Raw genomic sequence first — 144,179 nt, 5'->3', positions numbered from 1 at the left:
ATTAGTTTTTTTCTGTTTTTGATCACTTCACTTATGAAAGTAAATGGAAATGGAAGTCAATTAAGTTAAAGTTATCTTCTTATGGTTCTGGTTATCAAAAAATTCTAGAATAATTTAAAATATACAGCAAGATTGGGACCATCTGCTATTTTAAAGCTTTTCTAGAATGTGTCCTCTAAAACATAATATTTAGAGACACTTAATGTCCTTGCCAATTAATTGTATAGAAGATTTGTATCTGTATAAAAATGCCTTGTATTTTTAACTCTTTCTTTAATTAATCATGTATTTGTAGCTTGTTCCCTAACTAGATTACAAACTACTTGAGGTCAGGGATTACTCCTAGTATTCTTCTATAACATCATGTTTAGCGCCTAGTTTGTGAGCAAATTCACTAATCATTTCTTCTAGGAAAATAGAAATAAAAATGTGTGAGTTGGACACATGTTTTAAAACTCTATTTTCTAAAGAAAATCTGTGAATATTTACTTCTATTCAGTACATCTCACTGCCCATAAAATTAACTACAAATTGTTTGTCAAGGCTTATGTCCAGAAGGGTACTTCACAGGATTTTTTTTTTTTTTTTTTTTAATGGTTTTAGGTCTTACATTTAAGGCTTTAATCCATCTTGCATTAATTTTAGTATATGATGATGTTATAGTGGGTAGCTCGTTAGGTACGACCTGGACAGGAGAGGGCTCCTGCTACACACACACCAGGAGTGTTGGGCAACCACCAGGTGATGGTCCCGTGGTTGTTAACTGTTTCTCTAAAGTAGTAATTGGTCACAGCTGGCACCAGGGAAAGATGGCCTGTTTCTCTAAAGTAGTAATTGGTCACAGCTGGCGCCAGGGAAAGAGGGCCTCCTACTAGATAGAAAACACCTGAAACTGATCAGCAACTTCCCAATAAGGTTCAGGAGTGGGAAGAGGTAATGCAAGATCCCGGAAGTATGCCAGCATATAAACCCCCAAGACAAAAGGTCAAGCTTGGCGCTCAGTTTATCAAGTCACCCTCTTGGCCCTCTTCCAAGCTGTTCTTTCCTTCTTTTCTTTCCTTTCTTTCTTTACTGTTCTAAAGCTTTTTAATAAACTTTCATTCCTGATCTGAAACTTCCCTCGGCCTCTTTTTCTGCTTTATGCCCCTCAGTCGAATTCTCTCTGGGGAGGAGGCGAAGAGCTGAATTTGCTGTGGACCTGCACAGATACACTGCTGGTAACTCGAGGTAACTTGGATCTCTGCCACCCTAACAACAACAGGTAAGTGTCCAGTTTCATTTTCTGCATATGATTAGCCAGTTATCCCAGCAGCATTTATTGAATAGGAAGTCCTTTCTTGATTGGTTATTTTTGTCAGCCTTGATGAAGATTGGTTGGTTGTAGGTGTGCAGCTTTATGTCTGGCTTCTCTATTCTGTTATATTGATCTATGTCTGTTTTTGTACCAGTACCATGCTGTTTTGGTTACTGTCATGCTCCATTCTTCAGTGTCATTGAATAATTATGCAGAGTGTTCCTTTTCAGGAAATATTCTGTCTTATTGCTACCTGTCAAAATCCTACCTCATTCTTCCAAGCACATCCCAAATTTGGATATTGGCTTTTCTGTTTTTCTCTCTCCTCCAAAAACTCATTGCATTTTGACTTTATTAAAGAGCTTTTAGATGACACAGACCTGTACTGGACCTTAGAGATAGCTATTATAAAACTATCATAGTCAACTAAATATACAGAAAGCAACATTCTCTTTTGCCACTCATGTGACCAATTATGGATAATTCTATCAGAACGAGATTTTTGAAAGGTTGTCCCTGAATCGTTTTTCACCTCTTGCTTTCTCTAAGCTTGTCTTCTCGCTTTATTTCATTGACTTCATCTTCAATCTCTGATATCCTTTCTTCTGCTTGATCGATTGAGCTATTGATACTTGTGTGTGCTTCACAATGTTCTCGTTCTGTGTTTTTCAGCTCCATTAGGTCATTTATGTTCTTTATGTTCTTCTCTGAAATGGTTATTCTAGTTAGCAACTCGTCTAACCTTTTTTCAAAGTTCTTAGCTTCCTTTCATTGGGTTAGAACATGCCCCTTTAGCTTGGAGGAGTTTGTTATTACTTACCTTCCTTAGCCTACTTCTGTCAATTCATCTAACTCATTCTCTGTCCAGTTTTGTTCCCTTGTTGGTGAGTAGTTATGATCCTCTGGAGGAGAAGAGGCATTCTGGTTTTTGGAATTTTCAGACTTTAAATTAGACTTTGCACTACATACAATTTTTGATTGCTTAAAAAGGCTTCACTTTACATTTCTGTGTAATATTTTGTTAATGTGAATCATATTCAGTGACAATCATAGCAAGTTTAATGTTATGTAATAGGTGTGTTTCTATATTAAAAATACTTTTACAAATAAAATCATTTTATTGCAAGTGAGTTTTCTTTAATTATGGGAAGTAAAATATATATTATATTACAATATTAATAATTAAAACTTATCTGTAGAGAAAATTTGGGGTTTCATTGATTATAATTTGTTCTAAAAGATCTTGATTGTTATAAAATTACATTCTATGTTAAGATTTTAATTTGCTCACAATTAATTACAAGAAATTGTCATTTATTATGTATAAATAATATTTCTTTATACAATAAACTCAATTTTAAAGGCTGAATTTTTTAATATTGTATCTTATTACTGATGGCTTAATTCTGTCTTCCAGTAAATTCTGTGCTTACTACTTGTTACTGTTGCAACTTCTTGCTTCCTCCTCCCAGTAACCACACCTTCCCGAAGTGTGGTCTAAAATGAAAAGGTATAAATTGTGAATTTCATCATAGAGATTCCATCAAAAGTTTGTTGAAGAATATAGCTATTGTCATTGTGTCACATAGTTGTCATGGAAACTAGAAGTAAAGAAAAAGACATGGTCCATGCTTTTGGGGTAATATATAAAAATATATGGTATCTCAGGTGGTAAAAAGTAAGTGCTACAGTGAAATAGAAAGCAAGATGGAAGGTGTAAAGAATGCTGGTGTGGTTGAGAATTGATATTTGTGTAGGGAGGTTAAAGAAGCCTCACTGAAAGGTGACATTTGAGTAGAAAAATTAAAGAAATTCAGGCACAAGCCATGTAGGTGTCTGGGGAAAAGAATTCCAGGCTAAGAAATCAGGAAGTGCAAATGCTTGATGCAGGAGCCTGCTTGGAATGTTCCTGTTCGAGGATTCAGAATAAGGCTACATAGCCTGAGTCAAGCATGTGCGAGAGTGGGAGGTGAGGTCAGAGAATGGTATAGATGCACCATGCGTGTAGAGCATGAGGCTCTTGTTAGCTTATATAATGACTAACTGTTCATATCAGTGAGATTTGAAGGCAGTGTGGAACTTTGAAGCAGAGAAGTGCCATGATCTGACTTACATTTTAAGTGGATTACTCTGGCTGCTCCCTTCAGAACAGATTGCTGGGGAGAAAAGTTAGAAATAGGGAAAGCAATTAGGAAGGTCTTTTATTAATACAGGTGAGTGGGAGATAATGACAGATTGGGGTGGTAAAGTAGTAGTGGTGAGAAAAAGCTCTGCATGTATTTTAAAGGTAGAACCAATAAGATTTCCCAAACATAGGATAAGAATAAGAAAAATCAGACTCCTCTTTGGCCCAAGCAATTGGAAGAATGGGCTTCTCATTTACTGAGATGAAGATTGTGAAACAAGGAGTGCTTGTTTGTCTGTTTGGCAAATGATGAGAACTAGGAATTCAATTTTAGACATGTGTTAAGTTTGAGATTCAATTAGATTTCCAGTTGAAAATGCCAAGCAGGCAGTTAAATATGTGAACTTGAAGTTCACAGAGGTGTTCTGAGCTAGAAACATAAATTTGAAAAATACCAGTGTGTGGATGAATTTAAAGTCATGAGACTAGGACATACTATTTAGATAGAGGAGAAATAAGGGAATAAGAATTTAGACACAGCTCTCTGACATTTAGAGGGCAGATGAGGAGTAACTAAGAAGGTGGAGAGCCAGCAGGTGTCATTCTAGAAATCAAGTAAAAAAAAAAAAAAAAGTGTTTCAAAAAGGAAATGCTAATGAAATGTGTCAAATACTACTGAGTAAGACAAGGACTGAGATTTGACTGTTGCTAATAGGAATACAAGTTCCTTTTTTTTTGCTTTGATGAGTGTTATCGCTGTACAGTGGTAAGAATTATTAGAGTAAATTTAAAAGTGGATGGATAAAATGGATTAGGATTTTGCAAAACAAGCAACTCTTCTGAGCAATCCTGTAAAGGGAAGTGGAAAATGAGGCATTAAATGGATCTTTTAGTGGGAGTTATTTTATGTTTGATTGATGATGGGTATGATTCCACAGAGAGGAAAAATTTGATGAGTCTGTAGTGAAAAGAGACAATTATTGGAATCATGTAATTGAGTGGGAAGGAAGCGATGGGTTGTAGCTACATGAAGGGAGAACCAGGTTTGTCTTAGAGTTTTGGGGAGATCATCCAGAATAACAGATTGGAGCCTGAATGTGTGGGCAGGGAGCCTGATCAGTTGGCAGATATGGCAGTGGAATTTATGGTGGTAGGAAACAAAATCATCAGCACAAAATAAGACCTGGGAGGGAAATGGTGGAGTTTGAGGAGGGAGGGAAAGCTCTGTCACCTAGGAGCAAGTGAGATGGAATAGGCTAGGGAAATGAATTTGGATTTCTAGGAACGACCAAGTGCCTACTTGTTTGTATCAGAAACAGCTATCTGTTCACCAAAATCCACGTTCTCCTCTTCTTCCAGGACACACAAACAGCACATCCAAAGCTCCCTTGCAATTAAGGGTGGCCTGATAACTACTAGAATGTAAGTGGAAGTGATGTACTACACTTCCAGGTCTAACCTCAGCAAACCTTCCACAAGCACTCCTCCATTCTATTTTTCTCTCCAGCTAACGCCAGATCCATCTTAGAAGTCCGCAGACTGAGGAGAGCAGAGCCTTTATCAATCTGGTACCCCAAATGAGTGCATGGAGAAAGGCTTGCTCTGTTGACCTTTCCACCTACATGGTACAGTTACTGACCAAGAAATCAACTTCTGTACTTGCATTGCTGTAATTTTTCAGTGGGAGGAAGGTGGAGTTCATATCCCAGAGCTGTCAGAGTTACTCCAACTAATTGGTCTTTGTTATGTTTCATTCTTTCCTTGTGTTTCCGTGTTTTATTAACTTTTTTCTTAGTTTCTTATTTTCTTTAGATTTTTAATTGACACAGTAATTTCTTTTTTTTTTTTGTTATACTTTAAGTTCTAGGATACATGTACAGGACATGCAGGTTCGTTACATAGGTATACACATGCCATGGTGGCTTGCTGCACCCGTCAACCCATCATCTACATTAGGTATTTCTCCTAATGCTAACCCTCCCCTAGCCCCTTACCACTGAAAGGTCCAGGTGTGTGTGTTCCCCTTCCTGTGTCCATGTGTTCTCATTGTTCAACTCCCTTTATGAGTGAGAACATGTGATGTTTGGTTTCTGTCCTTGTGTTAGTTTGATGAGAATGATGATTTCGAGCTTCATCCATGTCCCTGCAAAGGACATGAACTCATCCTTTCTTATGGCTGCATAGTATTCCATGGTGTATATGTGCCACATTTTCTTTATCCAGTCTATCATTGATGACATTAATTTCTAAAATTCACAACTTTATTAGAAGAAAAATAATAGAAAATATGTGCTATATAAGTAAAAATAACTAATGTAAAGAACACATTACCCTATATTTTATATTATATATATTTATATTTTACATATTATATTTATGTTTATATATTAGTTATATTGGGCTTCTATAACAAAGTACCAAAAACTGGGTGGTTTAAACAACAATGTATTGTTTCACAATTCTGGAGCTAGAAGTCTGAGATCAAGGTGTTAGTAGCTTTGGTTTCTTCTGAGGGCTGCTGGGGAGAATCTGTGGAGTTCATCAGCTCATAGATACGTCATTTCAACCTCTGCCTTCATCTTCACATGCCATTCTCCCTGTGGACCTGTCTTGTCCTTATATCGTAAAGACACTAACCATGCTGGATTACAGCCCTAGCTAATGACCTCATCTTAATTTGATGATCTCTTTAAAGGGATGATGTTGAAATAAGCTCACCAAATGAGGTACCAAATGTTATACTCTGACATAACTTCTTTTGGGAGACACAATTCTATACTTAACAATACTCTACTGGGAGGTCCAATAGCAGAAGGGAGGGACCACAGGCTCTTGAATATTTGAGAATTAGGTTGGAATCTCAGCCCTGCCACTTCCTGTTCTGTGACCGAGTCCCAGTTATTTCAACTTTCTGAGTCACAGTTTCTTCTTTTGTAAAATGGAGATGGGGACACCCACCTCATCAGGTTTTTGTGAGAGTTAATTATTAGGCTTTCAATAAATGGTAGTTATTAGTCAGTTATGATGTTAACATATCAAATAAATAATTGCTTTGATTTAAATGTGCATTAACATACTCTATAGTTGCTATAGAAATAGTATAGTGCTAAGGAATAATCCTAAATTTGTCATTAAAAAAAAATCCAAGACGCCTAAACCATCCTAATTTAATACATCGATGTCATCATTTTAAATATAATCTTGACTGTGAGGCTCACAATCTCAATTTGTTCTTCATTAATTGACATCTGTACTTGCATGCTTGTCCTTAGCTGAGTTTTACTTGATACGAAATGATAGATATATCATGGGATTAACTACTTACTTCAAAGTCATGTTCTTTCGTGATTTGTGTTGAAATGAGTCAATTGTTTGCAATTGAAAAGCTACTCACAGGACTGAAAAACCCCCCAAAAGTTTAGAATTCTGAAAGTGGCTCTGCATCTGAGGAGCATACAACCAGTTCCCTTTTAGGTGTCACCTTGTCCTTGAAATTAAGAACCAGCAGATTTTATATAAATGGATGATTCTTTGATACTCAACCATTCTTTATTCAATCTCTTCACAGAATAGTAGCTCTAAAAGCACGTTCGTTCTTCTCTTTTTTTCCCTTTCTTTTTTTTTTTTTTTTAACTTGTAAGGTTTATTAGTTTTCCCACCAGGATGAATGGAGCAAGAGACAGCTGCTGAACTAATAGCAGGAACATCTGGTTGTGTTATTAGTTCAGTTACTGCATATACCTGTGTCTGTTCACCTCTAAACCAACAAGTTTGATCCTTAGATACAGATGCTAAAACAGAAACAGAATCAGTGGAAAAGCAAAAGAAATGACAGAAAAGAAATGAAGTCTCATAACTTGGAAATGAATGTGGGTAAAGTAAGAGAAAATGGTGAATGGAGTTTATAAAGCAATTGTAATATCAAATGAATCAGGATATAATTATCAAGAGAAGTGAACAGAGAAGTGCCCAAGCATTTAAAGGGAAACAGGTATATCTCCAGACATGTTACACTGCCTTTTATCCAAGTGGATTAACACATTGGCATACTATATAGCCCCTGGCAGCATTTTTCCACTTACATTTTTCACCTGTCACTATACAATTTGTTTCAGACTTAGCTTTTGGAATTAACTTAAAATGGATTCTGGGGCTTCCAGTAAGGGACAAAAGAGAAAAACAGCCGACATGAAAGTCACCACAAATCATTCACAGCTCTAATGGCACTGCCCATGTCCCATTTTCTATTTACCAAGCTGAGTGCTAAGTACATCCATGTCTACTCTACACATTTTCCTTAAAGGGGCTATAAAATGCTTGTTGAGCTATTAGCACTCACTATAACCAGGGTTTCATTAAGGAGAATAGATACAGTACCTGAAGATGTCAGTCATAAAACTCCATTCAGAGCACAAACAGTGCTTAAAAGAGGCAGAAGGACAGCAAAAAAGAGAAGATGGTGTATGGCCATTAGGCTGGGGTGGGAGGGGGAGAAGCAGAAAGGAACTGAAGCAGAAAATTAAATGGTCTGATACTGACTTTGAATAATAGCTCTGGGTGACCCTGAATCTTACTACTGGAAGTGTGGGCATATTAAAATCCTCCAGTTGTGATCAGTTTCCCGTACGCTGGATATTTTCCCCTTCTGCATATGCTGTTAGGTGAGTAGGAAGAAGTCAGTTGTTTAGAAAACTCTTGGAGGCTCTGTGTCCGTTTTATATCCTTTGTAAAATCTGGTGATTTCCTCTCCTTTCCTTAACTCCTCCAGAAACACTGGTCCTCATGTGGGTCCTTCACTCATCAGAATCTAATTATTGCCATCTACTTTTGTTCAGCTGTCCGGGTGTAGTGCTCAGAGATCACCACAAGGGAAATCAGAGCTGTGGAGGTATTTGTTAGCAATGCCAGATACACTTCCACCGGGAGGTTATTTCCCCCCATTTTGATTAGCCCTTCTTTTGTTTTAAAACTGCCACCCTTTTTCATCAATTATTTCCCCCTATAAATTACCACAAAATGAGCCTCTTCCTGAATGGTTGAAGCTTGGTGTTTAGGCTTTGATGCCTTATGCTTACTTCATTCTAATGTTGGTATTAAGATAAGAACAGTCTATGGCATCTCTGTCTCTTCCAAGGTTTTACATGTAGTCATGGCTCAGCTATTCTTTTTCTACTTAGAGTATGATTTTTCCTAAAAATGAATTTCTTTAAGATAATATAAAAGGAAATAATTCAAGATATCCCTAAGGAGAGAAGATGTACCCTTCATATAAAAGTGGAGGGAGAAAGACCCTGAGTTGGATTTTTGCTTTTTAGTTTCTCGGGCAATAGAGCCCAGGATTGTACTCTTAATATCTTTCCCAATAGTTACATCTGATAAACTAAAGCATAAAAACTGGAAGTCCAGCATTTCAGAATGTCTGACAGGTAAGTGGAACACTGAAGCTAGAACAATCAGCTTTAAATATTATTTTAGTAATGTTTTAATATTCATCCTTCTTGGATTATACAGAATGAAAACAATATATTGTCCATATTGAGAATAATACGTAAATCAAAAAGGCTACACAAGTTACTACATTATAATAGGCAAAAAAAAAAAAAAAAAAAAAAAAGTGACTTTTTTTTAAAACTCCCCAGGAGACCAACAGATGTTCTTACATTTCTGCTTTCTTCTCTCCACTGTGTCTGGAACCACTTCTTTTCTTCAAAGATGACGTTTAGGCCATGGGAATAGTGAGCAAGTCCCCAGAACCCCTCTATGGAGGATGACTGGTTCTTTTGTCACTGAATGGGCTAAATTAGTACCCACTGTGTTAGCTTCCTATTGCTACTGTAGCAAATTGTTGCAAACCCCTTATTGACAGCACAACTTTATTATTTTTGAGTTCTGGAGATTAACAGACCAGCTTGGCTCTCACTGAGCTAGAATCAGTGTCATCAGGGCTACATTCTTTCCTGGAAGTTCTAAGGGAGAATCTATTTCCTTGCCCTTTCCAGCTTCTAGAAGCTTCCCACATTTCGTGGCTCCTGAATCCCTTTCATCTTCAAAACCAGCAATGGCCAATCAAGTCTTGCCCTGCTTCTGACACTGCTGCCTCCCTCTTTCCCTTTAAATGATCCGATATAATCTCTTGCACTCCCAAATGATCCGATATAATCTCTGATTAGCAAACCTAATTCCAACTGTAACCTTAATTCTCTTGTGCCATGTAACATAACATATTTATGGGTTGCAGAGATTAGGATGTAAACATGTCATGGCATGTTTTGGCTACTACACATCCCCTCATAGAGGCCAGAATTAAAATAGAAAGGTGATCAACTTTTGAGTCGTTCTGGAAATTTTCAGTTACATGAAACTGAGAACTATATTATTTGACATTAACTGTTATTCAAAAATTATGTTAAGTGCAATTTAAATGTATAAGTAACTTCACCTTTGGTTTATATAATGCTGTGCCATGATTTTGGAGTTGAGACTCAGTAGGATGTAAGGAAAGGAATATGACTTTGAGATCCAGAAGGCCAGTATTCGGATTCCAACTTCATGGCTCACTGAGCTTTTGATTCCTAATTGTTACAATGGAAACAAAGATGTCTACCTTGAGGGATGTGGAGAGGATGAAATTTTGCACACAAATAAGATGTCACCTGGTTTGTATTAATAGTGATAGCCTATATACCTCTTATGAGAAGTGTAAGACACATGGTGGGTGTTTGGTAAGTGTTGTCGCACCCTTTGATATTCAGTGTATAAAAAGTAGCACTTAAGCATCGCCACATTCTAGAGACCAAATCTAATCTGAGACTCTAGACCACAAAACACAAATTTTGGGTCTGGGTTCAAACTCAATCCTGGCACTAGTTCCAGCCTTTGGTGTCAGTTGGTCTTGATGAGATTATCATGGAGCTCAGGTGTGGCATGTGTGGCAAACTTGAAATTTGTCCCCAATTGTGTAACACCTGGTTCACTCCCCATCAGTGATTTCAGTCAGGTAGCAAAACCGATTTTCAGCCAACCCTTCCAAACTGATAACTTACTACTTCTAAATTCTCTTTCTCTTATCCTGTTTTATAACCCCACTGTTAAATACAGCATGAAGAGTTATTATCTTGATTGGGCTATGTAGGAGAAATGTACTTATAATGTTGCATAATTCAAATAAATAAAGATAGATATATAATAATGCATGGAATGCATAATATGATATGTTATATGTTATTTAACCCAATATCTTAGATAAGTAAACAGTACATTAGACCTGAGATGATAATAAGCTATCATATTCTGCTATAACTAATTAAAAATATTTTTTTTATTATATTTTAAATTCTAGGGTACATGTGCATGATATACAGGTTTGTTACATATGTATACATGTGCCATGTTGGTGTGCTGCACCCATTAGCTCGTCATTTACATTAGGTATATCTCCTAATGCTATCCCTCCCCCTCCCCCCACCCCACAACAGGCCCCAGTGTGTGATGTTCCCCTTCCTGTGTCCAAGTGTTCTCATTGTTCAATTCCCACCTATGAGTGAGAACATGTGGGAAAAGACTGGTATGACTGGTGTGACAGAAGTCATAATGACATATGTCCACATTCTAATACCTGGAACCTGTAAATGGCAAAAGGGGGTTAGAATTGCAGATACAATTAATTGCAAATACAATTGCTAATCTTCTGACCTTGAGATACCTTGAGATAGGGAAATTATCCTGTATTACTTGGGTGAGTCCAATCTAATCACATGGCTATTTAAAAGTGGTAAAAGAAGAGATAGAAGAGAACCAAAGGGATGGTAATGTGAGAGGGACTGGACCCACGGTTGCTGACTTTGAAAATAAAAATTATATAATCTCAGGAATGCAGGTAGCCTCTAGAAACTGGGGAAGGACAATAAAACAGATTTTCCCCAAGGACCTCCAGAAAGGAACACAGCCTGGCCATCACCTTGATCTTAGTCCAGTGAGATCTTTGTTGGACTTGTAACCACAGAGCTGTAAAATAAGTTTGTGTTGTTTTAAGTCACTAAATTTGTGATCATTTGTTATAGCAGTTCTAAAGGGCTAATGCATATACTTTATCTATATCTTAATTACTATGGTAATTTATCGATTCAGTAGCTTAATCAAATTATTACATGATAGTAACTTTAGAAATATATTTTGTTAGTGTCACATTAAATACTATTCCATTATTATTTTAATTAATACATTTCTTCCAAAATTATATGCTTTATAGATAAGGTTTTCATAAAATCATATATATCTCTAACCTTTTATAACAGGTTGAGGTATGATAGAAAACTTTAAAGGGGACTTTGAATAAAATGTATTAAAGTGTAGGGCATTGATGTTACATAATCGTATGCAAAGAACTTTACTTCAGATCCTTGTGACAAATTAAAAATGACAGTCACATTTGACCAGGACAAATGACATTCATGTTTTTCAGATGGAAGGAAAAAAAATCAATTTACCTTTAAAAGCCATTTACTGCCTCTATCACACCTACCATCTAGGTTATTAAAATTTTAAAGTTCTAAAACTCTAAGATTTCATGAAAACCCAAGATACTGTCTCAAATATGTATCATTTTGAGGTAGGAAGATGGTGATTTCTGGTGATATCATCTAATTAATCATTCTGTAATCTCTGCCAAGTACATGCCAGGTATTTTAGAAAATTGAACATATCCCTTCTCCCCATCCAAAAGGGAAACTAAGGCAGGTTCAAGACCATGTATAGTATTCCAGATCATTGAAGATGGCTGGGTAGAAGGGGGAGTGGGCCCGTGTCTGTGACCTGTAGAGCCTGGATTTTCTGCTTTGCGTAACTACAGTGTCTCTTCTGTGAAATGCCTTCTTTCTTCAAGCTCTCATGTAATAGTCACACTGTCGTCCATTCTCTTTTACTTTCCACTTCAAAAAAGACAAATAAGGACATGGAGGGAAGGTAAGTGAGAAATACTTCAAAGTCAGTTTTCTGCTTGTCATGGCCTAGACTTATCTCTCTGCTCCTGAGAGAGACTTGTTGGAAGACTGAGGTTTGACTTGAACACTTAAGAATGTTCCAAGAGTGTGCTTTGTAACAATGCCACTGAAGAAAATGAACTCTTACTCCATGAGCTGCTGTGAAGCAAGCAATGCACACAGAGAGGCATCATTCATCTTTTTCTGACTCCAGGGGCTTCTCCCACCAGTCTGTTTGACATATAAAATTTCCACCTCACTTGGTGGTAAAGCTGCCTGCTGCTTCCTCTGTAAGGGAAAAGTGGCTAGAGTTCTATAAAGTTAAAGAAGTTATTACTTCCATAAAAGAAAAGTACAGAGAATTGAGTGGGAAGAGAAGTAGGAAGAAGAGAGACAAACTAAACTTGGAATGAATGAAAGATGGAAAAATAACTGAAATCTTACCGTGAACAGAATCATTGAATAATCATACATATTTCAAGGACTTCTTTAAAAGTTTAAAGATTGAGTTACCCCATAACAACCCAGTTTCTACAAAAAGGCTTGGACTATAGTTTCCACTTGTACATAGGCAGAGATTATAGGTTATTATCCTGACTGCTTGGGCTGCTCTTTCTGCAGGCCTAAATGTGTCTGCTGGGTACAGTTATTGTTATCATTATGGTCACTGAGTACAGGTACAAGTGAAAGGCATTTATTGCTTTTAAACAGTGAGTGCCTCATTAAAAATCCCTCTTCCACAGCCTCTTTAAATCTGCAAAGTCCTTTTACTTCTCTGACCACGACCTGTGAAGTGGGACTGTTTACGTAATTGTGGAGGAATGCTAATTTACATCATTATTACTTGTGTCCATTTCCTGGACCTGTCCTCTAAGAGCTGTTCTTTGCCCTTTATGAATATCGGTTTTCTTATCAGTAAAAATGTTGGTTATAATTGGCTGGGTTCCTGGTGAGGATTAAATGAGATGGTATATAGAAAAATGCCTAGCATACTCCCAAAACTTAGATGTTCTTTAAATGTTAGTTTCATTCCCTTTTTACCTTTCTGCCTTGCTGACACTTTTCTTCTCTTTTATAATTATCTTGTCCTTCTCTTTGTCATTTCTTCTTAGTTTTTTTCTCCCCCATTTGTAACTAGTAACTTGATTTCTGAAGGTCGTGACAAAATTAAACTGATAGGATTACTGTGTGACACCCTAAAGAACTGTTCTATTTATGGATGGCTCACTTGAGAATACTGACATGACAGGCTTCATTGTAGTTCTAAATGTAGGTTACCACAGGGTCACAGCCTTTGATTGTCTCTCTTGATTTGTGTGCAATTGCCTGAAATAGAGAAGCAGCAATATAGAACCAGAAAGTTCTATTGCTATGTCTCTGAAAGCTCTTGATGGTAGTGAATGACTGGGCATGTAGTAGTGTCAACATGTTTTAAGTCCTAGTGATGACAAATGCTCTCTCAGAAGTGTCATATGGGGACCCACTCAGTTTTCAAATTCAGTGACAAATATTTATTGCATGTGTAATGTGTGCTAAAAATCGTATAGAACGGTGAGTAAAAGAGACACACTCTTCATCTTAAAATTTAGATAAGTTGAAGAGTTTATATAAAATGTATATATATATGTGTGTATGTGTTTTGTTCTTTTTGATTTTTATGTTATAAAAAACACATGCATTTAACCTTTAACCGCTTTAAAGTGCACGTTAACTGCCATTAAGTACATTCCATTATTGTGCTACCATCATCACCGTCCAGCCACATAACTTTTTTCATCTTGCAAAACTGAAACTCTGCATTCATTGAACAATAACTCTCCATTATTCCTCCCCCTTCACAAATGGCAACCACCATAACACTTTCTATGAATATGACCACCCTAGGTAGATTATATAAGTGAAATAATACAGCATTTGTCCTTTCGTGACTGGCTTACTTCACTTAGTGTAATATTCTCAAGATTCATTAGTATCATAGCATATTTCAGAATTTCCTTCCTTTTTAAGGCTAAATAGTATGCCCTTGTATGCATATACTCCATTTTGTTTATCTGTCCATCTGTTGATAAATAAGTTACTCCCACCTTTCAGTTATTATGAGTAATGCTGTATGAACATGGGTATATGTATGAACATATTTGAGATTTTGCTTTCAAATTTTGAATATATAACCCAAAGAGAAATTGTTGGGTATATCATAATTCTATTTTTAATTTTTTTGAGGAACTGCCATACTCTTTTCCATAATGGCTACACCATTTTACATTTCCACCTGTAGTGCACAAGTGTTCCAGTTTCTTCATATCCTTGCCAATATTTGTTATTTTCTGTATTTTTTTAAATCACCATTCTAATGGGTGTGAAATATTATCTCAGTGTGACATCTCATTTTGATTTGCACTTTCTTAATAATTAGTCATGTTGAGCATGTTTTCTGTGTGCTTATTGGCCATTTGTATATCTTCTTTGGAGAAATGTCTTCTCAAGTCCTTTGCTCATTTTTAAAATAGGGTTGTTTGTGTTCTGTTTTTGTTGAGTTGTGATGTTGATGTATTTTTAAACTTAAAAGAATAGTATATGATTATTAGTTAACTATAAAAAGTGTCTTTTATCTGCTGTTTGAAACTTCTAATAATTTTAAGAATATTGTATTCCAGATACCGCTTAAATATTTTATTGTTATTATTATTTTTGATGATGTAATTTCAATAGCTAAGTCAAAACTATGTCGTGGGTAAGATGTGCCTCATATTATGTTATATGGTCATCAAGGCTAGGCTTTTCCAGAAGGTCTTCTGAGTCAGTGCATTTTTTCACTCTCAGCTTTTTGTGAAGAAAGAAATCCTTTGGGGGTGAAATCTCACATGTTTATTCATTTCATTACTGGGAAAGTAAAGTTCTAAGGTGTTTTTAATGTGGGTTTTATTTTAAATTTCTATTTACTAGAAGATTTTAAAAGGTGCCAAAGAATAAATTGCAGAGGTAAGATCCTTTAGGGCATAGGTCTACTTGTTAATGAACTGTGTTTAGATGTCAGTCAATATTATTTTAATCTTCTATTTTATGTGTCAACAGAAACTAAACCAAGTTTTCAATATATCCCTGAGCATACTTCAGGCATGTAGATGACTTATATATTTTGAGACATAGTTCTACCTTATATAAATATACTTGATACTATTTTCTTGCTCCCAGTAGAATAAAATGTTAATAATTTGGTAAGTCTCTGCAATTTTACTATCCATTTCTTTCTGGTTATATATGACATTTAGTAAGCACTAAACTCTAAAAGACTCAGGCAATTCAGTTTGAATAACCACTTAGAGGTACATACGCTTACTCAAAATAACTGAGCTACTTGATTCTGCAAAACGAATTTGAACAGTCCCCAAAGAATAGATTCTTATGAAATTGGAGGTTGCAAACTGACTTTCATTTATATCCCTGGATATTTTTTCCCAGAAAATTATGTTTACCTGCGTATTTCTTTACATAAATATTTTCTATTTTCTATTTTTAAGAAATGGCTAGAAAATTCTTTAGGTAATTTAAGTGCCAGCTTACCTGGATTCTGAGGGTTTACCTTTGTAGATTGTATTCCATCAAAAGGTTGAAGCTTTGTCTAAAATTCTCCTCTATACTTATACATACATAGTTAATCTAAATATTTTATAGTAAGTATTGAATACATATGCATAATATGTAATAATTTAATAATTCATTATATTATAATTGATGTACAACAAGATACTGGCTATAATTATATATCATGATCAGGTAACATACTTTTCATATACATTTAAAAATATTTGTTGGATGTGTGGTATGCTGAGCACTGTGTTAGATGCAGCATAGGCTCTGTTCAACAAGACGTAAGTGGTCCCTGTCCTTATGGAGACTGCAGTGTAGTGGAGGAAAAAGGCCATAAATGAATGAAAACGTAAGCAAGCAAAGCCCCATACAAATATACATATTTTTTAAAAAATTGGGCTGGGCGTGGTGGTGCATGCCCATAATCCCAGCACTTTGGGAGGCCGAGGTGGGCAGATCACAAGATCAGGAGCTTGAGACCAGCCCGGACTACATGGTGAAACATCGTCTCTACTAACAAAACGAAAATTAGCTGGGCATGGTGGCAGGCACCTGTAATCCCAGCTCCTTTGGAGACTGAGGCAGGAGAATCATTTGAACCTGGGAGGTGGGGTATGCAGTGAGCTGAGATTGCACCTTTGCACTCCAGCCTGGACAACAGGGCAAGGCTCTGTCTCAAAAAAAAAAAAAAAAAATTCTGTAGGTTTTTTGGGGAACAGGTGGTATTTGTTTACATGAGTAGGTGCTTTAGTGATGACTTGTGAGATTTTGGTGCATGCATCACCCAAGCAGTATACACTGAACCCAATTTGTTGTCTCTTATCCCTCACCCACCTCCCAACCTTTCCCCTGCGTCCCCAAAGTCCATTGTATCATTCTTATGCCTTTGCATCCTCATAGCTTAGCTCCCACTTATGGGTGAGAACATAGAATGTTTGGTTTTCCATTCCTGAATTACTTTACTAAGAATAATAGTCTCCAGTCCCATCCAGGTTGCAGCAAATGGCATTAATTTCTTCCTTTTTATGGCTGAGTAGTATTCTATCATATATATGTATGAAATATATATCATATATTCATATATCTCATATTTCATCATATATCTCATATTTCATCTGTATGGAGATATATATATGGTGATATATGGTGATATATATGGTGATATATATATATCACCTTTGGCAGCTCCCTAGGACTTCCAGACCCAAATTACACTCAGCTCAGCCCTAGAGACCATGGGCTATACTCTGAATGCCTCTACTCAGCGGCAAGGATCTGGTTCCTGGAAAACGGAAGTCATACTGCTTCACACCTTCAAGCAATTCCCACTGCCTTGTGGAGCGAATGTTAACATTCTTCCAATTCCAGTCAATGCTGACCTCACTCCAGAAGTCTTTCCTGAGGTATGTCCCTTGTATGCTGGTTTTGCTGAAGGTTTTAATAACAAAGGAATGCTGGATATTGTCAAATGCATTTTCTGCGTCTATTGAGATGATCATGTGATTTTTGTTTTTAATTCTCTTTATGTGTGTATCACATTTATTGACTTGCATATGTTAAATCATCCCTGCATCCCTGATGTGAAACCCACTTGATCATGGTGGATTATCTTTTTGATATGTTGTTGGATTCAGTTAGCTAGTAATTTGTTAAGGATTTTTGCATCTATGTTCATCAGGGATATTTGTGCATAGTTTTCTTTTTTTGTTACGTCTTTTCCTGGTTTTGGTATTAGGGTGATATTGGCTTCATAGAATGATTTAGGGAGGATTCTCTGTTTCTCTGTCTGTGGAAAATGTGTCAATAGGGTTGGTACAATTCTTCTTTGAATGTCTGATAGAATTCAGCTGTGTATCTAACTAGTTCTGGACATTTTTTTTTGGTAAGTTTTTAATTACTATTTCAATTTCACTTCTTATTATTGGTCTATTCAGGATTTCTAATTTTACTTGATTTAAGCTAGGAGAGTTGTATATTTCCAGAAATTAATTTATCTCCTCTAGGTTTTCTAGTTTATGAGTGTAAAGGTGTTCATAGTATCCTTGAATGATGTTTTGTATTTCTGTTGTATCAGCTGTAATATCTCCTATTTCATTTCTAGTTGAGATTATTTGGCTCTTCTGTCTTTTTTCCTTGGTTAATCTTGCTAATGGTCTATCAATTTTATTTATCTTTTTTAAAAAAACAGTTTTTGTTTAATTTATCTTTTGTTATTTTTTGTTTCAGTTTCATTTAGTTCTGCTCTGATCTTGGCTATTTCTCTTGTTCTGCTGGGTTTGGGTTTGGTTTGTCCTTATTTCTCTAATTACTTGAGGTGTGACCTTAAATTGTCTATTTGTGCTCTTTCAGGTTTTTTGATGTAGGCATTTAAGGCTATGAACTTTCCTCTTAGCACCACTTTTGCTGTATCCCAGAGGTTTTGATAGTTGGGTCACTATTATTGTTCAGTTCAATTTTTAAATTTCCATCTTGATTTCATTGTTGACCCACTGATCATTCAGGAGCAGGTGATATAATTTCCATGTATTTGCATGGTTTTGAAGGTTCTTTTTAGAGTTGATTTCCAATTTCGCTTTACTGTGGACTGAGAGAGTACTTGATATAATTTCCATTTTCTTAAATTTATTGATACTTGTTTTATGGCCTATCATATGTTCTATCTTTTAGAAAGGTCAGTGTGCTGATGAGTAGATGTGTATTCTGAAGTTGCTTGATAGAATGTTCTGAAAATATCTGTTAGGTCAGTTTGTCCTAGGGTGTAGTTTAAATTCATTGTTTCTTTGTTTACTTTCTGTCTTGATGACCTGTCTAGTGCTGTCAATGGAGTATTGAAGTCCCTCACTATTATTGTATTGCTGTCTATCTCATTTCTTAGATCTAGTAGTAATTGTTTTATAAATTTGGGAGCTCCAGTGTTAGGTCCATATATGTATTTAGAATTGTGATATTTTCCCGTTGGACAAGGCCTTTTATCATTATATAATATTCCTCTTTGTCTTTTTAAACTACTGTTTCTTTGAAGTTTGTTTTGTCTAATATAGGATAGCAACTCCTGCTAACTTTTGCTGTCCATTTGCATGGAATGTCCTTTTCCATCTCTTTACCTTAAGTTTATGTGAGTCCTTGTATGTTAGGTGAGTTCTCAAAGGCAGCATACATTTGGTTGGTGAATTCTTATCCATTCTGCAATTCTGTATCTTTGAAGTGGAACATTTAGACTATTTACATTCAACATTAGTATTGAGATGTGATATACTATTCCATTCATTATGGTATTTGTTTCCTGAATACTTTGGTTTTTATATATTTATTGTATTCTTGTTTTATAGGTCCTGTGAGATTAATGCTTTAAAGAGGTTCTGTTTTGATGTGTTTCCAGGATTTGTTTCAAGATCTAGAGCTCCTTTTAGCAGTTCTTGTATTTCTGGCTTGGTAGTGGTAAATTCTCTCAGTGTTTGTCTGAAAAGCGCTGTAGTTTTCCTTCATTCATGAAGCTTAGTTTTGCTGGATACAAAATTATTGACTGATAATTGTTTTGTTTAAGGAGGCTGAAGATAGAGCCCCAATCCCTTCTCCTGAGAAATCTGCTGTTAATCTGATAGGTTTCCCTTTATAGGCTAGATTCTTTCCTTCATCTTGACTTTAGATAACCTGATGACTATGTGCCTAGGTGATTATCTTTTTGCAATGAGTTTCTCAGGTGTTTTTTGAGCTTCTTGCATTTGGGTGTCTATATCTCTAGCAAAGGCCAGGAAAGTTTTCCTCAATTATTCCCCTAAGTATGTTTTGCAAATTTTTAGATATCTCTTCTTCCTTGGGAACACCAATTATTCTTAGGTTTGGTTCGTTTAACATAATTCCAAACTTAGAAGTTTCATTCATTTTTTAAAATTCTTTTGTCTTTGTCTTTGTTGGAGTGGGTTATTTCAAAAACCTTGTCTTTGAACTCTGAAGTTTTTTCTTCTGCTTGTTTGATTCTATTGCTGAGACTTCCCAGGACATTTTGCATTTCTCTAAGTGTGTCCTTTATTTCCTGAAGTTGTGATTATTTTTTATTTATGCTATCTATTTCACTGAAAATTTTTCCATTCATATCCTGTATTATTTTTTTTATTTCATGAAGTTGGATTTCACCTTTCTCTAGTACCTCCTTGATTAGCTTAATAATTGACCTTTCTGAATTATTTTTCTGGCAATTCAATAATTTCTTCTTGGTTTGGATCCACTGCTGGTGAGCTAGTGTGATTTTGGGGGGTGTTAAAGAAATTTGTTTTGTCATATTACCAGAATTGCTTTTCTGGTCCCTTCTCATTTGGGTAGATTGTATTAGAGGAAGAATCTGGGGCTCAAGTTTGCTGCTGTTGATTCTTTTGTCCCATGGGGTGTTCCATTGATGTAGTACTTGCTTCCTTTTCCTAGGGATGTGGCTTCTTGAGAGCCAAACTATAGTGATTGTTATTTCTCTTCTGGACACACGACAGGGCTACCAGGCTCTAGGCTAGTACAGGTGGGTGTCTGCACAGAGTCCTGTGATGTAAATTGTCTTCAGGTCTCTCAGCTGTGGATACCAGCACCTGCTCTGCTGAAGGTGGCAGGGGATGAAATGGACTCTGTAAGGGTCCTTGGTTGTAGTTGTTTAATGCACTAATTTTGTGCTGGTTGACCTCCTGCCAGGAGGTGGTGCTTTCAAGAGAGCATCAACTGTGGTACTATAGGGGAAGTTCAGGTGGTAGGTGGGGCCCTAGAATTCCGAAGAGAACATGAACTTTGTTTTCAGTCACGAGGGTGAGTAGGGAAGGACTATCAGGTTGGGGCAGGGTTTGGTGTGTCTGAGCTCAGATTCTCCTTGGGCTTGCGGTAGCTGCTGTGGGAGATGGCAGTATAGTTCCTAGGTCTATAGAGTTATGTTTTCAGGAGAGCTATGGCTGCCTCTGCTGTTTCATGCAGGTTGTCAGGGAAGTGGAGGGAAGCCAGCAGTTACAGGCCTCACCCAGCTCTCATGTAACCCAAAAGGCTGCTCTCACTCCCACACTGCACCCCTAACCACAACAGCACCAAGCTTGTTTTCAGGCAGTAAGCCAGCAGGGTGTAGAACTTGCCCCAGGCTACCAGCCTCCCAGCTGAGGAAGTAAGGAATGCTTTTGCACCTTCTCACTTGTCAAGTCTACACACTAGATTCATCCCCTCCCCCGAGTTCTGGCCAGGAAACTTCATATTTGGTTGGAATTGTTACAGAGTTCAGCTGGAGGTTTCCTTCTCCCTGTGATCTTTTCCTAGTTCCTCTGGTAACCCTCCCCAAGAACCCCTGTGAGACAAGGCAGAAATGGCTTCCCTGGAGACCCAAAGGGCACACAGGGCTTTTTCTGCTGCTTCCTCTATTATCGTATTTTGCTCAGCTCTCTAAATTGTCTCAGTTCCAGGTAAAGTCAAATCCTTCTTCTGTAATCTGGTCCTTCAGATCCCCCAGAGAGGGTATGTGTTCATGGGAGGACAATCCCCCTTTCCCACTTTCACAGTTTGGCCACTCAACTATTTGGGCTGTCTCCTGGGTCTTGCAGGAGCAATCACTTCCTTCAAATGGTCTTTGGATTATCTCAGCTTTCCTGTTAGACTCCTGCAGTAGTACTTGGAGCAAAAGTTTATGATGTGAGTCTCCACACACTGCTCTGTCCATCCGAGTGGCAGCTGCAATATAGTCCTGCTTCCCTATTCACCGTTTTAAAAATATATATGATTGACTTTTGATGACGTTACATCCTGATAAACCCATTATAAGTCGAAAAATTATAAGTGAAACTACTGTACTTCAGAGACTGTCTGTGTATTTTGGTAAATGTAATGAAGAAACAATATACATTTATGGAGAATAATGTTACCAGAGAGAAAAGATGGTCAAAAAGGGCTTCTCTGGCTTTTGACTGAGATGTGAAGAATGAGATGAGGTGAAATGAGAAGGAACAAGTCACAAGAAGTCTCTATTTCTATGGTGTGTATATGTGTGTGTGTGTGTGTGTGTGTGTGTTGGGTGTGTTGGGAATATATGATTAGGTAGTTGGACTTACTGTATTAGAGGAAAGACAAAGCATAAAGAGAGAGTCTAAGGTAGGAAATAGCCCAAGATAAGCCAAACACAGAAGGAAACTATGAAAGGAAAATTACAAAAGGGGAGATTAAAACATGCACATGAAAAGTTGAGGCAAGGTTATGTAGACCATGGTTATAATTTTTTCATATTTTATCTGATGTTCAATAAGAGACAACTGAGGAATTTCAAGCAATGCAAGGGAAAAATATGTAAGTTTTTAAAAAGAAATTATTTCAACTTGTATTTGCCAAGTAGATTGGGGTAAAAGTAGAAATTAGAGACCAATATGGAGGCTAGTTTTGTGACACAACCTGGGAGTTGAAGTGGAACTAGAGGAAAGTCCAAGAATCCCTATTGTTCCATCTTCTTTTCTGGGTGAATTACGATTTTCCAGTGTTCCTTTCAAACCTGTGTACAATGAGTTCACTTCTATTTAGGATAGAAGTAGGAGCCACAGAGAATGTAATTTCCTTCCTAACACTGAGTAAAAAGCTAGATAATGTTTAATATCATCACTCCTTTGAGTAACTATAGAGTTGAAGCTGAAAGGAAACTAGATGACCCAAATTCTGTTAGATTCCTTGGAGAGGAGTAGCACACATAGACTCTTTAGCCTTTGGCAGAACAAGGAGGAAGAGGGGACAGTTATATACATGTGAAAATCAGAGCAAACAGTTGAAATTCTGATGCATAGTTAAAGGCTGAGTCTGAGAAAATTGGGTGACCAGAGACAAACTATATTTGTCAAGTAGAAATGTTAGAAATAAAAACTGTGCTGTCAGAGATGAAGAAGTCCTTTAATGGGCTTATCAGCAGACTGAACACAGAAGAGGGGAAACATCAGTAAACTGAAATACGTTGATAGAAAGTATCCAAAGTGAAACAAAAGGGGAAAAAACAGAAGAAGAAGCATCCAAAAGGTGTTGGAAAAATACACAGTGATCTCACACAGAAGAAAGTGGAATCACTGAAGGAGAAAAGAGAAATTAGGGCAGTAGAAATATTAGAAAATAGCCAGCAATTCACTAAATTTAATGCAAGATAATGAATCACAGAATCAAGAAGCTTAGAGAAGAACGTACCTAGGCATATCGTCATCAGAATTCTTATTATGGGCTGAATTATATCCTCCACAAAATGTATGTGCTGAAGTCCTAACTCCAGTACCTCAGAATGCATCTATATCCTTGGAAGTAGGGTCTTTAGATGTAGTTAAGGTGTGGTCATTAGAGTGTGCACCAATTGAATATGATTGATCTCCTTATAAGGAAACAAACAAACAAACAAACAAACAAACAATAAAAAACACTGATACAGAGGTACAGAAGGAAGATGATGTGAAGTCACAGAGGAAGATGGCCATCTGCAAGGAAGGAGTGAGGCCTAGAACAGATCTTTCCATTGAGGTCTTCAGAGGAACCAACTCTATTGACACCTTGATCTCGTACTTCTAGCTTCCATAACTGTAAGCTAATAAATTTCTGTAGTTAAGCCTCCTAGTCTGTGGTATATTTTGTGGTGGCAACCCTAGAAAACTAATACAGTGCTGAAAACTAAAGATAAAGAGATAATTCTGAAGGTAGCCAGCTGAGAAAAGATATGTCAAATAAAAGAAACCCAAAACCTGAGGGCAGATTTATCATCACAGTCTTTACATGGCAGAAAACAACTGTGCAATATCTTTAAGGTAATATAACAAACAAACGAACAAAAAACTATTTTCTCAGAATTCTATGTTGAGCAAAAATATATTTCAAAAGGGAAGAAAAATAAAAAAAAAACATTTTAAGACAAACAAAAACTGAGAGAATTCATCATTAGCAGACATGTACTACAAGGTATGTTAAAAGAAATTATTCAGGAAGAGGAAATATATAGACAAATTTTAGATCTATACAAATAAACAAAGAGCATCTAGAATGGTAAAAGTACATCTAAATATAAAGATTTTTAAATTTTTAAAAATTGCTTTAAAAGATAATTGGCTGGCTAAACTAAAAATAGCAGGATTTAAACACATATGGAATTAAAATGTATAAACACAAAAGATGAAAGGATCAAAATGAAAAGACACCATTGCGTTCTTATTTAAAGAAATGTGATATTATTTGGAGATCAACTAAGGTAGGGAAGACACAAATTATCAACATCAGGAATAAATGAGAGGACATCACTATAGATCCTACAGATATTAAAATGATAATATTATTATAAAATGTATACCTATACATTTGACAACATGTATGTAAAGGAAAACTTGTTGAAAAGTAAAAAGTATTAATGCCACACAGTAAGAAATAGAAAAAACAAATAGTTCTCTATCTATAAAGAAAACTAAATTTGTAGTCAAAAGCTTTTCTCTAACAAACTTCAGGCCCAAATAACTTCATTGGTGAATTCTACCAATCACTTAAGGAAAAAATAATACTAATTCTACACAACATATAGAAAATGTCAAAGAATCTACAAAAATTCTATCAGAACTAAGAATGGAATTTACAAAATTGCAAGGATACAATAGCAATATATATTTAGAAAATCAGTTGTACCTCATTATATTAATACTACCAACTAACAATAAAGCATTGAAATTTTTAAAATACCATTTGCAATAGCATTGAAAATATGAAGTAGTTGGGAATATATTTAGGACACAATTTGTGCAAAGCCTGTACACTGCAAGTTACAAAACATTGTTGAAAGAAATAAGATCTAAATAAATGGAGAATTCATGGGTTGGTACCCAATATTATTTTTTGTCAATTTCCTTCAAATTGTTCTAAGTATCTATCAAAATCACAATCAGAATTCCAGCAAGTTTTTTTCTTGTAGAAATTGGCAATGATTTTAAAATTTATGTGGAAATTGAGAAGACCTAGAATGGTCAAAGTAATTTTGAAAAAGGAAAATCAAGTTGTAGAACTGATCAAAATAATGTGTTATTGGTATAAGGATAAACATCATATAGATCAATGGAACAGGACAGAACCACATACTGAACGACACAGATAAGCTTGTGTTTTACTCAGTGAAAGTCTTCATTTCTTCTTTCTACATTATTGCTATTGCCTTGAATTATAATCATTTGTTTTTAAATTTTATACCTTTGAATGGATTGTGAGATTCTGAAGGATATAGAATATTGTTTGATATTTCTATTTACACATAGTACCTTGGTTTACCATTAAAAATATGGTTACATAAAGCTCAATCTCTTTTCTGGTATTCTTACTACTTGTTCAGCCTACTTTAACGATCTTATCTACAACAAATCATCTGAAACATAATAGGTGATCAGTAAATATTTTAAAAAATTAATAAAAATATGAATTGAGTCTAACTTCTTGATAAAATTTATTTCCATTTTCTGATATAAAAGGCAAGTGAACTAACTATCTTCATAAAAGCACTTTATATAAATGAAACAGCTTTCATTTACTTACTTAACAAGAGTTTATTGATTAAAGCCATTTAGACAATGTCTTAAATAGTTGAAGCAAAAAGCATTATAACATTATTCATTGTTGTCTTACATTGGTGAAACAGTTGAATCCCTACATTTCACATTTGAAATTTTGTTTCCTCAGTATTTAACCACAGTGCCACTTGGTTTAATGGATATAGCCCATAATTATTATATTACATATCAGATAGGTTCCTCTTGGGTAAAGTACAGCAGACATTCATGAAACAAAGAAACAAAAAACATGTATGTATATGCATGTGTGTGTGTGTATATATATATAATATAATATATATAATATATGTATATATAATCTAAAAGAGGAAAAAATCAAAAAGTTTATTTCTGCCTAAGTTGTTTACAAACTAAAGTTACTATAAATTTGTTATTAAAATGTAAATAAAATTTACTAAAACTACATTGATGATACAGATGTAATACTACTCTTTTCATGTAATTGCATTTTTAACAGTTAATGAAGAATTCAGAAAAGATTTGTGTTGTCATATTTTTCAAATTGTTCTCAAAGCACTCTTATTCCCAAATTTTCAGACATGGTTTACATTTTTGAAAGTGACTTGAAGAATTTAAAGTAAAACAGAAAAAGCATTTGCAAATATTTACCCATGTGCCATTTCCTGTCAGCCTTTTGCCAAAATACATATTAAAATAACCACAATTATGCTAACACTTTTCAGAAGGAAAAAAGAAAGAGATTGAAATTAAATATGTTTGAAAGCAAATTTAAAAATGGGTAATGATGGCTCCGTATTATCCATATGAAAAAGAGAAAATAGATTTTTCCTAAGTTGGGAAAATATAGTATTAATTAATTTTTATGAACTTGGACCTACAATTTAAAATGTATTTATTAAAAACTCTTCTTTCAAATTTTCAATTCCATAATAAGTACTTATTCTGTGCCAGAAATGGTTCCAGGGATTTGAGATACATTAAGGAGCAAAACAAAGATTTTAGTCCACGTGAAGCTTATATCATTGTAAAAAGTGAGAAAAAAAAAATTAAGAATAATTAAAGTCTACACACACACACACATTAGAAGGCAATATGTGCTATGGAAAGAAACATTAGAACAGGGGAGTTGTGAGCACACTGGATGCAACTTTAAAGAGAATGGCTATGGAATGTTGTACTGGGAAGGTGCAGGGAGTGGCCATGCATATGTCTGATTGAAGAGCAGGTCAGGCAGAATGAAGAGCCTGTGCAAATGTCCTAAGACAGTGTGGTGGGAGTGTCTGGAGTGTTTGCAGTTGAGGCCAATGTGACTGAAGCAGAGTGAGCAAAGATGAAAGTAGTAAAAGGGGAGACTAGGAGAGGGAAGAAGGAGAGGAGGGAGAAAGGAAGAGAGGCATCGATTATTCAGGCATTTTAGGTGGCTGTAAAGTCTATAGATTTTTCTTTGAGTGAAATGAGGAGTTAATAATTATTCCTTCTACTATTCAAGGAAAATAACAAGTAAGGAATGCCCAGTAATAGCTTCTCCCTCACTAAATACCCAACAAAGCCATGTATCCTCAGTTTCTCCAGGAAGCCTCTCAGATCATCTGACTGTAACTCTTGTGGAGCTATAGTCTCTTCTGAACTCACAGAACTTCCTCTTGGTATCGTTTGATTTACCAGCGACTCATACAGTTCCCACTACATCTTTGCTTTATACGTTTACTTAGTATTGTCTTAAATCTCTACATACATTGTATGTCTCTTGAAGGTAGTGAGTTTGTTATCTTTCTCAATATAGTTGCCTTGCACAAAGAACTCAATATTTTTAAATGAACAGGGTTTCTTGACTTTATATTGATATCTATTTCCACCCTGCAAGAGCTATCTTGGCTTGACATAGTGGCTCATGCCTGTAATCCCAGAACTTTGAGAGGCCTAGGCGGGAGGATTGCTTGAGCCCAGGAGTTCAAGACCGCCAGCCTGGGGAAGATGCCAAGACCCATCTCTACAAAAAATTAAAAAATTAGTCGGGTGTCATGGTGTGCCTGTAGTCCCAGCTACTTGGGAGGGTGAGGCAGGAGGATGGCTTGAGCCCCAGAATTCAAGGCAGGAGAGTGCTATAATTCTGATCCAGCACTCCAGCCTGGGTGACAAAGCAAAACCCCATCAAAAAAAAAAAAAAAAAAAAAATCTTCCCTATGTCATCATTTTGATATGTGTGGCTAACAAAAAGTGATATCGCATTTTATTTATTTTTTTGAGACAGGGTCTCACTCTGTTGCCCAGGCTAGAGTGCAGTTGCATGATCACAGCTCGCTGCAGCCTCAACCTTCCAGGGTCAAGTGATCCTCCTGTCTCAGCCTCCCGAGTAGCTGGGACTACAGGCAAGTGCCACCACAGCTGGCTAATTTTTAAATTTTCTTTAGAGATAGGGTCTCGTTCTTTTGTGCAGGCTGATCTTGAATTCCTGGACTCAAGCAATTCTCCCACTTTGGCCTCCCAAAGTGCTACACTTACGGGTATAGGCCACCACGCCTGGCTGATAGTACAGTTTTTACTTTTTCTTTGTTATAAGCAAATATTTTCTTGTTTTTTCTGATTATTGAACTTTCCGTGAAACAAAACTACTTTGTAAACCAGGTTCCCTTTAATCATATTGCTTAATGGAACACTAAGTCTCACATTCCATATTGATCCTAGTTCTTCCTTCAAATACAGTACTTGGTTTCCAAATAGCTTTTTTGTTAAAATATAGTGTATTCCTGATGCTATGTCTACTATATCATACACATGAAGTTTTACATATTTGACTGATCTATTTTCCCTAATCATATACATTTTCACGGAGTTTAATATTTTTGTTTTAATGAGAAATTGATGAAAATCAAGTTACCAACATGATTTGTTGTTTGTTGTTCTGCTGTGGGTGCATCGTATTAGGAAATTCAATTATATGTCAGTTCTATGTCTTCATCATAGTTTTTCTTACACAACATCCTGTATTTGGAGAGTCATTCATGGCCCATTGGGAAAGGTTAGAACTATAATTAGACCTTTTCTCTAGACACTTGAGCAATGGAATGCATGAAGGTTAGTAACAGCTTCCCATTAATTGCTCCCTTGTGGTTTTACAGTAAAGCCGTTAACTTATGTACTGGGACTGCTACCCATAGCATCCTTGCACTGACATTTGAAGCAGTGATTAGAATGTCATTGCTTTCCAATACTTCATTGTTATTCAGGGGACACATTCGATGTCTTTCCCCTCATACTGCCGGGATCACAAATTCAGACACACAAAAAAATCATCTGTTTCTTTATCATCAGAATAGGCCTTTTGAAAGTGGGTTTGTTCTGAAAACAGTGTGCACACTGGACTCTGTTCAGCGCAGTGTCACTGTCTTGTCTTTCAAACTAATGGGAACAAAGCAGAATCATTCTTTATGTGCAAAGTAGTACACCCCAAGGGCAAAACATCTATCAGTATGAAAAATAGTCAAGTAACAACCAAGGAATTGTGTTTTGTAGAAGCTCATGGGTTTGATTGTATGTTTGAGCCAGCACACTGCCATGTTAGTTTTCTCAAATCTTTGAACTTAATAGTTCCTTATTCAAATGTCTTTCTTATCATTTATACTGTGTGAATTCAACTATTCAGTTTGTCCTGTCAATACTTGCCTGTAACTCAACTAAGACCGAGATTTACAGGGCTCGAGAGCACAATTATCCTTCTGTCTCAAAAATAAATTACAACTCCAAAGCCCTGCTCTTCCCTCATCATACTCATTCATTTTTAAAAAATTATTCACCATGTATAGCATGAGGATATCATGTTTTAATGAAGAATGTAACCTAGGTCTCCTGCCCCTTTTTTCTCTCCTTATTTCCTCTTAGTGTATGTGTACAAATATCTGTGTAGAGTGAGGGCAAATATATACTATAGTATATACATATATGATTTGATTCATTTAACAGATTCATATTACAGACTCTATAAAGTGTGCTGCCCTGATATAATTTATGTTCTTATATTCAAGGCCATTTCAGACATTTCCTTAAATAAAAAAACACTTTTTATATGCACTGCACCTTAATGTAGATATCTGATATCTTTCCTTCTTGTGAAAAAAATTACTTTTCTGCCATCAGAAGTAGCTGAAGAGTAGTTGTAAAATTGAAATGATCATGATGAAACTCTGCAGCATGGGGTCAAGAAAACTTAGAAGGATTATTATGCAGCTGAAAGATGGGACCAGAGAGGAAAGGTCCTCAGAAGTGAAATTACTGAGGGCATAGACAAAAAGTGGGAATGGAGACTACATTTAAGTACGTGAAAAGTTGGAATTTAGATTTTTAAAATAACTCATAGTCATCAATGGTTATAGGACAAGAGAAAATGAGCATAGAGTTCTTAGGTTGAAGTAAAAATGTCTTCTAGAAGTCAAGATTTAAAGCATTAAAATTTTAAGTTTAGTAACATTTTAAAGACAATTACTTTCTTAAAATTATTTTTTTTAACTTGCCTCATGGCTGCAAACTAAGCAAAATAAATTCCTTTAGTCATGAATATATCGTTTATTAGTTGGTAGTATTAGAGTCCGTGAAAGAAATTGATTTTAGAGTTTCTAGGAACAGAGATGGGGTTATGGATAACCCCTGTTGATGTTGGATTATGAACATACATCTTGCAGACTGCTCCCTATAAAATAAAGGATGAAGGGGCCTCTCTGAGCTGTGCAAACAGTTGGGTGAAGGGGACAAACCCATCATCCAGAGGGTGCAGATCAAAGAGAATTGATTACTGTGGATGGACCACCAAGAGACCAAGGTTGGAGCAGGGGACATCAGAGTTTTAAAAGGTGTGAAACAAAAATGGGCAAGACAGTCTGGGGATCTTGGGGAATTTCATTAATTTTTGATCAGTGCTCAGTGTTTGTGCAAGTGATGCAATAGGATAATGGAGACTAATGCACAAATGCACTTTCTTAAGGAAAAACACAATATGGATTGGGATGGAAAGCACAGACTGTTAGAACTTATGATCTGAAATGGGGGCTCAGGGGTGTGAAATAATAAGTCTAGAAGTTAGGACAGTTACTGCAAGATGGATGCTTGGATCTTCAGAACTTGAGAGAACAGCTCTTTCTTATATGAAAGGAGAGTATCAGTAGATGAAATGATAGGTAAGAAGTATTTGAGGCTGGATGTGAAATGTTGACATTCATTCATCCAATATGTATTTATTGAGCTCCTACTTAAGTGCAAATTGCTGTTCCAGTGCTCCAGATGTATCAGTGAATAAAAACACAAAGAATCCTGCCCATCTGGAACTTGTATTCAGCATGGGTAGCCTAATGAATAGTTCAATTACATAGTATGTAGAAGGTGATGAACAGTGTTGAAAGCAGGCAAGTAGAGCAGGGTGAGGGAATGGCAGTGCCAGGTGGGTGGTTGGGTCACTGTATTAAATGGAGTGGTGAGTAGGCTTCATGGACAAAGCATGGTCTGGGCAAGGACTTGCAAGAGGTGAGGGAGGTTAGGATCCATTCCAGGCTGAAGGAACAGCTATGCGAGGGCTTTAAAGGCAGGAGTCTCTTCACAGAACTGCAACTTTAAGTGTGGCTCTTCTTAAATGAGCTAAAGGAAGAAAAATAGGAGACAACACTAGAGATATAGGTACTTTCTAAGTTTTTACCCAAGTTGATCTCTCTGCTCTTAAACTCAGAGAGAAACATTCTGAGAATGAAAAGTTTTAAAATGAAAAACATTACTATTAAACTAGAAAACCATTGTTTTTATATAGAAATTACCCAAAAACCAAACACTGCATGTTCTCACTCATAAGTGAGAGCTGAACAATGAGTACACATGGACACAGGAAGGGGAACATCACACACTGTGGCTGGTCAAGGGGTGGGAGGCTAAGGGAGGGAAAGCATTAGGAGAAATACCTAATGTAGATGACGAGTTGATGGGTACAGCAAACCACCATGGCACGTGTATACCTATGTAACAAACCTGTACATTCTGCACATGTATCCCAGAACTTAAAGTAAAATAAAAAAAAAAATAGGAATTACCAAGTTAATGTTATAACACAGCTTATTTCACAAAGACATGAGAGTATAACAATTCTTGATTTCTAGCAAGAAATTACGAGCCGCAACTGGAAACTTAACATTGCTATTTACTGGCTTATACACACAGAGATTTCTGTGGGTTTGTTTGTTTGTTTGTTTGTTTGTTTGTTTGTTTTGTTTGAGACAGGGTCTCACTCTATTCCCCAGGCTGGAGTGCAGTGGTACAATCTCGGCTCACTGCAACCTCTGCCTCCCTGGCTCAAGCCACCCTCTCACCTTAGCCTCCAGAGTAAATGGGACCACAGGCACCACCCACCACATCCCACTAATTTTTGTATTTTCTGTAGTGACAGGGTTTCACCATGTTGCTCAGGCTTGTCTCGAACTCCTGGGCTCAATTAATCTGCCTGCCTTTGCCTCCCAAAGTGTTGAGATTACAAGCCTGAACCACCCGTACCTGGCCCACATAGAGACTTTCAGCTCCTTCGTATTTAAATTCTGGATTTGATGTTCCATACTCTTTAGAAAACACTTTTTAATAGTAACTTTCCTCCTCAGCCTTTTCCTTAGCTATCTACCTCAACTTATTTTACTGTATCTTCCATTTATAAAGTCACATGGTTTGTTTCTACTCACAGTGTATAGAAATGCAATTTTCCTTATTTTCTATAACTCAATTCATTGTGCTGTTGAATCACTTAGTATTATTATTCCTGATGGCTGAGACAAATAGATATTTTTAAAAACACCATAATACTGAATATTTTATGTAGGTATTTGAATTCAGGATTCTTTCCTCTCTTCTTTCTCCCAAGGGGCAGGTGAGGCTTATAAATTGTCTCTCTTCTTCCAGATAGGCTGTGCTGTTGTCTCAGCTGCTGGTTTAACTTGTGGCTAGTTATCTCCTCTTAGGAGCCCATTCATCAGCTTGTGTTGACCATACTTCCATTTTGGCTCTTATTGAAGGTGCTTCCCATAAAGGAACAGTTGAGAGGAAGCCACCTCTACCTCTAAAATTTGTGTTTTATTTTCTGTCCTACCACCATCTTGAGGTTTTGAGTCCAAGAAGAAGGAAGAGAAAAAGGCCTCACACTCACATCACAAATCACAATCTTCTTGCTTCCCTCTCTTTCTCGACCACCTTCTTCCCACCAATTTTGCTCCCTACTCATCCTGGAAAGAGCTTTTTAACCTCCTCACAGGATAAATGAAGCAGCAAATATTTGTATCTGGTATCTTTCTCAATCTATATTATTTGAAAAATGCTCTTCTCTTGGGTTGCCAGCCTCTAGTTCTCGATATTTAAAGGGAAGATTCTAGAATTTAACTTACTTAAATTTTGGCTCCTGAAAATAAAAGCTTTGGCTGTCACAACCATTGCAGCTGAAATTAGTTTCAATGCTCATTTTGCAATTCAACCTTGAAATTGTCATCACCCAACCACTGGATGCTTCAACTTTTATAGGTGAGGTACTAAGAAGCACAGGACAATCCTCCACAAAACACACTTAGCTGGATGTTTTGTTTATTCTCAGCAATTAAAAATTAATATTTGTTGCACTGAAATGTATTTCTAATTGATGTACGGCAAATTACCTTACATTCAATCTAAGAAAGTTGAATATTCCTGTACAAATAGAAGGTTAGGTTGTCACTTTGCCTTTTCATATCATTCTGAGATGGATACAACTGCTACATTTTAAATGCTTAATGAGAATAGATAACATGGTATTATCTTCCTTTGGTTAAACAACTCAATGGTCTGTACACCATTGTTGCAATGAGTTGCAAAATAAATTATTTCTTTCAAGCCAAGAAGGAAGGAAGAGAAGTGTGGGCTGGAATAGGTGATGGCGTGGGAGGCAGAAAAACTGGCTTAGAATTATATTAATTCTGTTTAATTCTCATTAAAACCTATAGATTCTAGAAAATTGTTGTGCAAAATCTCCGTTTTATTATTTCTAAAATGAAAATGTAGCATAAATTTTGTAAGTTATTTGTGAGAGTATCTAAGATAATATATTTGAAAGTTCTTTGTGAACATTTTATAATACTCTGTGCAACTGTAAATTACTATTATTAACGATAAAAATAATGACCAGCAAAGGCAGTACTTTAAAAATTACATTAAGATTTATGTCATTTCAGATGTGAACTTTCTATAATAGCCTTAGGAATTGTCTGCTTTGAAAAGACTTCAATCTATATCAATTGAGGATATACTAAGTTTTCAGTACTCTGAAGTACTTGTCACCTCAAAGGTACAACATTTTAAAAAATGCTCTTTCTCTTATAGACAAGTAGTATTTTCCAGCTATAATAACTAATAGAGAAACAGTGAACAATGTGCAATCTTATTCTAGAAAGAAGTTTATATTTGACTTATAGGAATTTTATATAAACAAATAGACAAATGAAGGAGTACTGATTTTTTAGCAACCCCTTTATGAAAATCTTGAGTAAAATATGCTGCTGTCTTACTTATTGAGCCTATCTAGTATTTACATAGCTTTTCTAAAATAAGTTAGAACAAATATTATAAAATAATTATAGTATATATTTCTTGGTACAGGTTAATTAAATAACTGAGTGCCATAATAACTTGGTGAATTAAAGAGAAGCAGGTGATAGTTAAACTCTGATCCTTGCTATCAAAAGAAAAGGTTGATATAGTATTGTGCATGACAGCCAGGCGTAGTGGCTCATACCTGTCATCCCAGCACTGTGGGAGGCTGAGGCAGGCAGATCATGAGGTCAAGAGATTGAGACCATCCTGGCCAACATGCTACTAAAAATACAAAATTTAGCTGGGTGTGGTGGCAGGTGCCTGTAGTCCCAGCTACTCGGGAGGTTGAGGCAGGAGAATCGCTTGAACCTGGGAGGCAGAGATTGCAGCGAGCCAAGATGGCACCCCTGCACTCCAGCCTGGTGACAGAGTGAGACTCAATCTAAAATATATATATATTGCATGACTTTACATCTTTTTCCCTATTTTATATTACAGAATTTTCAAATGACCTCTAATTGTAAAATTAGATAGCAGCTCTAGGAAAGACTGTTTTAATAAAATAATTTTAAATGAAGCATATGTACCTTATTTAAAAACAATTACAGAAGGTGTAAAATGAAATTTACCTCCATCCCACACCTACCCAGGATTATTTTCCAGGGTGGCCATGTTTTTATTACCTATTAAGCTTTTCTGTTGAATACAAACATAATTCTGAAGTGCCTATACCTATATTTCTTGATTAATTAATTCTAGGCACTTATTCTACCTCCCACCTCTTTTACCAACCTATTACTTACAGAGTTTCTTAATTAGCCCATTGTATTAGTCATGGTTCTCCAGAGACAGGATACATAGACAGACAGACAAATAGTCAGACAATCAGGAATTGACTCACATGATTGTAGAGGCTGAGAAGTCATAACTGCAGTTGGCAAGCTGAAGACCCAGCAGAGCCAATGATAGAGTTCCAGTCCAAATGCCAGCAGGCTTGAGACCAAGAAGAGCCAATGTTTCAGACTAAGTTTGAAGGCAGGAGAAGACCAATGTCTTAGCTCAAGGCAGTCAGGCAGATGGAGTTCCCTCTTACTTTGCCTTTTTGTTACATTCAGACTTTCAATGGATTGGACAATGGCCACCCATATTAGGGAGAGCAATCAACTTCACTCAGTCTACTGATTCATGTATTACCCTCTTCCAAATATACCCTCACAGAAACATCCAGGTTGTTTGACGAAGTATGTGAGCACTGGGTGACCTAGTCAAGTAGATACATCAGATTAACCATCTCACTCGTTTTTCAAAACTTCTAGTGATTATACTTACAACTCTAAATAATATACTTCAACTTCCATTTCTGTATCTACTTTAAATTTACATTATTGACTCTTACCATGATGAGTACACTACTGAACTTATGTTCTGTCCATCACTTTCTCTACTGCTAACCCATGCCTTTGTCAGCTGTGCTACTGCTTTTCATTCCTTCTTCGGGGTTTATAACTTTTACATTTTTGTTCTGTAGCTACAAGTAAGTTTCCTGTGATATTTCAGTAGTTCTGAACCTTAGCTGCATGTTAATTAGCCAGATATTTAAAAAAGACCTGGGGATGTTAAAAAAGAAGTTAATGTCAGGCTTCGCTCGAGACAAATTAAATCAGAATCTCTGGTGTTGACACTGTGAGTTAGTTTTTGTAATAAGATATATAAGAAACTCTAACATGCCACTACATTGAACACTGCATGTGTATTGATTAATCCTAAAAATTGGAAGCCACCAATAAGCTGCATTTATATTATGATCATACACATATTATTAACTAGAATATCAAGTGGAGTGTGTGTGTGTGTGTGATTACCTTAGAAAAAGAAACATACTCTCATGTTACTAATCCTACGTGGCACCAGTGAGACTATATGAAGTGTCACATTTATGTTCAAATGTGTTCTTTTCTCTCATACTTCATCAATTAAGTGAAGTCCAGCCATAGCATATTTGGGGTTATATTTATCTCATGTAAAAGAAACTGTTTCTCTTCTTTTTCCATTGATAGAAGAGACATTTATCTTTTTTATAATTTGAAAATCTTCCAAGTTCTTAGTCATACAAATTGTGAAATGTAATCCACTTAATTATTTGATTCATTATTTATGTAATATTTTAGAAAGAATACATGTGAACTAGTTTTTGCTTTTATAAGTCTACATTTCTATCATTTTTTATTCAAGTCATTTTCCTTTAGAACTTATTAGAAGTTTAATCTTATTAAATACTCCCATTTACTCTGTTTCACCTCCAGCTGTTCCAACACCAACTGAATATATGGCAATTCAGTTCTGACATTAACTACTTGGAATTGGCATAGACTCCATAGGTTAAAAGTGAGGTCCATGAGACTTCCCTCACTTTAGACACCAGCCCCAATTCTCAGGGTATGCCTAGGTCACCTACTCTTCTGACCAACTGGCTACAAATTTTGTGATTCCCATGACCCCATCAGGTTTGATAAATCACTGAAATGACTAACAGATCTCAGGAAAGTGATCATATACTTATGATTAGAGTTTTATGTAAAGGGATACACATAGAGTATGGTCTAGGATGCAGAGCTTCTGTGCCTTCTACTCATGGCGTCAGTACATATCACCCTCCTTATATGTTGATATATTAACCAACTAGGAAGCCATGGAACTTCCTTTCTCAGAGTTTTGATTGCAGTTTCATTAAATAGGTATGATTGGTAAATTATTGGCTACTTGGTTGAACTCCATCTCTAGCCTCTCCTCCCTCCTTGGAGGTCAGCCATCTGAGATGTCCCAAACCTTTAATCATGTGTTTGGTCTCTCTGGTCACCAGTCCCCATCCTGAAGCTTTCAAGAGGCCCACCAAAAGGAGCCTCATTAGCATAACAAAGACATGTCTGTCATTCAGAAAATGTAAGGGGTTTTTGAAGTTCTGTGCCAGGAAACCAGGACAAAAACCAAAGTTTACCATATTAAACATGGTGGGTAAATGTGGTAGAGAAGGAGAGCAGTGCCTGTCTGGAAATAGGAATGCCACCTGATTTTGTGCTATAAGGAACTATGGTAGCATGGTCCCCATGGAATTGTGTATTGTACTATAGTAATTTATTAACAGGAAGGAATAGAACATAAGAGATTTATTATCCATTATTTTTATCATCTTATTCTTTACGATTTATCTAGTGGTTCCTGTTATGCGTGTCCATGTGAAGAGACCACCAAACAGGCTTTGTGTGAGCAATAAAACTTTTTAATCACCTAGGTGCAGGTAGGCGGAGCCCAAAAAGAGAGTCAGCAAAGGGAGATAAGAAAAGGAATTTCACAAAGTAATGTCATCACTTAAGGCAAGGACCGGCCATTTTCACTTCTTTTGTGGTGGAATGTAATCAGTTAACATAGGGGCAGGGCATTTTCACTCTTTTGTGATTCTTCAGTTACTTCAGACCATCTGGGTGTATATATACACGTGCAAGTCACAGGGGTTTCGATGGCTTGGCTTAGGCTCAGAGGCCTAGGCCTGGAGGACAATTGTTATAAATTGTTTAAAGTTTTTATTTTCCTGATGCTTCAACATCCCCACAAACAGGCTGTGAACACCCTCCCAGGCAACTAGGTATACCCGTATAATACTACTGCTCCCTGCCACAAGTTTCACTTCCTGCCTTCTCCTGAATATGACCTCATGACATTCAAATGCATCAGTAATATCCCTTATGACTTTTGCTTGAGTTTTCCACCCTGATCCCTAATAACAGCGCTTGCCAAGGGGCCGTCTCTCTCTCCCCTTCCCTTTCTCTGTCCCTCTTTCTCAGTTCTCTTCCTGCTTGGTTGAGCCCAATCCCTGGGACCTCTGCCCATATGTCCTCTTTCGTGGTGTGTAATGCCTCCTGTTTCTAGAACCTGCGAATATAATACATTTTTAAATTTCATATGCCTTTCTGAGTGTAATTTCTGTGGTCATGTTGGAATGATTCTTAAAGACCCCCATAAGGGGGGCTGACTCCCCTATTTACAGAACAACAACCCCACTTCAATCAGAGGCTCCCCTCATTCTACACCAAGACGACTTGTTAAAATTAACTGGAAAATCCTGACTGAAATAGGGTAAAATTTCTGGTATTTTAACACACATAGTTTGTGATGAAACAACTATAGTTCATACGTGTGACCTAGCTAATAATAATACTTGTTACTATAGTAACTAATATTTATCAAGGGCTTGCTATGACTTTTTATATATTGTTCTTTCCTTGCAATATTTCATTTACTCTTCACACAAATACATAAGATAGATACTAATATTATTTACATTTCACAGAAACGGGCCTAGAGATACTAACTAAGTTGCTTATATTCACACAGTAAATGATAGTGCTAGAATTAGGACGTCAGCCTGTATAATTTTAAAAAACACATGCTTTTTACTGTGATGATATATTGGCTGCTTGTCTCTGATATTTGGACTACCTGATAAAGTGAGGTTTACAGATAATAATGGATTCTGAAGACACTTGGAAGGGCACATAATGAAATTTTTTTTCAGAATGTTTCAAAGGATGAAATGGTTCCACCATTGTCTTGAAGAAAACTTAACACACATAGTTGTTAGTTATTTGGTTCCTTATTTTAAAGAAAGAATCGATATATCTGTCATTTGAATGCCTGTGCGGTAGACTCTCCTTGATGACACCTTCAATGATGACTTGAGAACATCACCCATCATTAATATCTAGAATCTACATGTCCTATATTAAAAAATCAGAGTTGTGATGATAGAGTAAGTATACAGGTAGTCAGAATGCTTATTTGGTGCTTTAGGCAATTTGTATATATCTAACAGGAAAGCTGTTATGATAAAATGTTTTACTAAATTTGAATATGTTATAGGCAAGTTTGGGAGGTTATCACACTCAACTTCTTCATCTCGCCGGAGGTCGTGTTATCTGTGCCGATATAGAACAAGGAATAGAATGGAGGAAAAATGGTTCCATGTGCTTGCTGGTTCACAATGGTGGGCATTTGATTTATTCAGTCTTTGTACTTTTATCAGAGCACTGCCAACCGCCTGTTTTAGAGGTGTTATGGTATCAGCCTGGGTCACATTTTCTATCTTTTATAATCTGCCCAGCTTCTGAGAAATTATTGCCATTTCCTTCTTCCTATAATCAAAATGTCAGTGCCTCCCACCAAATAGGTTTTGCTCCTAGACTATGAACATAGAGACCCATAAAAAAGCACATGTGAATCAAGTTTATAGGGACAAAGCAGTACCCTTATTTTATATAAAAATACAAGAGCCATTTTTTAGATGAAAACAACCACTTTCAAAGAAAAGAGCAGTATGTTTTACTCCCTAAACAGATTACTTACCGTAACTTCAGGTAGATAAAGAGTGATCACTTTGTGTAAAGTTGGAAAATTTTTTCTATCATAAAGAGTACAAGATTATAAACAATTATATGCTAATTCTTCATGGTGTTGGTAAATATAACCATCCAGCATAAATGCCATTTTATTAATTCTTTTTGGACCCATCTCTGCTTCCGTTGTTTTTATTTTTATTTTTATTTTATTTTTTTATTTTTTATATTTTTTTGAGACGGAGTCTCGCTCTTTCGCCCAGGCTGGAGTGCAGTGATCAGATCTGGGCTCACTGCAAGCTCCGCCTCCTGGGTTTACGCCATTCTCCTGCCTCAGCCTCCCAAGTAGCTGGGACTACAGGTGCCTGCCACCTCGCCCGGCTAGTTTTTTGTATTTTTTAGTAGAGATGGGGTTTCACCAGGTTAGCCAGGATGGTCTCGATCTCCTGCCCTCGTGATCCGCCCGTCTGGGCCTCCCAAAGTGCTGGGATTACAAGCTTGAGCCACCGAGCACGGCCATTGTTTTTAATATTGTCTCATTTTCCTGTGAATGAAGTCAAAGCCAATTGAGAGAAACTAAACTGAGCTGTCTTCTCTGTTCTCCTGGCTGCAAGGATGCTTAGCTTGGAGAGAGCTCTCACAGAAGGTAATGGCTTGGAAACATCTTGGCCACCTTGAAAAAAGAGAATTTTGAGAAGCTGGCAGTCACTATTCAAATATATTTAGGGCACACGGAACCTAATTAGAATAATTGAAGTTAGATAAGTTAATAAAAAGATTGCATTCAGTCTTCTTGCTTTTCCAGTCATCAAATTTTAGAGGGTCTACTCTCACTCTGCTTCTAAGATGGGTATTTTTGCGTGTTTGTTTTTGTTTTTAGGGGATGAACAGCTGCTTTTTCTGTCACTGCCCATGAGATGTTTCAAAATGCCCAAAATAAAATTATTCCTCACTTAATAAGAGGATGTGAATATGCCTGGACAGGATATTGAAGCTCTTGTCCACTGACATTACTGGGTTCTTATAAAATAGTTAAAATGTTTGTTATGTTTTCAAGCTGGGGACTCATATGCAGAAAAAGTTTAAAAGTAGTAATAATCCAAGCATACCACTTGAAAATAATTAGTATTTTAACATTCTAAGCTGAACGTTATTTTCATTTTTTATCTCATCTAATAATTGCCAGGTACCTTATGGTATTAATGTTGATTTTTATGCATAATGTGAATTTAATGCTCTGATGTGTCCATTTATAATGGACAAAATTTATAAAGTTGTTAAAGAGTAACATATTCAGGAGCTGACAGATGTACACAAATTCACACAGGAGAATCACAGTGCCTCTGAGAGTGAGAATTCTGATCATAAAAAATAAGGAAGAACTTAGAAATAAAAGGACCGGATTCCCAGGAACTTGGCTGTCATGTAGTAAATGTAAATGACTCTCATAGGGTGGTGGTTATCTAGTAATCCTTTTTTTGATCTGGACTAGGTAGCTACCTCACCCCCACTTCTAGAGTTTTGTGCATGTAGAATGGAGCTCATGATCACCTGAACTTCCCAGTAACATGCCCATGCCCAACCCTCCCTCATGACCACATTTATATAAACACAGGCAGTGACAATGTGGGCTTGTTGAAACGGAGAGAACAATTTACAAATTAATGAATTAGTCTATGTTTAAACTTCCATCTAACAAGAGAATCGTTTATTTACCTAACAGGTTGTAGTTTGATTACAGGCCATTATTGCCCCTTAAAATATGAAACTGTGTTTGCATATCCAAACTAGGTTTGTATTTTATGTTCTATTTCACATCAAGGAAGCACTTTCCAAAGCTAACAACTCGCATTAATATATAAAGTAGAACATGTATAAACTAGCATTTAACATTTGGAATTTAAGTATAGAAAAACTCAAGTTTATTTTTGTTCTTTTTAATATGCATTTAATCTGGTATATGGAATGAGATAATGAAAATAATAGAGATTCTGGGTGCAAAGAGCAAGATTCTTAAGGTAATAATGTCACATTATGGTCTGTGTGATTGTGGGCAAATTGATCAGCCTCTCTGAACTACACATGTAATGCTATGAGCTAATACCAGAATTACTTGCTGAACAGAATTTCAGTGAACATCAACAAGACTGTAAATACTTTGAGAACAAGGATAACAATTTACCCAGTCAATAATAACAAAGGATAAACATTCACTAAAAATAACAATCAAGTATTTGTAGCATAAATGAATAAATGAGTAAATGAATGAAATTTAAAAAGATCAAGTTTTTTAAAAATTTAATTCGCCTTTTGTGTTTACCTTGTATTATGTACATATATCCTTGGTGCCATGGTTACTTTAAAAAACTCTAAAGTAGAAAGTTGGTCAACTAGTGTATATTTTGTCTATATACAGAGTCACTGAGGAGATTTACTAAAAGTATAGAATTCCGATCCTATGCCTATAAAATCTTTTAATGAGTCCAGGATGGCTCTTTGGAATCTGTCTTTAGCCAGTACATTAGTTGATTTTTATACAGTAGTATTAGTCTAAAAACCAGCATGGGGCACTACTTTCGGATTTCTCTTGAGTTCCTTAAAAACACATATTACACTTTAACACACACATATATGGTGTTTATTATGGGCCACACACTGTTCTAATGCTTTAAATACATTAACTCATTAAAGTGCTAGAACAGTGCCTTAAATGGTATACTTCACTCATAGTGAAGTAGGTGCCAATATCATCATCCATATTTTATATATGAAGAAACTGCAGCTCAGGAGAAGCACACAATGTTTATATCAATAAATTAGACTTCCATATTATAAGATGAGATATTCCTACTATAATATTTAACACAACTCATATCACAGAGGAAAGGGTTTAGATGTTATGACACACTCTGTTCAGCCTCTGATTTCAGATTTCTGTTGTTATAAAGCACCCTTCAGTCTACTTACATTGAGATTGAGTATGACTGGCCCATGAGAGGTACTGAAATAATTTAAAATATTATTACATACATACATAGAAACAGTATTTGAAGATAGGTAGAAGCTACAATGAGTGCACAAAGAAGGGAGTAGTGATCAATTCCATTCGAAGCATGTGAGAGTATCAGAAAAGTTGCATGGAAGAGCAGGTGTGGAAACTGGCCTTCAAAAATATCTAAGAGTTTGCCAGTTTGAGAAGAAATTAAAGACATTTCTGGCTGAAGGAACAGTAAAAAGCATGTGGGCAGATGGTGCATTCAGGGATAACTTCAATTCATGTATATAATGAGTCAATGTTAGAATAATAATAAGACAAAGAATGACTAAAAAATCTTTGCCTCTGCCTTAGTGGAGTTCATAACCCAAGTGGTGGCAGCACAGACATTTGCTTTGTGTATCAGTTTAAAAGTTTTCCTGCTAGGGGGACAGACACTTACATGAAGATTGGAAATAAAGACATCAGTTGAGTGGTTCTTAGGGTGGTACAGACAAAAAGATTTAAGGGTTTGGAACAGAGGACATTTTTTTGAGACATTATCAGTCAATCCTTACTATTGTCTGTTTTTTTTTTAAATTTTTTTAATTTTTTTTAATTTTTATGAATTTAAGACCATTGGCCTATACCTTCATACTTGTTTTTTTGTGAAATGGGAATGGGAGAAAATATGCATACAAACACACACACACACACACAGCCACAAGATACAATCTGTGCCCTCAAGATTTTCACTTTCCCACATGAAATTAATAACTTTATATCATCTGTCGTTGTGAAAACATTTAAATTTGAATTCAAATGTTTACAAACTAACCCGAGGCTAGTACTGATCAGAAAGTTCATAATGATAATTGATTCAATTCTGAATAAACTCTTTGATAAACAAGAATAAAAACTATTGGACCGTACTTTTTATGCCTCACTTTCCCTGGACTTTTGAGAGTTATGCTCATACATAGCAATCTAAACCAGAATACTTTGCCAGATGAGAACTTAATGTAAATGTGAAGTGTTCTCCAAAATAGCCATTTACTTTAAAATTAGTTATATTTTGATTTATTATTTTTATCATAGACTTTTAAAATTAATATTTCACCACAAGATCAATAGAGAAGGGAGAAGTGAAGAGGAGAGGTGTTTTCTAAATTGTCCACATATGAGTATTAAAACATAACTTTTTAGGACAAAAAATTCAAACCTCTATCTACATTCACAGACAATGGCTAATGCTTTGACTATGTTGGCTTATCTTCAAATCCAAGTACCATACATGATGCAACCAGGGTTTATTTGGTACCTGGACTAGTTAACTCACAGCAACTCTATGAAGTAGCTGTTGTCACTCCTGTTTTGCAGGAAAGAAGACTAACTCTGAAAGATTTAAAGCTTCCTTGAAATTGTATAAAAGATCAGAGTGAGAATGTGAAATATGTGCTCGTGTTTAGTGCTCTTCCACCGTGTCACCCTGACCTTTCAAATCAAGGTCATTAGTCACTGCCACTTTCTCTATAAACTGAACGTGCCAGAAATATGAGTGGGTTGAAAAATAATCAGGTAGACAATCCAAACATTTCAAAATAAACATTTTGAAAAACATTTCAAAATAGTTTTCTGTAAGAACTTAGACCTTACATTAAAAATGAATAATAAATCAATACATAAAAGTATTAGTTTTAACTAATTTGACTATAGCTATAAGTTTAATAGATTTAACCTGTTAACATTATTTAGAAGACATTTCATCTGTTTATCCTCAGACCATCTGCTGGAGAAAAGCTGTTAGTGTTAGTTTGAATCTCGTGATAAGAAAACAGATATTAGTATAGCACAAATTATAAGAAGGAGCAGTGTTGTGATTTTGGTCACATGAGAATTTTGGCCATGAGAATATGCTACCTGATGAAGTGTATCTTGTCTCTCTGGAAATTACTACAGTCTTCACTTCTGTCCATCTGGAATCTTTCATGAATAATATGTTTAATTACATGACATTAAATACAAACAAAATTCTTCTTGTCATACAGGCTATTTTTGTCATTTAAGATTTTTCATTTAAGTAATTTATCAGTGACTATAAAACTATATTTTTCTTATGCTATGGTTGTTATTGATAGCTTTTCTCATTCAAATCCTGGTCTAGTATAGAATTATGGTCATCTATTAAAATAATGTAGTCTTTCTGTGTTTTTATTACTTAGCTGAACATATCTACTGTGTGTATGTGTATGTATATAGTTTTTTTCCTGATTCATGCTCTGTTGCTTAATTAATCACTTTAAATCAAATAATTTTATTCTTTACAAACGGCTTGCTACATCTGCCTGAATATAACATGTTTCTCACAGTAAGTAAAGAAAGTAGAGTTCTTTCCTGCTTCAATATTGCTCTATCAATACAATTGTTGGTATTTTATTTCCAGGATAGGATATAACTTTCCCCTCTTACTCACTTTCTGTCTCTACCTCATTATTGATATAAACATAGTTTCTACATTTTCATTTATTAACATTAAACTACCCAAGAGTTAAGGCCAAATAATGCTTTGTAGATGGCTATTTAGTCTCCAAATACATGGAATATTGTTGACCTAGGTCGTGAGTCAGCAGGGTATACAGTGCGATTTTCAAAGATGTTCAGCTTTTTTTTTCCATTTCAATAAATATCTGGTGAATGTTTACCCTTATGATTAATATACACTGTTTTCCTAAGTTTCAGGAAAGTTGAAGTCAGCCTCTCAGAGCCTGTGGATCATCATATTTATTGTTTTAGAAATCACTTAGATGCTCAACTGTGCAATAGAGCAGAATTAATTCACCTAGAAACACAAAGAAATTGAGCAGTGTTGCAGATAATCTTATGATTTCCATAGGCACAGAGTGTTAAACATGACCCTGAAGAGATTTACACTGAGTCTCATTATGGTTTGGGAAGATGTTTGCATCCATATAGATGAGACCTTTAGGGATGCAGTAACAACGCCCTACAGATAAAGTCACTGTCCATAACTTTTCAGTTTGTGTCTTGGTTAGCTTTCAGTTCATAACCAGAAACTTTTGTGTTTTTGTACAGCAATTTGGACTCACTATTTTTCTCTAAAAATTAGGAGACTACAGTTATCAGTTATTAGTTTGTAAACCAATAAAATTAGGTACCTATTAAAAAGATAGGTCACTAGAAAATTTATTTTATTAATCTGATATCAGAGGTGATACAAAATTTGAAATACTAATTAATATTACTTGTGATTATAAATTATTTAAAATGGAAAATTATTTAAAATGGAAATGTAGTTGAAAGTTTTCTGAAATATCTGAATGATAGTGTCATGAAATGACTTTAAAATAATTGTTTCAAGATAAAAATGAATAGCTGTTCAATTTTTTAAAAACAAATTCTCAGTGCATTGGATCAAGAGTTAAACTCCATTAAAATATTTCACACTATCTATGGGGAAAATACCCTACATGTAGACCTCTTGGGCTTCATATGCAGATAGACTAGCTTAGAGTATAATATAATTTTATACGCATTAATAATACTGAACAAAAATACAAAGGCAAAAATGATCAAGTCTCTCTACCTTGAAAGAGCATTTGGAATGTTGAATGTGAAGAGGCATTTGTCCCTGTAGATAGAAAAGTTTATATTATCACACCAGTATACACTTCTGATTTTTTATTACACATATACACTAAGATATTCTTAAAATCGAGAGTTCCTGAAAATCTTTTTTTCAAAGCAAAGTCAGTAACGAAATCTGCATGCATTTCTAACTGGATTATTTTGATTGATTTAGGAGTGTCTTACATAAAGAAGATGCTCAATAAATATTTGTTGAATAAGTGAACAAGTTGTTAGAAAAAAATCACTGGAAATTAATTACTGAAAATACATTGACCATACCAGGTCAAGATTCCCCTTATTTACATTTTCCATCATTGTCACAATGCCAGGGTATCAACATGGAAAGATAAAACCCACAATTTTGCCAGAATTATCTATCTATGTATCCCTGTTATAATTTAAAATATCTGTAAGTTTGATGACACATCACTTTTATTCTGAATTCTAAGCAGTTTTAAAATCAGCTGAATTAGGCTTCATTTAAGATACAGTTATTCACCTTATCCTAATACAAATTGTTTTCTTCAGGAATTGACATAAATGCAGATTTTAATGAAACTATAGTTTTATGTGCAATGAGACATTATAAATTTTTGTTATTTATTGTTATTAGTCCCTAAGTATTCAAACTCATGATTTCATAATCTTTTCCACTATTGACTTTCTCTACTGTTTAACAAGCTCACCAACCAAAATTACCCATATGACTGGCTTATGCATCTACTTAGCTATGAATGACAGCTCTATTCTGCATAGGAGTTCTTTCCTCCTTGTTCCATTTCGCTTCCTCCTTTCCTAGCCACCAGGGCTGAATTTCTGTTGACATCAGCTACAGCAGCTTCATGGGAGTTTTATTCTCTCTTCCCACCCTTCACTCATCCCTCTTCCACATTTTGTACAGGCAGCCTTAGTTTTTCTAGATTGCAATTGTCTATATGACTATACTATCATTGCAGAAACCCTCTCTCAGCTCTTTTATATTTACTACTGTCTCTAATCATCTCCTTCACAGAATGACTGAAACCTGTCCTTCCTCAGTAACTGGAAGAACTAGCTGAGATGTCACATTATGACAATGACCTGCAACTCTGCTTATGTGGAAGGCTGGCATAAAGAAAATAGTGAGCAGTTTTTAAATACACAGTATAGTACCAAGTGAGTGACAATCTCCTAATACTAACAAGGATAACACAAAAGAGAAGTCAAGCTAACCAGGTCTGAATCCTAACTCTGACATTTTCCTTGTGGTATGACTCCAGACAAATGACTGAACCTTCCTGAGCTTCAATTTCTTAGCTGTAAAATAACACTAGTACTTCCTACCTTTAAAAAGGGTGGCTAGGATTAAAAGAAATACCTCTGTGCCTAACACGTAGTCAAATGAAGGGAAACAGACTTGCTGAAAAGAATATATTATTTGCCCAGACAAAAGTATACACAAATGAATATAATTAATTATCATTCTTGAAGTGGAAAAAAAGAATGAGTCATAGCACAACCTGTTCAAAGGTCCGTGTGAAAACAGCTGTAATTGAAGTCATTGGATAGCTTCTTATTTGTCAAGACTTTTTAAAAAAGACTAATATTTTCATTTGAAGAAAGATTGCACATTTAAATCACACAATCAGAATACCACTGCCTGCTTGTAAATTATCTAGTAATGATTTGTTCTTCTTTTTTCCACGTTAATACTGGTCAAAAAGTATTCATACCAATTTTTATTCTCACAACCTGATTGTTTGCCGCAACTACCTTCCAACCTGTGGTAGTGGATTGATTCACTCAACTTTATTCCCACTCCTTGCTTCATAATTTTACACAGGCCAAAGGCTAAAGCAATACTCTTTTGTAGCTTGGCTTCTGAACATAATCGAGCTTTCACTGAACAGGGGACTTGGGAAAAATGTGAAAGGGAGACATCAATGTCACAGGATAGCAGGCATGCTTCTGCTGCATTTGCTATTTCCGCTGACAAGTGCCTTTGTGGAGGTTTTGGGTAGCAGCCATAGCAGAGGTTCAAGTGCTCATCCTCTAAATTCATGGGTGTCAAGGTGTGGAAACCTGGGTAGCTATTCTGCTGGCTCAGATCACACAGTCCAAGGCGTTGTCTTGGCAGTTGTTGTGCTGGTCCCTCACGAACGCCCAGTATTCAGATCATGCCAGAGACAGCAGTTCATATGTAGACTTTGTATGAGTGCTCTGGGAATGGTTTCTTGAAGCTCAGTTTAGAATCTGTTTCCCCAGATTCCCTACCTTTTCCAACTGTTTTGTAACTGAAATCTGATTCATATTCTATTAAAAATCAAAATCATTCAAGGATGGTATTCCTTTGTCCCCTGAAACTTTTGTAAATGTTTGACTGTGTTAGAAATTGTATGGGAAAGTAGTTTTTTAAATACAGATTTAGCTGGCTTAATTTTGATTGACAAATTGTCTGCAGAATAATTCTTTCCATATAGCATACTTCTCTTTTGATAATGAATGTTGACATATTACATGGATAGTGAGCAATTTTGAAGAAACAAATTTTTGATAAGAATATATATATTTTTAAAAATTCAGCTTTTATTTTAGATTCAAGGCATGGATGTACAAGTTTGTTTTGTGACATGGGTATATTACATGATGCTGAGGTTTGCAGTAAGATTGATCCCATCACCCAGGTAGTGAGAATAGTACCAAACAGGAATTTTTTTAGCCTTTGCTCCCTGAGTTTTGTACATTGGTTTTGTATACTGAAACGTTACTGGAGTTATTTGTTGATACTAGAAGCTTTTTAGTGGAATCTTTAGGGTTTTCTAGGTATAGAATCATATGAGCAAAGAAATAATTTGACTTCTTTTCCTAATGGATGCTTTTTATTTCTTTATCTTGCCTGATTGCTCTGGATAGGACTTACAGTGTTATGTTGAATAGGACTGGTGAGAGCGGGCATCCTTCTCTTATTCCAATTCTCAAGGGGAATGCTTCCAGCTTTTGCCCATTCAGTATGATGTTCACTGTGCATGTGTGACAGATAGTGCTTATTATTTGGAAGTATGTTCCTTTGATGACTAGTTTGTTGATGGTTTTTATCATGAAGCAATGTTGGATGTTGAAGATCTTAATTTTCACAAATAGAATTTTTTCTCTATTCAATTATAATCAGTCAGTATATATCTGCATATATACTGATTATAATTGCAGTATATATGTGAATGCATACTGTATAAAAATATTGCATACGCTATATATACTACAAATATATTTCTTTTATTTATATCTTTGCTATAAGAATTTAAAAAGAAAGTTAAAAATGGCTAAAATAGACAAAGTAAATGTTATAAAATGTCAAGATTGAAACGGACAGCCAGGAGGTAGTTTATCATCAAAGTTTATCATTAGAAAACTTGAGGCTGAATTTCAGTTCCTCTTTGTGCTGTGTATTTCAATTAAGTAAAAGATAAGTTAAATAACCTCTCTGAGCCTAATACCTATGTCAAAGAATTGTAGGAATAAATTAGATGGAATACATAAAGTGTGTGTTGTAGAATGGGTACTGAATCAATGATTGAGTAATAGAGGGTTGTAAGGGTACACTTGGTTTTTACTGAGGCTTAATATGCTGAGAAAAATAACATAGGCACAAGTATCCCTACATCCTAAATGAGCAACACAGACCCTCTTCAGGGCATGCTTCAAGGCACTGTGAAACAATTCCTCCCAGTGTTAGCCCATCACCTTATTTCTTCCAGACTATATAAGGAGGAGGAAAAGATTCGTGGAAGAATAGAGACACTGGAGATTGTGGCAGAGACCTCTAGTTGTAAAACAAAATCTGTCCTTTTCTTTTATAGAGAGAACTGTAGCTGGGCACATGTATGGAATGCATTTCTTAGGTTCTCATGCAGGTAGGTGTGGCCAATCGAAGGTGAGCAGAAGAGATTTGTGCTACTTCCAGACTGGGGTTTCCCAGAGGGCGAATGTGTGTCTCCTCTATGCCCTCATTCTCCCTGTCTGGATACATCTGATTATGAGGCCCTAGGGGGCTGTGTAGCTGCAAGTGAAATAGCACCTGAATGATCAGCTGAAGGAGAGCTAACCACTTGTTTAAACCCCATCCAGGACTGTTATGGGGAAGATATATAAATTTCTTTTTTAAGCTATGGAAGTATGGTGTTCAATTTGTTATCATCTTGTAGCATACCCCCACTAATAAAGAAAGTCTAAATTCTGTTGCAAAAAGTTATTAGCGTATGATGGCATTTTGCCTTTCAGCCACTTATAGAGGAGTTTAGGAGAACTAACCATCTCAAGTCAAAAAAGGGGGGTTTTTGGAGAAAATTACTTGCAGTGCTTGCTGTATGCTCCCTAGAAATTGGGGATATAGAGGGACTGATGACTTTCTAAGAGCAGGAACATACTATGTGGTGACAGAGTAAAGAGAAAAAAAAGAGAGAAAACAATGGGGAAAATGTGTCACCTTTTCCAGAAATGGATGTACACTCCACCATCAAAAGGAGCCCATCTATGGCTGTCTCAATAGGGACTCACACCAAGAAGGGGTGCAAGGGTGAGAGATCCAGCTATCGAGAGACTGCTGGGAGACCATGGACACTTGTGACAAAGCCCAGCCAGAGGTCATGTTGCTTGCCTCACATGAGCCATGGTTGGGCCTGCAGCAGAAGGATCTCAGTGGCATCCAACAAAGGCATGGAGAGAAATTGCAGCTGTTCATCTGCTGCTCGCTGGGCCCTGGAACCATGTGTCAGTTATGCCAGTCAAGTGGCATTTGGGATTTTCTTCCCTCTGACACCTCTCCTCCCCTTAACCCAATGCTTTCGAAGGGAAAACAGCAGTGAGGAGCAGGGAGTTGAAGAGCAAGAAGACTATGCTCTACTCAGTCTTTGCAGGGGCACAGCTGGGGCAAGCCCCAGCTGGAGAAAGAGAATTTAAATTGTGTAATAGATTAAACTGTAATGTTAGATCTGATGAGATTTTTAAATTTTTGAAATGAGATCGTTCTTTCTGAAAGGGGCCCAAAAAGCTTTGAGAATCACTTGAGATATCATCCAGAGGTGGGAAAGATCAACTCCAAAGAACATGATTGGAAGGACATTGGGAAGAGGGGGATGGTTGCTCTCAATGATCACACAACTGCCTCCAACGAGTTCAATAACATGATTAAGTGTCCTTTGTTATTGGTTAAAAGAAAAAATAATTTCATACCACCAGTTTCTGTATCTACTTCTGATCCTAAGTTAGTGGCACCAAATTTTTTTGGAATAGATTACCTTTTGTTTGGCCAAATCTTTTGTTTATGACACAAAGATAAGGCCCCTAAACATTGACTTGGAGCAGTGCTGTCTTGTAGCATTATAATGCAAGCCATAAATATGAGCTTCATCTGTCATTTTAAATATTTAGTAGCCATATTTATTAGGTAAAATTAACTGAACATATTTTATTGACGTAGAATACCTAAAATATTATCATTTCAACATGTAGTAAAAATAAGAAATTATTAATGAGCTTTTTTTTTACATTTTTATACTGTCTTCAAAATTCAGTATGCATTTTACATTTGCAGCAATTTCAATTTGAACTAGCCACATTTCAAGTGTGCAATAGCCACATGTGGTTAATGGCTATTGTTTTCAACAGCAGAGATCTGGAATTAGTTACCTCTACATCTGTCTAATAAATGAGAAGAAATAGTAAGCTGCAGAGAAAGTAGAATAAAGAGAAGGAATAAGGGTGAGAATAACCTTAGGAAAATTTTAGCCAAGGAGAAATTCTGTGGAGATTGGGGAATAAATGATGTGTAAATATGGGCATTTAGAATAGTCCCTAGTTTATACAAAATACCCATAAATGCCTGCTCACACCTATGACATTAATCTATATTTCATACACTTTAAGTCTGATCTGTTAATTCATTATAGATCCATTTCCATTTTACATGTATTTACCATGAAAAATCCAGTCCATTTTTCCCTACCTTTGTTCAAATGCCCTAATCGAGCCATACCAGACCCAATATATTTCTGAAAGCTTATTGTCTACTAACTTTGGCAAAAAAATAAATAAATAATGCTAACAAATTTATGCTGTTTCTCAGTGACCATTACTTATTATTTATTTGTTTACATCTTTCTAGTAGCCAAATTTGTTAAAGTCATTCAAAATATTTTATGTTGGTATCCTAGGATAAAATATCCTTAAAATCTTTCACCTCATAGCTGCTGTAATTTGATTCCTGTACAAGACAGTATTTTAAATTGGTAAGTATGTATTTAGCAGTGTAGATGAAACATTAACCAAGCACTGATACACTGCCCTGTAATGCTCTTTGCCATTGTAATGCCCCTTGTCATAGCTATGTTCAGAGGTTCTATTCCAGAAAACATAACAAGGATTTGCAGGTCTTGTCTTAAGTGAATATATAATTATTCATTTCCCGTCACAGCTGTAATAAATTACCACAGATTTGGTAGCTTAAAACAACAACAAAATATTCTCTCAAATTACCACAAATTTGGTAGCTTAAAACAACAAAAAATTATTCTCTCACAGCTCTGGAAGCCAGAAGTCCAAAATCAGTATTACTGGGTTGAAATCATGTTGATGGCAAAGCTGTGTTCCTTGCAGAGACTCTGTGGGAAAATCCATTCATTGCCTCTTCTAGCTTTGGGTGGCTGCCAGCATTTCTTGATTTGTGGCCACATTACTCTAATCTGCTTCCATGGTCACATGAACTCCTCCTCTTCTGGCTGTGTTTTTCCTTCTGACTATTTAAAATTTCCCTCTGATTTTCTCTGGGCTGACCAGGATAATCCAAGAAAAGCTTCCTGTATTAGTTTCCTAAGGCTTTCATAGAAAGTACTGCACACCAGATGTCTTAAACAACAAAGTTACTGTGTCATAGTCCTAAAGACTGGATGTCTGAGATGAAGGTGTCAGCAGGGTTGAATTCTTCTGAAGGCTCTGAGGGAGACTGTTCCATGCCTCTTTGCTTCTGGGGGTTGGCTGGCAATCTTTGGAGTTTCCTGGCTTGTAGATGCATCACCCAATTTCACACAGTGTTATCCTTGTGTGAAAGTCTCTCTTCAATAAGGTCATCAGTCATGTGGGATTAGGGGCCTACCATACTTATTCCAGTATAACTTTATCTTAACTAATTACATCTGTAAGAACCCTATTTTCAAGTAAGTTCATATTATGAGGTACTGGGACTTCAACATATGAATTTTCATGGGCTACAATTCAACCCATAGACTTTTCATCTCAAGATCTTTAATTTGGTCACATCTGCAAAGGCTCTAGGCTCTAGGATTAGGACTTGATATCCCTTTAAGTGTCCCTTATTCAGCCTACTACAAATAACATGGCAATTTCTCAAGAAAACCTATAAAAGGAGGAGGAAAAAGAGGTGGAGGTACAAAGTCTGAGTTTTAACAAATTTGCTATCAGGCATTAATCCTCTCCTTAGCACATAATTTACCAAACTATCTAAAATCACTGTACTTTACTGCCTGCTTTCATGAAGCACAATATTCAAGGCTGACACTATATATGGAGTCATAGACACTGCAATGGGGTCACTTTTTGAGCTAAAGAACCTCAATAAAACCGATGTAGGTCTTGCACTCTGCTCAGTAAATAATTCTGAGAGCTCGGCTATGAGCTAGGTTCTTAAAAATATTGAGAAGGACTTGGTTCTATTAGATGCACCACTTTTTCATGAGATGGAACTAAGGAGAAAGAAAGGGATCCCTTATGTTCCCTTTGCTTTTCGGTTTTCAGGCAAATTGGAAACTGTCCACCTTGTGGCTTGCACCATTTCACAGACTTGCAAAAAAAATCCCACCCTTCATCCATCTCTCATTCTAGATTCATCATTGTCATCAGGGTGTGGCCTCTGCTCGCTCTCTTGTGAGCACAGCCTTATTCAAACTTGGTCTCTACTGATCAACACCTGGAAGGCCACTTGTATCTGCTGACTTGATAGATTGTAAACTATTACCACTCTTCAGGTGTGTGTCCTCTGCAGCTAAGGCTCTTTAGCCCTCTTGGGTTAGGGCATTTTCCTGTAGCTCAGTGTCCAATAGTGTTTCAAGGCATAATAACACCGATGACTAGAAGGACTAAAGTCCAAGATGAGAGCAAATTTGCAGGGGCAAGTTGGAAAATATTTCTAAATAGAGATTAGATGACCTAAATTGTGTGCACTTCCAAAATTTTGCAACTATATAAAAGTCTCTGTGTGTGTATGTGTTTGTGTGTGTGCTTGTGTGTGCTTGTTTGTGCTTGTGTGTGCCAGCATGTGGAGAGAAAGAGACAAGGAGAAAGAGGGAGCTCAAGCACTGAGTATCTGCATGGCATGTAATGTTGATATATTAGTAGTACAGTAACGTGTTAATTCAGTAGTCTTGGGGTGCTCAAATCTTGTGCATTATAAAGAAATGATTGGCCCTTGACTGGCTTCTGGGAGATAAATTCTAAGTCTTTGGAATAATCTTCCTCCAGAGTGTCTCTGTATACCTTGGGCCTTAGACCATTCCAGATAGTTTATGCTAACAATGTGATTTACAATGGATGCCTGTTTTTGTTCACCTGAGCCGTGGGAACACTGTATCTGCTTGAAATCTGGAGGGACTGGAGATTGAGCAGTCAGTGCCAGTCATTTAGGTGTTCCATGCCCATGTAGCTAACCTCCAGTAAAAACTCTGGATCCTAAGGCTCAGTGAGCTTCCCTAGTTGGTAATAATTTGTACATGTTGTCACACATTGTTTCTAGGATAATTAAGGGTTGTTTCTGTGACTTCACTGAGAGAGGACAACTGGAAGCTCATGCCTGTTTTTCCTGGGCTCCTTCCCTAAACCCTTTTTTTTTTTTTTTTTTTTTGACAATTTTAATCTGTATCCTTTCTCTGCAGTAAAACATATCATGAGTATAATAGCTCTTCTGACTTTTGCAAGTGCTAGTGAATTCTTGAACCTGATAGTAGTCTTGGGAACCCCTGACACAGGGCAAAAGTAGATACAAGTCAAATTAAAATAAATCGTTTTGATAGTATCCAATATTTGTTGTGTACATTTTAAGTAAGATCTTCTGGCAAATACTTTACTGAGAAAGCCTTATTTATTTTTTTATATCAGTCATCTAAGAAAGGAAGAAACTCAGAGAACTTAAGTAACTTGTGCAGGCTCACACAGCAAATGGTAGAGTTGGGAAGCAAACCCATGCTGACTCCAAAGCCCATGATCTCAATCACTGTGCTTCATCTTCACATGGAACAAATGACATATTAGCCTAACTTTAATAAAATACACACCCACCCAGATGTTCTAAAAAGGCTTTCAATTATAAAATAGCAACTTTAGTGTAAGCTTAGGGGTTTAGAAAGTAGCTGTCAGTCACTCAAGTGTATATAATAGTGAATGAATGACAGTATCCTTTTGATAAGATCCAAATGAAAACTATATACTTCCTTGTCATTCCCTCTGCATACAAGACTCTTTGACAGCCTCAAGGAGGATTCCTGTGGGTATTTTGCTTTGCCGTTTTCATAGTCATAACTGGGTTTGTTTTTCTGTTATGATCTTTCTGCATTATATTCTCACTTGTTTTTCTGGGCTTGCATGGATTTACTGGAAACTAATTGGGTTGGATATGTATGGTTTACAGAAAGCTGAAGCTACTCATGGATTTCACATTGGTATAAAAAATCATAAAGTTTGACATCTAATTTCTTGTAACCATTTCGTTGTCTCAATTTTGTTGCAGATTCTGTGGGCAGAGTTTAAGTAACTCCATTTCTTCCACTACATAATTCAGTAACTTTAATAAACTCGTCTACTGGCTGAGTACCATGTTAGAAATCCCATGCACAATTTCTCCAGAGCAGCACTTTATTACCAGTTTTACTGTAATGCAATATTAATATAAAATGATGATACTTGGACTGTGCAGGCACTATTATGCATTTACAATAATATTTATACAAATAATTAAACTTTCATTTTATTGGATGGGGCAAGTCTATGCAAAGGAATCTTTTGCAGAAATTAAAGGAAAAAAAATTACGAGACTGTATTGGCTGTTGTGGTCTCTATCTGGATTTTCTCCGATTGGACTGTAGAAAAATCTAGTTTCAAATATTACATCTGTCATCTGTACTTTGTATCAAGAAATTAATCAAACTGATGGTGGAGAGAGTTTTTTGAATGTTCATTATTTCAGCTATTAATTTTTAAAAGCAGCAAATGTTGCAAGTCAATAGCTTCCATAAAAATTGATTTATTGTGCAATTTCCTTCATACTCCTGAAAGCCAAGAGCAGATTCTGTGTATCCAAAGCTTTCTATTTCTAAGCCACCATGCTCACATTCATTTTTTTAAGATAAATTATTTAGATGCAAGAAATGTAATCCTATTTGAATTTCACTGAGTTGAATTCGTGGAAACTGACCACATCAAGGAAATGTGAAATTTAGCATGAAAAAGAACTATACACTGAAGCAATTACATCATGAAAATCACAGAAATGTAATTTATATTAAAAAGGCAAAAGATTCTTGATCAATCACATTACTTCTATGATACAGGAAACCTCACAGTACACTCTGATAGAGAGTTCAGGAACAGCCAGGACCCACTGATGCCATTTAGACCACTGATTTCTTAGTTTAGATATGTACAATTTCCTTTATACACAGAAATCACATGTCCTCCTAAAACAATTTACCACTAAATGTATTTGCCCTTCAATTTCAAAACTAAATTTGGAGTTGGTCAGTCCGTGTTCAAATTCTAATTCTGGCTCTGCTAATTTTTACTGGTATTTTGGACAACACTTAATCCTCTGCATTTCAGTTATCTTTTCTTTAATATATAGATTATAATGTGTATCTAATATAATTTTTAAAGAATTAAATAAAAATAAACAAGAAAATATTTGTAGAAGCATTTATTACAGTGCTGTTTATTAAATGTGCTTATTCCATCCAGAAATGTCCAGGTATCCAATAATGTAATTTGATTATGATATTATTTCTTATTTAACCAACAATAATTAGTACAATTTATATCTCTGAAATACAAAGAAAAAACAGTTTTTTAAAAATTTTTAATATTTTTAATTTATTTTTTGGAGGGGTGGGGACAAGGTCTCACTCTGTGCCCCAGGCTGGAATGCCGTGGCACAGTCTTGGCTCACTGCAATGTCTGCCTCCTGGGTTCAAGTGATTCACCTGACTCAGCCTCCCAAGTAGCTGGGACTACAGGTACGTGCCACCATCCCTGGGTAATTTTTGTATTTTCAATAGAGACAGGGTTTCACCATATTGGCCAGGTTAGTCTCAAACTCCTGACCTCAAGTGATCTGCCCACCTTGGTCTCCCAAAGAGCTAAGATTACAGACATGAGGCACCATGCCCGGCCAGTCATAACTTTTTAAATAGTACTTTGAGATACAAAGTAATGATATAAAATTTCAATACCAATCAAATCTAGGGTCTGTACTGCCCATTACTACAAAGGCAATATGATGCCTGTCCATTACTGCAAATAATTCTGTTTCCCACCCCTGCAGTGTCCTCTCCACAATATCTATGGATCAAAATAATAGCAGTTGCATGCAACGCCATTTATGATTTTAAAAGTAAAATGAAATGGATCGACTGTATGTAGGCACTGAGGACTGGGGACTGAGCAATACCTAGGTGAGCTCCTGCCATGTGACCACTGGAGAGGGTTTTGATGTTCAGTGGGCTCCAGTCTGCTAAGAGAGACAAAAGAATAAACTTGTTTTAGACAAGGATGAAGCACGATATGCCTGTGGACACCTCCTGCTGCTTACAACTCCATGCTCACCAGGTAGGAGATACCGGATTACTGCGCAGGCAAAGAAAAATTACGATATATCTCAAGTATATTTTTCTATTTTTTCATTTATTTTAAATATCAAAAATAATAATTATATCCACTTCCATAGAGATGAGCTAGCAGAGAAAAATAGCTAAGCATATTAAAAGACTTAGCAGTCCAAATGAAGAGAACCATTTTGAGCATTCAGAACATATGGTCTCCAGTGAATCACAATTATTATAGGAAATTGAAGACAATTTTTTAGAGCTTATAGAGATTCTACATGAGATCAAAAAAGTCTTTCACTAACAATAGAAGATCTTAATATAGTGATACCAATTTTAAGATTTAAAACATTAGTTCTAAAAATTTATTTTCATTGCTAAACTAAAAAATAATAATAATAATTGTGCCCAAGGATAGCATTTTCAATATCAGTAAAACAAAATTAGTACACTTGAAGTCCAGAACTCAGATAAAGAAAACAAGTTGATGGAACAAAATTAGAGACATATGAGTCATGTAGAACATCTATATGATTTAATGTATATGTAATTTGAGTTTATAGAACAGGACAATAGAATTTTCAGAAGGAAAGCAGCACTAAAAGAAATATAAGAAAACTTCCTGAGATGACAGAAGACCCATGTGTTAGTTTTCTATTGCTGTTAAAAAAAATTACCACAAATTTAGTGGCTTAAAACAGCACAAATTTATTATCTTACAGAGTTCAGTAGGTTAGAAGTCCAACATGAGCCTCACTGGGCTAAATCAAGATGTAGGTGGGGCTGTATTTCTTTCTAGATGCGTGAATGGATAATATGTATTTCTGCCTTTTCCAACTTCTAGAAGCTACTTGCATTCTTTGACTTATGGCCCTTTTCTCCATCTTCAAAGCTAACTATACATCTCTCTGACCCTGATTCTCTTGTCACATAGCTTCTTCAATTTTAACACTCTGTGATTAGATTGGACCAATTTGGAGAATCCATTCCCCTACATCAAAGTCCTTCACGTAATCACACATACAAACTCCCTTTTGCCATAAGAGATAACATACTCAAAGTTTCCTTTGGGAAAGCTATTTTGCCTACCATAAGCTGAATCTTCATGTGGAAAGAATTCAGTGAGAATTAATGATATGCCAATTACACCTACACATATCCTAAATTTCAAAGATAATAAGAAAATTTAGCAAGCATCCAGATTTTTAAAAGCTGGTTATCATAAAGGGAAAGAATAACTTGAACATAAAATGTGTGAAACATGATAATCCAAGAAACTCTCTTAGATTGGTTATGGTAAATAACACAAGATGCTGTTACAAAACCCCCCATCTCAGTGGTTTACCATAGTGAAAGTACTGTATGTAAAATAATATATACATGTATTATATAGTGTATATACTGTATGTAAAATAATACATACATATCTATATGTAAAATATGGATACATCATATAAAGTTCTTTTAGCTTATTAAAACCCAATAGGTGTTTCTGAGCAAGTAGTCTTCTTGTGGTTATGCAGAGATTCAGGCTGCTCTTTAGTGCTTCAGTTTCCTCCAGGTCTCTGGAGTTCTCTCCTTTCAAAGTCAGCAGATGAGGAAAGAAAAATGGGAGAGAAGCTCATGAGGTTTTTAGGGGCAAGCATGGATGTGACACATAACACTTTTACCTACATTCCATACCCAAATCTTAGTTACATAGCCATGTTAACGTCACAGAAAGCTTGGAACAGTTTGCTCAGGAGAAACTGAAGTGGGTCTTTACAGATAAAATACTGGGTCCCAATAATTCTATTTATCGTCCAATTATTCATGTGAATGCATGTACACACACAAATGTTTTTAGATGTGGAAAGAATTATTTATCACACTGCCTATAAATTCTTCCTGAAAAATTACCTAAAGAATTCAAATAGATCAATTTCAGAACGTATATCCTGTAATCAGAAACTGGATATATGAATTTTTTCTTACTGATGAGCTAGTTTATATAAATAATTTTCTCCTGCTAACCTGAATTTGGAAGGTGATATGGTTTGGCTCTGTGTCTCTACCCAAATATCATCTTGAACTGTAACTCCCACAATTCCCACGTGTCATGGGAGGAAGCCGGTGGGAGGGATTGAATTATTGGAGGGTAGGTCTTTCCTGCACTGTTCTTGTGATAGTGAATGAGTCTCATGAGATCTGATGGTTTTAAAAAATGGGAGTTTACCTGCACAAGCTCTCTCTCTGTCTGCTGCCATCCACGTAAGATGTGACTTGCTCTTCCTTGCCTTCCACCATGATTGTGGGGCTTCCCCAGCCACGTGGAATTGTAAATATGATTAAACTTCTTTCTTTTATAAATTGCCCAGTCTCGGGTATGTCTTTATCAGCAGCATGAATACAGACTAATACAGAAGGGAACATTTAAGGAGAAAAGCAATTTTTTTTTTTGAGCTGGAATTTCCCTGTTGTTGCACAGACTAGAGTGCAATGGCATGCTCTCAGCTCACTGCAACCTCCGCCTCCCGGGTTCAAGTGATCCCTCCTGCCTCAGCCTCCTAAGTAGTTGAGATTACAGGTGCCCGTCACCATGCTCAGCTAATTTTGTATTTTTAGTAGAGATGGGGTTTCACCATGTTGGTCAGGCTGGTCTCCAACTCCCAACCTCAGGTGATCCGCCCACCTTGGCCTCCCAAAGTGCTGGGATTACAGGCATGATAAGGAGAATTTTTACCTTCTGTTCTTGACCAGGCACTATGAGCAAAGATTTCAAAGAGTTGATCTTGAATTTTTTTTTCCTGGCTCTTTTTTGTCTCAGGATCTTATCTGCAAGCTCTGGAATGAGGACCAGAATTATAGGAGCAGAAAAGGTATGATACCTTTCCTCCCCATCATGAAGGTCATGGTGATACTCCTGTAACAAAAGTTAGGTTAATAGAGAAAAGCATAATCAATTTATTTAATTAAAGCTTCACATGACCTAGAAGGGAGTTTTTTGAAATAAAGACCCTAAAACCCAGGGAAAACTGTCCATTTTTATGCTTAGTTTCAGTAAGAACGGACAGCCTTGTTAGAAGTGTGTTTGGACGAAAAGAGTATAATTTAATGATAATAGACTGAGGGAAGAAATGTAGTAAGGCCTTTCTGTTCAGACTTCTTTTTTTGTCCTTTCTGTGTAGCATTCCTTTCTCCTGGGTATGGGGCAGGACCTCTCTGGAATGAGGGTCTTAGGATCTACTATCAAACAAGATAAGTCTGAGAATTTATTTATGGACATCTCTTAGAAAGATGGGGAAAGGTTAGAGTAATATTTCTAGGGTTTATGGCTTGCTTTGGGGGAGAGGAGTTCTGGTTTCTATGACCCACCTAGAGAAACAGGAATTTTTATTTCTATGGCTTGCCTTGGGGAAGAGAGAGGGGCAGGAGACAGGAGGGCAGGAGAAGGTTAGAGAGAGAGACTCTGTTTCTAAGGCTGCTGCTAAGGCGTTTCAATCTCCTTGAGTCCAAACGACTCAGCATGCTAACGTGCCATACTTTGGGGAATCATTTTCTGAGCCCCAAAACAATCAATAACTATCTTTTCAATTTCTAGAAATTGTATATGGCCATTTTACAAATCCACCCTTTAATTTCTTAGGAGTATCCTATTCTCCATTATAGCTTCAATTCCCTTATTTTTCTAATTTTAATCATAATTATTTCCATTCTCAGAATTTTCTGAAATCTGAAGTTTGTCATGTGCTAATTACCCTGTTTGTGGCATCTGTTGTTTCCACCTTATAATTTGTTTGTTATGTAAATTGTAGCTTTACTCTTGGGAGATCATGATCTGTAAATCTTTATTTTGATGTTGTTGATTTGCTTTTACTGTGGGAGTTAGTAAGCCATGGGGCAAGCACAAGTCCAGCAATATTCAGAAGGTATCCTTTCACACCTCTTTTCACAACAGGGCTTCCACTGGCCCTGGATGAGTTGAAAATATTAATCTTTCACATTGTAGCTAAATTACAAAGGTTATCATAAATTTGGACCTCACCCCTAGGCTCTAAATATAGAACAGCCTCTTCACCTAATGCTTACATCTAAACAGAAGAGATACCTCTTGTAAGCTCCTGGCTTACACAGATGGATCAGTTTTGGCTCCACATGTCTTCCCATTGGCCTGAGGCCACATCCCCTAATATCATGGGGCATTAAGACCCAGTTCACAGCTGGTAAAGGAAAAGTCCTGTGAGTGCCAGGTAATCTATTTTTAGGCTGACCACACTATCTCTGTTTCCTCTTCATATTCATAAACCCAGAGATAGTCCTTCTTTTTTTCCTTTCTTATGTTTTTTAATGTGGAAAGAAATTTTTTAAAGTTATGTTTTAACCACCATTTTTTCATTTTTGTAGCAGAAGGGAGAGTAGTAGAATCATCTGTATCAATTTAACCTGCCATATTCAGGAATGTTCCTTAAATCCCTTTAGTATGATAACATAATTTGACAATGAGAGAAAACATAAACAAAGAGCAATCTCACTTAAAGGTATGTAGTTCTCCATTGACTAATAATAATTACTGGTACTGTAATTAATAATTACAAGCTACTGTAAACTGTACTAGACATATAGTGGTGGGTTCTAGCCGTCATGGAGATTTCACTGTAGTGAAATAAAACAATCCAAATAAAATATAGGAAATGGAAGTCAGTTGGGTGTTAAAAAATTAACAAATTTTAAATAGGCTTATTTCTGAAATTTAAATACATTAGGAATTATTTGATAAAATTAAAATGCTGCTCTTATTTATTGACAGTATGGTCATCTTATAGTCATTTCAAATGCTGAAACTTTCAATATCCATTTCTGATTAAAAACTCATACTAGGGCAAGGTAGTTATTTAACACAAAAAGAGCTTCTATAAAAAAAAAAGTTGCTATTACTTTGAAAATTGAGATATAAGAAATACTGCAATTAAAATAACAAAGACAAGGATGTCCACTATCTGTTATTCAACATTATGCAGAAAGTTCTGGTCATGTAATTAAAGAAGAAAAATTATATATCAGTTTTAGAAAATGATAAAATATCATTTGTAAATGATATAACTGTCTAATTAAATAAATAATATTTACTTGAAAAAATAAAACAGAAAATCCTAATAAGCTGGATGTAAAAATAAAATCTTTATTACAAGTTTAAAAATGAATAAAATTATCCCAATTGTAATAATATTTTAAAACTTTCCATAAGCATAAAAATAGATTACTAAGAAAAAAAATAAAAGATGAGTTAGTGAAGTGATATCCATCTTTCTTGACAAGAAGTCTCAATATTTAAAAATATCAGTTCTCTCAATTAAGTTATGAATTGGGTAGGAAATTGTTCTCTTGATGAATTTTGGAAGGAACTTGCCAAAAGTATGTGTTAAGTTAATTTATAAGAGTAAATGAATGAGAATGACCAATATAATTTTGGAGGACCAGAGTAATGATGGGCATAATGAGTCTGTCTGCGATTACAAAATATGGAAACATATGTACATTTACAATCATTAAAATATTGTGTATTTAAAAGACAGCTAAATAGAACAGAGCAAGAAATCCAGAAATGCAAGTTAAATAGAAATGTAACATATGATAACTATAGCATTTCAAATCTGTGAAGGGAGATAAGATTATTTAATAAATAGTTGTGATATGGTGAAATATATATTTAGTCTTTGCCCGCTAATCCTGTTGTACAACTCCTAAAATCTCCGAGGTGATGTTTCTTTTTGTATGCTAATGATTGACTGATGGCTTGCAGCCCCTAGATAGCTTTAGGATAGGGGCTGGCCACCAAACTGGTACAAAGTAGGATTAGAGGGTTGGGATTTTCAGCCCTACTCCCAACCTCCAGGGAGGGAAGAGGAGACCGAAGTTAAGATGATCACCTATGTCCAATCAATCAAAACTACATAGTGAAGCCTTTATACAATCTTAAAAGACCGTATTCCAGGAGCCTTCTGACTGCTGAACCAGCACAGGTCTCTGGAGGGTGGCGTGCCAGAAAAAGGCAGGAAAGCTCTGTGCCCCTTTCCATATTCTTTACCCTACACATCTCTTCATCTGTATCTTTTGTAATATCCTTTACAACAAACATAAATGTAGGTAAAGTGTTTTCCTGAGTTCTGTGAGCCACTCTAGCAAACAAGTTGAACCCAAAGAGCGGGGTCATGGGAACCCTGATTTATAGCTGGTCGGCCAGACACACAGGTTTAACAAAATCTGGGGCTTTCAGTTGGCATTAAAAGTGAGGGTCAGATTTGTAGGACTGGGCCCTCAACCTGTGGAATCGAACAGTCTCCAGGTAGATATGTCAGAATTGAATTCGAGGACACCCAGCTGGTGTCCACTGTGGAATGGACTGATTGATTGCCAGAAGGGAGAAATCCCCACGCATTTTGTGAACAGAGGGCATAGAGGTGTTCTGTGTTGGGTAATGAGTGGAGAATAGGAGAAACTCAGGTTTTTTTTTTTCAATATGTTTTCAATATTAACAACTAAATAAGTTAGCATTCAATTTCTTGACCAGACTACTACCTAGAAGAATTGAAGAATTGAATTTTTAAAAAGACTACAAAGAATGAAATTTTAAAAAGACTATAATATTTTAGGGACAATATGTATAACTTTTATATACACTTGGACAGTGAGGTAAAAAATTTATCAATTTTCTTTTCTCTCTCTCTCGTTTTCTACCTGGACTAGAAAAAGTGGAGAGATTGAGCTAATGCAGATAGAAGATTTCTTCTAGGCTAAAATACTTTTTAAAAGTTCTAATGACAAAATGGAACCAATATTTGTCATTTTGTCAAAAAATGCTTAAATTTATATCTTTATATATGCGCGTGTGTATATATATCTATATATCTTATATAAACTTATATAATAAATTAGGCAAAATTAAAAACTATGTATTAGTCAGGACATTGTGGTAACAAATATCACACAACCTAATTCTTTTACAAAGGCAAAGGCTTATTTCTCACTATAGTTCATATCCATTGTGGGATAACTACAGCCCCTCTCCCCATAATCTTTTTTAAGAGACCCAGGGTAATGTGAACCCTCTTTCTAGAATCTTGCTGATATTTCAGCAGAAGGAAAAGAGGAATCTGAACCATGAGCTCACTGTGAAAGCCTTTGTGTGAAGTGACACACATTACCGCCACTCATATTTCATTGATGAAAGCCAGTCATATGGCTATCAGTAAATTTCAGAGAGTGGGAGTTTATAATCTACTTTTAGGGAAAAGTACCACATTAAGGGATATAAAATATGAGTGAACAGTAATATAATCTCCCACCTCCACCCAAGGGAGACAACCCAAAAATTATTCAATTACAACACCCATTGTTAGTCTGTTTTACATTGCTCTAAAGGAATATCTGAGGCTGGGTAATTTATAAAGAAAATAGGTTTATTTGGCTCACAGTTATGCAGGCTGTACAAGCATGGCACCAGCATCTGCTCAGCTTCTGTGTGGCCTCAGGAAACTTTTACTCATGGTGGAAGCTGAAGGGGGAGCAAATGTGTCGCATGGTGAGAGAGGGGGCAAGAGAGAGTAGGAAGGAGGTGCCAGGCTTTTTTAAGCAACCTGATCTTGCAGTAACTCATTACCCAGGGGAAAGCACCGAGCCATTCATGAGGTATCCACCCCCATGACCCAAACACCTCTGACAGGTCCCACCTCAAACACTGGGGATCTCATTTCAACACGAGATTTGGAGAGGACAAATATTCCAAAGCATACCAAACACTGAGCTTAAACTTCAGGTCTATGAGAGATGCCACATTTTTTTTTTTTTTTTTCCTATATTCAGTTTGAATAAGGTTCCTCTTGAGTTGGAGACACATAAACAAAACACATTATTTTCCCTATCTCCCACATGCACACACTGATAGAGCTGGGATAGCATCACTCTAGAAGTGTAATTCCCATGGAGAAATGAAAAGAAAGGGAAAGACAGAGTAGTATCTGTCTGCAGTAAAACAAATCTTACAGGATCAATGTCACAATTTTCCTTACCTTATGTATGAGGAATGTTCCTGTATAAACCCTCATTCTCCTTCTGGGGGCAGCTCCCTACCCCTTGTACTCTGTGACTTTTGACACTTCCTTTTAGAAAGGTCTCTGCCTTTTCTCTTATTGTCTTCTACTATTTCTAAAAATTACAATAAGCATTGCAAAAAAAAAAAAAAGTTTTCTTTAAACTTTCTCAATCTGCCACATATCCTGGTGATATTTTAATCTTAATTACTCATGATTTATTTGAGGCTAGATTGGTGGTGATTTTGACAGTTCAGTGCAAAAATGTAGTCAGATTCTTATTTATTTGCTCTCAATTAGCTCCATGTGCCAGGACTCACATCCACAATGTTTTCTGAACTTGACTTGACACTTAATTATGGGTACCTTGAGTTTATCAGGCTGGGATTTGGAAGGGCGCACCTTCAATTTCTTTTATCTGACTGGACTGGGTGCTATTACTCAATTGAGTTTCAACTATGTTGACTGGGGCCTTGCCATGAGTCTGTAATTTAATCATTCTTTGTCACTCAGAGGCTTTCTCAGTTTTATATTTTTTCTAGATAGAGATGAGAACTAGTCGCATCTTCCACCACTATAACCTCAGTGTTTCTAGATTCTCTTTTCTTTATGGCAAACAAGTAAATGCTTTTTAAAATTCATTTCCTTTTTAAGGAATCTTGCCAAAGGAATCAAATAGTGACCAAGTTATGCTACTAACATTCTGTTTCCCAAGTTCTTCACCCAAGAACATACTCTTTGGGGTCATGATCTGCCTTCTAAGTTATGACTGAAAGTTTCACTATTGTATAATGTGGATCACTATCCATCCAGCTCTGATAAAAATGTAACCTCTGACCACTTCTTGGCCTTGCAGTGAATGCCACATAGTTTTTATTTTGTTGGTTTGTTATTATAATTTACTTTTGGTTCAAATTTTGAGTTATTTGCAATAGCCCCAGTTATGCTAAGAAAAGTGATACCAAACTGTCACTGGCTCACAACAATAAAAATGCAGTTCTTACTGATATTATATGTTAGTTATGGGACAGTTGCAGTTCTCAGGAGCACCTTCTTCCTAGGAGCCATTAGTATCCTGGCAGGAAAAAAGAGAAAGTGCAAATAAAGAGCTAATTTTTACAATTTCAGTTAAGAGGTATGCTATTTTAATTTCAGTGTTCTTTTTTGGCGGAATAATTTACATGGCCATATCTGAGTTCAACAGGTGGCATGTTGTATTAGTCAGGGTTCTCTGGAGAAACAGAACCAATAGCATATATATAGACATATGAGGAGATTCATTATGGAAATTGACTCATGTTGTTATAGAGGTTGAGAACCCCATGATATGCTGTCTGCAAGCAGGAGAACCAGGAAAGCCAGTGGTATAATTCAGTCTAAGTCCAAAGGCCTGAAAACCAGTAGTGGGGTGTGAGGAGTGCTGGTTTAAGTCTAGAAGCCTGAAGGCCCAAGAACCAGGAGCTTCAATGTCCAAAGGCAGAAGAAGACAGGTGTCTCAGCTTAAGAAGAGAGTGAAAACTTTACCTTTTCTACCATTTTATTCTATCCAGGTCCTTAATATATTGGCTGATACATTGGTGAGGATTATCTTCTTTACTCAGTCTACTAATTCAAAATGCTAATATCCTCCGGAAACATCCTTGTAGGCACATCTAAAAGTCATGTTTTAATAGCTATCTGGGTATCCCTTAACTCAGTCAAGCTGACACATAAAGCTAACCATCACAAATGTATACCCACCAAATAAGGAAAATCACCTTAGGCAGAGGCACTGAATATGATGGAACTGTAATCCAATTTACCGATGCAAGCAAATCAAATATAAAAGCAAACGACCAAAAATAAAGTGTGATACCTTTCCTCCCTCCCCATTATAAGGGTCATGGCTGACACTTCTATAACAAAAGGCAGGTTAACAAGAGAAAACCATAATATTTATTTAATCAAAGTTTTACATGATGTGGTAACCTTCAGAATGAAGACTTAAAGACCCAAAAGAACAATTTCCATTCTTATTCCTATGTTCAGTAAAGAGTGGAGAAATATGTAGAGATGTAACTAGACAAAAAGGAAATGATCCAATAGTAATCCAGTAAACTGAGTGGGAGAGCTCAGGAGGACCTGATTGGACTATTTGTGGCCTCTCTCTGTGACATTTCAGAAAAGGCTGGACTTCTTCTGGAATGAATCTTATGATCTTCCACCAAACGAGGTAGGTCAGAGAATTTCTTTTTTTTTTTTCTTTCTTTCTTTCTTTTTTCCTTTCTTTTCTTTCTTTTTTTTTGAGATTGTGTCTTGCTCTGTTGCCCAGGCTGGAGTGCAGTGGCGCGATCTTGGCTCACTGCAGCCTCTGCTTTCAAGGTTGCAGTGATTCTCCTGCCTCAGCCTCCCAAGTAGCTGGGATTACAGGCATGGTCCACCATGCCTGGCTAATTTTTATAGATTTAGTAGGGGCAGGTTTCACCATGTTGGCCAGGCTGGTCTCGAACTCCTGTCCTCAAGTGATCTGCCTGCTATGGTCTCCCAAAGTGCTGGGATTACGGCCATGAGCCACTGCACCTGGCCATAATTTCTTTATTGTTAGCTCTTACACAGAAAAGTGGAGGAAGATTGGAGTAGTATTTCTAGATTTTATGACTAGCTTTGAGAAAGAGGGTTTTGATAACCAGCCTTAGGAAAAAAGGGTTCTAGTTTCTTTGACTTCTTTGGTGGGAGAGAGAGGGGCAAGAGATAAGAGGGCAGGAAAAGGTCAGAGAGACTTTGGTTCTGGGGCCTCCCAATGTTCTTTAGATCAAAGTACTCAGCATGCTAAAACATCATACTTTGAAGTATCATTTTCTGAGCTGCAATATCATAAAAACCACGAAGCCTCACTAGAAATAAAGTGCAATTTTAAACTAAATTGAATGTCACTTTTTATCCCAAACTTGGAAAATAATTTTGAAAAAATGATAATATCTAGTGTTTAAAAGATTATGGAAAAAGAAAACACTGTAATACCCTGCTGAGGAGATTTACAATGTATACGTATATATAACTTTTAGGAAAGTGTTTGAGCAATACTTAAGAGCAGCCTTTAAAATGGGCATACTCTTTGTTCCCCAAATTTCCCACTTTATGTGATTTTCTAAGACTATTTTGAAAAAAAAATGCACAAATGCATATTTGTATGTGGAAAATATTTCATAATAGTATAGTCATAGAAGCATTATTTATACTAATGAAAAATTAGAAATATTTACAGTGTTTAATAAGATAATTGTTAGTTATAGTATGATTTAGTTCTAGAATAGGTTATAATGCAGCCATTAAAATAACACAACATTAATCTTTGGTAGAAATAGATGTTTATGCTATATTGTTAAACAAAACACCACATTATTCAACAGTATGCAGTATGGAAATAGAAAATTGTCGGGGGAAGTCAGGGACCCCGAATGGAGGGATCGGCTGAAGCTGGGGCAGAAGAACATAAACTGTGAAGATTACATGGACATTTATTAGTTCCCCAAATTAATACTTTTATAATTTCTTACGCCTGTCTTTACTGCAATCTCTGAACATAAATTGCGAAAATTTCATGGACACTTATTACTTCCCCAATCAATACTCTTGTGATTTCCTATGCCTGTTTTTACTTTAATCTCTTAATCCCATCATCTTCGTAAACTGAGGAGGACATATGTCACCTCAGGACCCTTTGATGATTGTGTTAACTGCACAAATTGTTTGTAGAGCATGTGTGTTTGAACAATATGAAATCTGGGCACCTTGAAAAAAGAACAGGATAACCCACGTTAACTATCGGGGGCAGGTTTCAACGATAGAAAATTATAAAGTCTCAATACTTTGATTCAGTCTTGATTAAAATTATAGTAGAAACCATATGCCATAATTTTCAAATGGTGTTCTGTGGAAAAGCTTTGGCTTTAATAATCTGTTTATATCAAGAGTTTCTGAGAATGCAGAGACTTGGCTATTACCCTTTGTTTACAAAGATAAGGAAGCAGGTTAAAGAATATTCGCATTTCATTACCATATATATGGTGTATATATACACACACACCATATAGGGAATGTACCATATATATGGTGTGTGTATATATACATCATATATATGGTAATGAAATGCAAATAAATACATGTATAGTATTTTGTCATGATAAAGTTGAGTTTCTTTCTGTTTACTAAAAAGACGAAGGACTTGGTTGTAAAATTCATAGTTCTGCTTTAATAGTTTCTTTTCCTCAGGAATTGTTGACTTACAGCATTGAGGCTACATATGTTTGTTCCATGAAATCACAACTGTAAGAATGTTGTAGAGGACTCTTGTTCGCTTGAAGCTGTAAAGTCTGTTTGTCCTAAGTGTTGAATTTGTTCATTAACTTTATGATGATTAATGAGATTACCATTTTATTTTTGTTATACTTAACTGAGGCATAAAATCTCTCAGTTAGAAATGCATTTCAAAGCTCTTCTCTTAGAAAAAAACATACACACTAAAAAGAGAGAAAAAAATAAGAAATAAACTTTAAAATACAACACATATCTGTTCTCTCACAGTGTATAGGGTTTAATTTATGTATTTTTATGCATGAATGTATAATCAATTCTACAATCTGCTATCTTCACTTAACAATAGATCACAGGCATACTTCCGTGAAAATAATATCCATTCTATCAATGTTAAATATCAATGTAGGATATTTTAAATATTCATATTTTGAGCATGTACACCAAAATGTTAACAGTGGTTATATTTGAGGGTCAGAGTTTTTGTTTTCTTCCTTTTGCCCATTTATGTTTTCTAAAGTTTCTGCCATGAATATGTATTTATTTTGTTATGAGAAACTTTAAAAAGCAAAAGAAAACCTCTTACTAATGCTGTCACAACTAGATTAAATGCCATTTCTTCTATTCATTGGACTTTTCTTGGTCACTCCAGTCAAAGTAAACCTTAGTTTTCTTCAAACTCCTGTTTCTTTTAGTATTTTGTATAGTAGTTATATCTAATTCTCTTTTTTTCATGAAACTTTTCTCTTTTAGTTCATAAATTCCTTGGGGACAAGCACTATATCTTATTTTTCCTTATGGTATGCATGGCCTTTAGCATAGTACCAGCTACATGGTAGTACTTTGGAATGAATTTTCCACAAGAATGAATGAGTACAATCAGATCCTTACCCGGGTCACCTCCAATTTACATCAAGTGCTTGGTCAGCCCCTGTGACTCCCTGTAGTTTAGCTATCATTATAAAGCAAGCCATATCTAAAACAGCATAAATATTTCACTTGGAAATTAAAGCTTCAGCTCTTAAAAAGGTGATTTTTGAAACAGCCTTCTTGTAGTCATCTGAAAATGGAACTTAAATTGGGAAAGCATTTATTTTTCAATTCTCAATTGATTAAATTTTCCCTTTGCCAATTGCTGTCTTTAAACCCGCCTTGGCATCAGTGGGAAGAACTAGAACAGCACGGCTTGCCCTGGATATGTGTGTTAGACTCTCTCACCTCTTGGTTTTGATCTGAAAACCGATCTGCCTATCAATTTTTTTTTTTAACACAAGTAAATCCTGGCAAGTCCACATGATATTATGAGAAATAAATTTTATGTTACTTTGCAACTTAGGTAGCGCTGCTAAGACTGTGAATGTCTCCCTCTCATATACATTTGTGCCTTCTCCATCGTTTTGCTTAGGGTAATGTTCCAGCCCTTTGGCCTTTTGTGCCTGGTGTGCAGTCCTCATCATGACTTGAATAATGCTCAGCCAGTTTGACTTACAGAATTTATGATGTCTGGAGACAATTCTTTTAAAACTTCTTTCATTGCCCTTATCTAAACATTTCATTAAATGGTAATTTGAAGTATTTCATTTGGTTCTTAGTTGAAATAAGAAAAATATTTTAGGAAGAGTTTTCAAAATACTTAGAAGGGACACTTAGTGATGTACAGATTTTTTTTTTTTTTTCAAATACTTAGGTTACTTCGGGCTTCTTGTTAGAAAGGTAACAATCTCTCTAAAGCAAAAAGCTTATGTTGTATAATAAGACCTTTTAAAAACTATTTGTGTATTTTAGCTTTAGGCTTTTGTACAACCCTTGGGTGGGCATTTGAAGACACCAGAATAAACCTGCAGGGGGTTTGTGGATTAAGTAATAAGTGGTAAGCCTCCAACTGAGACTTTGTGTTTATCATTATCATCTTGGTACAGAAAATATTCAGACTGGTAATGATTCTGGGCTACCTGCTGTGGGGGATTTCAGCCTCAATGTAACATTTAATAAAACATTATCACTAGACGTCAGTGAAACTATACTGATAAGAACTGCCTTTAGCAGATGTCAGAAGAGTGAGCTATTGAGGTAGAGAATGCAAACTCTAGAAATAATGAAATAAGAACAAGATTCATAAAAGTAGAGAGAAAATTTTACCCAAACTAATACATAGTAAATGAAAAAAGAAAAGAAGAAACACACAACAACCTATTGAAAACCCAGTACTTAAATAGATAAGGGGAGTGCATAAATGAAAGTCACACATTGCAAGCAAAGCAAGAAATGAATGGGAGAAATATATTACTAGCATAGAGTATAACAAAATTCAATAAACAGGGGAGTGAAATATTGCTCAGCAACATAATGGACAAGGTCCTTGATCTCATGAAGTTTAGAATGGCGTAAATTTTCACTGTGTCAAGCTTCTCACACTGGGGCTTCACTGACTCTGTACTGTACTGTTTTGCCAGCGTCAGTCTTCTTTACATGTTGCATATTTTTAAATGCCCTTTATTTGGATTCACTACCTGTTAAAAGGTCAGAGTAATTATTACACTGAGGTCTTTGCTCTTAGATTATGGTGGATCTGCCCCAGTTGCTGGTTAATATATTTCAAAGTGCTGACCCTAGTTCATAAATTCCATGGTGAAGAATCATATCTGTATGAGAAACTGCTCTTCTGGGCTGAATATTTCAGCAGGAGGTTGTTTGGGGGGTCTCGATTATTTGCTGGCATTGTTAGTAATCTTATACTAACAATTTAGTGCTTAATATTGTCTCAAAGAAAACCTTCCTTCTCCTAGTTCAATAGATCCTCACTTAATTAACCTTTAGTGCTTCAAGTAAGACACACATCTTTAAAATTTTTATGCTCTGCTAGCTATCCATTATTGGGGTTGTTTCTATCACTAACAACAGTCTAAAGTGCTTACTTAGAAAATGCATTAACTCTTATAGGTTATCCAGGATATCATTTGGAACATCATTGTTTCTAATGGACTAAATGTTGTGCTCTTAACCTTTAAGTCTAAATCTTTACTAGACACCCAACTGACTATGACATCTCAACAATGAGTAATTATTGAATGAATATATTTTTCTTTTAATTATAAGATTTATTATTAAATAAAGAGCCCAGGCTGCGTGTGGTAGCTCAAGCCTGTAGTCCTAGCCTTCTAGGAGGCTGAGACAGGTGGATCACTTGAAGTCAGGAGTTTGAAACCAGCCTGGACAACATGGTGAAACCCTGTCTCTACTAAATAAAAAATACACACACACACACACACACACAGATAGCCAGGTGTGGTGGTGTGCGTCTGTAGTCCCAACTACTCGGGAGGCTGAAGCAGGAGAATTGCTTAAGTCTAAGATGTGGAGGTTGCTGTGAGTCGAGATTGCACCACTGCACTCCAGGCTGGACCACAGAGTGAGGCTCTGTTTCCAAAAATAAAATAAAATAAAATAGCCCAGAGGTTGGCCAATATCTGTTTGCATTTTGTAGGTAGTTTGAATTTCTTGGTCTTACACTTTATTAGAAAAGAAGCAAATACCTCCTCCTATTACTTTCAATTACTAATTCTAGTTTATAGTCTTAATGGAACAAAAAATAAACCTTCTTAGTACCAGTGTAAATAAGAGCAAGAATAATCAACTATTCTTCCTGGATGATGGATATTCAGTAGCTTTAGTCTGCATTTGACCTTCCGTTAAGACAGATGTATTTCTCAAAGGGAGAAGATATTTCTTTCTCACTAGTGGCCTTTATGAAAATGTTGGGATTAATATTTTAAGTATCTCTTTTAAAATAATTTTGAATGTAAGCCTGAACTGGTTCATAGGACATATCTCAGTCTCTGATGAGTTTCTTATATACATTTTAAAGGCACATTTATATATCTTTTCCTGTTTACATAATGAATATATATTAATTGAGATGCCAGTATGTGTATCAGCCTTTTTCAGATGTTTTAAGGATGCAAAATGAGGTAGATGCAGACATTGGGATGAAGGGACAAGATAAAATATTGTCATGGGATCCTTAGGTTGTCACTTCACCAATTGGAAACCTCTGTGGCCAGTGGTGTCTCTGCTTGGGTTTTGCTTGCACCCACTAGGCTTATTCTGTCCACTGGGCTCATTTTACCCACTCAGCCCAGCAGGCTGCACTAAGGTCGCGCTACCAGCCTGGATCCAGGCATGGAGTGGCAAGCGCTGTGTGAGCGAGAGAGCGCCAAGTCTGGCCACTGCACACAGCCAGGTACGCCAGCTGTGGTGGGGCAGGCAGTTGTAGGTGCCAACTCTGTGTGAGGCTGTGGCTAGATCAGACGTACTGCAAGCATCTTCCACTGTAGGCACCAGCAGCTGGACAGGAGGTACATGATGGCGCCTGAAAGCTCAGGGATGCCAGGAACTGCAGAGCCCCAAAGAGCATGTTACAGCATGTCACAGCCCTGGGCTAGGGGGCCCTGAGGTCTGGGCTCTGAGAGGAGCCATAGCTCTTCTTTCCTTCTTGTCAGCCGCAATGTGGTGAGTTGGGGGGGAGGGATGTGTTTCAGCCCTGTTTGTGTTACAGCTCTTTCCGTTCCACCATTTGGTAGGTCCTGAATTCTTGTCCTACATTGAAGACGACTAAGATTCATGAGCAACTGGAGCGTTACCGAGGCAGAGAGGAACTTCATTGTGCAACAGAACAGCTTTCAGGAGACCCGAAGTGGGTAGCTGCTTTGCACAGGCAGGTCATTCTGGCGAGTCTCCAGCTCTCAGCAAAGAGGAGACCCAGAGTGTTGAGTTCCTTTCTGCAGGCAGGTCATGCCAGCAAGTACCTGAGGCTGGCTGAGGCTGGGGGTTTTTATATGTTCAGAATAAAGGAAGTGCATGCTGATTGATCCATGGTCAGCCATGAGCAGGCCTGAAAAAAGCACCATCTGATTGGCCGAACCATCTGATTGGATCCACCATCTGATTGGATCAATGAAGTTTTCACTCCAGACCGCTGGAACCAGTAGTCTAGCACCAAGGCATCAGGCTCTCACTGGCCTGAAGGTGGGGCTTCACTGGAGACCCCCCCTTTCCTGCCTAGGAAGCTGTATACCTCCTGCCGCTTTCAACACGTTGTCCACTACGCTCAGGTTGTTTGCCCCAAGGGGTAAGGCCCCACTTGGAGCCACTCTCAGCCACCCGGCCTCCCTCCTGTGCTCAATGATGCCTAAAGTCTGGAGGCGGCTGAGTAGCGGGCTGCTGGTGTGTCAGCACCGCCATGAGCGTGTGCCCACCTGGTTGGATTGTGACAGTGCCTGGCTCCACGGCTGCTATGCTCTGCACTGGAGCAGGCATGGGTAAAGGAGGGCGGCCAGGGAGCAGGAGCAGGCATTTCTGAGCCTATGGGGACAGGGGGCTTCCCAGGCCCCTGAGAGCGTAGGGATGCCCAGATCTGGAGCCGAGGCTAGGTGGCTCAACCTGCACCTGGAAGCCTGGGGTTCCTGCCCTGCCAACTTGGTAGGAGGTAGGTCTCCCACCTGTTCCTGGCCCCCACCAGCAGTGGGGAGCACATAGCCCTGGCCACGCCTCTCCCACTGCAACTGGCATCCCCGCAGTGGCTGCTCCAGACAGGCCGCTGCCACCATCAGTATCAATACTGTAAGCTGAGTAAAATGGAAATTTAAGTAAAAATAGAAAGACATCGTATTAAATAGAAGATAACAGCAAAGATAAAGATTTGTCCTGATGGGTAGACATCATTTTGAAAGATTCTAAAGCAGGAGTAGGAAGGCTGCATACCAGACAGAAAGTATAGTTTAAACAATCAACAAGTTGGGTGGATAAGTGAATAGATGATAGCTAAATAAAGAGGTAAAGACATTCTGATTAATGTAAATAATTTTATAATTTTAATAATCACCAGGTCGTTCATAAAAAGATTTTTAAGATATTCTTACACAGCTAACTCAGAGTCATAGAGTTATAATTTAAAATTATTTCTGAAAGACAAATGACTTTTTTAAAATTTTGGATTTCAGTTTTTCTTTAACACTTTTTTTGTATCAAGTATTACTCTCCTAGATAAAAAATATGGAAACAAAATATAATTCAATGTTATTCTCTCTTTGATGTCTTTTTAAATGACAGTATTTTTCCTTCCTTCCTTTCTTCCTTCCTCCCTCCCTCCCTCCCTTCCTTCCTTCCTCCTTTTCTTATCTTTTATTAAGCACCTAATAGGTTTCAGGAACTGCATACACGTAGGAGAAGAAGCAAAGGAAACTTTGCAATGATCTTTGGCTTTTTCCAGCCTTAGTAGAGAAAATAACAGCCACAAAAACCCAATCGTTTCCTTTATTATTCTTTTGTTTATCTCAGCTAATCTTAGGCTTAACCCTTTCTGGTTTAGTTTTATGTCCTATTGTGTGATCCTCTTGTCCTAATGCAAAATATATTTTATAAAAATATGTTTAGTACAGTTTTTTGAGGCCACTTTGTGATTTTGTTCTTATTTAATATATTTTGTTTTAATTAAGGTTATTTGTTATTGTGGACTTTAAGAAGAAAGATTATATTTACCTTTTTTTCTGGATTAGTAATTTAATATTGACTATTTAAAATGTGAAATAAAAGATATATTTTTCCTCACTTTCATGCTGTCTACTTCAGAAACCAGTTTTGTTTTGCAAAGTTAATTCAGAAATAAGCTAAGTTCAGCAGTTCCCACGTATTGTTTTATTCATCTTTTGAGAAATACAAATTTCAACCGAGTAGATAAAATTCTCTCTCTCTCTCTCCGCCTCCCTCCCTCCCCTTTTTCAGAATTAACCTTAGTCGTGGGTTGAGTTTCCCAGAAACATAGTCCAAGATACAGAATCTCATACCAAAGGTTTTATGTGTAGTACTCTCAGATATACTCTTATATAAAAGTGAGAAAGGTGGAACTGCCTCCCTCCATATTTTGATTGCAACTGAGGTCAGATAATAATCTACAGGAAACTCTGGTGCTTAGGTGACCTTAAAAGTTATCATGAATTTAGGCGAAGGAGCCAGAATTTTGTGTCTCATCATCCAACAGTAATAGGCTACCAGCTGTCCCAGGGAAGGGCTCAAACTCTGGAGGAGGAAGTTTCCTGGCTGCTAAGGGCAACTCTCAGCCAGGGCCCAGCTATGAGCCAGCAGGGGATCTTCTCAGAAGTGAGGAAATGAGTGCAAAGACCCTGAAGAAGGAACATGGGTGGAGCACGACCATGTTTACACCAGCCTTCAAGTAGATCTCCTAAGAGTTTAACTGACACATACAAAAATTAATATCTGAATTGAAACAAAAACTGGTTTTGGTGCTCCAATGGTTTTAGCATTTGCTGACTCATTAGACAAATCTTTCCTAAACGTGAAAAATTTATATGGACTTTCCCACTTGCCAAAATGTATTCCTTTAAATCTCAATGTTTCAGAAACATTTTTTCTTGCTTTTTAAAAATACATAGTGTCTTTTAACCATGAAGAATATTCTACATTTCCATTACTACTAGTGTTGTTTTTGTATCTGCTACTTAACTATTTTCTTTTTCCATATAAATGAGTATCAGTCAGTTTCTTCTTATAGAGGAAAACATGTGTTTAACAAGTAAAGATGAATGACTAGTTTATGTCACTATTAGTCAGTTAGCATGAAGGAGGAAGGGAGACCAGCTAAAGCCGTGTGCTGTAAGTCAGAAGATGGGCTTAGCTTCATTGCTTGTTAGTTGAATTATTTGGTGGAGGATACTTAACAATTCAGGGTACCTTTCCCTAATTTTAAAGTGGGGAACTGTTTATCTTTTCTACTTTTTCATGTGGTCATTCTAATGTTCAAATGACATAATATATAATACTCTAAACTTTAAAAATTGCCATATACATGCTATGTGCTATTTAATTATTCAAGCTAAAGGATACGGAACAAATATCAACAAAACTGCAAATTGGAAACCTTTTCCTTAGTGAATCTCATTGGCCACGGTTGGATCACATGGCCATAGCCTAGTCATGCAAAAGGCTGGGAAGTGAGTTTCTAGCCCTTTTGGTGGAAGATGAGCCTTGCCAGGTAAAAGAAAGGGAAGAGGGCCGGGCGCGGTGGCTCAAGCCTGTAACCCCAGCACTTTGGGAGGCCGAGACGGGCGGATCACGAGGTCAGGAGATCGAGACCATCCTGGCTAACACGGTGAAACCCCGTCTCTACTAAAAATACAAAATACTAGCCGGGCGAGGTGGCGGGCGCCTGTAGTCCCAGCTACTCGGGAGGCTGAGGCAGGAGAATGGCGTGAACCCGGGAGGCGGAGCTTGCAGTGAGCTGAGATCCGGCCACTGCACTCCAGCCCGGGCGACAGAGCGAGACTCCGTCTCAAAAAAAAAAAAAAAAAAAAAAAAAAAAAGAAAGGGAAGAGGAGATAGGAGGCAGTGGCCACTGGGTAGGCAACCTGCAGGGCCTGCCTCATGGGGTAAGAGTAGGTGTCAGGGGGTATAGAATAGGCAACTAGTATCACACCTGCAAGAATGTTTCCCCTTAGGAGGTAGTGATCACTAGCTGGGAAAGGGCAGGGTGGAAAATGTGAGGGCAGCCTCCAGTGGAGGCCTGGAAGCTGAGCAAGCGTGAGCAGGATGAGAGTAGAAAAAGATATCTAATATGGCCAGTGCAATGATGGGGTGTGGCCCCAATCCAAATCAGCTTCCTAGGACCTGTTGAGGAGTTTTGGCATGAAGAGAAATGGAAATCCACTAGAAGGATTCAAGCAGGGGATGGGGGTAGGGGCCATAATTGAATTATGTTTTCTCTCCAGAGAGCAGTGTTTCTCATTGTAATTTATCGATTTGTTTTTACAATTAGGAGAAAGGTTGGGAAAATAAGTGGTTATAACAGATCAGATTCAACAAATGATAGCCCGCAAGCCAAATCCAGCCCTCTGCCTGCCTTTGTATGGCCCCAAGATAAGAAGAGTTTTTATACTTTTAAATTTGAAGAGAATCCAAAGAAGAGGAATTTTTTGTGACGTTTCACAATTATATGACATTCAAATTGCAGTGTTCATGAATAAAGTTTTGTTGGCACACAGCCATGCTCATTCATTTGAGTATCATCTATGACCACTTTCACCCTACAGGCAGAGCTGAATGGTTGCAGCGGGGCCCTTTTGGTCTGCAAAGCATCAAATATTACTATCTGGCCTTTTACAGAAAATATGTGATATCAATGGTGAATTTTCCAGGTATCACTAAGTTTCACAACATAAGAACTCCCGGATAAAGGGTGGAAGCACTTACCCCTGTACTTACAAGATCTGCTTTTGGTGCTTTTAGGATGAATAGTACAGTTATTTATGTAGATACTGAGTGAGGTAAGTAAAATGTACTGTGTCTGTTCTTACACTCTGGTGGGAGAGGTAGGCATCCAGCAAACTCTCTATACAGAATATATACATTTAAAAGTGTTGTAATAGAAGGAGAGGGTACTGTGGTTTAATATAATTTCCTTTCTAGTCAAAGGGAGAGCCTCTTTGAGGATGTCACATTTAAGTTAAATAATGGTCTATGAAAGGTCTAGGCAAAACTTTCAGACAGTGGGAAGAGCAAGTGCAGGCAGGACTGGACTGGGCATGGGGTGTGTACAAGGAGCTTAAAGAAGGTGCTATGGCTAAAGCATGGTGAACGACTGAGACTAGGCAAGGGCTGGGCCAGGCAATAATTTGTAGATCAAATGTTAAAGATGTTGAGAATACAGTGGGAAGCCTTGGAAGAGTTTTGAAAGAGTAACATGACTGGATTTACCTTTCAAAAGAATGCTCTGATCTCCTTCTAAAGAGTAGACAGAGATGGCAATAGCTGGAGGGGGTTGTGGGGACACGGAGGACAGAAATGATGGAGTGAGTTCTGACTACTGAGGGGGAATATCTGGTAGAGAGAGGGAGGTTGAGAGCTCAGGAAATAGGCAACACCTAGTGGAGTGTTTCCTAAGAGGAAAGGGCTTCCTAGACATTAGAGGTGAGATAGTTCATTTTTGCCACTAGAGGGAAGAAGGGGGAAGGATCTCAGAAGTACGTTTTAACTCTAAAGCCCATCCCCCCCCCCTTTTTTTTTTTTTTTTTGAGACGGAGTCTTGGAGTCTTTCTCTCTTGCCCGGGCTGGAGTGCAGTGGCCGGATCTCAGCTCACTGCAAGCTCCGCCTCCCGGGTTCACGCCATTCTCCTGCCTCAGCCTCCTGAGTAGCTGGGACTACAGACGCCCACCACCTCGCCCGGCTAGTTTTTTGTATTTTTAGTAGAGACGGGGTTTCACCGTGTTAGCCAGGATGGTCTCGATCTCCTGACCTTGTGATCCGCCCGTCTCAGCCTCCCAAAGTGCTGGGATTACAGGCTTGAGCCACCGCGCCAGGCTCCATCCCCTTTTCTGAATTCAGTGCTACCTAGGAAACTTCCTTCAGCTTTTTTTCTAATTAAATCAAGGTCTGAGGAGGTCAGCAAGCAGCCCATTTTTTAAATTAATATTAATTTTATTGTATGGTGTCTTAATCATGCTACATGTTATTTCTCTCCTCCTCTTTACTCTTTCTTCTCTTTTAGACTCTGTTTCCTGCTTCAGGCATTTGGAACAATCCATACATACAGTGGAGATCTCTGCAAATATCCTCAACCGTGTTATAAGTCTTCTATCCTTTCTATTATCCTTTCTTCCTCTTTTTCTTACTTCCTCTATGGGACTCCTCATATTTTGCCTTCTCACTCTTTCTTTGTCCTCATCTCCCCCATGATTATACCTGCTGCACCCTTTTTTCCCAATCTGCTAACAGCTCTAGCTATGAGGTACCAGAGGAATAACAAATACATGTTACATAGGTAGATAGATATCATAGACACAAATTTGTTGAATTCAAAGTGAAATTTTACTAACTTCCATTTTAATAATTAAAAAAAAAAATGGGTTTTCTGTCTCTCCTGTCTATTCTCCTACCAAGAAATGGAAAGAATTCTAAGATTTCTCATTCCCATTGTAATGATATAGCAATAAATTATTTGTTTTTTTTTTTGATTGTATGTTTATATTATTCTTGTTTTACATCTATGGTTATCCATGACATAACATCTCACTAGCAGAGAAAGGAAGTTAGCATTATGCTGATTTTAAGTTATGGAGAAAATTTTTTCAAATGTACTAAATTAGCCAAATGGTATTCCTTTTTCAAGTGATGACAGTTATAGTTAAGGTTACTTTCCTATTAGGATTATTCTATTATCCCTTGTTTGTCTCTAAAATTTCCGCTAAGAACACTTACTTCCCCTTACATAAGGAACACCTGGGGTTAATGGAGAGCTGTGGTTAGAATTCTATAAAGGACCCAGGTGAATTAGGCAAGCTGAGGTTTGCTTTGTAGCCAAAGTCAGAGGGAAAGGGGGAGATGTTACCAGGTGTAGTAAAGTTTCTATTACCTTCAGGGACTAGTTTATTGGCTGTTGAGTTCCTTCTCTATCTCTATCTTTTTGCTTCTGAGTTTGGTTTTGTAGATTGTGTTTCTTTCATAGGTCTTGTTTCCTTTACCTACCTCTCCTGAGGTTCTAATTCTAGTTGCTTCCCCATTCTGACCATCTGATTTTGACTGCTGTCCATCAGCTCTGGACTTCTAGATCTTAGAATGGGTCCTGGCATAGTATTTCTCTGTCATAGTAACCCCTGCCCTAGAATATCTACAGACCCTTGGTATATAAATACGATATGCAGGCGCCACATCAGTACCTGAGATGTCGGTAGCTGAAGAGTGCAATTGCAGTCCTACTTACATTAATACTCAAATCCTGATGGCTCCCGTCCCCTACATCATTGACTCCAGTATCTCCAGCCTTTTATGGTATCTACTTTCTATGTACCCTTGATATTCCACTGCTACTAACATATGCTTATTAATCCATCTATCACTTGCCACTGAGACTGAGTCCTCCAATCTCATCAGTTGCACAGAGGAACCAATCCAAGAGGCAAATCATTTCTGTTACTGTTGCTGCTACTATCACTCTGCCTGAGCTGGAGTCCAGTTAATTGGCAACAGAGCTGGAGCTAAGTGGCTATAGCCCTTGCCATTATTCTTATAATGTTAGAAGAAAAATGTTCTTCTTGCATAATGCTCAATGAGATAAATGCATGAGAGAGTTCCCACTTCAAAGCTGTCTGGGTTCCAAAATGTTATAGCATTTAGTAACACAACTTTTCCATTTATGTAATTACGAATACACGTTTTCAGGGTTGATGGATCTAGACAAGTTTTAGTATTAGCTCTGTGATGGCTTTTTGTTGTGTTAACTTGGCTAGACTGAACTACAGTCCCTAAAATTCTATATCTACTATGTTTCTAGGTAGTGTGGGCTGTAACTTAGGAAGCAGCAATGACCATTTTATGACACATTTCTCCCTGTTACTCAGTCAAACACTAATCTAGGTGCTGCTGTGAAGGAATTCTGTCAATGTGATTATAGTCACATGTCAATTACTTCAAGTGAATCAAAAGGGAGACTATCATTGGTGTGCCTGACTTAATTAATTCTAGGGCTTTAAAGAGGGCTTAAGCCTTCTCTGAGCTCAGGGACTCCACACAGCAGCTGGACATGCAGTTGCTCTTTCTCCTGGATCTTCCTTCCTGACTGGTGCCTACGGACAACACACTGCAGCTTGTGTTTGTGGGGTTCTGGCCTACTTGCAATCCTTCTTCCCTGATTGATCACCTTGCAGACTTTGAATTTGAGAGGCTGGCCCCCCAAATTGCGCATTGTCTATATAAATTCATTTGAATCCTACTTATGCAGCTTCTGTAGTTGAACTGTGACTGATGCAAGCTGCTGCAAACCACCTCTCTCCTTCTCTTCCATCTTTGGTCCTGTTGCTGAGTGTGGCCCCCTAAGAAGGAAATGCTTTCCTTATGTTGAATACTTTCACAGAAGCTGCCATCTCCCCTCCTCCACACTCTTCCCTAGACTTTGTCTCCACTTGGGCCACCTCAGTCCATAAATCATCTAAGTCCTGATGGTAAACATTATTTGAATAAATTCTGAAAACACACCTTGTTCCAGCATAAATAGAGAGATGATGGGAGAGATGTTATCCAACACCACCAGTAAGGAATATTATTTTGGTTGTAATTTCACAAATATTTGAAAATTCAGGCATTACTGGGAAATTTCTTTTTCTGTGTGATTTAATCATGAAGCAATTTGAGGAGATGACCTTTTTGCATAGATGTGGTATCCAAATGCATAATAAGTGTTAATGCAGAAGATGCATTAGTAGCTACTTTTGAAGATACCAAGAAATCATGTAGAATAGCCAGAAAGTTGGATGTGTTTTCATGTGACCAAATCAAATTTAAAGAAAATGGAGGTAAACAGAATTTTTGCCAAGTGAAAATAGTTAACCTTTGTTGTTTTCCTGAGTGCCACAGATTCCCAATCCAATTGATTTACAAGTCATTACTGTTAACTCAATATGTGCCATGGCCCAGACCATCAAGGTGTATTAAAATTATTCACTTGTTTTCTTGTAGCCCTGGCTTTATCGAAACGAATCTCATGCCCTATTTAATTAATACCCTCATTACCAACCTTAGAAGTGAAGAGTTAAACTCACTGGGGAGTGGTAATGGTAATATGTCCTGAGAGAGATTCATTTGGCCCAGCTGTCCATTTTATTCTAAGTGCTAAATGCGTTAATATACATAGACTATCATTTACATAGCAAGTGCCTATGTGAGATGAATTATTTATTGTGTGACAACTACCTAATACCCAGTGTACTATCTAATGCAAAGCCATTTTTTATTTGACCTGTATGTAAATTTGCATTATAGAATGCATTACCTTTATATATAAGTCACATCGAAGTTATGTGTGAAGCTATCTCTCATAGAAGCTGCAGGTTACCAGTGCTTTGATTTAATTGCTGCTCTCCTTGTATGGCAAAGAAGCCTGCTTTTGGAATGGAAGAATTTCAGGGACCCCAGCCAGGCAGCATGTGAAAAGCCTCTCCTTAGATGCAGAGTAAGGTGAGAGAGAAAGACAAGCCCAAATTTAATTAAAATGTTATGAGAGCTAGAAACCAGCACATGAGACAAAGTAAAGGGGAGCAGGGTTTGTGCCTCCTGAAGTGTGTATGCTGCCAGGGATCACCAAGGTAATAAAATTCAAGCTGCTTTCCCCAGGCAGTGGTGACCCCATCCTCTACAGAGAGCCGCATGTTTACATTCAGAGAGAACTGGGAGGAAGTCTTCTTGAATAAGAAATTGCCTCATTTCCAATTTATTCTTTAGTCTCTGGAATGTAATTTAATTCATCTTTGCAGTTTTCACGTGGCTTTTCAGACTATTCGTCTCTGGATTATCTTTGCAACCTCTAATAATGTGGTTCTTCAGGGAGGTTGGTGCCTCTGAACATAATAGTGCTAAGTCTAGTTCCCTGACAGGCCAGATAGCAAGCTAATTACCCAACTTGTTGGGGAACCAGAGCTGTAGGGACTGAAAATTTCTGGTATTGAAATGAGGGATGGGGCACCTTTAGAGGCCTGAAATGTTAGATATCCTTCCCATTAGATTCTTAGTCCGTTGCTTGGGAATCCACCAAATTGAATGGCCCCAAGATTTGCTTTGCTTGTGAGATTTTTTGTTACTTCCCAATTCCAGCTGGACTGCAAATACTGCAAGAAAATCCTTTCTTATTATTGGTATTTTGGTCCTTCTATTTCCCATCTCACCTGGAAACAGGCAGTGCAAAGGAGTGAGAAAATGAAAAGAACAATGGAAAAGGTAATAGAATTGCACTGAACCCTTCAAAAGATTTGCTTTGAATTCCACATGAAGGTTGAGACACCTACAAAAGTCACCTAAGTCAATCCAGGTGTACCTGTCCCTCTAAATGTAATTTCAGGGCTGCTCTTTCCCGAGGAAAAGCATTTTTGATATGAGATCTTTTGGAATAATCATAAGATTGCAAAGCTTCATTTGCTCCTCTCATCTGATACCCATGCCTGTAAACTAGAAATACTTTTCTTCAGCAATTGAAAAATTAGTGATTAAAAATATGTATTATAATTGGATCCCTTATTGAGCAGAGTGTGATCTGGGGACACACAGTATCTGCACCATCTGGGACAACCTTAGAAATGCCCCATCCTAGATTTATTGAATCAGAATCTGAATTTTAATGAGATCCCCAGTTTATCTGTAAGCACTTTAAAGTTGGGGACTCTGACCTAGTTCACTGACCTCCATTATTTACATAGTTTCCTACAGTGGATCTTTTCTTCAAATGATGGCTTAAAGAAGGGAGGGCTGCTGGGCTGAGATGGATGCTGGGGATTCTCAAGCTGTTCATGCCTCCCATCCCTGCTGCAGGTCTTTGTTCTCCCAGGGCAGTATGGAACACAGTACAAAACCACTAAGCCAATCCCTCCATTTCATTGTGCACTCAGAGACTGAGACTATGAGAGGTTAAATAGCTTACTTTAGGTCAAAGAGCTTGTTAGTGCTAATGCTAGGTTTGGAAGCCAGGTGGTCAGACCCCCAGTTCTGTTCTCTTTTCATACTGCCTGGTTCTGACACCCAGGATTTGTAATAAGCCTTTGAACAAAAAAATAAGCTGTATCTGAGACTGAAGTTATTATCCAGACTTTGCCACTTCTTGGACTGTGAAAGGCATTTAAACACCTGCCCTTGTTTAAGACTAAATTAGTGCATTATGTGTTTATAGCTCTGGTTATTGCACCCTATGCATACTATTGTATTTATAGAACAAATCTGAGGTTGAATGCACACTTCTAGTTTTGATTATAAATGTTTACTTAAAAGATGGCTCTGATTCATTGCTATGAAATCAATTCCAGGCCACCAGAAAGAGTGCAAGCAAGCTTTTTGCCTTCTGGGCCTGAAAGATGAAAGGCCTTGAATGGCATGATGGATTGAACGTTTATGTTCCCACAAAATTTGTATATTGAAGCCCTAACCCCAAATGGGATGGTATTTGGAGATGGTGCTTTTAGGTGGTAATGTAGGTTAGATGAGTTCACAAGGGTGGAGTCCTCATGATGAGATTAGTGCCCTTATGAGAGGAGATATCAGAGAGCTTGCCTTCTCTTCCTTCACCTACCCAAAGATGGGGTCATGTGAGCACAAAACAAACAAGATGGCAGTCACCTACAAGCCAAGAGAAGATTCCTCAGAATAAAATCTACCGTGCTGATGCCTTGATCTTAGACTACGCAGCCTCCAGAGCCCCGATAAATGAATTTCTATTATTTTTGTGGTATTTGATTCTTGCAGCATGAGCAGACTAATATAGAGGACATATCTTCCATGCCCATTTATAAATGAAATCCAGACATTCTCATGAAAATGGAATAATCATGATGGCTGTCATTTAATGAGTGCCTACCGTATGCCAGGTACTGTCAACTACTGTGCTAGACATCATATCAATTATTTAAAGTAAATATTGTCATGGTTTTACAGGCTAGTTTCTTGATGCAGGAGAGCATGTCCCAGGATCTTTTAATGTCTCCAGATTCAAGCACAATATCTGGCATGTAATAGGTCCTCAAATGCTGTTATTGCACTGAAGGTTGCAAGATTAGTCCAAAGTCATGCATATGCTCAGTTTTCGACCTAGAACTATCTTTCCAAAGCTCATTGTGGTGGATTGCAAAAAAATGGCCCCAAATTCCTCTTATCACTCAAGGCACACTCCTCTGAAAAATGACTTTTCTGTTCTTCCCATCTGGAGGTGGAGTATATCTTGCCTCTTGTTTGAATTCAGATTGACCTTGGGACTTACTTTGACCAATCAAATACGGCAGAAGTGACAATGTGGGAATTTTGAGCCTAGGCCTGAGACTCATGTGAAGAGCTTGGGGTTAGTCTCTGTGAGGACGAGACACTTATAGGCAGCACCATCGATCACTGGGCATGTGAATGAGAACACTGTGCTAAATGCTACCACATAAGTGAACTCAAGTGAGACCAGCAGAATGGTACAATGAGCTCAGCCAAAATTGATGACCCACATAATCATGAAATAATAAATGATTTTTGTTTCGGCCACTATTTCTATTAGTGTGTAATAGAAAATTGACATATGAGTGCTGCTTCTACCTCCTAATTGGTGAAGATGATGGTGATTCAAAGGATATTATTATGTGACCCTATTGAGAGATTATCATGTGCAAAACAATCAAAACTTAACATACATGATATCATTTAATCAGTTCAGCCATCCTAAGAAGAGATATTTTAAAAATCTCCTTTGTATTGATGAGAAAATTAGGTTAAGTAACTTTCCACGGTCACACAGCTAGTAAGTGTTTAAGTATGTGCACTCTGGAATAAACACTCTTAACCACGAAGCTATTGAGTTTGAAGGAAAGAGGCCATAGTGTAGTGTGTTATGTGGACGGAGATGGGTGGAGTTATAGAGGCATATTTAGGAAGCTGATAGACTAAAGGAGTCCTGCAGGAAGAATAATGCCCCCCAGAGTTGTCTATGTCCTAATCCCTGAAACTGTACCTACATTCTACTACATAGCAGAGGAGAATTAAGATTATAGATGGAATTAGATTTCTATATTAGTTTCCTATGGTTTCTATTAGAAGTTACTATAAACTTGGTTCCTGGAAACAAGAGAAATATATTGTTGTACTGTTTGGAGGCTAAAAATCTGAAATCCATTTCACTGGGCTGAACCAAGATGTCAGCAGTCCTGTGCTTCCTCCAAAGGCACTATGGGAGAATCTGTTCTTTGGTTCTTACAGCTGCTGGTGGTTGCCAGGATTTGTTGTCTTGTGACTGCATCACTTCAATCTCTGCCTCTGTGATCATATTGCCTTCTCATCTTCTGTGCATATAATCTCCTGGCTCCCTTTTATAAGGACACTTGTGATTACATTTAGGGCCCACTCATAAGCCGGGATAATTTCCTCATTTAAGATCCTTAATTTACTCACAACTACAAAAAGTCCTTTTCTTTCCACATAAGGTAATATTTGCAGGTTTTAAGGATTAGGATGTAGATAGGTTTGGGGAGGTCATTATTTAGCCCACCATAATTGCTAACTAACATCAAATTGGGGAGAGTATCCTGGATTATACAGATGTGCTCAATGTCATCACAAGTGTCCTTAAAAATGAAAGCAGAAGGAAGAAAAAGACAGTGTAAGGAGGATGTGGGGATGTGACTACAGAAGAAAGGCATAGAGAGATACAACATGACTGATGCTGAAGATGGAGGAAAGGGCCATGAACCAAGGAATGTGGGCAACCTCTTCCTGGAAAATGCAAAGAAATAGATTTCCCTAGAGCCTCCAGAAAGAAATGCAGCCCTGCATTGATTTTAGCCCATTGAGACTTATATTGGACTTCTAACTTACCAAACTGTAAGATAGTAAATTTGTGTCATTTGTTAGAAAGAGGAAGACAAAATGCTCTAATTTAAGGCTAATCTTTGTCAGACATTGGCTTTCCATCAATTCCTGGACTAATTTCTTTATACATATTATTTCACATAATTTTCAGAAAAATAATAAAACAACAAACTATTTCAAGTATTGTCTCTGCTTAACAGCTATGAATGTTGACTCAGCTACCTAAAGATGCACAGTTCATAACTACAGTCAGGATTAGACACAGATGATCTGACCTCTGAGCCATCATTCTCTTAAGCTCCATCAGTCATCAGAGAGATAGTGTGTATAATCTTAAGTTATTTATCTAGAAGTACTCATTTGAATGTGTTCTTTTTAACCAAGTGTCAAGAGAAGCCTGAATGGAGACATCCTCCCTGTTCAGGGTAAGGTTCTACCACAGCTGGAAATGAGAGTTCTTGGAATATATTCTGTAAATTTCTTATAGCCTTTGGGCTAATGGTAATAGATCTAGTTTTTTTTTTTTCTGTATTTTCTTCTTTATGCCAATAGCACTGAGGAAAAAAATAATTGAGTAGAAGAAGGAATCAAAAAGGCTAGATATGATGGAAAGGAGGTTTATTTTAAGTTTGTATTAATTCAAATTAAGTTTAGCTCCTCCTGAAATTGTTCAACTATTCCTTAGAAGTAAGTTCAAGCATCTGAAGTTTTCTTGATTCTAATCTGTGCTTTCTTATCAATACATAACTGATGTCCATCAAATGTCAATATGCCTGGAGAAGTAAGCTCTAGGAAATTAATTTAATTTTCAGTAAAGGGCCACTTATTTGGCATTTTAGTTATGAATCCTCCTGCTTTGTTCTGCGCCATAACTGGGTTTTGTCCAATCACTTTTAATTATGAGGTTATGCCTGGGTCCTTTTTTCCTTTGATATAAACTTTTCAAACACAAGCTCTGGGTCTCATTTTTTTCTGAGCTATGGCTTCAATACTAGGAATCCCTGAGGCCTGATGTTGGTTGGACACTGACTCCAATTATTTTCTGTGCAAATTGCTTGACCCTTCAGCTTTGATTCTCCCTTTCACAAACTGAGGATATAATCACTCTTCTCTTATCTCCCAAGGCTCCTAAGGGAAACATTAAAGAGCTTTGAATATGAAAAACACTATATACCTGTGAAGGAGTGTTACGCGCTCATCACTTTCCAACCAATTTCTAGATAATATCGGGTGCGACATTCTCAGGGAAGCTAGTTAAGTCACAGCAATCCTTGACCAAGTCTGTGGTCTCCTTTGCTGCTTCTGAGGTGCCCTGCAACAGACGGTAAGCAGCAACCCATTCCTTGGTGCAGAATTTTTTTTTTCATGGCTGTTTGCAAGTGAGATCCTAGCAGAATTGCTGAGCCCTTGTTAAACTTTTCCCTTCACTGAATCTACTTGAAAAGAACTTTGCTGCATACATTTGTACACATCACCGCCCCAGAGGAGCTCCGTGAAAATGCACTCCTGTTCCTCTGGACTGCTTGGAGAAGAGAAAAGCAAGTAGTTTTCAGTGCAGTCTGAGAGTTCAGCTGGAGAACAGATATTTTTAGGATTAAAGTAAACTGGTGTTATAATTAAAGTGCTTAAGACACTCTCAAACTGAACATCATTTTTGCTCTCCTTACTGTAGATAAGGACATCATCAGACTCTACAGGTCCTCCCCTAATACAGTTGGCCTAATCAATTCAATGCAAAGTGACAGCAAAGCATTTTATGGACCTTTTCCTTTCTATCTGTTTTCCAGGGGAGAGAGGCTGAGTATGGATAAGTGAGCATTTATTTATTTTGCTAGGTTCTGAATCCCATTCCACAGCAGTTGACTTGGATACCTCTAAGTAACTCCTGCTCCTCTGTTTTTGCCTTCATTTACTCCCCTTATTCCTGAAACCTCTTCTTGTCATTTTCAGGGGTGAAAACTTCAGGAGTGCTTCTTTTAAGTTACTGAATGGGATTATGCCATTGACTCATTGGGCCCTTGGAATAAGAGAGGACCTCAGTTTACAGAGGAGAGGATTGAGGCCCAGAACTATCCAGTAATGTATTACAAGTCACAAATCCAATTTGAAACAGATCTGGGACCAGAGCCTGGATCTCTGACTTCCATTCTGGGATTCTATCCATTACATGCCCAGTAATAATCCCTGCACCTTGGACCCATATGGGACACAACCCACAGGCTTTCCCTTTAAGGATGTGAAGGCCAAGGCTCTCCTTCACCTTCTGCTTTTGTGCAAGTACAAATCAAGAGCATTTCTGTATTTCCCCTTTGGCTGTGGGGGGTCCTGGTGTCTCTTGAGAAAGAGGGAAGAGACTAGCCTGAGGTTTCTTAGCAAAATATTAAGTCAGAATTGTTCACTTTCCATTGTAACCCACATTTTCCAAGTTGGGGCAGCCCAGAGGCAGAACAGGGTTATGGTAACAGTTATAAAACCAGTATCTTTCTGACTCTAGCCGATCCACTTCTGGGAATTGCAGCCCCTTCAAATACTTCCCAAGTTGTTTCACGGGTTCACAGAAGTTGTTTCCCAAAAGCTCTGAGCACTAATTTTTACAATTTACAGTCTTTAAGTCTCGATGATGATTGTAATCTCCTGCGAGCTATCTAAAAATCGGGTTTTACAATACTATCCCAAGAAAACCTGAATTGGCTGGTGTGGGATTTGGCCTAGAAATATGTATGTCTGTAACTTCTCACATCAATTTCAGTATTAGACAGGTCTGTGAACCCCTGTTCTAGTTCCACAGGTTATTCTTTCAACACAATATTTAGAGCCCACTATAACCTCAGCACTATCCTAGGCCCTGGACGTAAGCAATGAAGAAAGCAATGTTCTGACCTCTTAGAGCTTTCACAGCTCGAGGACAACACATGAATAAATGGTTAAATGTGTAGTAAGTCAGCCAGTGACAGATACGATGGAGAAAAGCAAAGTAAAAGTGAGGGTGGGAGCAATGCTGCTGTTTTATGCGGAGAAGACCTTTTCTATCATCTGACATTTAGGTAGATGTTGAGGAAAATGGTGGAACAAAGCCATGTGAATATTTTGTAGAAGGATGTTCCAAACAGACAGAGCAGCTAGGTGAAAGAGCCTTGAGTTGAATTAGCCTGCTGTGTTTCAGGATGAGCAAGGAGCCAATATGCCTGGAGAGGACAGTATGAGCCAGAGAGGAAAGCAATAGTGTCCGAGAGGAGCAGGGGCGCCAGCATGCAGGACATAAGTGAGTGTGCAGACTAGAGCTTTGGTATATGATGAGGGAGCCACTGGAGGATTTTAACCATGGAGAAACAAGGTCTGATCTTGTTTTATATGTATCATTCTGGCTTGTGGTCTTGAAAGTCAAATTTAAGATGGCAAAATTAGAAGCTGGGAGACTAGTAAGGAAGCTAATGCAGTCCAGGGAAGACAGGAGTTTTGTAATCAAGTGGTAGCAGTGGCCATGATGTGGATACTGATGTATTTTGAATAATGAAGACTATGGTAATTTAGCTGAATGGGGTGGCTCACACCTGTAATCCCAGTTCTTTGGGAGGCTAAGGTGGGAGGATTGTTTGAGGATGGAAATTCAACACCAACTTGAGTAGCACAGCGAGACCATCTCTACAAATAAGTTATTTTTAAAAAAGTTAGCCTGGTGCAATGGTGTGCACCTGGAGTCCCAACTACTTGGGAGGCTGAGGCAAGAGGATGGCTTGAGTCTAGGAGGTCAAGGCTGCAGTGAGATATGATCACGCCACTGCACTCCAACCTGGGTGACAGAGTGAGATCTTGTCTTAAAAAAAAAAAAGCAATGAGATTTGCTACTGTATTGAATATGGGGTGGGATGAGAAGAGGAATCAAGGGCAACTATGAGATTTTTGGTCTAGACAACTCAAAGAATGAAGTTGCAACTTTAAAGAATAAAAGGAGTATGAAAAGAAGAGATTTGAAAAGAACAAGAATCTGATTTGCGTGTGTTAATTTTGAAATACCTATTAGATATCCTGATGGAACTGTCTGATAGCTGTTTGGATATCCAAATTGAGAGATCCAGGAAAAAGTCCAGACTAGATGTACAGATTTGGGAATCATTGGCAGTATGGCAAGGTAGAGGCCATATGCCAGATGTTATCACTTGTGTAGCGAGTTTTGATAAAGAAAAAAAGGGTCTAAAGACTAAAGTCCTCTTGCATTTTAATGTTCAGAGGTTGGAGATAGGGGGAGCACTGATGCAGAAGACTGAAAATGGGTAGCTAGATAGAGTCAATCATTTTCTTCCTCTCCAATTCTGCCTTACTGAGACAATGTATCCTGTCACTGCTAATCCCCACAACTGTGACTCACTGCCAACATTTCAAAGGCACCAGTAATGCCACGGCTGCCTCCAAGGCAGGAAGCACTAGGACACTGCCAAGGCTGGTGCTGCTACCACTGTTCTCACCAGTTCAGTGAGAGCACCAAAGCGATCCATCCTTCAGCCATTTGATGCCCAGCAGGCATGAAAGTAATCTCTTTTTTAGGTTTCAATATGTAACTTATTGGATAATTCTTAAAAGATTTAGGTAGGTATCTGGAAGCCTCCGAGTAAATGATATCTTCTAGTCCATGAAATGAATGCATATATTTCAAGTATAATTCAGTTCTGAATCCTAGCATAGACACAGCTTAGATTCAAGCAGAGATACTAGTTACACTGATAAAAACATGAAACTATAAAGCAATTATTTTTTAACATTAGGAGGGAGTTCTTGCAATCATGGAAGAATCTGAGCTATAGCATCACAGAAGTTTGGTTTCAGATCCCATCCTAGCAAGAGAGAGAAAGCTCACAGAGGGGGACAGCGCAGTTTTCATTCTCTTCCCAGTTACTCTTGACAAGAGCAGGGGAAGCCTACGTTATATGCTATTTGAGGTGTTGGAAAGAAGGAAGCAATGTATTAATAGTTCAACAAATGCCTATTCCATTACGGTAATTTATTGCTGAAATATATGCTATAGTAATGTGAAGTCTACACACATATGACTTGTCAAAGAGTGGCTGCTTCTCCAGTTTTGCTCATTCTGAGTACCCATCTTGATTTTAATAGTCCAGCAGGGCCCAGGTGCAGAATCTCTAATTTACAAAACCTGAGAATTTCCTGCAGAAGACTAAGGAATGACTGAGCCCTCATTCTATAATAACAATACTTTTTGTACTTAAGTTTGTAGAAACAATATTATATACACAGGATTCTTATATCCTACTCCAGATAGTCCCAAAGTAGCAAGTAATAAAAGTTCATCGGCATGGACATAGGACAGTTTGGTTGCTGGCGTGGCTGGATCCTCTTATGAGTCCCTTGCAGTCCTCATACTAAAGGCTCTTGACCCAGTAAGGTTTGCTTCTGGTTTTAGAGTTCTTCTTATTATTTCCCAATAAGTCTAAAGCTTTTAATGTTAACCCCAGGAGCGGCATGATGTTGCAATTCTACCTACACAACTTGAATGCTTTTTGGTTAAGGTCCTTCTAGTGGCCTTGTTTTCTCGGGAATCAGCTGTTTGTTGAGCTCTTTGGAAACTTCAAGGAAAAAAGGAATTACACTATCTGTCACTCTGATAAGAAGGTTTTCACACTTGAAATAAGAATTAAACGTGGCTGGGCAAGGTGGCTCATGCCTGTAATCCCAGCATTTGGGGAGATAGAGGCAGGAGGAGGGCTTGAAGTCAGGAGTTTGAGAGTAGCCTGGGCAATATAGCATATCCCATCTCTACAAAAAAAAAAAAAAAAAAAAAGTTTTTAAATTAGGCATGGTGGCATGTGCCTGTAGTCCTTAGCTACTTGGGAGGCTGAGGAGAGAGGCTCCCCAGAGCCAAGGCTGTAGTGAACCATGATTATGCCACTCCAGCTTGGATGATAGTGTGAGACCCTGTCTCAAAGCTATTTCATGGTTCAGAGTATTAAATATCTCTGAGGCCATAGTAGTGCTTGATATTTCTGTTTAATCATTCCATTTTTAATATCACAATGGCTTATATTATGACTGTTGCTAGCCAGAAATGGCAGATGGGTTGAGAAAAGAAAAACTGACAATAGAGCCTATTCAAATAGCATGCTCGTGTTCTGCATTGGCATGGACAAACATTCATTTTTCCCTCTCCCTTTAGTATTTCATGTATTGATGAATAGCAGCACAGTGGTCCACCTAGTAATTGCAGCCAGACTCCCATGCCTCTCTCCTGACCTCATTTTCTACACCACACTGGGATCAAATAGTCCTAATATCTCTTTAATTCACTCTCTCCTATCTCTGGCCAAAAATGCCCTACTTCAGACATTTATTGTTTCCTACTTGAATGATTTCAGCAGTCTCCTATTGGTCCTCTCTATGTCCAGCCTCACCCTGTGAAATTCATGCTAAGTGTTTCCACAAGAGAGCTCTTCAACCAAAAAAAAAAAACCAAAAGTGGAACATCCTTCCATCTACTTCAAAACTTTCTAAGGTCACCTCAAAATACAACAAGATGCCTCTCATTGTGGGCTTTGGACCTTCTACATCAGAATTACTATTAAAGACATACATTATAGAATTTTGAATTTGCATTTAAAACATGCTTCCCAGGTAATTAATATACACTCAGAACAGTTAAGAAAAACTTTAGACAAATTAAATTTAACAGAGTTTAATTGAGCAAGGAATGATTCACAAATTGGACAGCCACCACACCAGAATAGGTTCAGAGAGATTCCAGCACAGCCATGTGGTAGAAGAAGATTTCTGAACAGAAAAACAGAAAGTGATGTATAGAAGATGGAGGTAAAGTTCAGAAACAGCTGGATTGGTTGCAGCTTGGCCTTTGCCTTATTTGAAAATGGTTTGAACAGTAGACTATCTTTGGCTGGAACTCAGTGATTGACACAAAGAGTAGATCATAGTCTTTTTACATATCCAGTTAGGTTACAGTTCCTTGTGTAGGGAGAAACCCTTAGGCCACACTTAAAAGGAGCCAACTTTAGGCTAAACCTAATTTAACACAGTAATGGGCTTGACGCCCAAACTGGGCCAAGTAGAGTTCTCCTTGAATCATTGCTCTCAGGTCAGGAGAAAAATGAAGGAAAGAAAATAAAGATAGGATGCAGAACAATGCTGAAAGAAGCAGTAAAGTGAAGGCAAGAAAGAGAGAGATCCTGAAAGCATTGAGCCCCTGGTTTCAGGCACCCATGAGTCTTGCAGTGCCTCTTACGCTCCTTCTAGAAAATGGTGTTCAGGGCTAACATCAGCAGGTTGTTTAACCTCTTAAATCGTTAGTGGCTTATAAAATCTGGTATGAACTGGCCCTCCATAGATCCTCAGTTGACCTCATTTTGTGTAACCTACCTTCATACTTACTGTCCTGCAGCATATTAGACTCCTCTCAGCTCTGTGAAATCACCAAACTGGTGCCCACTTAAGGGTCTTTATACCAACCATTCCTGCTCTCTCACCTGCTTCTCTCTCCACTGCCCCCGGGACTTTCCTGGTAGGCTTTTTATTTTTTTCTATTTAGAGCTAGGGTTACTTCTACAGAGGCCACCTGACCACTGAAAAATAACCACCCCATAATTATGTATCACATCACCTTTTAAAATGTATTACATAGCATTTATCAAAATCTGATGCTATTTATTAATTTATTGGTTAGTTTGTATCTCATCTAATTTTCCCCACTTGACTGTGAGCTCCATGAAAACAGCTCCTGGCACAGGATAAAAACTCAATGGATATGTATTGAATGACAGAAAAATAATCACCACCACCACCACCACCACCACCAATATTTATTTAGGCTTATTATGTGCCAGACACTGTTATAGGCATTTTATTAGTTAACAAATTAAATCATTGCAATGGGTCTATGTGAGATTAATACTTTTATTATCTCCATTTGACACATGATGAATCTATGGTACAGGAAAGTTGAAACACTCAAAGAACAATGCTTCCAGCAAAATAGGCACTTTGCATATTCCATGTGTTGATCAAGAAAGAAGAAGACATGCAAATAAACAAGAGGAGGAAAGAAAGCTGGGGCATGCCTACTGCTCTGAATATTCAAAAAACAGGGATGAGGTATAGTGAAAAGAAGCAAAGAGGAGACAAGATGGAAATAGAGGCTGTGTTGGTTTTCTATGGGTGCCACAATAAAATACCACAGGCTGGGTGGCTTAAACAATAGAAATGCATTTTCTCACAGTTCTGGGGGCTGGAAGTGCAGATCTGGTTTCTACAGAGGCCTCTCTCCTTGGCTTGCAGATGTCCTCCTTCTTGCTGGGTCCTCACATAGTTGTTCATCAGTCTGTATTGTCCTGATCTTGTCTTCTTATAAGGACACCAGTCATGTTGGATTGGGGTCCAACCATAGGACCTCCTGTTACCTTAATTACTTCTTTAAAGATCCTATCTCCAAATACAGTCAAATTTATTTAGAGTTACCAGTGACTTCAACATATGAATTTTTGGGGGGACACAATTCAATTCAACCCATAACAGAGAGGAAATAAGTAATGTGTAAAATTGAGTAAAAGTAAATGAAATTAAGGAGAGCAGGAAAGTTGTGGTGTAAAGCAGAAGGTATAGAAGAAATTATTGCATAGTTATAATGAAAACAAAGGTGAAAAATAGAAGCCAGCAAGAAAATAAAATGAATCAATGTACTCACTGAGAACAAGAAGACACATGTAAATATTTGTGCAATGACAAAGATAGTGGAACTGCCCAGTGGGTTTACCTAGCCCACTGCCTAGACAGAGCTGATTTATCAAGGCAGGGGAATTGCAATACAGAAAAAGTAATTCACTCAGAGCTGGTTGTGTGGGAGACAGGAGTTTTATTATTACTAAAATCAGTCTCCCCAAACATTCAAGGATCAGAGTTTTAAAGGACAACTTGGTGAGTAGGGGAAGCCAGTGAGTCAGGAGTGCTGATTGGTTAGGTAAGAGAGAAAATCATGGGAAGTTGAAGCTGTCCTCTTGCCTTGAGTCAGTTCCTGGGTGGGAGCCACAAGATCAGATGAGCCAGTTTAGATGATCTCTCAAGGGCAGGGTTGGCAAAATATCTCAAACACCGATCTTAGAAGCAGTTTAGGGAGAGTCAGAATCTTGTAGCCTCTGGCTGCATGACTCCTAAACCACAATTTCTAATCCTGTGGCTAATTTGTTAGTCCTACAAAGGCAGTCTAGTCCCCAGGCAAGAAGGAGGTTTGTTTTTAGGAATGGACTGTTACTGTCTTTGTTTTAAACTATAAACTAAGTTCCTCCCCAAATTAGTTCAGCCTACACCCAGGAAGGAACAAGGACAGCTTGGAGGTTAGAAGCAAGATGGAGCCAATTAGGTTAGATCTCTTTCACTGTCTAAGTCATAATTTTGCAAAGGTAGTTTCAATAGGATACTTAAAAGATTAACACAGGAAAAAAGAGACAGAAGAGGGACAATGCCATGAAAATGAATAGAGAAAAGGAGAAGAATAAAAGAAAATAGAAAACCAGCTTTACAACACATTGCATGTATGCCGTATTTCATTTTTGTTTTGTTTTGGAAAATGTCCTATCATTTTGTAAGGTTGAATACTGAAGTGCATGATTTCTATGACTAAAGACTTCACTGATTAGAAATATTATAAGAAGGCAATGCTGATATTGGAAATATGGATATAGAGTCAGGAATACTTTCCTATATGACAGTACTGATCTTTGTCATAAGAGAAAGTGTATCGGCCGCATTTTATAAAGCTTTGGGGGGCTTTAGAAAGCAAAGAAATTGAGATTGTGTTAGCTGGAATCCGGCAGCAGGTTTAACAGGAGATACTGTTCTGCTACAACTCTCACCAAGGGAGTTCAATTTCAACACTGCTAATCTTTCCATAGTGGCGGAAGTTTAAATTTTGTGCCCCTAAGGAAAAATTTCCAAAGTAATTCCCATTGAACTTGCCTCCCAGAAATCTCTGCTTCATACACTATCCGGTACGACGTGTGCCTCTCCAGGGCAATGGTACCTTTCTCTCCACATGGTAAAAACATACTTATTTGACATTTCAGATGCCGAATTCTTTTTTCCAGTGTGGTTAAATAAAGTTTCTATTGTTCTCTAAAGCTTTTGGCATGAAATTTTAAGTCTTTTTTTTTTTTCATTTTAATGTAATTTTGCCCACCTTATTCTTGGCTTCTGGTATTGCAAATTGATATAAAGCTTTTAAATATAACTCTATGTTGTTTTATTATTTTAGCTATTGTAGGAAAGTTTAAATTTCCCTCTGAAGATTCACTTAATTTGGGTCTATAAACAAACTGACAATATAGACAGATTAACGGAGACAAGGCATCCAAATTGATATATGTGCAAATACATGGGCAGTACATAAAATCTGAGACTCAAGGAAGGGCCAGATGGCTGAAGCTTAAATAGCACCTTCTTCATAGGAGAAAAATGGGTGTAATATAGGCAATTTTGAGAGGTAGTAAAAGATTTTTCATAGAATTGAATGGGCCCAAAGAGCAGATGGTAGCGTGTAAATGATTCTCTTTGGAAACTGGATGGTACTGGAGAACAGACAATTGCCTAGGACAAATTTCCCCTGAGATCTGGATGGAGGTGGTGACAATAGAAGAAGGTGAGGGCTGGAACTTTATGCTGAACAAAGGTTGTCTTATGCAGATAAAGTCTCCCAGGAAATCTCTCAGAGCTACCCTTAGAAGAATAGATGAAAAGTCTGTCTGGGCATGATGGAGACTTTTAGTCTTTTCTCTTCTCTGGTGGTTAATCTTTCGTGGTCATCTGATGAGATTCCTAGGGAGAGGGTTTCAATTGCATTTTTTTTGGGAAGAACTTTCCTCAGTCAACTAAGGGAACTTCCAGAGAAAGCCCCTCCCTGTGCTTGAGAGGTAGGAGAGAAACAAGAGAAAGTTAGAAAGTCCTTGGTTCAGAGGCAGCTTCTAAGGCCTTTTAATTTCTTTTAGTTCAAAATGCTCAGCATGCCAAAATACTATACTTTGGAGTATCAGTTCTGAGTCCTAGCACTATATTGAAACACATCAATGTACGTATGTTTCTTTTCTGACTATGCATACAAAAATAGTGTGACAACTAAACAGTCATTTTGAATAATAGAATAACAATTCACTATATAATTGTTTTATTGTATTCAAAAGTGAGGCCAGGTCTGTTTTAGTTCTAACACAAGCTAGAATTTATCATGTTATGTATTTATTGCATTTATTAATAATTGAGGGTCTCTGGTTCATATGGATCACTTGGGGTATACAGGGAAATTTCAGGAATCCACTCCATATACATTAAACAAAAGTATCAGGAATTGGTCCAATGAAACTACATTGAAATAAACTTTCCAGATGATTCTAATATTTACTAAATTTAGGGAGCTACTGGCAAATACTTTAAATACAAGAAATAAAATTGAGTCCAAATAAATTACCCTTCTCAGATATCACTTTATTGCAAGTTTTTATACATGTAAATTTCATATATAAAACAAATTTTTTTGCCTTCTTAAAATTTTCTATTTTATTTTATTTTTAAAAATTTATTATAATTTAAGTTCTAGAATACATGTGTAGAATGTGCAGGTTTATTACATAGGTATACATGTGCCATGGTGGTTTGCTGCACCCATCAACCCGTCATCTAGGTTTTAAGCCCCTCCAGCATTAGACATTTGTCCTAATGTTCTCCCTCCCATTGCCTCCCAACCCATGACAGGCCCTGGTGTGTGATGTTCCCTTCCCTGTGTTCATGTGTTCTCATTGTTCAGCTCCCACTTATGAGTGAGAACATGTGGTGTTTGATTTTCTGTTCCCATGTTAGTTTGCTTAGAATGATGGTTTCCAGCTTCATCCATGTCCTTGCAAAGGACATGAGCTCATTCTTTTTTATGGCTGCATAGTATTCTATGGTGTATATGTGCCACATTTTCTTTATCCAGTCTATCAATGGTGGACATATGGGTTGGTTCTAAGTCTTTGTTATTGTGAACAGTGCTGCAATAAACATATGTGTGCATGTGTCTTTATAGTAGAATGATTAATAATTCTGTGTATATGCCCGGTAATGGGATTGCTGGGTCAAATGGTATTTCTAGTTCTAGAGCCTTGAGGAATCACCACACTGTCTTCTACAGTGTGGAAGATCAAACTGGTTGAACTAATTTATACTCCCATCAATGGTGTAAAAGCATTTCTATTTCTCCATATCCTCACCAGCATCTGTTCTTTCCTGACATTTTAATGATCACAATTCTAACTGGAGTGAGATGGTATCTCACAGTGGTTTTCATTTGCATTTCTCTAATGACCAGTGATGGTGAGCTTTTTTTTCATATGTTTGTTGGCCACATAAATGTCTTCTTTTGAGAAGTGTCTGCTCATATTCCTTGCCCACATTTTGATGGGGTTATTTGTTTTTTTCTTGTAAAAGTGTTTAAGTTTTTTGTAGATTCTGGATATTAGCTCTTTGTCAGATGGATAGATTGCAAAAATTTTCCCCCATTGTATAGGTTGCCTTCACTCTGCTGATAGTTTATTTTGCTGGTCAGAAACTCTTTAGTTTAATTCAATCCCGTTTGTCAATTTTGGCTTTTGTTGCAATTGTTTTTGGTGTTTTAGTCATGAAGTCTTTGCCCATGTCTATGTCCTGAATGGTATTGCCTAGGCTTTCTTCTAGAGTTTTTATGGTTTTAGGTTTTATGTTTAAGTCTTTAATCCATCCTGAGTTAAGTTTTGTATAAGTTGTAAGGAAGGGATCCCATTTCAATTTTCTGTATATGGCTAGTTTTCCAAGCACCATTTAATAAATAGGGAATCCTTTCCCCATTGCTTGTTTTGTTGAAGATCAGAAAGTTGTAGATGTGTGGTGTTATTTCTGAGGCCTCCGTTCTGTTCCATTGGTCTATATATCTGTTTTGGTACCAGTACCATGCTGTTTTGGTTACTGTAGCCTTGTAGTATAGTTTGAAGTCAGGTAGCATGATGCCTCCAGCTTTGTTCTTTTTGCTTAGGATTGTCTTGGCTGTATGGGCTCGTTTTTTGGTTCCATATGATATTTAAAGTAGTTTTTTCTAATTCTGTGAAGAAAGTCAGTGGTAGCTTAATGGGAATAGCATTGAATCTATAAATTATTTTGGGCAGTATGGCCATTTTCATGATATTGATTCTTCCTATCCATGAGCATGGAATGTTTTTCCATTTGTTTGTGTCCTCTCTTTGTTCCTTGAGCAGTGGTTTGTAGTTCTCCTTGAAGAGGTCCTTCACATCCCTTGTAAGTTGTATTCCTAGGTATTTTATTTTCTTTGTAGCAATTAAAATTTTCTTAAATGATTTTCAACTTTACATTTCTCCATTTTTCACATGAATATTTGAAAATTTGTTTTTGTTTTCTTTTGTTTAGTTTAGCTTTAGAGACTTCACTGTAACAAGGTGATGCCAATTTAATGAACTCAAAGTACATTGCACATATAAGCAAAAGCAGAACAAACATTTCATGTCTGACTGGGATCTTAACTGAAACAGAGTTTGGTTTGAACAGTGCAGCTTGGTATATTAGATGGGAGGACTCAGGTCTCCTGAATCAAGGACAACTTGCTCTGTTATGCATGGCCACCAAAGTCCATATAAATTCTTTTTTCTCCCTCCAAAATTTGACGATGTTGAGGAAATAGAATTAAAAACACAATCTTCTCTCAGTCCAGAAATTTTCTCCATGAAGATAGTAGAAACAAAAACCACCCCAGTTTTACTTTTGAATTAGCATTAAACCAGGATGTGATGTTAATCACAGGCAATCCGCTGAAAGACTGCAAAATCTCACCTTTCTGTATGCCAACCAGTCACAACCCATTGCATACATGCTTTCAGTATAAATAATAACTAGTCCATGAGTAAAAAGATTTAAAAGCACTATTTGTCTCATGTAATTCATCCTCAAATCAACCATTGCCGGGGTGAACATCTATGTTAATTGGCTTTACCCAGAAAAAAAAAATTCTCCTATATTTGTGGCAGGATGTAATTTTGTGACTTGGAGCAAGGTGCCCACTGAAGTTAGGTTCCTACTCTCCCAGATAAACTTGGAGATAGGGGTGCTATACCCCTTGATGTTTACATTTCAAAGAGATGGCTCCTGAATCCTTGAGAAAGGCATTCCTGACTCTTAAAGCTGACAAAGTCCTATCTGATTTTCAAAAGGATTTATATACATTTCAAAGAGAAGAGAAGGTACTTATAATTACAAGTTTTCTAATGCAAATGCTCAAAGAGATAGGGAGAGAGGAGCTATCTCTTTTCTCATTTTCAACAGGGAGAATTAAGCACCTTATTTTTGATTTATATTTGTCCTTACAACTACCACTCTTAAATGTGAATTCCTAATTAAGAACCATGAAACTGACTCAGAACCATGAAACTGACTCATCTCATCAGATAAAGGCTTTTGGTATTCTCTGCTATTATGTCAATAAGTTTAATATATCCAAATTTTCACCCTTATTTTCCCTGTGACCAAGGGTCTCCATTTACAGGACAGCTGGGTGGGTTTATTAACAGTCGTCAGTTTGTAGTGATATGCCTGGTACCCAAGGGAGCAATAAAATTTGTAAACTTGCCTCCTACTTATATCACCAACTGAGGCACAGAAACTCATATGACAGATGTTTAATTAGTTCTTGACTTCCAGTCACTGATTTTGGACTCTAAACTGGACTAAGAAACTTTCATTTTGAGAATGTATGTTCAGTCCTGAGATAGTTATACATGTTTGCTGGGAGATTTTTTTCAGAAAGTGGCACACACAGCATCGCATTTGATTTGAAGGGTGCTTATCAGGACATACCTGAGGCTGTCTGGACCCTCAATCGTGGTTATGCTTGAAGTGTGTGCCTTCTAGAGAAACAGAGTTACTTGCACAAGTGTTATTTTCAGTACATTCCTTTGACTTTCTGCATAAATAGGCATCACATCACTTTCTCACTCTACTCCAATTTCTATCTTCTTGAAAAATGAGCAAAGTGAACTGGTTGGGGTAAAGGGGAATGCTCCTGATTTAGCAAGTAGCAGTGGGATACTGAGTGGCCTTGTATGACTTAATATGTTTACTCTTAAAGGGTTGGTTCCCAAGGAGTTGCAGAGATAGTTCTTGGGCTTCAGTCAAAGAAAAGAATAACACAGCTGCCCTCAGCAAGGGGGAATTCCAGCATAATGGATTGGCAATGGAAACAGTTTAAACCAATATAAATATAATAGCCACCCACTGAGAGGCAATTTACACACACCAGGCCAGGCTTGAAGTGGTGTACTTGGCCAGTGTAATCTACTCAGGGTTATTTTATGAGACTTGGTATAAGGAAAGTGGGTGAAGAGAAAATGAGAAGTAGGGGAAGTAGACCACTCCAAATGACATGCTAAAGCCACAAACCCCTGCTTCAGGAGCATTGCTGATTTGTATGACACAGAAAGAATGGTATCTGTCTAGCACCTTCTTTAAGAAGTAATATGTTTTTAAGTGCTAATCTGGCTTTTATTTCAGTTCTGGTTATGCCCCTAACTAGTGAAATGGCTCTGGATATTTTACTTCCCTACTCTACTTGAATAAAAATAAGGAGTTACATTAGAAAGCCAGTCAAAAAAATGCCTGGAACTTGGGCTCTAGAACCAGGTTCTCTGGGTGACATTGTGAGCACCTTTCAAGATGGCTGTGTGAACTTGGGCAAGTTTCTTACCCTCTGTAAGCCTTAATTTCCTCATCTGTACAATGGGGACAATAGTACTGCTTTCTTAATACCCTTCTTATAAATATTAAGGGAGATATTCATGTGAAAGCACTTTCATCATGTCAAGCCCATGATGAGTACTTACTGAAGGTTAATCATCCTTATAATCAGGAACCTTTATAGTCTCTTCCTGCTTCTAATGTCTAAGATTTTTATAATGCTTTGTCATTTCTAATTTATCATCAAGTTTTAATGCCTAAGGGAAATTCTCTTTGAGAAATAGTTATATTTTCTGACTTCATATTTCTAAAAATAAGATTTATTTGTATGCCTTTAATTCTAAACCATTAAGCATTGTTTCAGAAAAGCTACTCTTTCCCATGATAAATTCCATCAAGTTTGCAGAAATGAAGGGAACTCTACCTTTGTTTATGTTTCAGAGGCTTCCTGAGCAATAGTCATGTTAGGCCCAGCAGTGAGGGCATAAGTTTCTAAAAGTTAGAAGATGTTCACCAGAGTGGATCTATGCATGGATCTTGTAAAATAAAGTTCATGGCCAACATGCCTATAACAAAAGACACATTAACAAAAGAAAAGCATAACAAATTTAGTCAAAGTTTTACGTGACGTGTAAAGCCTTCAGAAATGAAGATCCAGAGACTTAGGGAAAACTACTTTTATTTTTGCTTAGGTTGAATGAAACATGGATTGCCATGTAGAAATGTGATTGGACAAGAGTATGATCTAATGGTAATAGACTGAGTGGGAAGGAAAACCATTCTAAAAGGCCTTCTGCTCAGATACTTTTGGCCTCTCCACGGTAACATTTCTTCCCCTGGAAATATGGCAGGATCTCTCTGGAATCGGAGTTTTTATAATCTACTATCAGACAAGGGTAGGCCAGAGAATTTCTTTATGGCAAGCTCCTAGATAGATAGGCTAGAGAAGGTTAAAGTAATATTTCTAGGTTTTGTTTTCTAGTTACTATTGTAATCACCTGATAAGTTCATCTTGCCCATTGTCCAGAAAACCCAATTCACCGAAAGCAGCAGGTTTTCGCAACAGAGAAAGAACGTAATGGTTCCAGGGCTGACCAAGTAACTGGGGAAGAGTTTATTACTGTACAAAGGAGTCTCCCCCCAGATTTGGACTATGTTTTTTTTAAGGATAATCTGGCAGGCAGGGGCTGTGTAATAAGGAATGCTGATTGGTTAGGTTGGGGATGAAATCATAGGGGTTAAAACTGTCTTCTTTTTGTCTTCATTTACCAGGTAGGATCACAAAACCAGCTGGGCCAGTTTGCTGGTCTGGGTGGCGCCAGCTGGGCTATCAGAAGGCAAGGTCTGATAATTACCTTGAACAGCAATCATAGGTTTTACAAGAGTGATTTTATCTATAGGATCAATTAAGGAGGTTAGAAATCTTGTGGCCTCTGATTGCATGACTCCTGAGCCATAAGTCTAACCTCATGGCTAATTTGTTAGTTTTCCAAGAGTGATTTGGTCTCTGAGGAAGTAAGAGATTAGTTTCAGGAAGAGGCTGTCATTATCTTTGTATGTATGTATGTACGTACGTACGTATGTATGTATGTTTGTATGTATTCGAGACAGATACTTGCTTTGTTTCCCAGGGTGGAGTGCAGTGGCACGAACACAACTCATTGCAGCTTCAACCTCCTGGGCCCAAGTGATCTTCTTGCCTTAGCCTCCTGAGTAGTTGGGACCACAGGGGTGTACCCCCATGCCCAGTTAATTTTTTATTTTTTCTTTGTAGAGATGGGGTCTCATCATTTTACCCAGGGTGGTTTGAATTCTTGGGCTTGAGCAATCCTTCTGCTTTGGCTTCCTGAAGTTCTGGGATTACAGGTATAAGCCATCACACCAGCCTATCTTTGTTTTAAAGTTAAACTAAATTTCTCCCATGGTTAGCTTGGTCTATGCCTAGGAATGAACAAGGACAGCTTACAGGTTAGAAGCAAGATGGAGTCAGTTAGGTCAGATTTCTTTCACTGTCATAATTTTTCTGTCAGAATTTTTTCCCCATCATAATTCTTGCAAAGGCAGTTTCACTATTACCTGCCTTGGGGATGAGGAATTCTGATTTCTATGACTTGCTTCAAAGAAGATTGACGGGTGAGTGACAGGAAGGCACTAGAAGGTCTGAGAGGCTATGTTCTGGGGCTGTTTCTGAGGTCTTCCAATTTCCTTTACTTCCAAAGTATTCAACACGCCAAATCACTACACTTTGGGGGTATCTTTTTCTGAGCTCCAATAATCTACGTGAAGTATGAAGTATAAAAGAAATATATTTCATTAAATTTAATAATTACTTTACCTAACTTACTAGTTGGGAATGACTAAAGAGAAATGAATACAATGTATTTTTATAAGACTTACCAATATCACAGTGGATAAGGCAAATAATGAGAAGGTGGATGCTGGATACTTGATCTTCTCATAGATCTAGGAGGTGTATGTACCTGTTTCATATTTTGCTTCCAAGAATGAAATGAGATAGAAACACATTACTGTCTGTAGTAGTACACGCAATAAAACTGAAGAGTATCCATATTATTAAGAGAGGTAAGATCCCCATAGATTCAAGTGGCTCACCTTTTCTAAGTGTTATTTTTAATATTCATGATAAAACTCATATTACTCAGCATATTATTAATAATAAATTTCTAGAGCATATATTCTAACGTTTCTTAACACAGATTTTCACTTTACTAAACAAAGTGATGTTAGGTTGGGCTTCAGGCAGCTTAATCTCTTAAAAAGCAATTTTAAGGGTGGTGTTAGCCTTTTAGTAGCTGGAGCATAAATAATACTATTTCGTTTACCTGTGTTAACCAAAATCCTTTATGGAGCTTTATGAATACCTCAAACATAGCATTTTTGATGTCTTTTTTGGAAAGAGTAACTGATTAATTAAAAAATACTTTATTCATGCCATTTATCCTTTATCTTTGCATGGAAGTTATGTGAAACTAGGAAGGAAATGGAATGTCTGCTTTATACAACCTTTACTGACATAAATTAATGTTCAGTTAATGAGAATTTGCAACTAAACAGTATTTTTTATTCTTCAAGTGGTAGTAACTATTATTAAGGGGCAACACCTCATTCCTCTGTAGTTAATGTATCTGATATTTCTGGAGATAAGAAGAAAACATCGAAGATGACCCAAGGCCACATACTTCTCAAGGAGATATTTTATTTTAAAATTGTAAGATTTAGGTTCCTCTATGTATGTATGTATGGGTATGTGTTGTGTGTATTCATTTCGTGGCTATCTGTGAGAAGCATTTCCTTGTAAAGCTCCGTTAAGCAATTTGAAGCATTAGGCAATCACTTCACCTTTTGACCGCCAAGAATATGGGAAGCCCAGTGAAGTTATTCGTTTATAAGTCATAGTCATTCATATTTCTAGGAGAGACATGGACCCAGTTTTTACTTTAGTACTGTGGCAGCTAGAAGGACTCTTTTCTGAAAACACATGTAGGGAGTGAGGCAGGGGCAGAGAGGGAAGTTATGTAGCCTGAAAATTAGAGCTATTTGTCTTTTAAAGATAATACGTGGTAGTGGTAAAAATGTCTCCTATAAGGAGCTTTTACTTCCTTTAACTTTACAATCTAAAGTCCTATATCGTGTTTAATTTGGGTACATTATGTTCAAATGCATATGGGACGTAATTGAACAGTAAAGTACTTTCAAGTGACCTAGTTGAGAAGATCATACATTTTCTAAATATTTGTAGTATTTTAGGCATCTGATGAGCTAAAATACAGGCTTGGATACAAAAGACATAAAGAAGTAGGTGACTACTAACTATAATATTGCTATCACAAATTTGTAAGGAGGATGAGCACACTTACTTGTTTTTTGGCTTATACAGATAAATTTCAGCATAACATTTTACATCTGGTTTTCTCTTTATTCACTAAATTCCATGCTCTCTTACTCACTAAAAGAAATGTTTGTTTAGGTTAACAATCTGTAAAGCAGTTCTAGCCCTGTATCAATCCATTATGAAAATCTAGGTCAGGATACTATTAATGCATTTTTACCTAGAATTCTCTTCTAGATGTTTGGAGACAAGTATAATCTTTGTATTAAGGCAGAGTGATCTGGGCTACAGAAATAAAGAGGTTAAAAGTGGTCCAGATGTGGCATGACTACACTATTTACCATCACCATCATCTTGATAACTGACAAATGATTGACAGCAGCACTTGGCAATGACATGATTTCCCTAATGTGTTGGTAAGAACTGAAAGGGGTAATTTTGAATAGAAAAGACTTTGTGAGTTTCTAATACCTGCATACCAGGACTAATCAGAAAATCATGTTACTTCAACTTCTATTGAAAGAAAATTCACAAAATACTGGAGTAAGGAACCATTAACTTTTGGGACATGTTTTAAATTATTTTTATTTTTATACTCTGAATATTTTATAATCCATTTTTAAATACTAAAAATAATTTTTAATTCTAAAAATAATGAACATCAAAATGTAAGATGTGCAAACATTTTTAAAAACGAGCCAGAAGATTAACAGGCCTTTGGTATAAGCCAGTTACTATAATAGCTGGACACTTAAAATGGCTCCAAGTTTCCGAGCAAGAAATGCAAAAAAAGATAAACACATTGGTTTACACATTTTTTTCTTCTCTGACAAAAGAAAATAAAGACGCTTATCTGTGGAAGCAAACTTTTTTTCTGGGACCAAATTTCAGACAAAATTTATCACATTTCCTTGATTAAGAGGTACTGAATAACGTAACAGACAATGTCTGCAAGAAACAAAGATACTGCTGAAATGGACAGCTCTGGTATTGATTCACTTTACTGGCTGAGAACATAACATTAAATTGTACTCAGTGAAGCCCTTTCTGCAGGGGATAAGAGGAAACGGCCAAGGTATTCCACTTTCTGATGATTAAAGTTGATAGTGGGCTAGAGCCTGGAGACTAGGAGTAGGGATAGTTAACATGCCCATTATACTGCCTCCAACATCATATGTCTTACAAGAGCCTTTGGTCTGTGTTAGGAGGCAGTTAACTCATGACTGAATTCTCACAGTTTCCTGCAGTGCAGATAGTCTATGTTGTTTGCTAAAGTGAAAAACTTACAGTTAAGAAGGAAAAGTGGTTACTGGAATGAGAAAGTTTAAGAGAGAAACTTATATTCTTGCTCAGACAGAAGGTCAACTCGATTCATCTTCAGTTGTGGGAACAGGGTTACCTAAAAGTAGTGTCAATCTTTTTCACAAAGAGGAGCATTTTATCTTGTAAAGCATTTCACAGAGTATTTGGTCGAATCTCTATGTTGAGTGCTGCATTTCAAAGATGAGATGACTTCAGAATGAAACGTGTTTATGGCAAGTGTTATCAAATACTCTCTAGTTCATAGTGATGGAATCTGTGGGTGGTCCTTGTAATATGTCTGTATTTAAGTAAATTATTCACGTAAATGATAGAGAATATGAAGCCAATTTTAGATTTACATAAAGATGCTGAGCATTGAAGTATAAGGACAAAAAGACAATACCTCTGGAGTCAGAGAAACTGAATCCTGGTGGTACATCCACTTAGTTCTTTTACTGTGTACAATTTTGCCTCCTAAATTTCAGCTTCCTTTTATGAAAAATACATACCAAAGGCCAGGCTCGGTGGCTCATGCCTATAATCCCAGCACTTTGGGAGGCCGAGGCAGGCGGATTGCCTGAGGTCAGGAGTTTGAGTCCTGCCTGGCTACCATGATGAAACCCTGTCTCTACTAAAAAAAAAAAAAAATACAAAAATTAGCTGGGTGTGGTGGTGGGTGCCTGTAATCCCAGATACTCAGGAGGCTGAGGCAGGAGAATCTCTTGGACCAAGAAGGTGGAGGTTGCAGTGAGCTGAGATCGCGCGACTGCACTCCAGCCTGGGTGACAGAGCAAGTCTCCGTCTCAAAGAAAAGAAAAAGAAAAATACACACCAAATTGATTTAAAGTTTGAAAAGAAAAAACATGTATAGAGATTGCCCATATTCAACAATTAGTCTTTCTCACATCCCATATCTCATTTGGCAAGTACCTGGTAATTACTTCTAAATACAAAGGCAATAAGGCTGAGAAAATAAAACATATCAGCATAGCTGATTATTCAGCTTGCATTCAGCATAGTCATTTCCCTCCTACCCTACTCCTTCAAAACACTAGTTGTATTTTGGAAGGACTCATACAAATGTATTATTTTTTAATCTTATGTCATGTACTAAAATAGCAGAAGAAATCAGTATTTCTCAAAGTGTCGATGCTAGATTAACTAACTCAGAATTTCTGAGGGTATTTGTCACATACTGTGTACCCAAGTCAGGCCTACTGATTTAAAATCTGTATCTTTAAACAAGTGCCATAGTTAACTCGTAGGTACAGTAGAGCTCGAAAATATCTGTAGTAAGTTATGAAATGTCTTAATCGCAATTCCAGGGAGTAAAACCCTACTATCCTGGGCAACATTTTTACTAATCCTAATCCTTTCTCTGCCTTTATCATAACAACACATGTTGCATAATATGCAGTGGGGAATATTATTCAGGAGACAGAAGGATTATGCCTGCAAATGTCATCCTTGAGTTCATTGTAGAATATTATATTTTCCAAATGTTGCTCACCAATATATCCCATTCCATAGGTTTTTTTTACAGTGTGATGTTGACATTTCTCCACCAAAAAGATGGAGTCTACGTGCCTTCCCCTCAAATCTAAATGGGCCTGTTACTATAGCAAAAATGATGTTATGTGACTTCTGAGGCTAAATCAAAAAAGGCGTTATTGTTTCCACCTCTTCATCTTGGAATTCCTACCCTTAGAATCCAGCCTCCATGCAACAAGGAAGCCACATAGCATTTGGGAAGGCCAGGTATAGGTGCTTTTTCCAATGCCCCTGGCAAGGTACTAGTTGACCAGCCATGTAAGTGAATGAGTCTGCATTTGTTTCCAGCCCCCAGACTTGAAGCCACCCCAGCTGATATAATTAAACCAGAGATTTATAAGAAAAGTAAATTTCAGATTTGTGAGTAAATTAAGTGTTGTCATTGTTTTAGACCACTACTAAGATTTAGGGGTTTTATGCATCAATAGATGAAAAGAATACCCAAATTGTAGGTGATTACTTATGTTTTTGTTTTTGCTTTTGTTGTTGTTGTTTTTGAGATGAAGTCTCACTCTGTCACCCAAGCTGGAGTGCAGTGGTACAATCTAGGTGCAGGCTCTACCTCCCAGGTTCTCTGCCTCAGCCACCCTAATAGCTTAAATTACAGGAGCCCACCACCACAGCCAGCTAATTTGTGTATTTTTAGTAGAGACAGGGCTTCACCATGTTGGCCAGGCTGGTCTCGAACTCCTGGCCTCAAGTGATCTGCCTGCCTTGGCCTCCCGATGTTCTGTGATTACATGCGTGAGCCACCACTCCTGGCCTATGTAGGTGATTATTTTTGAATCACAACTGGTGATGTTATCTTCTTCTTGTGGACATCTGACATATTCTTATCTGTATTCCATTTGTTCAATCAATATGGGCCATTTCCACTGGGAGTTCTGGAATGCCTGGATTCAACTCTTCTTCTCCTACCCTGTATCAATGAATTGGGCAAATGACAGGTTACATGGCTCTTCTATAGTAAATATGGGAAGTTGATTGACTGTAGACTCCATTTAAAAGGAAACCAACTATTTAAAACAAAAGAGAGCATGGGATTGAATATCACTAGTCAAAGATTAGAGAAGGATATTACAGAGTTGAAAAACAAAACATATAAATGAATGAGAGAGAAAAGCAAGATAAATTGGTATGAACGGGTTGCCCAAGTACAGTTGAAACCAGTTCCGTTTGAGTGGATCTCTTTTAAAGCTTCTCTAACTAAAACATTATTCTAAGGCCTGAGAAAACCATAGCTAAGTCTGAAGTCTTTGCCCTTTCGGACCTCACTTTTCCAGTGGAGGAGATATATAGGCAGACACATGTCTCTAAGAGAGTTTATCTTAATGGAGGTCATAATATAGAAATGATAATATGGGGTAGAAGGATTCATGCCAACAAGATAGATCAGTATCACAAGGTTGGGATGAAGTTTGACAAGATAATATCTTGTGGTGAGGGAAGGATATGTCATTGAAAATATGTCATTCCAACTTGAGAAACAGAGGAAAGGCAAGAGGATGCAGCTCACACCTGAGGAACGTTTATTATCATTATGACCTGGGATGGATTGACTGCTTATTAGAAGATACAGTTGTAGGAAGAGGTCAAGGTCTTTACTGGTCTGAACATATAGCTTTGTTTTTGATGATGAAATTAAAGGATTTAGAAAATAGGGAAAAATGAAGTGTGTTTTAATGATGATAACCAAGGTAGTCATGCAAATCAGGTAGTGGTGGCAAGGAAAAGTCTATTAAGAAACGATTGCATTACTGAAGCCAATATGAGCCCAAAGCAAGGTAGTGGCCAGCAGAAGAATGTGAAGAGTGAAATAGATGCAAAAGATGTTAAGGAGGTGGGTCTGATGGGTTCTGATGATTAATGGTCAGTCTGGGTTCAGTCTGTGGGAAAAGAGAAAATGGAAGAATGATGACGCTGTTAACAGAAAAGAGCTGTTGATTGAGTATTTGTGTGTGTGTATGTGTGTGTGTGCGCATGTGTCTGTGAGTAAACGGACTGTATGAGTAGATTCCCACTGGCTTTTGAGCTACTTCAGGGCAACCTTCTTCAGCATCTACTATTTTATCATATAAGGTGCTCAGTAAATTATTTCTGATATTAACTTAAATGATGGAGAAGACAAAGGAAGAGTAAATGCCACTAATATTTACAAAAAGACAAAGATATACCAGAAGATTTATGTGGTATGAACTTCACACATACATGAAATTTAATCTTTTCAACAATGCTATGAAGTAAAAATGATTATTCCTATTTTACAGGTAATAAAACCAAGGTGCAAGTTGGCTGTTTGCACTAATGTCTGCAAATGGCATCCGTGTATATCTGACTGTGCAGATTATGTCTTTTCTCATCTAGCATTAAGGTCTTCCAGCAAAATGATCTGTCTTTGGTCATTTTCCAAAATCCATTCCCTGCAGGCCTACACATGCACACATTGAATGTTAAAGATTAAGAGTAACTTGATTTAGATCATCACTATTTCTCTAATCGTTAAGTTACCTATTGTGTTGCTTCTTAGGGGGTGGCACTGGTGCAGAGAGAGCATTTTATAGATTACAAATCGCTTCCATGTGCCTTTGATTTTCAACCAATCCAATAAAAGATTTCACTATCTCTGAGGATTGATGCACAGTGGAGGGTATACCAAATATTGCAACGTATAGTAACCTAATATTTGAGAAATTCAGAGATGCTTCAGAATATGTATACAAAACAAGCTACCTAATAAATTAAATGCACTCTTCTACAACAGGGGCCATAATTGCATTTGCTTGAATTTGTGCAAATATAAAAAATAAGTATATTATTTTTAAATACCCCCAGAAAAAAATAAAATACAAAATGCGTTTGTTTTGGGTGTTTAAGACTATAAATATCTTTGTTCTGCAAAAAAAGAAATTATACCTCAACATAGGCTAGGTATATATTTTGTGGACAGGCAACTAGAATACAGAGTTAGAAGGAAGTAGAGAAAGCAAAACAGATAAAACTGAAGTGGGTCACACAGTATAGTGCTGCTCCTTTCAGAAAATCATACTGTAAATGTTCTTTCAAAAGATATTTAAATGATTTTTGTACATATAGATTTTGTACAAAATAGTGCATGTTTCTGAAATGCCTCTGTGTCTTAGACTAGTGGAAAATGTTATCTTTATGGTTTTCTCCAATCAGAAAAGTTACAAGGAGCATTGCAGACTGTTTACTTACTTAGTGAAAGCCATAAGTGGGCCTGGTATTGTGTAGGCTTCAGCATATTTGAAGTAGACCTAGAATCTCAAATATGTTGCATCCTCTGAACACAGTCAGACAATCTATGTGCTGGGAAATGAAGCACAACAATGTAATATTGCTTTCTAATATCAGTCTTTCAATTTCCCTATTGAACCTTTAACACTATATTTCATAATCAGGTCAGTGATGACTGTACATCAACACATGTTTTCCTATGTTTGTGTGTGTGTGTGTGTGTGTGTGTGTGTGTAAAACTTCTTATTGCCCTGAAATGCCAAAACCCTTCACACTAGTCCATAAAAGTAACCAAAATAAACCAGCGAATGTATATAGGTCTATTAAAAACATAACCATTACTTCTACAATGATGACCAACTTAATGCATTTTGGAACATACCATAGCTAATATTATTCTGAAAATATTTATTAAGCACATGAACATCTAGACCTAATTCAGTGTAATGTAGTAAACTGTTAGGTTTATAGTATTGCACATCTATCATACTAAGTTTGGTTCTCCAGTTTTAAGCAATAATAGTATTGTTTTATTTTTTATTATTTTTTAAAGAGTGACTTCATTATAACACAGTAATAGGAAGAGTTATGTGAACTTAGGACACGAGGAAGACTATGAATGTGTTGGTACTCCTTTATGGGAAAGGTTATTGTTTTGTTTGAACAATAAAGCTATTGATTACTCCCTAATATTGGGGGGAAATATGAGATTTTAGCATTTGTTTGGAAATATAAGAACACAACATTACATTCTCCTTAACATAATAGCTATGATTTATTCAGCTCTGTGCATGTTGCAGGAAGCTTGCATCAATTACCTCACAATGACCCTATGGAGTGAGTCAATGAAGAGGAAACTGACACCAAGAGAGGTCCACTATCTGGCCATGATGCTGATAAGTAGCAAGCGTCAGTGTTGAAAAGGGAGTTTGGGATATCAACCCCACTCTTAGTTTGCTTTACACTGTTTTTTATTTTATTTTTTTAACAGTGGGTCTTTCTACAAAATAATTCAGATGCATTGGCTATAATTCTATAATGATTTTTTGGGAGGTTGATGCCCCCCTCCACAACACTTTTTGTGAGGCATTTTAATTACAGATTACATTACCTTTGAAATCCAAAGTGGATTTACTTAAAAGAAAACATAAATGAAGTCACTCTTTTTGTAGGGATTTAAAGGATATTCAAGCACTATATTTTACTGCTTTAGAAAATATTAACATTCTCCGTTGACTTTGGAGTGCGTAAGAAAAGTAGTATCTCATACAAAACCTGAAAATTATGCAGATGAAACTTAATTGTTATTTACTAAAAAGTAGATGTTGATAGATTTTTCAACTTTACTAGGTTTAGTCATTTTGTCAATTCTAGGTCTCTTTTTTAAAAAAGCAAAGGTATAAACATGAAGATATTTAATCATCATGGAAGATAAATTAATATAATGAGAAAGCATTCACTATTTTCTTTCTGTTTTTCCATATTTGTTGTTTTTTTCTATGATATAAACCTTAATCATGCTTTCTTTAACACATTCATAGTAACTGTGAGGTACAGTTATTTTGCAATTTTTTTGATCTATGAATTTAGTTGAGATACATTTGAGTTTTTAATGTTGATTAAAAATATGAAGATACAGAAAAGTAAAAAAGCATATATATTTATGTATATTAAATACTATAATAATGTATAAAATCAGTAGTATATATTAACATTATATACCATATATATGTGAATTATTTTACTATTTTAGTATATATATACACAAATAAATCTATAGAAGAAAAATAACAGGCTTTGAGGGACAAATCATGTGACTAATGCCAGAATAATTGAATTCATTTAAATTACATATAAAAGATATAATAAGAAATTTTGATATAAGGATATTTGTTAAGTAACCATGTTAATTTTAAAGCCACACTAACTTAGATGAATTCAAAATCTATATTTTAAATGCTATCTAATCTTGGGATAGATGTTTGATCTCTAAAACTCAGATTCTTTATTTGTAGAAAGGAGTTAAGGATATCTCAAAGGAAAATTGTGAAAATTAAAAACAAGTTAGTGAATAAAAATTGTTTGGCCGAGTAGTTCTAGCAAACAGTTTGTAACCAGTTAATGATACTTGTTATTTTATTTCTATAAAATGCCTTTTTAATTTTAATAACTTTTGTGGATTGAAACACCATTCTAGATAATTTTATCAACTAATTATCAATAAAATTAATCAACAGTGGGAAGAACTTGAGAGATTATCCAGGACAAACCTCACTGTTATGGCAAAATAAAATTTGAAGATGTTAGAGTAGCCCTTTTGTTGGGTGGGTAGAACAGGTTAATGGTAAAATCAGCCTTGGAACCCAGTGAATGTATTGGGGCCCCCTCTACTACTGGGGTTTGGTGAAACAAGTAAATGACATGTTCCTCTACCAATACAGACCTAATGGGGACACGAGACAGAATGGCGGTGAAATAACTGATTGGAGAATGTGCCTAATATTTCGTCCCTGAATATGACTGATTTGCCCACTCAGTCACAGACAGCTCTGGAACATGAAGGACCTTCCAAATGGGCCTTGCCTTCCTATGATTCTAACACACAGAAGAGAGGGCGGGGTCTGCTTCTTGAGTATGGGTGGCCAAGAACAAAAAGCAAAAGCAAAAGAAATAAAACAGCCCTGATGGGCCTGAGCTGAGTGTGCCCAATTTCCTAACCAAGATTTACCAGTCACATAAATGAGTGAAGGTAGAGAAAAGACCTAGTCTGAGAAATTCTTCCTCACGAAAAGGGAAGCAAAGAGAAAAAGAAGATCTCTATGATATACTAAAAATAAAATGCAAGTTTTACATTTCATTCTATTTAGTATCTAACAATAATTCATATGGACCTACTTTGTAATCTATTTAGGATAAAAATGTTTCCATGATTTTCTTGTAAACTTCTCCATTTTATATCAAACAGCCATTTACAATAATAATCTAAATTGCATGAATAATAAAACTATTCAGTCTTTTTCTCTAAACCTCATTGCATTTGAGAAGATCTGACTTGCCCTAATATTTTGCTCCTCATTGCCAAACTGTCTTAATCTTTTTGCTTTCTCTGTTAGGAGTCACATTTTAAAACCTGATCGTGGTGGCTTTTCTCCAACTGTTTCCTCTTATGGGGACTATCAAAACTTTCTTGAAATCTAACTTGTAACCTCAAGAGTTCGCTAAAGTCCCAAAGGCAGTATTTCATGCAGAAAAATGTGTGCTCTACCTTGTTATTTTGATTAAGATTGTATTTAAAATAAATTTAAAATAGTGACATGAAAAGCAAAATAAATCAGTTTAGAATGAATGCCAAGTCTAATAAATAGCATAATCTGAGTGTATTTAATAGTAAGGGAATGAAATATAATGCCATGGGAAATTGCTAATTTGCAATAACTATGAGGAGATCCGTTAATACTACATACTACAGGTTATTGTATTTTGAGGATTAGCAAGAATTTGAAAAACACAGGATGTGAAATTAGAGATAGCAGATGTAATGCATTTATTTTCAAGGACTGTTTTAACTATTCTTAGCGTTTTGTAATGTAGTGGTAAATGCATATAATAGTCTTGGTAAAATTTATGAAATTTTATCAATAGCATTATCCGGTGGCTATTATTTTTTGCTGACAAGATCTCTTTGTGAAAGATCACATCTCTTTGCAAAAGATTTCAAATGACAAAGTTTCTTTGTGAAAATTTTGAAGATTACCAGATTATTAGAAAGAATTCCTGAAGTTCCATGACAGTTGTTATTTCATCTTGACAAATTTTACATCAGAGGCTGATAACTTTCATGTAATATTTAGTATTATAAGCAAATCAGCACTTTTCTGACTGTCCTATTTATATGTCACACTCCAGAGTAAAAGCGATGAATGTATTTATTCAAAATGAAAAAAAATATGTCTTTTTTCACATGTAGGACCTCAACTTGAGTGAATATTGTTGAACTGAGTTGAGCATGCCTGGGAGGAATTACTACATTTGAGGTTAATAATCACTCTATAAGTGTTAATTTTAAAAAGCAATTGACTGTCATCTCCAGACACTGTTGCTCTCCATCACATGACCCTGTTTATTTTCTCCATTGCACACATGTTTATTGTCTATCTTTCCCTCTCTGCATCAAGGGCCATATGGGCAAGGCCTTCAAGGTTTGCTTTTCATTGGATTCCCTGGTCCTCACATAGTTTCTGAGATGTGCAGATACTTAATGACCATTTGCCAAATGAAAGGACAGAATCAGACCAGCAGGACTTTGTGGGTTTTTACACAGAGCATTTTACATATAGTTCACTATAAACTAGGCCTTCATTTGCATGTGTTATTCGGAGTGAGTCTTCATGCAACTGAATATTCATGCTCTATGAGATTGTGTTGGCGAAGTTCTCAGACCCTTTGCTGGTACAGAGCAGACTCTGAAATTGTCTAGACTTGTAAATATACAAGTCTTGGTGAATGCAACTATAAAGAAAGAAAAATCACAGTTGAATTTGGAAAGTTTTTTTTCCTCCTTTTTCAGAAAACATTTCTGCCTCTATGCAGCCAAGTTAAGAGCATCAACAAATGGTTAAGAGTTTGCCTTCTGAAAATGAAGCTAGAACAGAAAAGAAGACTTTGGCAAACTTAAGGCTACTGGCCAGATGCAGCTCGAGAGCTAGAATGGTTTCCACATTTTTAAAGAATGTTTTTTTAAAGAAAAAGACGAATGTATCATAGAGACCATATGCGGCCCACAAAGCCTAAAATATTTGCTATCTATCTCTTTATAACACCATTCACCTCACTAGACGATGCCATTTAACAACCAAAATAAAATGAGTATGAATAATAATGCAGTTTAGTGTTTTACAGATTGTTTACTGTGAAATTATAATCCTAAGTGTGTTTTATGTATATTCTTCATTGAGTTTTGTTTTTTTAGTCTTGGATAGGCCTTGGATTCTTAATTCTGGCAATAAGAATAAGAATCATCAACCAATGGGAAAACTAAGACATTTTTCATTCCCATTTAAATCAATATTAGAAACAATGTATCTCTAACTTTACAGTGTAAACAAGAAAAAATGCTATTGCATGTATCATTTATTTAACTTGATTTTTCTTTCTTCAAAATCAATATTTATCATAGAAAGATATATTGTACAAATGTGCTGTATGCCATTAGCAATAAGAGGATATTAATAAAACAAATAAATGAAAGAAAAAGAAAAATGACAACTTGTGATCAGTATTTTGGGTTTAATTTGTAACTCATTTTATGACATGAGACTTTCATAAAGCATAAATGTAACTGGTTTCCTATAGATTTCCAGAAATGCTGACCAAATATTTTTGAGCCCTGGCAAACTTCCATTTCAAGAAAATATATTTTTCTTCTTGTTCAGCTTGAAAGGATGAGTCTACCATACAAATGTATCTTATTCTATGTATTTATTTCCAATAAAATGAAATGATAGGACTGTATCTTATAGGCCTCATTCAGATCTGAGTTAAAAAGCCATTTAGATGCTCAACTACTACTACTGTGTAGTGATAATAGTACCTAAAAAGTAGGAGAGTTTGAATACACAGTGCACAGTGTTTCCTCATTGGAGAATCTTTGTCACAAGTTGTAGATGTTTGGCTCTTCAGGGGTTTGTAGCCCTGGCCATTTATAAGAAAATGGAGAGCAGCCAAGCCAGAGCTCTGGAAGCAGGAGGAGTGTCTCATAAGACCTGCTGTTTGGTTATACAGGCTTTTCACAATCCTGGGGACTCCATATTTGCATTACTAATAGCACTGTTTTTAAGGGCACTGGCATTTTAGGTGGATTGAATGACAATATTTTTCCCTATTTCAGCTGTACAAATTGAGTCATACTAAGGAAAGACCACACCTTTTTTTTCCACGTATTCATTTCAGAGTGTTTATATGTGGATGATATTTAAAAGGCAAATGTGTGATTGAGTAAGAAATCTTATACAAATGTTCGTAGCTTTGACTTTCTAACTCTGACACTTACTAGCTACATACTCTTAGCAAATTACTCAACCATTTTTTTAGCATTAGTTTTCTAATCTTTGAAATTGTTATAATTCTTATTTCATGACATATTCATCAATTAGGGTAAATATGTACTGAGGGGATGCCACACACCAGGGACTCTTCCTGAGCCCTGGGATATGGTGGTGAACAGGACACATTTTTGACTATGTGCAGCTGAGGTTATAGTGCACGACCATTATAAATGAATATAAATTATGAGCAATAGAGTAAGCCTTCATTAATTGTTATGTTTCTGCTCTGTTTGCCTTGCCTGTGTGTCTCTTCTGCTAGACTGATATCTCCTTAAGGGCAAGATCTCTTACCTCATGAGGTAAAAAAGATCATTTTAACCTCATGAGGTAGAAAAAAATTACCTCATTTGTCTCACCCTGGTCTTTAATAAGTAGCTATTAATTAAATGGATAAATTTTGTCTTTTAATTCCATGTGAACTCCTCATTGTGCTGAATCATGATTTTTAAAAAAATTCAGTCAATTCTACACACACACACACACACACACACACACGTAAATGCTATTTTTGGGATGAATTCAGAATATTTGTACCAGTTTCTGAATCTTAAAGTGAAGAGAACAGTGTGATAGCTTGTGGACCCCAAGTTAACTTTCAGTGCGATGTACATTCATTGCTCATTCTCATCTCTCTTGAAATTATTGTTGCTTGCTCTGACAGTTCCAATAGAAATGACTTCCCTCCCCTGGCAAGAAATACTAAAGGTCAGGTTCTCTCTGTCTCTGTCTCTCCCCATCCCTCCCACCACACCTTGTCTACTCTATTGAGGCTGGAAATCGGTAACTTGGCATGTGGCCCTTAAGAGCTTTTCCTTTTCCAGATTTCTAGATCACTACCAACTTTGAGCCAAATGAAATTTAACTTCATCCCATATCCAATATCCTCCTTGCTCTCTACAGCATCTTTTTTCTACCAAGTTATCCGGTCTGAAAACTAGAAAATATTTAATACTTCCTTTTTCTTCATTAACATATTTATTTATTTACTTGAGGGAAATGCTTGACATGAGGTTTAGGATTATTTTTTGAAAGCACGTGCTATAGTTTGACTGTATATGTTTCTGAATTTCTCATATTGGAACTTTGATGTCAAGGTGATAGTATTTAGAAGTTAAAGGCCTCCGGGGGAAGTGATGAAGGCATCAGGACTCTGCCCTGGTGAACAGGATTAATGCCTTTATAAAAGATGGTTGAGAGAGCTGCCTGGTCCTTTTGGCCCTTCTGCCTTTCCACCACGTGAGGACATAGCAACAAGGAGTCATTTTTATTTTTATTTTAATTTTTTTAATTTTTTTTTTTAAGGCAGAGTCTCGCTCTGTCACCCAGGCTGGAGTGCAGTGGCTGGATCTCAGCTCACTGCAAGCTCTGCCTCCCGGGTTCGCGCCATTCTCCTGCCTCAGCCTCTCGAGTAGCTGGGACTACAGGCAACCGCCACCTCCCCCGGCTAGTTTTTTGTATTTTTTTTAGTAGAGACGGGGTTTCCCTGTGTTAGCCAGGATGGTCTCGATCTCCTGACCTTGTGATCCGCCCGTCTCGGCCTCCCAAAGTGCTGGGATTACAGGCTTGAGCCACCGCACCCGGCCAGGAGTCACTTTTAAAGCAGGGAGAGCCAGCCCTCACAAGACACTGAATCTGCTAAGACTTGGTCATGGACATCTCCATCTGCAGCACTGTGAGAAATAAATTTCTATCACTTATACATTACCTCATCTGTGGTATTTTGTTATAGCGGCAGGAATGGACTAAGACAGCATACTATATGTTCTTGTCTCCTCACTGCTTAAAAATGTTCTATGAATTCCTACTGCTCACAAAGTAAAAAATTCAAATGCCTGTGGATAGTACAGACTTCATAATATGACTTCAGTCTACACTTATATGCTCATTTCAAATCACTTTCTCCCAGTCGTCTAATTACAGTTAACCCTAGACACACTATGTATTTTTATTTCTTCTTTTGCTTTCTTCAGTCTGGAATGCCTTCCCTACACACCTCTAGTTGGTCAACTTTCACTTTTCTCTTAAAACTCAGCTCCATATTTTCTTCAAGTCTTGTACTTGTCTACACAACTCTTGGTTGGCATTAATTTTACTCTTTCCTGTGCATCTGTAGCACTTCAACCATCACAGTTTTCATATTACATTCCTATTAATTTTGCTCATTTTCCCTCCCTGGTTAAACTCAGTTACAGTTCCAATGCCAAGTCTTCATCATTGTGTCTCTGCTACCTAATGCAATACCTGACACATGTTCAATTATTTTTTGGGAGTTCCACCATGCTATTAGGAAAATCTATATAAAATATTGTATTTGGAATATTATGATATTTAGTGTATAATGTATTAGCTTTAAAATTTCATGTTCATTTTTGAACCATATAAGCAACCTATTTTAATAACCCCAAGTCTTGAGTGTTTGCAGATTCTATTTCACTGAAAAAGAGAAATTTTCCAAGATTAGTCCAAGAGGTGCTGGCAAATATGAAGGTGTTCGCATTTTGATTATTTTTCTGTAAAGTATTTGGATTTAAGTTTAGCTTTCATTCATCTATTACTTTTTCATTCAATATTTAAGAAGTTATTCCTAGTTCATTCTCCAGATATTCTTTCATATAAAATACAAAAAAATAGAACTTCTCAACTCTTCGCACATATGGCATAGAGAAAGCAGTTCGCATTGTATTAATTCAGTGATCAATTTGTTTTTTGACTTTCTGAAATTAAGGAGAACAATCTTTAATAACTAAGAGCCGAATAAATATGACAGGAATGTTAAGGCCCAATAAATGGATTGAGATAGTGAGGGAGTAATTACATGCTGTCAATGAGTTACTCCAAGCTTAGATAAACAAGGTTTCACTTATTCAACAAACATTTAATAAACATCTACTACATACTAGGCTTTGAAATGATACATGGCATTTACTTTCAAACAATTAACCTAGACCAGAATTCAGGCCTTCTGACATTGTTCAAGGACTTTCCATTCCTGCTAAATTATATTATTGGTTAATCTACATTTTATAAATTGATTATTCCTTTGTACTGCAATTCTGAACAATTCCTTGAATCTTAAATCTCTGAGATTTCTAAAACAATTGTAGACCTTATCTCAAAGCCTGTAATTGTGGAGAAATCCTGGGAAAAGAAGAGTTCCCAGACTAGAAGTGATCAAAAATTGTCCAATTTTAAAAATTGGATAGAGATAGAAATTCTAGAAAGTACAGTCTTTCAAGTTTAATATTGATTTTTAATATTCTAGAGCAGAGGATCAAGTTGTAGGTCTGTGAGTCCTTAGAATAACATGTATGTTTGGAAGAAATAGATACAGATATATTAGGAGCAAGTTATACTCTTTTAACCTCATTCCCTTTTTTGGTTTCGGTTGTGTATTATAAACATCCATATTCTGAAATTATGGATTTATTGAATGGCTAAATTGGAGAGAACCTACTGATGATTCAGATGGCCTTGGCTATTACGTTCAATATTTGAAAATAGTATGTGAGCGGAAACATTTTTATAGAGTACTGAAATGTACAAAAGTTATTTGTAAGGTTTCAATTAATACTAAATAATGAAATTTAGGACTTTATTGAATGAGAATGTAGTATATTTTAAAATATTTTTATGTGGCACCAAAGTGGAAAATACGTCAAATCTAACAGATGATAAAATTAGGGTGTGAATGATCCCAATAAAGTGAGGCTTTATAGGCAGATTTAAAGGTTTGCATTTGGGCTAAAAGATCGACCTCATGAGTACCTGATGAGAGAAATTTGACCAAACATCAGTTCAGGTGAAAAGAACTTGTGTTTTTCATTGACCCCCAACAAAATGATGCAGTTACTGGAAAGTTAATATGATCTTATGGTGAGAAATAAGATCAAGGTTACATGAGGGAGTGACTTGCCTGAACTCATACAGGCCCAGTGGAATTCTCTGAAATAATATATTCAGTTGAGGCAATCATATTTCAGAAGGGGCTATTAATTTGGAGTTTGTGAAGGAATTAAAAAGAAAAGAGAAGATTCAATTCTATAAACAGTTTAAAAATAAATAATTATGAATATTTTTAAGCAGTAAGGTTATGAAACAACTCTGCCATGTTATAAAGGGGAAAAGCCCAAATCTTAAGTAATATTTTAAATAAAGTTTAAGATAAACATTTAACTTCAGTTCTGAAATACAGAATTGTAATTTGAATGATTGACATAAGCTCTTCTACTTTAAGAGTTTTTACAAATCTATAAATTACATTTTTAGACTTTTCTTGGGCAAAGGAAGTCCCTAAATTAATGTATGCTTTGTTCCTATTTATTTTATAATTTGCTTGCTTCCCTTTGCTTGTTTTCTGGTTTTAGTTTTTGCTTTTATTGTAGACATTTTTTCTTCCTGTATTTTTAACTACCAGAAAATAGGTGTTTGCAACATTATTGTTATTCCTAGTAAATAAAAATTTGTTTCCACAACTGCTGCAAATTGATCAAGCAATATACATCAAATAAACCTTTTATTGTCCTATTTTTGTCCCCATAGGCATTGAACATTACAATGTAACAGTCACAATTATAGCACATAATAAAAACAGGTTTTCCTCTGAATGTTATGTATATAAAACTTTCAGGGTTAACTCTACTTACCTTTATATACATGCATAAAAATCTTATGTGTCTTTTTCTATATGTATTCAGACATAATTCAAGTCATACTGTAATATTATTAAGCTAATGTTAAAAATATTAACGTTCCAGAAAAAAATGAAAAATTCAAACAGTGACTAAAATGTAATATAAATATAAATCACTAATGCAGAAAAAGATAGATACACTGTATAGAGGCATAATATATATCTCAAGCTGAATTTGAGATTTTGAGCTTCGTTTTTGTTTCTGAAAAGACTTTTGAAGACATTTCCAAACTATACAACTATGAATAATTTTAATAACAAATTTTCTGTTATTTCCTATTGAAATAGTAACATATTTAAGAAAAAAAGGGAAAACCAATCTCTTCAGAACTAAGAGAAATAATCTGATTAAGTTATGAGAAAAAAAAACCAAGGGCTTATAAGAGGTTTTTTTCCACTCCTGACACGAACCAATGCTGACACCTACAATTCAATTCAATTGTAGAACCAACTACTATAGTCAGCGTCAGACTCCACAGGTTTAAGGACTCAGTGGCATAAGACTGACCTCCCTTCAGACACGAGTGGCAAGTACCAGGCCCCCAAGTTACCTGAACTTCTTTCCAACTTGGCTACAAAGTCAAGGTTCCCCCCAACTTTCAGATTTGATGATTTGCAAGAGCAGCTCATAAAACTCAGGGAATCACCTAACTTATGTTGACTAGTTTATCATAAAGGATACAAATGAACATCCAGATGAAGAGGTACATAGGGCTGGAAGGGACTGGAAGGGTCCTGGGTGCAGAAGCCTCTCTCCTATGGATTGGGGTCCACCACCCTCCTGGCATATGAATACATTCACCCACCCAAAACTCCTCAAAACCTATCGCTTAGGGGTTTTTATGAAGGTTTTTGTTACCTAGACATGATTGACTACATCACTGGAATTAATGATGATTAACTCAGTCTCTATCCCCTATCCCCTCCCTGGAAGTTGGAGGTGGGGTTGAAAGTTACAAGCTTCTAGTCAAGACTTGGTCTTGCTGGCAACAACCCCCATCCTGAAGCTATCTAGGAGCCCACCAAGAGTTGCCTCATTAGAACAAAAGATGCTCCTGTCACCTTAATCCCTCAGAAAGTCCCAAGGATTTAAGTAACTCTTTTCCAAAAACTGGAAACAAAGACCAAATACTTTCTGTGATACCACACCTTGATTTCTGGGGGCAAAAAAAAAAAAAAAAAAAAAAAAAGCAGTTTATTTTACTGAATATATGGTGCATTATTTAATGATGGACAATAAATCAGCACTGTTTATTTATTGAACGACAGTATGTTTTATACCTCTAGATGAATCTAAAACAATTAGTGAAAAGTAAAAGATTTAGTCAGAGAGTTCTTTATCATCCTTCAGGGCAAAAACTAACATTTTCAATGAAAATATCTTCAGATGTGTGGAGAAGAATCTTAAATTTATTTAAGCCCAATAATTTTGATTATCATGCTTTGTGTTTAACTTAGAAATAAAAGATACCCTAAATAAATAGCAGTGCAGCAAGTAAAACAGAATGAAATATATTTCTATAGTAAAAAAAAAATCAAATGTTATTTCTGTCTCTTTAATAGCAATTTCCATGAAGTCTGCAAGATGGCAGTGTTCTTTTTTAGAAAATTATTATTTTGAAGATGAATTCTAATAATAACTATGATATGAGATCTTAGTATATGTTAGTTACTATGTTAACTGCTTTACATGGATTATTTCACTAAGTTGTCATGATACTACCATGAGAATCTTACTGGAAAAACTGATATTTAATGTCCAGGTAATTTGCCCATGGTCTTAGTGAGTATGAGGTGAAACCAGAAATAGAATGCAAGTGAGTAACTCGAATACTTTCCTCTTAAAATTGCACTTCCCTGTTCACTAAAAGTGGACACTCTTCTCTGGTCAGTTTCTAATATATGATGCCATAATGTTGAAAACTATTATCAAAATAATAGAGAATAAGTTGAATACTTGGGAAGTTGAAAGATTTTGTTTAAAAAAGACATTATGATTGAAGATAAGAATACATTGCCTTACTAGAATGCTGTTCAGCAGTTTACCTGATAACATATTTTACAGAACCATAACTGTAATATATTCCTATAGAATTGTATACCTTCTCATTTTATCTGAATTCGGTAAATAACAGGACTACCCAGACTATATCCTAGCTAATGTAACCAAGAAAGCAATTTCTAAGAAATGCCATGGCCCAATACTAACTCAACAAACTGTCCAATGCCATATACAGAAGAGTACATTTTATTTCTTTCTTTAGTAGACATTCATCATATGTGTTTTAAAATACTTATAAGAGATTGAAACTTTTTGAAAAAAAATTAGTGTGTAGCTTGCTAAACGTATGTATCTATAGGGAGTTACTGCGGTTGTTTTTTGGTTAAGTGGTCCATAGTGAATGAGTGATTGTGGCTAATATGACTACCTATTACAGAGAAGTCTAGACTTTGAAGAAATCCAACTGAGCAGGAACCTGTATAAATAAATCAGCATATAAATCTTGACTGTCATTGTCCCCCTCCCTTGCATGATTTCTGTTAACAATGATTCCCTTCTAGAAATATCATGAGAAGAGCAGGAATTTATTTTCTCTTTGACATCCTTGGCAGGCATGATGAACATTAACTTGTTTAGTTGTGGAGGAGGAATTTTGCCTTATCAATGATTCCAGTGCTATTTCTGGCACCCAGGTTCAGAAGATGTATAGCTTCTTTAAAAAGGTGTCATCGTGAATCCAGAATGTTTTATTATTTTTAGTTGGGAGCAGTCTCCCTGAAATTTCACTATAAATAATGATATAATTATTTATGTCAACTAATGATACATTCAGGAGACCCTAAATTTTGTTTAATTTTTCTTTTCATGAAATCTATAGATGTATTGTTCAAATGTGTGAAACATATTTAGGCGCTTCCGGGACTTTAGTGTTCATAAATATAAATATTATTTTTGTATTTTAATTTTATAAGTTTGAGATTTTAGAAGTGATAAAAAATTTGGAATTTTTAGAGCAATCTTCAATGTTTCAGGAAGCAACTACATTCAGTGTTCTGCCAAAAATGTTAGTAGCTTTTTTCCTTTTCTAATCATAAAAGTAGTACAAACATTGTAAAAATTCAAATGAGAGAGACAGTTTATTTTAAAAAATCATCCATAACCTCACCACATAGAGAAAGCTGGTACAGTCAGTTCTGCTAAAATATGACATATGTGTTCTTAAAACTCACAGTACTATAATAAGTAAGCTAATTAAAAATAAATATGTACATTTATTTTAAAAAGTCTCAAATCAACTTTGTTAACCCTTTCCCCTCTGAACCCTGACACACCCTGTTCCTCAAAGATGCCGTTTTACCAAAGTAAGGATTTTCCATTTATCTGTACTCCATCACTGTCCCCTGTTCATTCACCTCATACTATTTTTCACAATTTCTATCTTTGTAGCTTTGTGGTATGCTGAGAGTTACAGACAGATGTAGGAGTAACAATGACATACCATCTTTTTGTTAAATATTTGGGGAAAAGTTTGTCTCTAAAACAAAACATATATACATTTTTGTATGAATTTAAAAGTTACTCTTACTCCAAAGATCGTTTTCCTTTGGTAAAGGTTCCTCTGTCCTTCCAAGATTTTTGGTGAAAAAGTCAGAATGCAAGAATACAGCATTATGGATCCTAAATTCCCAGAAGAATAATTTTATAAGTATTTTAAAGATATTATGCAATTTCCGAGCTAAGACTTTGTATCAGTATACCACTCACCCCCACCCAACAATATCTTCTAAGTGTATGCATTTTTTCCATTAAGTCTGTAATGATGTAAAGAACTTTAATTGTAAACTATGTAACAGAAGAAGCCAAATCCTACCAGCTTCATTAGGCAAACTCATCGAAGTTATTATTCAATTGGACATTTAAATTGTATACTGCACTCACAGACCTCGGGTGTGTGTGTGTGTTTGTATGCAAATATACATGTGTGCTTATGCATGTTTTGGCTATGTTTTTATTTAAAGCAGGCAATATTGAGTCCAATGAGTTTACAGATATCAAGTAACTCAAATAAGCTTAGTTAGTAAAGTCTAATTCTTTTGCAGCATCATGTTTTTCCCCTAGTAAGGACAATAATGAATGTTTGTGTTACTTTAAAATGTGTTCATTTTTATCTGATTCTAAAAACTTTTCTAGTGACATAAGCATTCTTCAGAACACCGTTTTCTGTGACATCTATGGATGTCTTATAGTTTATTTTAGTGAACCTACATAGATATCCCATGGCACTGAATTTTATTGGCATTTTCCTTTCCTTTTATTCAGCTTGGCTCTGTAACAATTACTTTGTCAATTATAGTCATCTTAGTATTCACAGTCAATTCTACCACTGTGTGACTTTAATTGTATTTTGCTAAATTAAAGAGGCATTATAAAGTTGTTACCCTTTGATTTTTCAGTTTAATTTCATTTTTCTTTAATCTTCGGAGCACACGAGATTATCAATTAGCATAATAAAACAGTCAGTGTGGAATTTAGTAACTATATTGAATATTCTGTAAAGTAGACTGATTTGTACAACACCGGCGTATGCAAAGAATGGTAAAATGCTTATTCTCTTACTACACCTTAAGAGTATCCCCATATGTGTCTTAAACTCATAGTATATTGGACCATTACACAGGAAAACATTGTTAATGGGTGAATAATATTAATGCCTCACACTTTAGTAATACATTTTAATCCAAAGACCCTAAAGTGCTTCACACATGACAATTAATCAAGTCTTACTACATTACTCCAAGCCAGGTATTATTATCTGCTATTATAATTTAGATAAACTATCGTTATAGTTAAGAAAGATGAAAGATTAAGTGACTTGTCAAAGATCACATATTAGTTCAATACCAGAGCAATATAACTCAGATTCCTGACTGCCGCTATTAACATTAAGCACAGCCACCATGCATATTATCCAGAGAGCACAGCACTGTTCTTTTGAAACCGCTTACTCTATGCCAACTTACTAAGAAGTTTAAGTGAACATGAATATAATGGCATTAGATCAGTATCCATATCCAATGCCAAATTTGGAGGCAAGTATGTGTGTAATTTTCTGAAAGATGGGAAAATGTTAAACACATGAGTTAGCATCATTTTTTTATTAGAAAATGTTGTAGTGCCTTTAAAATAGCGTTGAGCTATCTCCTTGTTCCTAGTAACTGCAAATGTGAGAACAATGGAAAATTGAAAGTGGTTTTCATTGATAGTGAGGTAGAGCTGTTACCAAAGTAGATGTTCTAGGATGGAGTCTTTTCACAAGACTATTGCTCAGATGTCATGATTGCTCTGAAGTGTTTGCAACAAAGGACACTGTCGATTTCTTTTATGACGTTTCTTTATAATTTGAGGGAATGGCAGGACTTGCAAGTCTCTTTTATGCTTTTTCTTTCTTGTTTTCTCTCTATGAATGATTTTTTTTTTTTTTTTCTGGTAAAGGTAGTTTTATTTGGTTGAGGTCTTTTGCTACTAACTCTTCATTCAGTGCTGTGGATCCATTCCAATGCCCATTTAGTGAGAATCACTGGGAGCGATTTGTGCAATTGATTGGTGACATCGAGCACAGAATTGATGCTTCATTGCTTTGGGAGTCCTTCCTAGAGGAGACAGAATTGTCAAACAAAATGCAGGACAGTATTTCATCTGGGTGAAACCGGATATCACAATTGTTAGAACTCAGCTTCTGAAAATCCTGCTTATTTTCTCTCTGCTTTTTGACACCAAGCTGCGCCTAACTCCCCTGAATACTAGAGTGGTTTGTATTTGTATTCATGGTAGCTGTGCACTAAAACTACTGCAGATAATTTAGGTAATTGGCAAACCACAGGGGCACTTAGTCTGCTCACCTGCCTATTTTAGGTTGGCTCATCATCACTCTAATTGGCAGTGGGTAGTTACTGGTCCATTTGCCATGTATTATGACAAAAGATGCTAATGGGCCCCGGCAGTGGGTGGGTTGTACCTTTGCCCTGCTTCTGGCATGCAGAAAGCAATCCCACTGTTTTTGCATAGCAAGTAGCATGGCTGGACATTTTTCCTACATCAAAAAGAGCTTTTCCTTTTGAAAAATGACAACTTCCCCTGGCAAAGGCCTAATCTCAGAATTGACACATATCCTTTCTCACAGCCACCATATAGTACATTGTCCCTAAAAACAAGAGTACATCAGTCAAGGTAGTTTTCATCATTTTCACCACATTTTTATTATCAGAACTCCTCTGAAGCTTGAAATTGAAATCTGTTTCTTTCTTGACATTTTTCTCTATATTGGGCATGTAATTACAGGCCCAAACGAAGTTCAAGAGGAATGGATCAACAAAGCCCACAGCTAAGTGCACTAAACTTTGATCTTGGAGGAAAATACGAATTCCAAGGTGGATTTGGACAGCTGTGCTATGAATGCTACAGTGAGCAAATGTGGAATCAGAAGGAATATCCCATGGTTAGCTGACATTGTTTCTTTACATAGATGCAAGGAACATAAGCAGAAATTCAGTTCTCCTAGCACACAGGATAGTGGTTCTTAGCATTCTGAAGATAAGAACTCATTTGTAAAATAACAAAACAGGGTTTGCTCAGTGAATAATAATAGTGATTCGACCAACTATCGATGGAGAATACGTTAGTATTATTTCAACAATTTTAAATAAAATATTTATTTTGTTAATTACAACAGCAACTGCACTTGGGGAAAAAATCAGTGTAAGAGAGACATCATTCCAACGCTGGGCTTTGCACAGAAATATAGATTAGCAGATACACAACAATCACTCTGTGACCTATGGTTTGAAAATTGCTGATGCAGAGCCTATGAAGAAAGGCCTAGTTTATTTTAGTGTTGTAGTGCAATTGTGATGATAAACATTTATCAGGTTAATAAAATGGATTTATGATATGATGACATTGTGTGAGATGCATTTGTAGGTGGGTTTACATTAATTCACTAAAAAATTCAGCCTAGAACTATGAAAAAATAATTAATGTTTATTGATTAGAATGCTGTTAAATTATCTTTTATTTCCAACTGTTTGTCAGGTTGAATTAAAGTTACATGCAGTCATTAACATAAGTTGGTATGCTAAAGTTTTAAATAATGTGCTTGGATTTTAAACAACACGGAATTCATTCAGAACAGGTACTGCAGGCTCTGGCAATATTTTCACTCAATGATATTAGTAATTAGATCCAGGATTTTTCTAAAGCTTACACGTTAGGAACATATGAATTATGCTTGCATCTACAATTCCCCTGCTCTGAACACTGTTTTCTGCTTGATTATTTGCTGGAATATGCCCAGACACTCTTATATTCATCTTTTGTGCTTGAAGATGCCACTGCTAATGGGCATTATATTCTGTTCGTGTTTGAGAGAGAGCAAAGGTAGAGAAGTGGCCGACAGTAGTCTTTCTTCTCTGATGGTGGTGGTAGCTTTTTGTGTAGGGAGAAAGATTCAGGAAGCTTTAAACCTTTGTTGAAACTGGTTCAGTGAATCTCTGTGAAGAAGTACTGGTGATGGCCTGTCTGTCTGTCAGATGGTTTTCCTGTCATCTGTGTAGAGGACATATTATTAGCTATGTTGTTCCTTGGGGTCTTATTGTATTTCTTAGAAGTGCTTGGCTAATGGTTATGTCACCTCAGCCCGTCTGTGGAAGTCCTACTAGTCAGTCAGTCTGTTCCTGTCACAAATAGTACACCTATCCTAGCTTAATGGTATCCCAGAACTTCAGGATGGGTGGTTCATGGACCAAGATTTCTGAACCTTAGCACTATTGCATTTGGAAACAATTTTTTGTTAAGAAGGGCTGTCCTGGGTATGAGTGGTAGGATGTTTAGCAGCATCTCTGGCCTCTGCCCACTAGGTGCCAGTAGCACCTCCTTGCTCTGGTTGCAACAAGCAAAAATGTTTCAAGATGTTGCCAGTGTCCTCTTGGGGACAAAATGATTCGACATTGAAAATATGCCCTGGGCTATCATGTGATGCTCAATATGGCCTATATATAATAGGATATCAAGAAGGTGAGAATGATGTTTATGATATGCCTAAAACATCTAATCAGAGAAACAGGACAGTTCTGCAGCCATTTTATAGGCCTTCAGTTTGAAGAAGATCCATGTCACACTGCCTCTAACCATTATCATTCTCTTTTTTGAAGGGGATAGCAAATGGTTACATAAATAATAAAGATGGATATACTGTGTGTGTGTGTGTGTATAATTTTCCCAGTATGATTCTTTTGTAGGTAAATGTTCTCAAGCCAGATTTGAGAATGTTTGGTGCTAATATGTAAAGTCATATAGAAGCAAATTGCCTATTTTATGGACTTGAAATTGAAAGGGATTTGTAAATGTTACCACACTGATTTCTTTAGCTGAGTTTGACCTTAGTGGATGTATAGGAACAAACTATATTTCTTCTTTAGTCTTTTGGATAAAAGGAAAAGAATGACCTAGCTAAAATAGAAAGCTTACTGTTATATTAATATAACACATTCCTCACAGACTTTAGGAAGATATTGGAGTCAGGGTCTGAACAGCTGTTTGGAGTCATTCTCACATTTGTTCATACATTCATTTAACAGATATTTATTGAGCACTTCTTCTGTGTCAGAACCACACAAGAGCTCAGTGTCTTCCTCTCTTTCTCTTTCTCTCTCTCTCTCTCTCCTCTGCATGGTCACTTCAGTCTTCTCCCTCTATTCCTCAAGCCCAGTTTTATGAGCTTCCTGGCCAATATGCAGAAAATAAGGTGCCCATATAGCTGACAAGTTTTCCTTGTCTTCTGCCTAAGAAACCTCCTTCAGCTGAGGAGATCATCTCTTCATGCTATTCACAGAGTTTAAGAGAAGGGACTCTGACTATCCTAATTGGGTCAGGTGTTCACTGTGAGCTAACAGTTGTGCCCAGCAGGTACTATCCCGGGGAACAAACATGACTGCTGGGAGCCTTCCTCCACAGTCATATGAATCACTTTGGAGGGAGCAAGATTCCCAGAGAAGAGAGACTGTGTAACTCATCCTCAAAATCCCCAATTTGGAGCAAGATTTTAAGTGACAAAAGGCAAAAGGTGCACATGATAACTGAAGCAAGTAAGAGGAAGTTGGGTCCAGGCCATAGATGGAAGTGTGTGTGGCTGTTCAGGGACATGGCTCCTCATCTTCAGTGATATCTAGAAAGTTAAAGAGAGCAGACAGAGGTGGGATTAGTATGACTAGATATGTACAAGCCACAGAAGTGGTTTAATTTCTCTCTAGTCCTTTACAGATTTGGGAGATAGTTTGGGAATAATTCAGGAGTAAGTAAATAATGATAGCAGCTGGGTGTGGTGGCTCTGCCTGTAATCTCAACACTTTTGGGAGGCTGAGGCAAGAGAATGGCTTGAGCTCAGGAGTTTGAGATCAGCCTGGGAAACATAAGGAGAACCTCTCTCTAATCAAAAAAAAAAAAAAAAAAAAAAAAAAAAGAGAGAGAGAGAGAAAAAGGAAAGAAAAATAATCTGGCATGATGTTACATGCCTGTACTCCCATCTCGTGAGAAAGCTGTGGTGGGAGGATTGCTTGAGTCCGGGAGGTCAAGGCATCAGTGAGCCATGATCACACCACTACACTCCAGCCTGGGTGACACAGCAAGAGCATAGAAGTGATTCACACAGACCAATTAGTTTGGCATTATCAAGCTGTAGATACAAGAGATTGTTCAGGAGGCCCATGTGCTGGGAAATGATGAGAGAGGAGGATGTAGGGAGAATTTCCTCCTACCTCAGCTCCTCGATACCCTTTCCTTTCACCACCCCTGGGCACAGCTAGTGCAATCCTAAGAGATAAGCTTGTAAGGCTGATGGGGAGGCCCTGCCATTTGTGACCACTATCGTTAACCTTAGACCTTTGACTCCTTCTAGACCTCCCATCTATGCAATACTTGCACATGACCAATATGTTGAGGGGAAGATTATTAGAATCTTTGAAAAGTCAACACATAGTTGGAAAAAAACGCACACACTTTATAATTTTATATTTGACAGAGACCTTGTTCAGGCCAAAACCAAAACTTCCAACTTCTACCATGATTCATGAGATCTTGCATTTGGGAGGAACTGTGCATTGACTCAGTTGATGATGAAGTGGCGTATTTTCCCCAGTTTTCCTTATGTTTCTATATTCTTCAGAAAACTACAAAGAGTGATTTGCATACCACACCCTGGAAAATCAAAAATTTGATAGTAAATTTATACAAAATCCCCATCTAATTCATAATACCACCTTACTTATTAATTATTAATTAATTAATCAATGACTTGATATACTTAGGTAATATAGACTGTGGGGTAAAAAGATAACCATGATGTTAGTTTCCTAGAGAAAGAGCAAGAATGCTTTCAGAGAAAGTCCAGCAACTCACCTGCTGTGGCATGGTTACCGGTGATGGTTAATACACGTTCTCTGTTAATGGTGTAATGATACTCTTGGGCTTATTGCACATCCAAACATGATTAGTGTTTTTTACTTTAAAACGACCGTATAGAATGCAATGTTTACTTAAGAATAAATAACAGGAGTAAACTAATTGAAAACTCAACTACAATTGTAGCAATTGTTTAGAATTTGAATTTTTAAAAAGTTTAAATTTTTATTTCTGGGAGAAATATTTTATCACTATCAGTGTACATTCATAATATGAAACAGGCTGACTTTCAGTTGCTTTTATTATTGTTTTCAAATTCTCTCTATACAATGCAGAACTTCATTGTATACTCTGGGGTAGAAGGCTTCTCCATGTCCTCCACTGGTACAGCATTGCTTCTGTCTTGAAATATTTCCTTCTCTGTGTAATCCTCAGTATTTTCCACATGAGAATAATAATAGAACCTAATAGTTTTATTTTATATGTTGTGAGAATTAGACAATATATGTGTGTGGAACATACTAGGAATTCAGTTATTATTACTTATTCAAATAAAAAATTGGGATTTTTTTTTTCTTCACTCTTTTATCACTAGGCAAACTATAGATTTCTATTGGATTGACTGAAAACTTGTTAATGAAATGTTTTCTAAGCATTCCACCATTTTCAAATTATCATATAATGAATCGAACCACATTTCTATTTTCCTGGCAGAAATATAGGGAAAGTCTTATTACAAAAATGTTTGGCATCATCAGTAGAGTTTGAATCTACTTATAACTAAACACATTTTGCTATTGATCTGAAAAAAGTTTGCCATGGTGCTAAGGCCATTCATTAGGATAGAACTAACCATGTGAACATTGTTCATTGTTGAATTCTTTTTGTCTGACTGAAGTAGGGGGGAAGTAGCATTTTTAAGTGACTCTAATTTCCTTTCGTTTATATAATAAACATATCAAAAAATCTAGAATGTATTTGGAAGCTGGTATCCCAACAAATTTATTTATTTATTTATTTTACTTTAAGTTCTAGGATATATATGTAGAGTGTGAAGGTTTGTTGTTACGGAGTTATACATTGTGCCATGGTGGGTTGCTGCACCTATCAACCCATCATCTAGGTTTTAAGCCCCACATGCATTAGGTATTTGTCCTAATGCTCTCCCTCCCCTTTCCCTGCTATCCCCAACAGGCCCCGGTGTGTGATGTTCCCCTTCCTGTGTCAATGTGTTCTCATTTTTCAACTCCCACTTGTGAGTGAGAACATGCAGTGTTTGGTTTTCTGTTCCTTTGTTAGTCTGCTGAAGATGATGGTTTCCAGCTTCATCTATGTCCCTGCAAAGGACATGAACTCATCATTTTTTATGGCTACATGGTGTTCCATGGTATATATGTGACACATATTCTTTATCCAGTCTATTATTGATGGACATTTGGGTTGGTTCCAAGACTTTGCTATTGTGAATAGTGCCACAATAAACACATGTGTGCATGTGTCTTTACAGTAGCATGATTTATAATCCTTTGGGTATATAGCCAATAGTGGGATTGCTAGGTCAAATGGTATTTCTATTTCTAGATCCTTTAGGAATCACCACACTGTTTTCCACAATGGTTGAACTAAGTAATACTCACACCAACAGTGTAAAAGCATTCCTATTTCTCCACATCCTCTCCAGCATCTGTTGTTCCTTGACTTTTTAATGATTGCCATTCTAACTGGTGTGAGATTGTATCTCACAGTGGTTTTGATTTGCATTTCCCTAATGACCAGGGATGATAAGATTTTTTTCATATGTCTGTTGCCCACATAAATGTCTTCTTTTGGGAAGTGTCTGTTCATATCCTTCACCCACTTTTTGATGAGGTTGTTTGTTTTTTTCTTGTAAATTTGTTTAAGTTCCTTGTAGATTCTGGATATTAGCCCTTTGTCAGATGGATGGATTGCAAAAATTTTCTCCCATTCTGTAGGTTGCCTGTTCACTTGGATGATAGTTTCTTTTGCTGTGCACAAGCTCTTTAGTTTAATTATATCCCATTTGTCAATTTTGGCTTTTGTTGCAATTGCTTTTGATGTTTTAGTTATGAAGTCTTTACCCATGCCTATGTCCTGAGTGGTATCGCCTAGGTTTTCTTCTAGAGTTTTTATGGTTTGGATACATTTTTAATCCTCTTGGAAACTTATTGCTTTCCACTTTATTGAGACACACACATACATGCACACACACACATGTGCACATGGGTGGCTGAGGAACAAAATGTTCCTAGCTAAAGTTGTAAGAAGAAAAGTTGTGCTAAGGAGAGAAATTCTGAATCATTTAGGATTCGGGTATTCTTTTAACATTGCTTTGATAAGGGATATTGAGATAGGATTGGCTTGATAAGGAAAAGTTATATGTTGATCTGGTGGTTGAGGGTTGTACTTGCTAAGAGGAATATAGACATGCAGATATTGATATTCACTGTGTATGTGTGTTTTTGTTGTGTGTGTTTGTGTGTGTATGTGTATGATATACTTAAAATTAACTTGCTATAGGTTAACAAAAAAAAGGTTTTGGAAACTTTCAGACCATTGAAATGAATTGCTATTCATTAGGTCATCTGTGGTTAAAACAATGGATGGGTGAAATCATAGTCAACTTACATTCTGGAACATTCTAGATGAAGATTATAAAATACTTTGCTGAAAGCAATTGGGGTGAATTAAATTACATTTAGTTAAAATAATTGTTATGTGGGGAAATTTTGGGGGGAAACCAGTTTAAGATGCATTTGCATCAACACTGTTTTTAGAAGACATTGCATAGCAAGTATACATTCAGGGCTGATTGGGAAGCAGAGAAGGGGGAATGAATATGAAATTTTTAACTATGCTTATTTGTCAGTTGTTTGTACATATAGCATTATAGTACTTGGATTTTGCTGAGAATGCAGCTTCCTTTTAGGTGTACTACCTCATCATTTCCTAAACAGTCTTTACCAAGGAGCACTTTAAAAAGCATACTACATTGAGAAAACACCAAAAGGAGACATGTCCATTGGATTAAAGCAGATTATAAAAACTACAGGACAGATAAATCAGTTGCAGCAGAAATGGTAAAAATTTGATTCAGATATATACTTAAACATTATGTCAGAACAAAAGTTAACACATTAGAAAAGATACACTCCTATTAAAAAAATGATTAAAATAGCACAAAATGATTAAAAGAAACAAGTTGTTCCTAGAACAACTTCCAGATATTCTTTTTTTTTTTTTTTGAAACAGAATCTCACTCTGTCACCCAGGCCAGGCTGGAGTGCAGTGGCACGGTCTCAGCTCACTGCAAGCTCTGCCTCCCAGACTCACAGTATTTCTTAAACACAGATTATCATGTAATAACAAAAACATTTGTAACTGTGTGTTTTAGATTACTAGGGTGTCATAACAAAATAGCACAGGCCACATAGCTTAAAAGATAGAAATTTATTTTCTTACCATTATGGAGACTGTAAGTCCATGATCAAGGTGTCAGCAGGTTTGTTTTCTCCGAGGCCTCTCTTCTTGGCTTGCAGGTGGCTACTTGCCTGCCAGGTCCCTCACATGGCCTTTCCTCTGTGTGTGCAAATCTGTAGTGTCTCTTCTTTTTTTAAGTACACCAGTCATACTGCATTTGGACAAGCTTGTCCAACCCACAGACTGTAAGCCACATGTGCGCATGTGGCCCAGGATGGCTTCGAATGCATCCCAACACAAATTCATAAACTTTCTTAAACCATTATGAGATGTTTTTGCTTTTTTTTTTTTTTTTTTTTTTTTTTTTTTTTAGCTCATTAACGATCGTTGCTGTTAGTGTATTTTATGTGTGGCCCAAATCAGTTCTTCCAGTGTGGTCCAGGGAAGCCAAAAGATTGGACACCCCTGGACTAGGACCTCACCCTTAGGACCTCATTTAACCTTAATCACCTTTTTAAAAGCCGTGTCTCTACATACAGTCACACTGGAGTTTTGGACTTCAACACATAAGTTTTGGGGAAACACAGTTCAGTTCAGATCAATGTGTACTATTTGTTTCATGTTTATACTAGTAAAATAAAAAATTAAAAAAACGTACCATCTGCAGCTCTTAATATATCTCACAATTTGGGAAATACTGTCTCTTAATATGTCTCCAATTTGGAAATAAAATGCTAGTTCTTGTTTTTATTTTTTACTAATGGATTATAGTTGAGTCATAAATATTTCTGTTTTTTTTTTCCTTAAAATGCGATGGCTCTCGTTTCTGCCAATATCTTTAGCCAGAAGAGTTAATAAAAATAGTGTTATTGACATGTATTTAGACAAATATTTTCTTGTGGAATTTTAAAAACTTTTTAAATTTCTGAATGTAAAGTCATTTATGCAAATGAATCATCATAAATAAATAAACCAGTGAAGGAAAAATAAAATTCTCTATACATCTAAAATTTTGCTTTGGTAGTAAGAACAATATTAAAATTAAAATTCAATTAGAAAACATTAGGATTATTTTTAAAAATGCCTCCAGAGTATATCACATGATTAGCTCGGCTAAATCTCATATACTCTTTATATTTATAGCCCTCTACTTTCTTTTTTTTGCCAAAAATTATAACTCTGAATAACCCTGGAATATAAAATCGTCTTCTGAAGAATGATAACTGGGAAAAATTATTGTAATCGTTGGGTTGTCTTTTCGAAATCTTGAAAATATGTCAACTCTTACTCATTGCCTGTGTTATATGTGTTAATTGTTGACTAAAGACACAATATTTAATTAACCACTTATTCTTTAATCATCCTGGACAAATATAATTTTTACTGCTATGGAATTTGTCTTTTTTTTAAAATGCCTTACTCTTTCGTCCAAGCTATTTTTTTTCTAAAATTAGACAAGCCGTTTTCTTAGAGTAATTTTTAATACTATGTCTATTTAAAGGTATAATTTAAACTAACCTGTAGAGATAATGTTAGTAATGTCCACTTCATAAGCATTATTTCATTAGATAAACTATTTAATCAAAGACCAAATACATTATACCAGCAGGGGGGCTGAAATCTAGCTGAAAGAATTTGGGACAGAGTATCAGGAATTGTCAAAAGTGTAGAAGTCTAATTTTGATTTTTAAATAATATCAGTATTATGCTACCCTTCCTTTTTCAGTTTTCTTCATGTGTTTTCTGGACTTACTGAGGAAGTTGATGCCAGAATTCAGTTCTGGTCAGAACAGATGCCACCAAATTAATTACAGTGACCTCTGAACTCTTTACACTTGACCCTGGTGGCAGAAACTGGTATGACTAGGTAAAAATAATTAAAGAGATTGTACTAAAGTTGTAACTAAATGCCTTTTAAAAAGAAAGAAAGTATGATATTGGCTGTGGGTTTGCCATAAATAGCTCTTATTATTTTGAGATACGTTCCATCAATACTTAGTTTATTGAGAGTTTTTATCATAAAAGACTGTTGAATTTTGTCGAAGGCCCTTTCTGTATCTATTGAGATAATCATGTGGTTTTTGTCGTTAATTCTGTTTATATGATGAATTACATTTATTGATTTGTGTATGTTGAACCAGCCTTGCATCCCAGGGATGAAGCCAACTTGATTGTGGTGGACAAGCTTTTTGATGTGCTGCTGGATTCCATTTGCCAGTATTTTATTGAGGATTTTCACATTGATGTTCATCAGGGATATTGGTCTAAAATTCTCTTTTTTATTGTGTCTCTGTCAGGTTTTGGTATCAGGATGATGCTGGCTTCATAAAATGAGTTAGGGAGGATTCCATCTTTTTCTATTGATTGGAATAGTTTCAAAAAGAATGGTACCAGCTCTTTGTACCTCTGGTAGAATTTGGCTGTAAATCCGTCTGGTCCTGGACTTTCTTTGTTTTGGTAGGGTATTAATTATTGCCTCAGTTTCAGAACCTGTTATTGGTCTATTCAGAGATTCTACTTCTTCCTGGTTTAGTCTTGGGAGGGTGTATATGTCCAGGAATTTATCAATTTCTTCTAGATTTTCTAATTTATTTGCATAGAAGTATTTATGGTATTCTCTGATGGTAGTTTGTATTTCTGTGGGATCGGTGGTGACATCCCCTTTATCATTTTTTAATTGTGTCTATTTGATTCTTCTCTCTTCTCTCCTTTCTTCTTTATTAGTCTTGCTGACAGTCTATCTATTTTGTGGATCTTTTCAAAAAACCAGCTCCTGGATTAATTGATGTTTTGTAGGTGTTTTTGTGTCTCTATCACCTTCAGTTCTATTCTGATCTTAGTTGCTTCTTGTCTTCTGCTAGCTTTTGAATTTGTTTGCTTTTGCTTCTCTAGTTCTTTTAATTGTGATGTTAGGGTGTCGATTTTAGATCGTTCCTGCTTTCTCTTCTGGGTATTTAGTACTATAAATTTCCCTCTACATGTGTTCCATGAGATTCTGGTAAGTTGTGCCTATGTTCCCATTGGTTCCAGTAGAACAATGTTATTGGTTTGGATAGAACAAATCTATCCATCTGACAAAGGGCTAATTTCCAGAATCTACAGGGAACTTAAACAAATTTATAAGAAAAAACAAACAACCCCATCAAAAATGGGCAAAGGATATGAATAGGCAGTTCCCAAAGGAAGACATTTATGCAGCCAACAGACATATGAAAAAAGGCTTATCATCACTGGTCATTAGAGAAATGTAAATCAAAACCACTATGAGATACCATGTTGTGCCAGTTAGACTGATGATCATTAAAAAGTCAGGAAACAACAGATGCTGGAGAGGATGCAGAGAAATAGGAACACTTTTACACTGTTGATGGGAGTGTAAACTAGTTCAACCATTGTGGAAGACAGTGTGGTGATTTCTCAAGGATCTAGAAATAGAAATACCATTTGACCCAGCCATCCCATTATTGGCTATATACTCAAAGGATTATAAATCATTCTACTGTAAAGACACATGCACATGTATGTTTACTGTGGCACTATTCACAACAGCAAAGTCTTGGAACCAACTCAAATGTCCATCAATAATAGACTGGATAAAGAATATGTGGCACATATACACCATGGAATACTATGTAGTCATAAAAAAAATGATGAGTTTGTGTCCTTTCCAGGGACATGGATGAGCTGGAAACTATCATCCTCAGCAAACTAACAAAGGAACAGAAAACCAAACACTGCATGTTCTCATTCATAAATGGAGTTGAACAATGAGAACACATGGACACAGGGAGGGGAACATCACAAAATGAGGCCTGTAGAGTAGGTGGGGGGATAGGGGAGGGATGGCATTGAGAGAAACACCTAATGGAAATGACGAGTTGATGGGTGCAGCAAACCAACATGGCACATGTATACCTATGTAACAAACCTGCACATTGTGCACATGTACCCCAGAGCTCAATGTATAAAAGAAAGACAAGAAAGAAAGAAAGAAAGAAATAAAGAAAGAAAGAAAGAAAGAAAAAGAAAGAGAAAGAAAGTCGTTTCTGACATATCAGAACACTGTATGGATGTGTTTAAATCACTATGGCTTGTAGTGTTCTTTAATTGTTAGACTGAGAAGAATCCTGCCAACAAGTTCAGCAAAGATGGAGTATACAGTTAAATAAATTTATATTGTAATGAACTAATGAGGTACTATTATTCTAAAATAATGACTATATAGTTTTAAATAGAGCACTATCTTTCATCACAGCAATGAGAAACATTCTAAAACTCCCCTTTTCCTCTGTTCAAAGAAGGATCTAAGTCAGATAAATATTTTCAATTCCTATTAGAAAATCTAACTTATGGATTAAAAAATAATCTTTAGCCAATTTTAGTAGTTTAAAAAAATTATACACACAAAGTAGTTTTTATTTTGATATTTTATTTGAATCAAACACTTACTGAAAACATTTTTGTCCAATAGAATAGTATATGTTAGGAAGTATTGGTATAGTAGATCATATCATATTAACTGCTTTCTAATTTCTAATAATAATTAGCCATAGTCAAGACTTACTTTGCACTTCTTAGGTATGGTATAGGGAGACAAATCCCTATGGGTCTCTCAAATTTCTGCATTGCCTGTGAGTGAAGCACTGATTTTTTTTTGTTCTGATGGTCTTTTCAGGATGATTGATAGTAAATAGGCTTGAAAAATAGAGACAGTGTCTCCTTCCAGAGCAAAGCGCAGGCATATTTACTACTCATTACGAAAGATTCGAGTTTTCTAAATTTAAGGTTGCTCTTCTGTAATGCAACCCACTGCTGGTGCCTTTTGGCCCTATTATTGTTGTCCTGTGGGAACTGGGGCTCAGGGAACTGTCATTAAAATGCTAATTCTCTGGCCAGTGTTATTGCTGTGGGTAATACATGGCCTCCCATCACTGACTTAAGAGTCTTGTGTCTTTTACCAGCATCTATGTAACTGTGGCAAGCTAACTTGGAAGAAAATTAAAATTTCAGCCCATTCATAGGTTTTGGCAGGAGACACTAGCTTCAATACTTTGAAAAATTCTTTTTATTTAACTCCTTAAGTACTCACAAATTTTAGGGG

This window comes from Piliocolobus tephrosceles, chromosome 5 (genome assembly GCF_002776525.5).
Source record: "Piliocolobus tephrosceles isolate RC106 chromosome 5, ASM277652v3, whole genome shotgun sequence".
Taxonomy (NCBI): domain Eukaryota; kingdom Metazoa; phylum Chordata; class Mammalia; order Primates; family Cercopithecidae; genus Piliocolobus; species Piliocolobus tephrosceles.
This window is presented reverse-complemented; position numbering follows the sequence as displayed.